The following is a 138,100-nucleotide window of genomic DNA, read 5'->3' on the forward strand; positions in this document are numbered from 1 at the left end:
GTAAGCCCCCACCGGGCCGGCCGAAAATCGCAACCGCCAACGTTGAGGAAGAGCCCGCTTTAAGTCGATTATGCTGTCGCGCGGCCGTGATGATGATGTTTATGATGAAACGTGATTCGTTCGGCGCACTGCAGCCGGCGGCGGCGGAGGGGGCCACCGTGTCGTCTTGGGTAAGTCCCATTGTTTGGTCCTCGCACCGCCTTGGTGTGGTGGAACCCGACGAAGAGAGTGATAAATTTTGAAATCAAATCATAATAATCAACCACCGATCTTTCACTCGAAGGTGATCGCCTCGCAGCGGGCTTCTGGGTGGCCGACCGATTACGGAAGGCTTCGTTTTGGGTGTCCTACTAAATGGGTTCGAACCCGAAAACTTCAAAGACACCCGCGCGGTTCCCGTTACGGTTGTAAATTCTTCGGCCCCAAAAGCCTGAAGACGACTTACCGTTAGTCTCTCGTGCCTCGGTGGTTCGGTTCCGCCGATAGCATATTTTGTTGTGATTCATCGTATGTGATGCGGTGTCGTTATGTGGTCGTCACGATTGCGGTTCGACGAAATGGAAGAAAAACATTTCGTTACCGTCAGGTGTTCCGGCCTCAGGGAGGGCTGGCAAGGACTTTTTTGTCGGCCCGTCACGCGGCCGCTCAAACCCAACTCAGGGCCCAAATGTCAAAAAGCCAGCCCGTCCTTCATTGCCGCGACGTCAGCGACGATGGAACGGGCCACCGTTCCGGTAATGAAACTGTCTGCCAAGGATACTATCAACAACGAAAATAAAAGCAGATTACAATCGGAAACCAGCCACGTACCTGGTGGCCAAACCGCAGCGAGTCCTGCACCCCCAGGCCGGTGCGAAAGGAAGCATGATTTATTACATTATTCAGAAGTTTATATGTTCACAAGACTTGTTTGCTTCCAACGGGACACGGAAAGGGGTTCTTAGCCTCAGCGCGGCCATACGCCACAACCGGGTCGCCGGTGCGCTCATGTGTTCGATCAACCGTTTTCTTGATCGTGCTCCTCGAACCGGTTTGCTGGGGAATTTTCGCTAAACAACGCACCAAAGAATGTGTGCAGGAAGCGAAATGATTCCCAATTCGGTTGGTAGAAATTGATTTTGATTGGAAAATTGGCACGTTCCGGGGGGTATTGGACAGTAAAAAGCTTTTCTCTGTGACGGAGCATAAACGCAGGCTTGGCTTCCGGAATTGGCCAGAGGCGGCCAGGTGTGATCTAATTGAGCAGTAATGCTACCGGGGAAGTCGGACATTCGGCACCTCATTTGGCATTCCAATGGGTCCATAGTGTACCAGTGGTCACCTAACTGCCCTGCGAGAAACACGGAAAACGGAGCTTAGTTCTTTAAACGATGATTAGAAACAAAGAAGGAACGAGAAGAATGCAATCAATTTCCATTACCGTTAAATTAATAATGCCCAAAAATGGGCTTCCCAATTCCGTTCTCATCCGGCGGTCTGCCGTTCCTATCTGTCTCTCTCTCGTCAACTACTAATTGCCAGCATCGTTTTTCTGGCCAGCCACCGAGCACCGGTGTGCATAATTCAGCCGAAAACAGAATGTAAACCATTGTTGCAAAATAATTAGCAAAAAGTCTCGTTTCGCCAGGCCTGTCACACGGCTCCGGTGGAGTTTCTCAGCGTAAGCCTCGTGCTGCAGGAGATTTTTCGGCCCAAGATTCATTCGAAACGGTTGCCTTCGGCTGCCAGAAACGTCAATAATTCATTCGTCTCTTCCGGCCACCCATTCGAAGGCTCGGATTTTTTTTCACCATCCGCTTGGTACTACAAATGCGAAACATTTATCATCTGTCTGCGGGTCTCGAAGATGTTACTTTGGAATTTCGAATCACCGTCGAGAAGTGTTATGCGATCGAGCGCGATTTTAAGGGTTGTGAGTGAAATGCGCTGTGAGATCTATTGAATCACATCCGTTCGCGGACATATCAATATGCTCGAGGTGCTAGCTTCGGTAAGCTTCACTGAGTGCTCTACGGACCGAAAATGTGGTGATGCCGGTTGAATGTTGCAACCGTTGACAATTATTAGCCTCAGTCTCAGACAACCGAAGGGCCCCAACGGACCGCATCTAACGGGGGGTTGCACTCGGAATTGATTATGCATGTTGTGTTGCCTCAGCTCTCGGGGTTGTGAACGAGATGAGCACACGATAATCGCATCGACTCGGCAGCAGCACGCCGCCGAAAGTGTTGCGGCTCGTTAAACAGCTTCGAGATGGTTTCCCACCCTTCTCGGCGGGGAAGGTTGCGGGCAACGGCAACCTTCGCAAAACTGCAACTGCACCGTTCCCAGGGTGCATCGCGCATTCAGGTCACCGGAGAGCTACACCTTGGATTATAATTAGCATTCCGGCGTACGGCTGAAGATCCTGAACGGTTTGGAGACAATAATTAACCACCTCCATAATTTAGACCGCCACTCGGAATCGGAAATGTGAACTGCGAGGGGTGTCGTGACTGGTAATATGGCATTCCAATTTGATGATAATTGGTTCCCGAGCACCAGTCGCTGTACGCCGTACCGGTGGGTTTAAATTTTAATCAAACGCCATGTGTTTGCCAACCGATTGTCAACAGTGGCCACGTTGCCACTTTGTACTTTGGGCCACGTGTGCACGCCACAACACAAAGTGAGCACAACCTGCGAGATGAGCGTTTGAGGAATTTCGATTCCCCTTTCGTGGAATGTGAAACAGATATAAATAAATAACAAAACTTTATTGCACGCCTAGAGTGGCCATAGTGGGAAATTTTGACATATTTTAAGAGGGAGCGTTTATGATGGTTGCACCCAAATCGGGTCGAGCCGGGCACATAACGTCGGTGCAGTTGCATTTCTGTGCCACTTCTCTACCGTTTGTGACCCGGTGCGGCCCGGGAACCCGTTTGCTGCTACTAGTAGCCTCCAGTGTGGTGATGAGTCAAGAAGGATGATGGAAAACCTGTCCGTCAGCCAGTCAGTCAGTGTCAGTGTTAACGTTGCGTTATGTCAAATCGCAGACCCAAGTGCCACTTCGCGCACCGTCTCACGGGGTGGCCCCACTGTTGCAAGATTGATTTCCTTTTGCAAGTGCGATCGCACTCATAAAGAGATTTAGAGTAATGATCACACGGCCCCTGCATTAATTATAGGCATTGCCGAGAAGGGTAGCTATAAATCATGAAAGTGACCCGGTCGACGGAATGTAAGTAAGTGGAACTCAAACTTCCTGTCGATGACTAAATAGATAAAAATAACTATCTTACGTATTGTCTCGTGCGCATTACCCACTTCGGCAAAAGGTTTGTGAGGTACTAAAATGCCGTTTTGGATGCCGGGCCCCGGGGTTTGCGGTTTCGAGCCAACCAGCCAACTTTCTCCGCAAGAAGAAGTCTTGGTTGCGGGTAACCACTGGCGCTAGTTTATGATTCACTCTAGCAGTGGGCGAAAGGCCGGACCAATGTTTACCCAAGAAGAGGCCGAAGAAGCAGAGCTCCCTCCGTGGGCCCAGATGAAGCTGTCAGGGCCCGGGCAAACATTGCTGAACGTGTCGCTCGTTAACGACACTGGAACGGCTTCAGATTTGCGGTGGATTAGAATTGATTATGATTCAGTTGGGCCCCGGGCTCGATTCGATGCGGTCGGTGATGGTGATGCAACCTTTCCGATTCGGGCCCAGAGAGAGAGAGAGGTCCAGAATCGCCATAATCGCCGGCCTCGTAATCATCGCTATCGCGTGATGCCATTTCTGTGTTTTCTTTCTCTCGTTTGCAGTCCACTCCACTACTTCCTTCATTACTGATGTTTGTTTCTCGTTAAATTTTCTCGTTACAGGTAAGAGGCCGACTCTCTAAGCCACGATCGCCACGGACGTCTGCCGTGCGGTGCTCGAAGGTGAATCAATCATTTCTCGATTTTTAATTGAACCGTGAACCACAAAGGCCACGACCAGCGTGGAGAGCGATCTTCTCGCGGTGCCGCATCGATTTCGCGTTCGACATACTTCTCCGGTCCCCGGATCCCGACGCCAGAGCACGATGCTTGTAAAAACTCCCAGCCAACCGATCCGTCCCGAGAGCCTGTTCCGTCTGTTGTGTGAGCATATTTTATTGCGCCTTTTTTTTCACCTGTCTGTGAAGAGCACCATCTTCCGCGGGTTCATGGGAACCAATGGCCACCACCCCCTGCCGGGGGCCACGGGGCCGAGGGTTTGCCACTTTGGGCTCCCCTGACCTTGAGCATTATTATATGCTGGGCCGACACACGCTTGAAGTGCGATTGTGTTGAGTTCCCCTTGGCGAGAGCTGTCCAAACGGATTGATGGATGGACAGATGGACTTCAGGAGGTCTGGTTTGATCCGCGAATTCCACAACCGGCCCGGAATTCGGAATGGCCGTGTTGGTAATTTAATAATTCCCTGTGCCACACATCACATCCCAGAGGCAGCACACGAAAAGAGGCGTTTATTTTGTGGATTATTTTCGAGCCGAGTGCGCTGTCCCTTGACGTAAGACACGACCCGACAGGCCACCGAGTGCCGAGTTCCAAACGCTGGCGCTACCATAATTTGTGTCAAATTAGATTTCCTTAGAAGCTCCTTCCGACGTCGGTAAGCGCCCGACCGACTGTGTCTATTTCGGATTGAACCAATTACTGGCTCCGGGAAATTGATCGCACTCCGACGCTCCGGCCCAGAGCCGCGTGTGTGGCTCGTCTTGTAATGAGTAGCGAAAAATAAAACTTTGCCTGTGACAAGATAAAGTGTCTCCCGGAAAGAGCTTCCGGCGATGCGTTCACTTGGCCGGACCCAAACACTTATCTAATTATCTCACGAGAGGAAACAGTGTTTCAATCTAATCAGCACCGGAACCGGATGTGATCGTTCCAACGGTGGCCACGAAAGATAGAGAGTGATGTTTTTAATATCGAGCATCGTGCGTTGAAAACTCCACGGCGAAGCATCCGAAGGTCGCTTCTTCGGTCGATAACTGATTTGAATTACCCAGACGGAAAGAAACGGAAAGAAACGTAACAAACGAATCAATCCGTGGCGTGCCGGTTGGCGTCGGGTCCGTGGGTCGATGTCACGTTCCGTGGAGTGTATCTTCTTCTTCAGGGCTCTTCACTCACGATTGGGTCACAAACCGGACGTCGGTCGGTCGTAAAAGTGAAAATTTTCAATCAGTTCCATCCCTCGCTTTTCATATTGGTTTTCCATCTTCATCTTTGCCCGCTGAGGGCTCTTGCTGGACCCACCTATCCCGTTTGCTTGCGCCGATTGATCGTTCAATCGTCGGTCTCGCCGGCGAAGAGTGAGTAATCCGCTCGAGTGTTTCCAGAACGGAAGTAATCCGGCACTCGGCCCTTTTTGTTTTCCGACGGTTTTATGCAACAATCGGCATTGGCGATCCATTTCACACCCTCCCCCCCGGCAAAGTGAAGTGTCACTAGCCTTTTCGAACTGTCCCCGTTTTCCCGGTCTCTATGGCAAATCGAAATCGCGACGGCGGCTTTTGTTTGCCATTTCCCAAAACCACCGTCCACCGCGGCGGCGGCGGATGGCACAACGGACACGGGCGGGGAAAATGGTGTCAAGTTCGCGCCGGTCCGCGATTCCAACAATCCGACGTAGCGACTGGCGCAACAACATTCCGTCGCTCCGAAACGCAACAGTTGCAATCCAAAAAGGCAGCCCAAAACAAATTCCAAACAAACTGTGCGAGAGGTGGGAAAACAATGCAGCAACAATGCGCGCCACGCAGAAGGTTGCATTTTTAATTGCAATCACTCGCACACCCACACAGGGCGAGTGATTTCAATGGAAGAACTGGGCCGTTTTCGCGGTGGACCAAAGGGCACTGGAAAAGCGCAAAGCTGTGGATGCTGCGCAATCCTCTCGCGTCGACGACCATTGGCGCAGGGTTTTGTTATTCCGATTGCCGTTCCTTGTCCATCGGGGGCCATCGTGGTGGCCCCAATTTGGGATGGTGCAACCACCCGTACCAGAGAAGTTTCAAGTCGTCCCGTAGTGACGCCGCATTAGATTTTCTCATTATGCCCACTGGTGGAGTACGAACACTTCCTGAAAACCTCCTTCAGCTCGCGAGAGGCTCCCCGAGAGCACATTAAATTGTGGCGACCGAGGCGCACTCGAGTCCTTGCACCTTGATTGAGAAAAGGGGGGTCCTTCAGCGCACACCAAGCAGCGTCACGACGCATCAGGCCAGCGATTTGCATTCCAAAGGCGAATCCGACCGCCACCACACGTTAGGTGCCGGTTGGCTTGGCCGTGCCACTTATCATCACGCCAATTGTTGACGGCGGGGAGGTTTGCAGGCACGGCATGGTTGCAAATTGCTCACGACATCGCAACACTGTTGTGGGCACCGTCTAGTAAAGGTCGACTTCAGAGGGCCCTAAAGGACGCCACCCACACGCGCACACGTCCAAAACCCATGGGCCATGGGCCATAAATTAAATATCTTCATTCTCAAATCTTTCCGCAACGTGGCGCACGATAATGGAGGCATGGGGTTCATGGCGGCCCCCGACGAGTGGCTCGTCGTTTTTGCTTAATAAATTTTGAGCGTATGATAATTGGCCACCCCATTGGCGCCCAAGAAAGGCAGCTAATTACTAGCGTCTTCGTCGGCCAGCCGACCGGCTCAAGTCGGTCCCCTTTTCGGACGAGGAACTTCCTCTTCTCGCGCCCGCAGCCAATAAAACAGCCTCGAACGGTGACGGCAAGGAGCGGCCTTCCTCTCTAGTACTGTACTTGAGTCTAAATTTGCATATGCCCATTATCCGTGAGCGTCCTCCTCTCGGGGCTCTCGCACTCCCGAGCTCGGAAGTTCCATACCGAAGTTTATGAAGTGTAGCCAAATCTTCTTCCAACGGGTCGACTTCGACGCAGATGTTCGCAGCCGATAGCCGATAGTTCGGGCCTGCGGCAAACGCTTTCTGCACCATCATTTGCGGCAGTTTGCGGCAGAACGGGAGTCCACGAGGGTTCGCATCCGCCCGGCGATCGGGCGATGAAAATGGACATAATTAATTGTAAATGATTCGTGCAAAATCTCCCGGATTACGGGCACGACACCCGGGAAACACGGCCCTGCCAACTCCGGGCCAAAAGTTGGTCCGGTGACTTGGTTCCATTAACTTGTGGGGACACTCCCGAGCGGGTGAGAGAGAGAGAGAAGCAAGAATTGCAGTCGGTTTTCCTCTAAGCTCTTGTCTTAATGTCGACAGAGAGCACCTCGTTCGCTCTCTTGCCACTCGTAGACTCGGACGCCAAGCGACCAAAGGCCGTTCTGGTCAACGGAACCGGAACCAATCATCGGTGTGGATGCTGGTGGTGCTCCGTCGGGGTGGTGCTGGAATGAAAAATGTGGTTTGTGTCGTTTGAATTATTTAACATTTCCACCGTGGGCTATACGGCAGCTCGTTTCGAGGGTCACTTGGCAAGCCGGGGAACTTTATGTGTTCATAACAAAGACAAAAATGTTCGCCCGGCTGCCAGAGGCGACCTCCAGGCAGGAACCCGGACGAGGCCCAGGACGTTGCCCAGGATAAGCTGGAAAGATCGTAATCTAACGCATCGCTTAGCACAGCCATTGCCACTTACTGGCCACGGCCGGTTGCGAAACATGAACCGCACATGTTGTGGGCCACGCTTTGCTGAATGTCGCCAGACCGTGTCAGACCGTCATAATCCCCGCACTGGATCGCACACCAGCATTCACGGTGGGCCGGCCAGATGATGGAACGGTGCTGAATGATGATGAACTGCTTTTAATGTTGATTTCATCCCCGGTCCATCGTCGTGACCTTGATCTTTGCGCTCGGCGCTGCCGATCTGTTTCCCCGGGAAGTGACCGTGAAAAGTGCCGATGGATTTGGAACTGGAAAACCGGAAACCGGGGAAGGGCGAAGCATAATTTATTACAGACTAGACGGAGAGCGGGCATCAATGGATGAATGTTAATTCCAAACTCGAAGATCTGTGAATGGGACCGTAAGGAGGCATCGACTTAACTTCGACCCCGCGGTGCGGTCAGCTAGAGCGGATTAGCCCCGTGTTTCGACCCCTCCAACGACGAAGATCGATTTTGTGGCCTCGATTCGGTCGAATCGAATCCCCGATGTGCCCGATATTTATAATCCTATTTCTGGGAGGCTCTCGGATCGTTCGATGTTGGGACGGAGGATGAAATATTTAGCGTCGAACGCGCGGCAATGAATTTGTAATATTTATTGCGTCTTCCTTCCTGCTCCGGCCACAGAATCCTTGCACTTTACGTAAGCTTTGGACCCCTGTCAGGACCACCGAGCAAGAATCCTTTTTAACGAGATTAAATCTCGAACAAGAGGGGAACAGGGAGTGGCCCGAATGGCCACACGATGTTTGACTTTTCTTTTAAGCCTCACCAGGCCTCGAGCCGGATCAAGGAAGGGCGAAGGATTGGTACCTAACAAACGGCATCCCAAAATCTCGACCGCCCATTATTAAACTCGGTACCAGATTGGGAGCCATTTTCGCCCCCCTCAGGCGCAGCCCCCCCTGAAATGGAAGGAAGGCTGGCCAAGGAAGCCAAAGCTCTCGGAGATCCCCCTCGAGTTCCTACGGCAAAGGTCAACACATTTCGGGTGGTCTTATCAGCGGCGGCACGGTGGGACACTCTCGGGGTGGCAGCAGGAGCTAAAAATATAATGACGCAGCAGGAAGGAAGACTTCGGGGACTTACTTACCCGGTGGGTGGGAGATAAAACTATTCAAAAGCTTCGCAAAGCGATTCCCGACGGGGAGAGGAGGCGGTAGTGCTCAAAATTGTCGAGTGCTTTCTGCTGCTGCTGCTGATGGTTCTGCTCCGGTCTCTCTCTCGCTCTCTCTCGGTCTGCCAGGACAGCACCATTAAATACCACACGGCGTCCAAACGGCGGCGGTCGAAGGAAGAAGATGCTGCTTTAATATGTTGCTGCGCCGACTGTATATGGGCTGATTATCCTCGGCTATGTTTGGTTATGTTAAGGAGAACAAAGCGCGAACGGTGGTACATAAACAGAACAAAACTCAACCCTTCACTACAAACCGGCCATCCGGGCATCTTCTTTCCTGTGGTGGAGTTTCGCGCACCATTAGTTATACCCCGGACAGTTCCAGTAACTAACCGAACCGTCAGTTGAAATTTGATAACATAATGTTTCATTAGTGCATGCCCTTTGTTGGTGAGGTCACAGAGAGGAATGTTTGGACCAGAGGTTTGCTACATTGGCCGATGAATGCCGAGCCACAGGATAAATGTGGATTCGACCTAAGTTTTTTGTTTTAACCCATCCAACACATTCAAGTCCAGTTATTCTTTAACGAAACATGGTTCATTCAATATTTCTTTTTAGGCGTTATATTTCTTGGTGTTTGATTCGAAAAATAATTACTGCTATTCGTTAAATCTAAGGCATGCAACCATTCTTCATTGAAAAGTCCACGTCCAAGTGTTAGAATCGGTTGGTCAGGAACAGTTCAAATTCACTGCGATTTTGAGGAGAATAGACAGGCCCCATTGGTTTCCGTGCCAAATTGGTATTAATTTTTAAAACAGGACACTAACTGAATATTTGACATTGATCGTCACAGTTCGTTTGACAATGTGGCCAGACTTTTTTAAGTTTATGGCTCACGACGAGCCATATGGTTCGAATTATGGTCGATTGAAAATCGACGAAGGTCTACGTCGCTCATAAAAATGTTTGAAAGGCAAATTAAGTATGTGGGGAATTTTTTTATGACATCCAGATTGTCTTCATCAAAACGCCCCGAGCATTGCCAAACCACGTAGTGAACGACCAACAAGTCCACTCGGAGTCCTTTCGGTCGGCCATTCGCCACCGTCGTGGAGCTGTAATTCATTACCACTTGTGGTGGCGCAAACGAAGGTAAAAAATTGACCCAACACCGTCCGTCTGTCTTGTTCCCAAATTTGTTTTTCTTCCAAACGGCCAGACAAAGCCACACTTCGCGCACGCATCAACCCTGGCCCTGATGTGACCGTGAAGCGATCGGGGCCCTGATCGTGCAGACTGAGCGAAAACCGCATCACGCAGCATGTTGTTTCTGGCGATCTTTTCGACAGCGGAAGCGTAATGTTTGCATAACTGTACGTAGCCAGCACAGGTTCTCTTCCTGTGTCTCGGTAGCATCGTAGCATGACCCCAAAAAGTCTCCCAGAGCATCCCAAGATTGCCACCGATTGGCGCGCGTGCTTTGTTTGGGCTCTCGGAGAAGCCTCTCGATCGGATCTTCATCGGGATGTTGCTCTATGTCAAATGCGTCACAAGCTTACTGTAATGGCGAGAAGCTGTGTGAGAAGCTGTGGACCATTAGAGGGTGTTTTTCGGTCTGCACGGGCCACGATCGCTCGCGATCGTGCCTCTCGCGCGTTGGATTGAAACGAGCCAAACACTTAACGAGTTTTTTGGCCAAGAATGAGATCGCGACGAAAGCGCGGGGTGTCCTGTGGGAACCCACACCCTCGTGCCCGCGGGAATGCGTCCGCGACGTGGCCGGCCGGACGAGGCCAATAGGTTCAAATTAACCATTGTGTGGGGTGAGTTTGATTTTCGGGCGCTGATAATCGCTCGCCGCCAAGTAATGATGATGATGATGCTATTCGGTGGTCCGTTATGTTTCGGTTGCTGATGTGATGTGGCGGCGCGGACAGTGGACCCCGGCGGGGAAAGAAACAAAACATCGAAACGAAACACCGTCGAACCCAACATGACCGAGTTCGGTTGGGCAGGTTTAGAGTTTGGGCGAGTTCGGCAAGCGCAAGCGTTTATGCTGCTGGGCCAGCGACAGAATGTCGCCCGCAAAAGGCTCAAAGCATACACCTCTCACCGGGGGGCGTTGTGCGAGCGAGACGGGGCTAGAGATTTGCACGGCAAGTTGCGTGACGAACCATCATTACCAGGGACGGACGGCACAAACTGGAGCAAACGTGTGAGCGTTTGCGTGAGTTTTTGCTGGCGACAGGCTGTCAGGGCGCCATCGATTGGTTTGAAATTTGGTTCCGTTCATGTTCGGCGTCGCGACCGTTGTTGACCTTCAACTTTGAAGGTCCCCGACAATTACTGACAAGTTTCGGCTCGACTTTCGTCCGTCAGTCGAGTCGGGGCGCCTGGAATCGCTGAGCTACTGAATTACCTGCGCATCCCGCGGACGTAGATCACCGCGAGCGTGTCACGGATGTCAATTGATTGATGATGCTCGGCGGGTGCTGTAATGACGCGGATGTAATGGCGCTACGCTGGGTCCCTTGTTGGGTGGTGACATTGTTTGGTCCAGAGCCCGGGGCCACTGTGTCCGATGTAAAGCCAAGTCCCGGACGCTATTTTGAGACGCAATCAAAACCGAACAATGACTAATTTCGACTTGCGATCGTTCGGCCATTAGAAGCGCACCAGAGGTGGAAGTAACGTGCACGCCATCGCCGGACGATCGATAATTTGGCTACACGATAAGGGGCTGACATGTGTGGGGAAAATTGGTCATTAGGGTCAGAGGGAGCAGGGCGGTGCTGCATTTAGTGCAGTTTCGTGTAACGTATGACCATGCCGGATTTCCGTGCCACAAAGTGTGTTACGAGCGGGGGGATAGAAATTGGTACCGGCCCCGGCAGCACACTAAGGATAACTTTCATGGGACCACCACTCATTAGATCGCCCAGCGCAAACAGGGCTGAAATTGTCCTATTTTAAGAATTAAATTGAGCTGTGGCCCTGTCGGAGTTCGTCTTTGATGGACGTCGTCGTTTGACGTCATCAAATGCAAACACTGTGGACAAACAGGTCTGGGTCTGATTGGCCGAATTATATCCCGGTTTCGTGACTTGTACGCTGGAATCCACCAAACATTCAATTCAAAGCCACGTGTCGTTTGAAATGTGAATGTTTTTGTTGTGATCTTGATCTTGGATTGGCCGAACCAAGGTCGCTCATGGTTTCAAGTTCCCAAATTAAGTTCCACGAATTCGACTTCCATCGAAACTTTCCGATTCACCCACCAGGATACGATTCGAGATCGAGAACCATTTATGGCTGACGTAATTAATGTTTTCCTTCGATCAAACCCAATTATGTTACGCGCAGGTTCAGGAAACGGGTCAATCGCTTCCTGTGCCCGTGACCCTGTGGCTATTGACCCCCTTTGGCCCGTCTCGTTCCGTGAAGCTGAAGAATTATGAACAACGGACGACAACTAACCGCGAACCGCCCGGACCCGAACGCAAATAAGTGTCCGTCTGTTTGTGAGCCTTCTTCGCCGCCGCTGGCCGTGTGCTGTTTGCACACACTTTGTTTGCTGCCACGTTTCTAACCATTAATTTTCGACAGAGACCCCAATTAGTGGCCGTCCTTCACATCGCAAGCGACCGAGCGGTTGTGTCATTGCCGGCGGCGTCGACGGATGTGCGCTACGTCCGCGGATCGATCGCAAGATCGCGAAAACGGGAAAGAAAAAGGAAACCCCTTCCGAAAGGGATCCCCCTTTCGGCTAAGCTCGGTCCGCGCTCGAAGATTCCGATTCGGATCGGTTACGGATGATTTACGATAGCGAACGAAGCGGAGAGCGACGAGAGCAACGACACTCGGGGCAACAACGACGAGAGCGCAATAACCCCGGGCACGGCCCGGGAAGCAAAACCAACATAACCTAAACGCATCCGGCGGTCGCAATGTTCACCGCCACCGAGGACTTCCTTTTTTGGTCCCACTTCTTGGTGGGGCTCTGCGAAAAAAGAAAACAAAACTATCCGCTCCACAGTAATTAATATCGGCGCCGGTCATTCCCGGGCGTTCCCAGGTAGGCCATAAATCGTAGGATCGCGGCCGGTGCGGAGCCTCCAGGCTGGCAGCCCCCTCCGGCCACGGGGAATGCCAAAGAAATTGCACCGTCCTGAGATTCCAATATCCAATATCCGCGATGATCAACCTCCGCTGTCCCGGTTCCAGAAATCGATCGCAGCCCACCGCCAGCCCCGGTGACAATTCCCGCGAACCGGGGCCCGGCGTGTCATCGTCCTGGGAATGGCGCCACGGCGAACAGGGCATCTGCCAGGGATGACCACCATCGTGTCGCTGTCATGCGATATCCCCCACCGGCCGAGCGCCATCTGCCTGCGGAAAAGGGGAATGTGCCCTTTGCGCGACATAATGATACCGCAGCACCGGCCAACCAACCCCCCACCGGTGCGGTTCCGATTTCACCTGCCATTGGAGGGGCCGCCTAGGGCCACGTCGAAGAAGGTGGCTGATTACAAATCGTTGCTCATTCCACTCCGTTTTTCTCAACTCCCCGGTGGCGTCCAGTGAGCCGTTCTTATTTTATACTTCCAGCGTGTGCTATTAATAGCCCAGCAAACCCCTTCCGGGCCCCTCGGCCAGCCCTAAAGAATGTGCGGAGAAATTGTGCGGTTTTCCGTTCCGACCCGAGACGTTCCGCGTGGCTCGCCGAGGCTCGCGCTGTGTGTGTTGGAATTAATTAGCAAACGAACAGTTTTACGGCAGAAACGGTATCCTGTTGGTGGCCGTGCACAATCCCTGCCTCTCGCTCTGTCCCGCTCACGGGAGGGTGTGTTGAGGAGAAAAACATAGCCCCCGGGAGGAGGACATCTTTCGCTAGCCGATGAGTCCATGATAAATGGAAAGCGACGGAGACGACGCCAAAGAGGCGCATCTTCCTGACCACGGCTGGAAGAAGTATTCGCCCCTTCGAAGCACGTCTAGGAGGGGTTCCATAAACATAAAACAATCCGCTGCAATTGGCGGGAATGGGAATGATTAACGGATGCGCAAGAGGCACGAGGCGCGGCAGCAGCCATTACCTGGGAATCGATCTTCATTCGATCCCGATCTTCTGGTTGCACCGTACCGTCCGAGGCGTTTGTTTTTCTTCACCTTATCCCTTTAACCTCCTATCGGTGGGCGCTAGAGCTTTCAGCAACCATTTATAACACGCTTTAATTAGTGTCAGAGAGCGTGGCGAGGGCAAGCGCATTTTGTTTGAACTGAAATCCATTAAACCCGCCCGATGGGTCACCCCGGTGACACCCGGACGGAGGCGACTTATGTTGCGGTTTTCACGAGCACAAGTGATGCAACGGCACAATCGGACTTCGGGCCGGACAGAATGGAACAGGAAAGAAAAAAATCAGTACACAGAATGGTTACAACAACGAGACAAGATGTTGCTGTGCTAATTACAGCCGGGGCGTAAATTGATACCGTCTCCCGGCGGGGGGCAGTTAATCAGCCGCTATTAGCCGCCCTAAGTACGGGTGAAGAAATGTGCCATTACACCGGGCCGTCGTGGTGTGCAACAGCTGGTGGTGCTGCAGATTCTCGATCGCCCCATGATCTCGTCGCCATTCCTTTAGAACCCGAGAAAGGCACGCTGGAAAGCGGGCTTATGTTGGAGCCCGACGGAGCATCGACAAGGCATCGCTTCCCGTCCCAGGCCACATGCGCCTCTCACAATGGGTATGTTTAACGGCGGCAGCAGTAAACGCGGTACTTTGGGCAGGACAATGAGCGTGCTACGACGAGATGCATATAATTTTCCCGCTGGCCAAACGGTTCTCAGGCACGAAATGGGAACGAAACCGAAACCGATGGTCGTCACCGAGTCACCGTCACAAAGTCCAAAGATGAGGCACTTGTGATGTGCTTCGGATTTGGAAGGCGTTGAATGGTCATTTCAAATTTAAATAGAGTGAAGTAACTAGTGAACCGGTTTAAACTACCATGGCCAGAGCGTATTCAAATCTACAACATGAAATTTATGTAATTTCCGATGAAAACAGCCTCACGAATATGAACTGGCTCAGTAGTATAGTAAAATAATGCATTTTTTCAAACTTTCAAGTGTTTTTGTGCACTTTCGTTGAGGTTGATCACATCGCTCAGGGCAGTCGAACTCGAATCGGTAATTGAACCGATTCCATTTCTGGAATTGATTTCGAACGGGTACTGAATCGGTTCTGAACCGGTAGCGAACCAATTGGGAATCAGTTCCGAATCGCTTCGGGCAATGATGTTTTTAATGCAATTTTATGTTTTTGGACCATTATTTCCGGAACCAAAAGCCCAAATCTTGGTCGTTGCTCTAAACTCATTCGAAAATTCTCGAAGCATTTGAGAAAGGGAAACGGCCACACTACATCGCCGAAATAAGGACGAAGCCCAAAGCAATTTGTTCGCCTGTTGTTTATTCCAATCGGAATGGGTAAACAATTGATCGTTGTTTTGCGTTCACGGTGTATCAATCGCTGCCCAACAAACAATTGCCTCGCTTCCCGAACATTCCCTAGGGTTTCGACCATAAACATTTGTTAGTAAATATTGTCTTATCTCACCTATATTGTGTTCGGGTTCCCATACAATACAGCCGGATTGATCCAATATGTAAATGGTGACCGGGGCTCGCTGGCTCGGTTTAACTCTTTTCGCTTGGTTGCTTCCCGCCCGGTGTCCCAAATTTCGCACAGTCTCGCTGAGCGCCCCTCGGCAAAGAAAACAATTTGTTTTCGCGTTCCCGGACCCCAGATTTACCATCGTTTGCTGGAAACTCGTCGCCTCCTGCCCCGGGGTCGACCCAGAAGGAACGAACGACCGAAGACGGAAAACCCATCGGCCAGAGACCCATCGAGAGAGACAACGAACCCGCTAATTAAGATGTAAAGCTATCGATGGGTCTCTCGCGCGGGTTTATGTTTATTTTTATGTTTTTTTTTTTCCTAACATGTTTCACTCGTCCTCGGTCTGCTGCGGGCGTCCGGGCGTTCTTGCGTCTTGGGGCCACTTCCGTCGATTCACGACACGCGGGGCCCCAGGGTCAGGGTCGCGGTCGCGGGTGAGAAGATTTTCGACGCTCGAGAAATCGCACCAAACGCACGTTCGGTGCTGCTGCGTCGGGCCCATCAATTGTGGCCGCCGAGGCTTCGGAACCAATCTTTAAGTGTATGCCGGGCCGGCCACGGGCCACGTCGCTCTCGTTCCTTTGCCGTTAGTGCCAATGGGCGCCCCCCCTAAAGTATGGTCTTTGGAGTCGCACCGAATCACCGGGTGTGGCATTCCTTTTTTCCTTTTGTTCCTAACCGATGAAACAGCTCCGACCTTCCGCTGGCGGCTCTGGCGGCGAATGGCCGCATAATGTTGTGCAAATTCCCACATACACGGCGATTCTTTTCGGCGGAAGAGAATTCCGTCGGCAGCGGATAAAAATGCACATCAACCGTTTGCCGGCCGGCTCTTCGCACAATAAACGCATGGGAAAACCGTCGTGCCATTCACGATCGCAATGCAACTGCAACCCCCGGGCAGGTGTGTGTTCCTGTCCGCCCTCCGGGACACCGATTTTAATCGGCGCATCTACTCGGCGCGCGGATGTACGGTGTGTTATTTAATTAAGTAAAATTACTGGAGACAACGGTTCCCCACCGAGAGCCGGTGGTTAATTAATCTTCCACACAAACACTCGCACTCGTCTCTTCCGGCCAGCTAGCGGATGCAGTCGCATATCGAAATGCGTTCGAATCCATCACCGAGACACCGAGAGCGAGAGCGAGAGAGAGATGATTAATTCAAACGTTAAAAATAGTGTTCGTTATTTCGGATTAACCTTTGTGGCCGGGCCGAAGGAAAACTCCCGAGTCGAGGCCGCCATCCATCAGAGCCACCGGTCCCGGTGGAAATGGGGTCCGTCCGGACCCCGAGAGTGAGACGATGATTGATCGATACTGCGGACCCTCGAAGGGCTCGCAGGATTGATGGTGAAAACGGATTATTGATTCGCGATTTAACGCGAACGACCGTGGCCGGCCAAAGATGAGCTGAATGATGGTGATGATGATGATGATGATCATAATGATGGTGGTGGATTGATGCTTGGCTGATGCTTGGCTATTTAGCTTCATCCTCTGCGCTGTAGCCTTGCAGGATAGATCCACCGGACAGCAGCAGGTACGCCGTTATAAACGAGGCCATCTTCAAATTAATGAGTTTCAATATCCCGCGTGGAGCGCCCTGTGGATGGTCTCCGGTGGGCCATAAGGTGATGCGAACAGTTTTAAATCCTCCTCAGCATATAAAGTGCACGGAAGAAGCATAAGAGCATTGTGCTTGTCGCTGTCTTCTTTTTTTCTGTGGCCAATTAATTTATTCATTCACCCTCTCGATGGCCTCTTTAATCCCTCAGCGACAGAGGTGTCTGAATTGTCAGCTCAGCCTTAAAATTCATTTTCGATCAAAAAGGGACACTGGCGTACTCCTGCCTCGGATTTGCTGCCCATTCTGTCAATCCGAGGGATTTCCATTGTCGGCCTCAACCGAACCGGAACCGGTGAGATCTGAACGCGCCCATCTGACCGTTTTCACATAATACAGCGAACCGTAATTAAGCATCGTGTCCCGAACTGGACGGGACGGGACCGCATGGGACCGCACCATGCGCCTCCATCCGCCGTGTCTGAGGCCCGTCTGGCTGTCTGGGGTTTCCAGACAGAACCACTCTCGTGCCCGGCGTTTGGAGGGCATTTTGTTGATGTTGCCATTTGTGAGGGTCATCCGCCGGCTTCACTCCGGTCCGTCGTGCTCCCTCCTGTTTCAAGTGCAATTTATCTAACCGATTGGACACTTCCCGTGCCGTTCCCGTTGCGGATCGAAAGCCAGACAGCGTGTGCCTGTTGGTGTTGGTGTGTACGAATGAGAGTAAACATAAAATTACGCCCAAATCACCGGCCCAGGGGGACTAAATCACACGTCGCCCGCACACAGCACCGTACGTGATGCGGGCGAAACAACGTCCCCTTGCAAACTGCAATCGGCCTGCAGCAGCGCCTCGATTGTGATGTTTCGAAATGGTTCCCAAAGGCCGCCCGCCTGTACGGGACGGAACAATAAATAAGATGGAAAAGAGAAGCACCGGCATCGGCCGGTTGCTGCCGGTGCTTGTTTCTCGCCTTTGAACAACCATTCCCCCCGTCCGGCAAGTGCCTCGATGAGGGCAGATTTTAATTTAAATATTTGCATCTCAACTCCCCGGGCCAGCCAGAAGCAGATTTTGCCAAACCCCTTTTCCGGCGATGGGCGCCGTTGATGAATTTTCACCATGCACAGCACGGCAAGCGAATTTAAATTAAAGTGATCTCCCCAGCCCAGACTTTCGGAACCCGGTCCCCCGTTCGGACCGGCCCGTGCCTATTTAAGGGATCGTTTGATCGAAAGTGTGAGGAGACGATGCTGTGCTGTGTTGGTTGCGCTTTGAAGGTTCGCTGGCCCATGTTTGCGTTTCGGGTTTTGCAGAATCTCCAGCTTAGCGCACTTCCCCCGTTATATTTTAGGGGTTGCAAAATAAAGTTTACCGCCCAGCAGGAAAATAATTAATGCATGATGCTTGTTAGTTCATTAAACGAGCGAAACGGTGGGTGCAATGCTTGTCGAATGTAATTATTTATTGGTGTCGCATCGAGCAAATGAGTTCTCTCCCTAAGCAAATCATGTGCTAACCGTCCCCCTTCACGGGAAAGATGTCGTTTCCGTTTATAAAGGGACTTCATTCAAATAAAGGTACAGGGAAGCTCATTGGAAGCATTTGCTGCTTAAACAAAATACATTAAAGAAATGATTTTTTCATTGTCCAATTGAAAAATCCTTTGCTTTGATACAAGGAGATTTTTTAGCTGATTTTTTTAAACCTCCTGTACTTTTCGGCGTTTTCCATCACTTTGGCCAATGTTTTGACGGCAATTCTTTGGTGAATATTGTTCTTGAGGGCACCGTCACAATCCTTAGCTTGTTAACATATCGTCAAAACCCCCCGCTTAGGAGCAATAGTTGATCGTTCTGAATCACATCAACATTCTGCGTCATAGCTTCCAGTGTCCATTGTTACCGAGCGCTGTTACCCTTTTGCTGGCCCTTCAAACAGACGGAAAATCTTTCAACTCGTTCTATGATTTTTCGGAGTTTAATAAAATTTGATAAAAAATAATTCACATTTGATTGTTGGCCGGCCGCGGCGTCAAATGATATTGCCAATACTTGGCAATCGCGGGGACGCGGGGATTTGAAAATAATTGATTGATCCCTGCAATCAGCCGTGTCCCGGCCACGCCGGCTCGGAAATGAGCCAAATTGATTATTCATTCCCCATTGGCTCAATTTGCCGCCGCATTCGAACGTTGATTAAATAAAACACGCACATGGTCCGCCGCCGGCGAACCATGTTCCGGCTTTCGTAGTCGTCGTCGTCGTCGTCGTCGTCGTCGGGCCCATAAATTCCCATAAAATGTACATTCCCTGGTAGACTCCGCACGCGGGACCCCAGCGGTAGCGTCCGCTCCATCCCACATTGTTCCGTTGCAGTTTTACGCAATCAAGCCCGCCGTTTAATCGCCCGTTCCCGATAATACGTGGCGAATCGAATCGCGAAATAAAAGTCCGGTTCCGCGCGAGAAAATTACCATACAAATGAACATAAGTTGTTGTTGAGTTGTGGCGATGCTGCTGCCGCCATCGCTAGCCACCCATCGCCGCCCCCCTTTTATGTAGCAGTTCCTTAGCATGGCACTGCTCGCGCTTGCGCTATCGTCCCGACGACAACGCCAGTAGTGGTGGAGCTTCGTCCGCGGCAGAAGAGGCGCGTTAAATCCACAACAAATTGTTTGCTTTTCTCGTGAAGCCTCCACCAGCGGAACGGCAGGACAAGCGACAAATAGGAAAGGAGCAGCACGCGATCGCATTTCACTGCCCGCGGCGGAGCGGAGTTTCAAACATTGGCCGCAATTTCCATAATTCTGTGCTTAATCGCCGCGCAACAAGCGAGACACATCTACGCCGCTTCTACGCGCAGGTCCTCTGGGGATTAGCTCCCTGCGCAAGGGGAGTGATCGCACTTTATGATACGATCACGATCGTTTGTTTAACCCGCACCGACTGCCTCGCCGCCCCGGTGCACCGGACTGTGGCGACCTTACGACTTTGCGCGTCCTTCGGAAAATGACGCCGGACCGGCAAGGTCAGGGTCCCGTCATCGATATCTTGCGTGGTTCGGTGAAATAGCGCGAGAAATTTAATCTCTCCCATCGGGAGCGCGTGGCAGGACCGAGCGACATGGAACAAAGTGCTCCTCGTCAAGCACACAGGTCCAAGGGCGAGTGTTGAAAGGGGGCAAGCGTCCACGTACCGGGGTGTGGGTGGCGGCATATACGTTATAATGCAATGAACTTCCCACGTCCCGGCTCCGTAATCGAATTAGCGTTATGGAATTTTCTGACACCCAACATGACACGCGCCCGTGTCCTTCGGTGGCGGCCCGCCCTTGTGTAGGAAACGTTCTGTAGAAGCATTGACCCGTGGCGCCTGGCAAGGCCCAAGGTGGGTACATGTGTTCGTTCGTTCTGTCGGCCAGGTTCGAGTTACGGAAAAAGGTGCGGAAAAAGGGCTCACCTGGTTCAGCGGTGTTTACTTCCGCGAAACTTAACCCCCGGATGTGGCGCAAGTTGTTGACAAAACGCCCAACTAAGGTGCCGACGGGTGGCGTGTAACCATTTTTGCATAATTAATTATTGATTTAACATAAAATATCGGTCTGTGTGTGGGTTACTCACGCGGCCCCATTTAGTTATACGCACCAGAAACAATTACGTTACCGTAGCGTAGGTCTTGCTGGTCGATCAGTAAGTAATTGAAATTCGGTCATAATCTCATCCCGGTCATTTTTAAAACACTTTCTGCAAACTTACTTTTGGCTCCTTTAAACAATCCCGTGTCAACTTTTTGGAAAATTCGAGTTCAAATTCTAGTTCGAATCGAATTCGAAATCGTATTCGAATTCGAATCGTACTCGACAAATTTTAGTCAAATCATTAAGCATAGTCCTTTTAATGGGTGATATGGAAGTTTCACTTCGTTTTGACCAACATAACATGCGGGGCACAGTTTATTGTGCAGGCGAACAACAAATGAACTTTCCATTTTGTTGCACTCCGCAGCCAAAGGGTTCCCGCAACGCACTCGGGACACGCAGGTCCCTTCGCACGCAAATGCATCGACGACGACGGACGCAAAAACCTCGAGACTAAATGGCGTTGCATGCAGCTGTCGGGTTGCGGTGTGGTGCCCGTACATCATCAAAGGTGGACCACACGGAGTTTCAATCCGGGTTCTAGCCGAGATTTACACGAAGGTGTAGAATCGGTTTGTGTTCGGCACAGATTGGCCCCCCGGAACCTTTGGCCTTTTGGCAAGGACATTTAATATCGCATTCTTAATTACGCCTCCCCGCATCGAACTGCGAGTGAGCAATGATGGGGGAAAAATTATGCAAATTGGAGAGCCCCCTTTCAAAGGTTGAGCAGCCAACGGGTTGATTCTTCCCAAAAAGAACTCCAACTCGTCCGTTCGTCACTCATACGGACGGTGGCGGGTGCCTTACAGAGTTCGTAATCGTGCCAGCGATCGTGTAATACACATTCAGTCACGAAACCAAGCAAAACGGAACCAGAACCAGGAACTGAAAAGAATTGCAAATTTCCCGCGGCACACAAGCGACGACAAATTGCGCTTCCGACGAGGACCGGCGGTCGTGTTACGTCGTCGGCGACGTCATCTCCCCACGTATTACGCGAACCGGTCTCGCAAACTCCCTCGCGGACCCGCATTTCTAGAGCATGCCAGCATAATAATGAGCCGCGAACTTATTTATAACCCTCGCCCCAGTTTGTGCCGCGATCTGATTGGGAGTGCCTTCCCGTGGACCTTCCGTGGAGAGACGTTCTTTCCGAACGGCAGCCTTTGGCCCCTCCGATTGGCACTTATCTATTTAATTAAAGTTTCCACTTTGTTTTTCTTCTCGCCTGGTGCGTGCACGGAGAGAGTGTCCACGGGGTGTGTTGCGAAACACTCCGATAGTGCCGAAGAAGCGCGCCCTCCTTGGGTGCAATCAACGGGTTGCGACGAGAGAAAGGATTGCCATCGTCCCCTCTCTCGGGACGGGCAATGCTAATTGGCTTCCCGGGTGCCCCTATTACATCATGCCATCCGTGGCCCGAGTGTGGACTCAAGAGACCACTCCAGAGAGAGGTGTGTGCGTTAGGTGAAGGCAGCAGCATCAATCAGCGGCCTGCCTCTTCCGCATTGGGACCGCGTGACGACACGCGCAGGAAAATGCATTAATTATCGGCCGATAAGATCCGGCAGCGGCAAGCCCCGGCGGCAAGTCATTCCGCATAATGCATCCCCATCACCCGATCGGAGCGATTCTTTGCATCAAAAGTGCATCAATAAAGAACCGAGGTGTCGAGGCGAGTCACCAATCTAAACCACGTGGATCGCCTGGGCTCCAAAGGGCAACCGAACGTACCTCGGGCACGTGTCACATTAGTGCGCTTTGGTTTATCACTTAATTGAGTTAATTTATCGCCACCGGAGGAGAGTTTTGCTTACTCGCCCCACTCGGCTGTCTGGCTGGCATCGCATTTCCGGTGGCCTGGCGTATGATCCCGGCCCGCATAATCTCACGTCCGAGAACCCAATCGAGCATCGCAAAATCAAATTGGCCAAAGCATCGGAGTATAGCAGCCCCCCCGCAACTGTTTGCTTTTCGGGGGAGGGTCCTCCCGCGTGAGGAGGTTAATTAAGCGTTCAATTATGCATAAATCTGTCGAAGTGCATCCGGCCGATGGGCGGCTGCTGGTGCCGGGCTGGACTACAATTAAGCCGACTGCTCCACCGTCGGGGCCGTTATCGGGTTTGGAACATTTAGTCCCGATGCCGAGATCCGATTATGATTATGTTTGGTTCGCCGTGCTGCTGCCGCTTTTGAGCGGAACGTTCCGTTTTGTTCGCTACTTCATCGAGATTTTTTAATTTGTATTTGCGCAACGATTACGGCTGATTGCGGGTTAATTGTCAGTTAATGGGATTCGATCCCGGCCGCAGCCCCGAAACAGAAACGGGAATCCATTTTATAACGAGTTCATGCGATGCACGATCTAATGAGGATTATGTCCTTTCCGTTTTATTCCCATTTCAGAACGACCCGAGAAGAAGGTATCGACCACTTGAAACCAAACAGAGAGCGCCAGCAAATGGATTGCTCGCCACATTATCGCGTTCATCAGCAACAGCAGCGGCAGCATCGCGAGAGCGAAACAACGAACGACGCGAGGCATCCTCACAGAAACTAGAGACAAAGCGGGGACCCCAAACGACGAACGGCGGGCAACCGATAGCCGGCCGCAACCGTGTCCTTGAGAGCGCCACGGAAAGCGTAGCGCGCGCTTATGCTCGTCAAGCGCCAATCGAACTGATGCGCCCTCGAAGGGCTTCGGCTGGAACCGAATGCATTGCGAGCAGGTGCATTAGACGCAGAAAGAAGCGGCTCTCAACGGTGAGTTATCGCAAAACGTGAAATCGGAATGAACCAGGAAGACGATCAATTTATTTGCCGACCTTGAGTATGATACCCGGAAATTGGTCTGGTTCTACTGTAGCGTCCCCCAAAAAAAAACGGATCCCGGCGGTGTAGGACGGACCTCATTAGGAGCCCAGAGAACGATTTGACGTTGTCTTCGGCTCCCAAAAGCTAAACATTCAATCAGCCTGAGTGCTGCACAAACAGCCGCTTGTCGGCACAATGGCAAACAACGGAGCGCGTTGCATTGTGTCACGTGGTCCGGCCGAAGAACCTGCGATGGCGAACAAAAAACGGATCAATCCCGGACGCTATGCGATGGTTCCTTGTTGCCCACGAACCTGACACTGATCGGGGCCACCACCAGGGTCACGCCGGAGGAGCTCAAACACTCAACGGCCCAACACTTCGGCCCACCGTAATGCATTTAGTGTGCTCTCCGGTGCTTGGGTCAATATTGACGTTGTTGGTGAAAAATGTTTAATGGAAGCGCGAATCGCGAAGTGCATCGTTGGTGTCGCCGGCCGAGGATGCTACACGATTGCATCTGATGACCAGTCTTTTGAGTTCCAGTCAAATAAGACTCAATGCTATAGGAAGCCCAACAACAACAGTGTCATTCATTAAACTTCATCGGTTGGTTCATTAAGATTGGGAATGAAAAGGCCACGAATTTTCTCAAATCGTTTCCAAGGGCCTAAAATTTTCCTAAGATCTTCGCACTTGCCACTCACAAATGAAGGCAAACGCAAAATTAGATCCCTCAAACGATTGACGTTGCTTTCATGTTCCCGGTCCCCTTTCGAAGCCTACTGCAGCTGACAGATGTCAAAGGCGAAGCGAAATTGGAGCTCAACGAAAACTACTTCACCCATCGCCCACTTTTCGAAAGCCGTACCGGCAACGATTGATTTTCGCGACGGGGTGCCACTTTATGAGGGGGGCGGTGAGGGTGGCCGACCGACAGCCCGATCGATCCAATCGATCCGACGTCCGGCGAGAAAAGTCGCACCAACAAGCAACTCAATTCGCAACCCGTCAATCGACAAGGACTCGTTCGCATTCGCGTTGATCGCTACCTTTGTCGGGGTTGGCCTACTTCGATTCGCCGGTCGGCCGAAGAAAACGGTCCACATTCCCACTGGGCCCACCTGTTGGAGCCAGCCTAGGAATTATTATTTCATTTTTGTGGACCTCCATGGTGAATCCAGCGCCTGACCGGCCGACGCGCCAATTTAGTGACACTCCCACCTCACCCACCCGGTCCAGCAGAAGGTTGGCCAGGAGACGGGCGAAGCCGCCACCGACGACGGCGACGACGACGTGATGCCCTCGGCACACCATAAAATCGCAAACGTGAACATCGTACTAATCGCCCCCCTGCGACGACGTGTCTTCGCCGGGGGAGACACTCCGGTGGGGGGGCCTGGGGCCATTCGTTGACCCTGACCATGGTTCACATTGGCGCGAGGTCTTGCCCGGTGCGAAGGGCCACCGCTGATGGGTGCTGAAGTTTATTACGATAAACGTTGGCACATCGCCGCCGCTGCTGGACCTCCGTGCGGGAGTGCTCTCGGGAGGCCGCGGTGCGTTCCGCTGTCGGCCGTGTGAAAATGTCCCGTTGAGACCCCGAGCCTAGCGGGATTTCCATTGCCGTAGGGCCGCCGGTGCTCGACGATGCCCGCCGGTTCCCAGCCTAATTTTATTCACGACTAACTGACTGACCCACGGACGGCTTGGGACTCTCCAGGAAAATGGCCACCACGGAGCGCGGGTGAGATTTGGAACCACTGGGGCCCCCTAGCGCTGGAATCTGGAAGGGTGCAATTATGCAACCATTGTGTCGTCGTCCGGGGTGTGTGCACACCCAGAAACGTGCTGGCGCCGTCCTACTCGAGCTGAATATTCAAATGATTTGGCGCCACCAGCCGCTCCCGGGGAGCTCCTTTCGAGAAGCGCGTGGGAGGGTACCGCAGTGCGTAGAATATTGCAACACAGCACGCCACACCACGGGGGGCGGGCGATAAGGGATAAGCCCATCGGGGACGAGTTTCCGTTTGCTAACAGTAATTGGTGTTTTTCGAACGGAATTTTCACACATTAGCAGCGTTATGAGTTCGAGGAAACACATTATGTGGCGGCTCCTTCCCCCGCGGCGGGAGGGCTCCACAGCCGAAGCCCGGAGCCATTAGTTTGCAGCGGTTCGGCTGAATGATCATACTTTCTCGGCCTCGGCCTCGGGAAAGTAGGGACCAAAGTAGGCACCGCCAAAAGGGTACGGTGCTACGACTAAGTTCCGAGAATGAGCCCATAAGAATAAACGAACCGTTTCGAGGCAATAGTAGAACTGAAGTGAGAAGTGTTCGCTGGATACCGGCATTCATTTACCACACTGTGTGTCTGCCTCATCGCAGTAGGGCTAGGTATGTTACGGTCTGGCCCCGTCGAATAGTTCTCCCTCCAGCATGTGGTGCCGATGAGCGCCACGGAAACTAATAAAAAAGTTTGTCTGAATAATGTAGCGAAAGTGAAAAGAAATGGGCATCACATTTATTTATTCGTTCATCTAATTTGTTTCCCCGTCTTTTGTGTTGTTCTCTTTTGTTTCCGTAGTGTTCTGTTCCTTTTTGCTAATTACTTTCCATTCTTCGCTGCAAGTGTAAGAAAGTGGCCAATGTGCGTTATAATTTTTGGATTGTTTCAAACTTTACCCTTTTTTTTTGGTTATTATGTGGCCCCGTGTAAACGAAACCCTGGGTGGTTGCGTGACGCATCCTTAAACACTGTCCGTGGCTGAATGCGAAGCGGACAGTAGGAAGAAAAACCACGAATTCCATTAGGACTTGTTTTATGGCAGCGTTTAACAACAACAGCAGAGCTTCGGAGGGAACGACGGCAAAAGTGTTGTGCACCGTCCTTCCTTCTGGCCCTTCCGTTCCGTTCCGTGTTCGCTCCTGTTTTATGACCCCAGCACCTTCAACCTCTCGCCTAACCTAGACTGGTGGCTCACAGCGCATCGTTGTTGTTACTTCCTATGACATCATCAAGCCTTATGCTCGTCTCGGACACGGTTCTCGGATGGGCCACAAAAGGAAGACTCGCCAAGGTCACGGAGCCTTCACCTGCGCGATCGCACGATGATACCCGCGGGGCCAACGCGATTGGAGCTTCTTCTTCTCGCGTCTCATTCGATCCGTAAGCCGGAGCGCTGACATCACTTGATTTGAATTCGCTGCGCGTTGTCCGCTCTTTGGGGGTCCCTTCGCGCAATGTAACAGTTCGCACGCCGTACAATTCACACAATTGAGCATTGAAGGTGCGGTGGTTGATGAATCAATCGGGTCGACGAGATGACGTTTGAAAGCGGTTCGAGTTTACCGCAACAATCGTGATCTCAATCCCTCCTGACACCTAATGAGTCATACTCATCCTTCCTTCCTTCGGTTTATTTGCAGATCCATCCGGTGGGGAATCAGGGTTACGTCGCGCACGAAACCGGAACCCTAGAGGCGATGACACAGATCGCCGGACACGCCGGAACAACGGGCAATCACGGTTGGCCGATGAGTATTTGCGTGTCGGAGCGGGTCCACCATTGAGACGACCCCGCGCGGTCTGCCAAAAACCGAACCTAGTTGGGACCAAATCTCTCCGACTCCCGCCGGCACACAGCGCCTGGAAGGAAGGATCCAGTCTAGACTACCAAAAACTAACGCAAAGGACAGACCAAACGGTGGCGGTATCAGTCAGGCCGGCCCAGTACCTTTACCCTTTCAGTACCGAACGTGTCAGCGTTCAGCGTCAACGGCCCCAAACTGAAGCTCCCAAACGTCATCAGAATGCGTCGCAACTGGCTTCTGCGCTGCAGCATCCTGATCAACGTGGCGGTCGTGCTGTACATCGGTAGCCACCTGCTGATCGGCAGCGGCAACTTCGCCATCGGTCCGGCCTACATCATTTCGGACGAGGTGCTGAAGCAGCCGGCAGCCGCTGCCGCCCAGTACAAGGCCTTTCTGTCGCCACAGCAACAACAGCAGCAGCAGCGATTACTGGCGGAGGCCGAGCAGCAACTCTACGACCAACAGCAGCAGCAGCAGCTTCTTCTCCAACAGCAACAGCAGCAACAGCAGCAACAGCAACAGCAGCAGTCACCTCAGCAAGGACACAGTAGTTTAGTGTTAAAAATTCAAGAAAATGGGGTAAGTTCACGCGACCGGCCTCCCCGGGTTTGGGCTTCTTAATTAAGCTTACTGCTCTTTGAAGTCGTACTTGTCGCACCGGTGCAATACGAAACCACCGGGCCAGACACGAGGCTGGCACGTGTGTCCGTGGGCTTGTTAGATTGAGTGTCAGCCGGAGAGTGGCTGCTTGGGTTCTTTTTCTTTTTCGGGGGCCACACTCTCTTCGCCGCACATTAAACCGGTGTGCTCCGGTGGGGCACCGAGCATTAAGATGGCGAAATGACGAGCACGCCGGCGATGCAGTGGCACGTACGCAGCGTTAGTAGATCGTTAATGGCAGCGAAAATGAGTAATGGTGTCGACCATCCATCCAGCATTACGCGTTTGATGCACGGATGCTGCAATAATGCCGCGAGGACCGCGCGAAGAAGCCATGTTTGAACTTCACAAGTTCATATCTCTCTTGGCGAGTGCCTCGTCAATGTCCGCAAAGAGAACTGGCTGTCGCATCATGCTCGATGCCTTCAACGATTGGTGTGATTTATTTTGCAGTTTCGTCACGAACGGCCTTTTGACCAATATTCACGATCTGTCGCATAAAATATTGTTTGGGAAGGTTGTTAAGCCCACAGAAAAATGTTTGATAAAAAAGTAGATCGGCTAGGGCGGGGCAATTAATATGTTTTGAAGGTCCTTGAACTTTCTTGGACAAAATCTAATGGATAAGTCGTTGGCCACACTCGATGAATCACAAACAAAAGCCCAAGCGCGATTTGGTGACATTGGTCTTTGCTCGAGCAAATATCTGAGTAATTAAAAAACGAAGGAAACGCTCAATTAACTATGCAGCGAGCAAACAGAATCCAGGGAACACCGGGAACACCGGAATGACCAAAAAATTTTTGTCGACCAATTAGCGGACTGCGTTGCGAATAATTTCGCGCATTTACGACCCCATGTCCGTGTCGCGCGCTTCGTGACCATTGGCTCACAATCGCCACCGCCGTCGTACCACCGAATCGAATCGAGTTCCGAGAAGCCGGGAAACCGGCAGGGAAAATAGCACACACCGGCCACGGCGAAGATTCCCGTTGTTTGCCCGGTGCGCAAATTCGCACAAAACCTCAATCCGCGCGGGCCAAAGCCTTACGCAGATTGTGTTCCTCCTCCACCTTCATCGACACGTCCCGACGGACGGACTCGGACTGGACTTTTGGCCCGCGAACTCTCGCCGGCACCGACCACCGTCCGACGGTGTGTGCTGTTTGTCACTTGTATTTACCGTAATGCTCTCGGTACATTCTTCCGAACAACTCCGACCCGCCGTCGTCGTCGGTGGACTTAATTTTTCCGATGCAAACATTGGCCCGACGCGCTGCATCATCGTCGCGGTCGTCATGCAAATAAACCCCGTGACCACACCACCGCCAGGTGAACGCCGACTTGGGACTGTCCGGCGGAGATGATAAATATTTACTCCGACTTCACAAGATTCCGCGAACACCGGCGACTATCAATTATGCAGCAGCACCGGCGTAAGAGGACTCCAGAGAGGGGGACTCTTCGGCCGGCCGGCAGGTCGACGGAATTAAGCTCCGAAGTGTGACATTCGCGAAATGTGCCAACAACGCCGTGTCATGCGGAGGGCCGGCTGGCGTAGAGAATGATGATGAATTCGCGAAATCCAAATCGCGGCCGCGCGATTTACAAGATGTTGATTTGGACATTAAGTCCTCTTGCCCTGGTGGCCTCTCTCCGGCGTGGCGCCATCCCCATCGTCCGAGGAAGATGGGCTTACGTCGATGACGATACCGAATTCCTGCGGGAAGTGGGCCACAGTACCGATGCGCTGACATGACTTCATAATTTAATCCAATCGGGAGAGAGAATTTAGGTCACCCGCAACGGCCCTTTCCGTACGGGTCCGGCGGGAGGTCAGCCAGCGTGTGCCACTATGATTGATGTAAACCTTCTACGCTTGTGATTGCAGATCGGTGTGCCGGAGGTGTCCCAGCAGCGCCAGCTGGCCGCAGTGATACAGCAGCAGCAGCAACAGCAGCAACAGCAAGAGCAGCTGATGCTGGAGGTTCGCGATGTAGATAACAGTAATCTTAACGTAGACGATAGTCGCTTCGATGTGCCAACGGAGAAGAGCACCGTGCGGAAGCTGCCCGGCCCAGATGTGCTCTATCCGGACGGCGGTCCTCCGGGGGCCGCCGGTGGTGGCGGTGCGGTGGCGGGAGTGATCAATGGCACCGACATCTTTTCCACCACCGCATCGCTGGATTTCGATGCCAAGCTAAGGTAGGTGAACCGCCGCCGTTACGTGCCGTTCGGTTGAAGTGACCATCACCTAACACGGCACATCCGTGTCTCGCCTCCCCGTTGCAGGACACTGCTCAACTGTCACGACCGGGACTACGAGCCGTACATCGCCCAGCGGGGCGACTTCTGGGTGCTGAAGAACTACATCCGGGCCGAGCACGGTGAGCTGCGGTGCCACGAGACCGTCACCTACACCACGCACGCCGACTACACCTTCCTCGACAATCTGGTACCACTGCTGGAAAGGTAAGTCCCGGAGCGCCCTGTTCGCCGCGTTCGATTCACGGCTCACCCTCACGTTACTTTCGGTTCTCCCGCAGGTGGAACGCACCAATTAGCCTTGCGCTGCACGCGCCGGGCACGGATTTTGTGCCCACGATCAATTCGATTAAGTATCTAAGAGACTGCATACCAGAGAGTCATTTAGTGCGACAGTTTGTCACATTTCATATTTATTTTAGTAGTAAACATATTCCAAAATTCGTAAGTATGCCCCAAGTGGTACACTCCGCGTTAAACAAAAAACAAACGCAAATAATTAAAGGCCGCGAGGGTTCAATTTCACGCATTGATTAAAAATGTTAACGGAACAGCGGTTGGTCATTAAAACTTTGTCAACATTGGCTTATCAATTGTTGTGTGTGTTTTTTTTTTGGTTAACGCGTATTGTGATTACGGCTCGACCGGAACACTCAACCCGCCGTTTCCTCTCGTTCGCAGGTTCCTAAACACAATCAAGTATTAGACACACCGTACAACTGCTCGCTGGCGGTGCCGTACTTTAACGTGTCCGCCGCGCAGCTGTACAAAACGCAGAAGAAGCTGCTGTACCCGGTCAACGTCGGCCGCAACGTGGCCCGCGACGCCGCGATGACCCATTTCCTTCTAGCTAGCGATATCGAATTGTACCCCAACCCGGGGCTAGTGCATAAGTTTCTCGAAATGATCGCCCGGAACGAGCCGGTGCTGCAGCGCAAGAATCCACGGTAGGGCCACGACGGAGGCGCTACGCTTTGGAAGCACTCGGCCGGAATATGTTTCGATTAACCACGATCCCCGTTTGCCCTTTCGTTGCAGAGTCTTTCCACTGCCGTTATTTGAGGTAGATAATAATTCACCGGTGCCACGGGATAAGGCCGAGCTGCAGGAGCTGCTGCGCTCCGGCAAAGCGATACCCTTCCACAAGCGGGTCTGCTCCAGCTGCCACGGAGTGCCCCGGTCCAAGGAGTGGATAGCGGCCAACGAAACCGACGGTACGGTGATCGGCACACGGAACGATTCCCCGCCTCATGCACATCGTATCGTTACAGATTTGGGCGTGTTTTACATTGGCAAACGGGTCGGCTACTTTGTGCACTGGGAACCGATCTACATCGGAACGCACGCCGATCCGCACTACGACGAGCGGTTAAGCTGGGAGGGAAAAAGTGATAAAATGACGCAAGTAAGCATCCGGTCGATGTTACCCGCTAAGCCGCTTTCCGTGACACTCTCCGTGCATCGTCTCTCTCTCTCTCTCTTCCTAAGGGTTACGCACTTTGTGTGCTCGACTACGACTTCCACATACTGGACAACGGCTTCCTGGTGCACAAGCCCGGCATCAAGGTGCTAAAGAAGGACCCGAAGCGTGCGATGCTGGCGGCGAAAACGAACCAGCTGATCAAGAAGATCATCTACCCGGAGCTGCAGGTCATGTACGGCACGCGGAAGGGCTGTGCCGTATAGTTGAAGGGGAAACAACATTAGTATAAGGCCAACGATAGTACTAATGGTAATGATACTGGTGGTGGTGGTCCTGGTGGTGGTGGTGGTACTAGAGATTATGCTATTCGGGATCGTCTGGGAGGTAGACGTTCGCGGACCTCCCTGCCGTCGGTCGGTTCCTCCGGCTGGGCCCTATCGGCGGCAGTGCAGTCCGGGGTGCCCGTCTACCGCCCGCACGTTAGTAGCCGTCGAAAGAAGGGCAAACCGAAGGGGTACATCCGGCGCCGGCGTCGCTGAGGCGTGGCCCGGCTGGGTTCCCTACAGTCCGCCCGCCCCTCGCGACGGCTTGTGTACAGGGGAATCCAACACACGAGCCGGGGTGGAAGGTGTATTTCGTAAGACGTAAGACGACCGGTCGGCCATTGGCGCTCCCAATGGTGCCGGTCGCCACAATCAATCGATGCTCGATGGAAGTGATATATTTACTAAGGACGCTTTAGTTGCGGAATTTTGTGTTACTTTAAACGATAAAAACTGAACCCTGGTGATAAGTGCAGGCAGAGCGACGGCCTTGATGTAATCGTGAACTCATAAATGTCCTTCCACACCGCCCCTTTGTTTCACAACACCAACACACTGGTCCGTGTTCCGTTGATTGCACACAAAACACACGGCAAAAAGATTCACCCGCACCCTAGAGACATAGTCCTTCGATTGGATGTACATGTTTGTGTGTTTCGATGTGGATAAAATCTCTTCAAATTCGAAATTTATGTCTATACCAAATGCTCTTGGCCCCATGTAGGGTATTCATCCATGCCCGAGTGGGGTCATACAGAATTTAATCCATTCAACTCTTTTCCCAACCCATAACGTAACATCGCTTGTTATTTATTCGCCGCCGCCAGACGGTCCCACAACGTTCACCACTAAGAGATAAATGACGAGCCGAACGAGTGTATGGAGAGCTCACCCTGAAGCATAGTATAGTTTGGTAGACATTTTATAACGTGAGGCACATTTTACATGAAACTCAAACAGCCCCTGACACTGAAATGAAATCACTGGCGACAAGAATTAACCAGACCAAGCACTGAGCAATGATACTTGCAACAACTGCAAGTTGCAAAACTGATCGGTAGACGAACTAATGGTACCAAAGCCGCAATAATCCTGTGGCTAGTAAGTTGCAGCACACTCCCTTCTTGGGCACCCACAAACGAAGAGCCAAGAATTATCGAACAAAACCGCATGATATTGTTTGCAAAATCTCACACCGCTATGCGCAAAATGACAATTATGAATATTGGACTGTTGAATCTCTCGGCAGTAGTAGTAGTAGAGAGGAGCCTCTGTATTATAGTTTGTTTGCTCGGTAAAAGGCGTAACCGTTGCGCGACACGGACACGGAGCCGTAACCTATTTGCTATAAGCAGCGTTAGCGCGGAGTGACATTAATACAGAAAACAAAACACTAGTAACATATCCAGCAAAAACAACCGAACAAGTAGTGTGATAACATACATACCTTATGCATGCTTTCTTCTCTCTACGATAGAATATCAAAGATTAGCTTTTCTTAGCATTTCCGTTTCGTAAGCTCTAACACATTTCATACTCTCCTGACTCTAGTGTGAGCGGCATTGTTTCGTTCACTTTGCAGCGAATAGGTGAACACAACGGTGATCTTTCAATTTTCACGGACCGAAAATCTCTCTCTCTCTCTCTTTCTCTTTATCTCCATCTCACGTGAGTAGCATGTTTTAGTTCGTGTCTCCATAGATAAGTGCCTTATTCGTACTGATGTATGTAAAACACACAACAGGAGAGCAAAAAAGTCATACTCAGACACACGACCGATCACGATGGAAATGGTAGCAAAACACGATCACTGGGAAGGGAAGAAAACGATACGAACACGATCACTCACCAGTCGACAACAGAAAGACACTAAAGTAACGTTCATGAAGTAGGGATTAACAATCTTATACAGATTGGGAGATGCAACAAGAATCTCACAAGCAAATCGTTCTCGTAAATGGCGATACCAGAATGTAGCGCTGTTCTTTCTCTCTCTCTTTTAACAATTCGCATTAGCTCGTAGCAGATGCGTGCTCTGCTAGTAGCGCATTGCAATTAAAGAAGCAAACAAAACTAGAGAATATACTTTTAAACACCATGCAAGCAATAGGTTACGCTAAGTTAACAAATTACTTTACACAACGTAGGGTCCCAACCACTAGGCGATCACGGCATTAAGTTAACAAATTACTTTGGAGGAGTGGCAGCGAGACACTACCGATGCCAATTCCTTTAGTTTTCATCCCACTGTGACTGCGCAGCAGATGGCTACCGGTTGCAGTAGCTCACGAATGGCAACACAGTTTTACTAGCGCCCCCTAGAGTTAGGATTAGGCCTAGTCAGTAGCCCAGGAACAAGGAAGGAAGATGTTACGTTGTAAGAGTACTTTTTAATTGTACATAGTTTGGTTTGGCCAGGTTTCTCGCTTTCACCGTAGCCTCTACCCCTTAAAAAGTTGTGCCCTCAGTTGTGCGCCTGTGTTCGCCGATTTCGATTGTTGTTTTATTGTTCGTTTGGGCTTTTGCGTTTGTGATCCTGAATCTCACTTTGCCACCGTTAGCACCAACGATCGCTAGACGCGAGAGGGGATCGTCCAGAGAGCGCGATCATTGTACAGAGTAGGAAAAGGTTAACAAATCCGAGGAGAGGAACGAAAGAGAGGAACGATGTGTAAAGTAATTGCGTAAAATGATAAACACCGTAGGAATGGAAAATGGGGCCGCGGTGCGGATCGTCAGTGACGCACGCAGGATCGGCCCACATACACACGCATGCAAAACCCTGGAAGTAATCGATGTATTTCCATAGAAGTGTTCCTTTTTTACAAAAAAAGAGAGAAGAAAACAGACCACTGTGTCCAGTAACCGTTGCGTTTTAGATCTTTTTCAACCATTTCGCTTATGATGACACGAGGTTTCGCAATTCACGACGTGCGCAGTTGGTTGATTCATCGGAACCGGAGGCCCTTACCTGGGAGGGCCTGATGCCCTCCCGTAATTCCAAGTGTAGGCAATAAAACCTGAAAACTGCTGGTTCACTACCGACCGATTAGATACATCGGTCTCGGCTGGCTCAAATTCTTATCTTATCTTTCGCGCAGCCATCCCCACGACGGTGGGTTCACTGTCGCGATCGGAGCTTGTTTGCCGACAGACCTACCGTAACTCCGGCGCGTTGCAAATGTGCTAACTTCAAATCAATCCGAACAGCAAAACGGTTGTTAGAGGTCGTGGAGTGTTAATCACCGGTGAAGGTACCAGGCGAGGCACCAGGTTCACCGGTTCGGATTGGAGAATTTTCGAGCACCCTTCAACCTGTTCTTCGTGACACAAGATGACGGCGAACTACAAAGCCCTGGGGCCGAACCATGTGGATGTGGCCAACCGGCAACGGTCTGCGTTACTGCGCACGGTGCTAGTGCTGGTGATCGTGGTTTTCGTGCTATTCTGCCTGCTGGGCTACTTCTATCGGCCGGAAGCGGAAGATAGCACTCGGAACCAGGACCACTTGCAGCCCGAGGCATCCCACGAAGCTCTGCTGAGCCGTCTCAAGTAAGTATTCGGTGGGAGTTTCCCACTTCAGACAGCACGTGCCATACGTATGGACAGGTGATAGCTTATCTCAGTGTATGACGTCTGAGGGCAACGCGGCGCCATTAATGGGAGTGTTTTCATGAGTCACAAAAACATTCCGGACCCCATTGTAACTCCGCTTCGCCTCTGTTTCAGAACCATACTGAGCTGTCACACAGGACAAACACAGGTGCCGTGGATTGAATCGCACGGTGGCTACTATCTGCTTCGTAACTTTGTCCAGGCGGAAGAGCACGTTGAGTGCTACGAAACGGTAACGTACACCACCCACGGTGACTATACGTTCCTGGACAATCTGATACCGTTGCTCGAGCGTTGGCAGGCTCCGGTCAGCGTTGCACTCTACGCTCCCGGGGATGATCTCGATCGTACCGTCGACCTGATCCGTTCCCTGCTCGAATGCCACGAACGACGTCTGCTGGTTCACCGATTCGTAAGCTTCCATCTGTACTTTGACTTCGAGAATCTACCACCGCACCCGGTCAGTCACTACCGGGAGTTGATGCAGGTACCGTACGAATGCCAAAATGCAACCCTACCGATAGGCGAGAGCTTCCGGAGAGCGCACAACCTCACCTACCCGGTTAACGTGGGTCGTAATGTGGCCCGAAGCTTGGCCACGACACACTTCGTGCTGGCGAGTGACATCGAGCTGTACCCCAGTCCGGACTTTATCCCGATGTTTCTGCGCATGATAGCGCATCCGTTCTACCAGTACACCCTGCACGGCACTCCTTCCGTGTACGTGCTGCCGGTGTTTGAGATCGCTGCCGGCAGTGCGGTGCTCGATGGGATGCCAGAGAACAAGGCCCAACTGGTGGAGGCATTGGGGCGCGGTGATGCAGTCAAACTCCATCAGGAAATCTGCTCCAACTGTCACACGGTGCCCGACTACGAGAAGTGGCTGGGTGTGCTGAAGGACGACTACACGATGGACATCCTGACGACGGCGAAACGTGAGTACGAGTTCGGTTACTGGGAGCCGATCTACGTTGGCACCAACCGTGACCCGGAATACGACGAGCGGCTGAGCTGGGAGGGGAAGGCGGACAAAATGACGCAGGTGGGTTACGCAGCCGAATGTGAGGGCACTGGTGAGGTCTTTCTAAACTCCTTTTCTCCCCGTGCGACAGGGCTACATCATGTGCGTCATGGGCTACGACTTTCACGTGCTCGACAATGGGTTTCTGGTGCACCGACCGGGAATCAAAACGCCGGAACAAGCGAACCGGCCACTGCTGCAGGCAAAGCAACGATCTTTCATACGCGAGACTATTCACGGAGAGGTCACCGCACTGTACGGTCTGCGAGTACCATGCAAAATCTAGGAGGAACCGAAGACGAACCTGTTTGAAAATAAGAGTGAGCAACTTCTAGTCAGCGGAATAGGAAAAGAAAATGCGCGATCCGCTTTTTAAGTTTTGTGGTTTATTCACATACATATACACACATACACGCATGCCTAAGCACAGCAAAGCGTTCAGTTTTGGGAGTTTCAGAGTATTCAGTGTTGTGCCGAGCACCTTAGGCGCAACCCGTCACGTTCTCTACGCCATCGCACGCGTTGATCAGTTCGTTGAACGCCTGGTCCGGTCCACAGAAGTTCACCCGTGGTCTGTCGCCCACACACAGGAAGTACTTGTTGCAGTCGTTAGGGGCGCGGAAGAACCGAACCGGTTGCACCAAGTCGGGAGCCTGCGGGGGACACCTGAAGCCAAGATACGCTTCCGCATCGCAATCCTCCACCAGATCGGGCCAATCGCACTGATATGTGGCCGAGTCGAACGCCAACCCGACGGGACAGTTGAGCACGTAACCGGTACCGCCAGCACAGTTCCTAAACTGGCCACAGTTTGCCTGATCGCCGACCTTGTAGTAACCGAACTGGTGCGGACAGTCCTCCGTCGGAATCGGGGGTTGGGTGCGCGATCGGCTGCCACACTCTACGTCGATCGGATACTGGCAGGGATAGGTAAACAGGGAAGCCTTCTCGTTAAACAGCAGTCCATCCGGGCAGAGTTGTCGTTTCGGTTCACCATCCTGTCGAGAGGGCAGATCCGTGTGATCAAAAGGAGCAAAGACAACGATCGATCTTACGATTCTTACCACACACTCAATGTACGCGTCGCACTCGCCTGACACGGCAAAACGACCATTCTTCTCCGGGCAAGACTGGCTCTGTGCTGTGTGGACAGATAGGACAAGAAGGGTGATTTTCTTGGAAATAAAACAAAAATGATGTTGAAAGAATCGGATAGGAGATTTTCCGTATTTTTGAAAGAACCTTTTACATTGGTTTGGGTTCATGGGCCAAATTATAACATAACATCAGATCGGAACGAGCCTTCTAATCGTGAGCCACAAGCGTTTCGTTTTGTTCAATCACAGGAATTGCCGTTCGTTTGAACGATTTACCAGGGCCACACGATCACACTGCAGTCCGCAGCCCGAATGCCGATCGAGCACTGCGGATCACCGGCACTCCATTCTGACCTTTCGATGAAATGTGCCACTTCACTTACAGCACGCTGAAAGATCAAAGGTTTCATCCCCATGGGGTCCTCTGAATCGCCAAATTACGCGTCGCAGCGGCAGATTCCAAATCGTGCAAATGTTAACAGGTTAACAGCAGTTCACCTTTTCGCGAATACAACATTTGTCCCCGTTACTCTTCGCACGATGGCCCGATCGCTTACGAGGCGTCATGATGGGTCGTTTGCAAAGTCCATCGGTCTACTCGCTCTTGCGATCTGCTTATCGGATTTACATGAGGAAGCCATGCGATCGTTTTATTGGTATACCAATTACCGGTTTGTGGTAAAATTAGCAAACTCGTGCTATATACGCGTACCTTTGTAACATTTTCAATGCCATTGACTGAGCGGATCACAGAAACCAAAACTATACGACCGCTAACCGAGTTAAGCGGAGATATGCAGAGCGATCGGAGCTGCAGACGGAAAACCCCCGAAGCCCACCCGTCGTGTGTGGACAGCGTCATCAAGGGCCAAGCTAAATATAATGGTTCCGTTCGAAAACGAGCCATCTTCCCGCGTTCCAAGGTGAACCGGGTGGGAATTCAGATGAATCAAATCAAACAAAATATGAGCGTTCGATGCGCTGCTGAAGCTACGCAGCGAAGCTGTCCTCACTTGCAGGCGGGTTTTTTGGTGGCATTGCATGTCGTAACCTTAAGCTGTTTCGTAATTGTGCAACCCATTGCCTACGGCACCCACAGATCATCGTTTTGCATCCCGCGGTTTTGCTCCATCGCGAAACGATTGTCACTTTCGCTTTTCATTGGGCGAGTTCGGTCTTTCTCTCCCGTTTTCCACACAACATAGAAACGCCCTTGACACAAATCACAGTCACAATAGGTAACGGTTTCGCTCCCCACTCGGTGCCGGGGAAATTACGGTTAACCGCCGCACGTTCTCAATAATTACCATGATAGAATAGCGCCGATATGCAAAATACGACCAGGGCTCCCGTGAGCCTACCGTCTAACGACATAGTGATTGGATTTGCTTTAAACAAGAGGGAAGAAAATCCGTTCCGTATTCGATGGCGGGTGAATCGAAACTGCGAACGAACCGATCGAAGATGATCTTCTCCGGGTGATGGTGGAATCTTCTCACAGTACCCTACTCCCACCGAGCGACCCAGACGAAGGTGCGCCAACGGCTCATCAGCTATTCATGGAGACATTTGTTTGCCGCCTTCGTCGTCACGGTTGTTTCTGTCGCGTGGGCCCACAACCTCATGTAACGCGTTCCGTTCCGCGCTCAGGTGTTCGGCACCAGCGCTCAGTGATAAATGGTGAACGCTGGACAAATTTTAAGAATACCCCGTTTTAGAATATGCACCCAACTTTGGCCACGTGCGATAAGATCCGTTGATGATGCAACGGATGCAGCAAGGTGGAAGCAACGCGGGGCATCTACGAGAAATCGTGTATATTGTCATATGTTGCGGTAAAGCACCGTTCGAGACCGTCCTTGACATTTTCAGTCTCGAAACGCAGCTTCCAACGGGTTTGCCGATGGGGGCCTGATCGGGCTTTAATAGATGGAGGCTATTTTGGGGCGTTTAGGGGCCATCTTTTTTTACAAAACTCTCCGTCGTTCGGGTTAAATAACAGCCTTGATAAGGCGATATTTTTAAATATGTTACGAAGATTTGCCCCTTTCAATAATAATAAGTGAATCATTTGAATAATAATAACGCATCAAGCAACATAATTGTACGAACTCCGAAAAAGCAGGCTATGAAAGAATAACAAAAATCTCACCTTACAGTAAAATATGTTTAAGATTTATGTTAAGATTTTATGTTTATCCGCAAGTTCCGCTGTTTGGAAATCAATCTATTCTGACAGCATCGTTCAAAACTGACAGCACGAAGCGAAAGCTTCCGAGACACACCGCAAGGTGTCGCTGCTGTTTTCATAGCAGTCACACGCAAGTAACCTTTTGACAGCTTGATAGGTTTTGTGGCGATCGATTTCGAACGGATTAAATCGTAAACAAACTAAAACCCGCACTAAAACTAGCAGCGGGAGTTGTGACATGATAACGGGTGGGGCGGGTTTGTCTAGTGGCCGTGTTATCATCCAGTGCTAGTGGTTGGCCGTTTCGCCTTTCTGTTTCTCGGCTGGAAATGCATTGGCGTGCAAGTGAACACTGACCGCGTCCCTTCTGAAAGTTCGGCTTTGTTTTGTTGTGTAAGTCCACACAAAAGTGGCACTGTTCGGAATTGCACGGTTCCAGCGGAATCAACGAACCGAAAATGCCGAACGCGAATCAGGCAATGGCGAAGCAACCACCGTCCATCGACGAGGTGTACCAACAGCAAAACTTCTACATCGGCCTCGCCCTCGCCCTCTCCAGCAGTCTGTTCATTGGATCGAGCTTTATAATTAAAAAAATTGGTCTTCTCCGGTTGTCGCGCGTCGGTTCGGTGCGCGCCAGTGCCGGAGGATTCGGTTACCTGCGCGACTGGATCTGGTGGGCCGGCCTTATCTGCAGTGAGTATGAGATCGTGGGCAAACGATCGTGAGTCACTCGACAAACGCGCGACGAACGCTCGTCTTTTAATTGATAACGATCCGGGCCTAACTATCTCCCTCTCTATCTCTCTCTTGTCAGTGGGTGTCGGAGAGGCCGCAAACTTTGCAGCGTATGCGTTCGCACCGGCGTCACTCGTGACGCCGCTCGGTGCCCTCAGCGTCATCGTGGCCGCCGTATTGGCTTCCAAATTCCTCAAGGAACGGCTAAATCTGCTGGGAAAACTCGGCTGCTTCCTGTGTCTCGTAGGTTCCACCATTATCGTAATTCACTCACCGAAAGAGGGCGAAGTGGAAGACCTGAATCTGTTGATGGACATGCTGCAAGAACCAACCTTCATCACTTACACCGTGCTCATCCTGTCGCTGTCGCTGTTCATCGGTTGCTGCTGTGGGCCACGGTACGGTCACAAGCACGTGATCGTTTATATCCTGCTCTGCTCCGCCATCGGTAGCCTCACGGTGATGTCGTGTAAAGCGCTGGGTCTTGCGCTGCGTGACACCATCTCCGGCAAATCGAACGATTTCGGAATGTGGTTGCCGTACTTCCTGATCTGCGTCACGGTGGTCTTTGTGGCCGTGCAGGTCAACTATCTCAACAAAGCGCTCGACATCTTCAACACGAGCATCGTGACACCGATCTACTACGTGATCTTTACGACGCTTGTCATCACCGCATCGGCGATCCTGTTCAAGGAGTGGCGTCACATGCGAGCGGAAGACATCATTGGCGATCTGTGCGGGTTTTTCGTCGTGATCGTCGCCGTCATACTGCTGAATGCGTTCCGCGAGTTGGACGTTAGTCTCAGCGACGTGAAAGGTATTATGCGACCGAAGCGGGAACTGCTGGGCCACAAGAGTGGTTCGCCGTACGGGGGCGACGAAGACGAACGGGGACCACTGAAGCAACAGTACGGAGGGACGAACTATTTAAATGTGTAGCAGGTATGCAGCAGGGGGATGAAGGCCAGGTTTTCTAGGACTTTTAGGAGACACTTTTTGTTCCTCAGGAGATGGTTGCCGGGTAGGTTATTTAATGAACGCGGGCTCGGCCGGATGTCGGGGATGATTTGAGATTAGCTAGGGCGTGATATGAAACCAAAGGGTTTACCAAGTGTGGACATAAAATGTGAACAGAAGGGTGTAAGGGCAGGAAGGCACTGGAATCTGACCATAGAAATGTAGACATATATTAACAGTAGCATTTTAGGCCAAAACGATTACAAAACTGACAGGGATTTTTGTTACTAGTTAAGATCGAGGAATATCGGTTCCTTATTAAGAGATCCATTCAGTCTTTCAAAATCGTTTGCATCGATAACAAGATTTCCAATTCATACAATAAACGAAAAGGGTTTAGACAAATTACTGGAACTTGTCAAATATTATTGAATAAATTCGAAATGGTATCCGCTAATTGTCATCATGTTCAAGAGAATCGACATGCAAACTTTGAAATTTATGAGAAGGCCAGATTTATTCGTATATTAAGGAGGTTTTAAAGTATTCTTACCATTTTCATGAAGCTAAACTAACAAAACCGTCGCCGTAGCTCTATTCCGATATCTACTAACAACGCTTCAAAGATCAACCAGCCTTCACTGGCATCGTAACTTCCAAAAGTTTCGTGGAGGTGTCGAACTTTGCTTGCACCAGATTCGGATCAATCTGGCAATCAACAAACATGTCGAACAGATAGCCCTTCTTGCGGGCCTCCAGCAAAATTCGATCTTCACCTACATCGAGCGTGATTTCGTTGGAGGAAACCTGTGCGGTAAGGGAAGCGGTCAGACTCGGTTCACACGAAACCAAACAAAACACAACTTACACATTCCGGGAGGTGGAATTCTCCAATCAAGCGCTTCGCTCGACCCATCGGTGGTTCGCGAAACAGCTTACACTCCGGTTTACGGGTGCTCGCCTGCGAGATTGCCAGCTTCGTGGGATCGGGAACGTATTCCGGGGTTTCGGCAGTGGTGTGACTCGTCCGGATACTGTTCGTTTCGTTCTTTACCGTTTTCATTGTCGATCCCGAATCGATCTCCTCGATAAGCGGTTTCTTGGCCGGTTTTTCACCATCCTTCAGCTGCAGCAACGTCTCCTGGTCGGCCTCCGACGGGTTCGGGTAGCTTTCCAGCACCTGCCGCACGTCCCGGTTTTGGATGTTGTGCGGTATGAGCCGATCCATAAACTTTTTGTTCTTCAGAATACGAAAGTTGGTCTCGTCGAGCGCCACGCGGTGCTTGTCCTCGACGCCATCGAACAGCACCGTGATAAGGAACTCACGCAACAGTCCGCCGTTTTCGATGCGCCGATAAAAGCCATTATTGATGGCAATGTCACACACCGAACAGTCCTTGTTGCCTTTGTCCACGATTTCCCGCGGTTCGCTGATGCTCATCGGAATCCGGAATCCGCTCGGGTCACCGTCATTCAGTATGGCGATCAGTTCGTCCTCGGTGATATCCCGCGGGGCCGGAATACCGTCCGTTTGGCACACATTAATGAAGAACTTCCGCTCGGTGCCCTTCCGGAACGCTTTGATGCAGAAGCCTTTCGGGGGGAAGGAAATGGTTAATAATGTCGAGTGCCAAAAGTAGTATAGCATTTTATAAAATATTATTTTAAATGCTCTTCGATGACCCCTTTTTTGTCCATCGTCAACCTGCACACGAAACGTCCTGCTAAAATAACATCATCATTTACAAGTTTGCCACAAATGCACCCATAGTCCTTGGGGCTTTTCTCATTAAAGATATCCGTCTGATAACGCCGCCGTGGCACTTCGAGTGCCAGTGATGAAAACGACGGCCGCGGTTAAACAGTTAAATATGTATCCATGTGAATTTGAAATAAAAAAGCTCACAAAGTGAAATAGTTACTAAAATTTGTAATAATTTTAGGACGAAAGCCCTAATTGAAAGAGAATTGAGGTGGTAATTTTCACTAATGGCCGTAGCCCGAAGTAGTTCCCATCGATAATTAATCATCCCCACAACAGCGCACGGTCTTCCAGAATGGTGGTGGGTGAAGAATCCTATCGCGACAGTTATCTCCCTCCAGAGCCAACAATGGGCAATACAGTGGAACCGTTCAGAAGTTCAGGTGGCAGAGTGCGCAAAAGCGCGAAAGAACATGACTCGACATCATTTTAGGGTGCGCGGTTGTTGCTGCGGTGCGCCAACCAACCAACCAGTCGGAGTGCATCATGACGCCATCGGTGTCGTCATCGCGGTTTTGGGGGCTGTCCAATGCTCGCCGTTGAACGTTATCACCACCTAGTCATTGACACGGAAGAAGCCATACTCCACCCGGCACACGATCGGATAACGGACTAGAACGCAGTCGGATTCAAATTACGAGTTCGGGGAATAGTTCCAGAACAGTCTGTGTCGACCCGGAAGCATTCCACCTGCTGCCTGCTGTCCACCGAATCCGGCCGATCGATGAAACGTAATCCTTTGACCCGTCATCCATCCGACGAAGGAGGAAAGCGAAAGTGGAACCCAACAATCATTAACAACATGATGATGAAGCCGGCGTGTGAACGCAACGCATGGTTTCGTGACGCTGTGTTGGTGGCCGAGGGTTGTTGGTGCGCGTGGGATAGTCACACATGACGATGACGGTAACAACGACGATATGATACGATGATGATGCTGCTAGGCGACCCGAACCATCCAATCCGTTCGGCAGTTCAGTTTGTCGTGGAACTTCGCTTGGTAAGCAGCGTTTCGATCGTCGTAGGTCGTGCAAAGTAACAAGTAGTACAACAAATACTACCCTCAATCGCCTACTGTATGTTCTCGGCGTGAAGTGAGCGCGGTTTGTTTCTGTGTATGAGCTGCAAAAGAAAGTATCGCAATGTAAGCATCGATCCGTTCGGTTCTATCCTTTTTGAGTTAGCCGGCTGTACTTTGTCCCATTCAGAGCACGCTTGGCCGACCGGCGCGGCTTCTTTCAAGTGCAAGGTCAACAAACACGAGTGACGACTGTGGTGCCAATTTTCTTTCTCGTCGATCGCACCCGTTCATTGAACCCGATCACTAGAAAAACGTGGCGGCGTGATTCATTGTTCGGTTCGTGATTTCTTTTAATGAGGATTCGGTGTTTCTGAATGAGACACACCAAAGTGCGTACGTGTGCGTGATATTCCGACCCCCTCGACCGGCTAGTAGCAATATTGTGCAATAGCAGGACACCCCGTAACTTTATCTAATTTCACAGAAGGGCGAACAGAACGGACCTCAAGCCTTTAAGATCTCTTCAGCGGGGCAGTAGGCTCTATGGTGGGCATGTGATGGAGATGGAATCAATTAAAACCATTGGCCACTTTACTTGATAATTGGTTGATGGCCTCCCGTGAATGGTGGCGCTCAGGAATTAGAATTCCTCGGCCGCTAATCGAAACGTGATTGAACATTGTGAGACTCGAGCGTTGATCGAACATGAATTAGCGAGCGTTGAATCCTGTCGGTGGCACAACAACAACAAAAAACGGGCCAAATCCCCTTGAATTAACACAATTGCAGTGGGGCCACAGGGTAAAAAGCCAACATCATTTAGCTATCTCGTCGGTTGCATGATGTTGCGTGCGCGGCATGCTGCTCTTCCCGCAAGATGAACGATGTTTACTTTGATGCTTTGGTCCGGTAACCCTCACCATGATCCGTTCTTCCGTTTCTCTTCGCCAACCGCTTCGTGTACGAAGGTTAACCAGTCGGCGGAAAACCATTACTTCCCCGTGTTCCCATGGAACGGTGTGTCGTTTGAATCACGGCACAAAGTGGTATCAAGCTTCAAAAGTTCGTTATTTGCCAATCATACAGACCCGGAGCTGTTTGCCTGGACGATCCTCAGCCAGCAGAGCGCGATCATCGTACCAAAAGTGCTTTTGAAAAAATAGCAGATGGAACCCGCGGAAACATTCGTCACCAAATTACCATTTTGCCATGTGGACAGAGAATCACATCAGTTCGTACACCGCACGACACGGCATAGAATTGCAATCACCACCCTTTTTGGGGCAGTTACTAGCGCTTGGCAGGCATTTCGAAGTGGGAAAACCACTTGTGGAAAAAGTGAATGAGATCTCGACGGTTGTTGGCAACACGACTATGCTTGTGGGACCGGGGAAGTGGTGCACTAGAGAGCACTCAAGCGGATCATTCGTGGTGAACCAATTATTGCGTAACCAGTCATTGTGGGAAGGTGATCATCGCTCGAGAACTGCAGCACTACGAGCCGCCATAAACGGTGGCTGCACTGTTGATAACTAGAAAGCACTACCTAACGGATTTGCAACTATGCGACACTTGGGGCTACGAGATAGGGCCAATGTGCAAGTCACGTCCCTGCATGGTAACCACATGCTGCAAATCAACGTTCTAGAATGCGTCAGGCAAAAGCATTCTTTACAAAAAGAACATTTGTACATTTTTTGAACAAGTGGAGCCGGCAGCGGACGCGAAATTAGCAGTAAAACCCAAAACGCGGTCGATGAACCGTTTGAATGAATGTGATTGTGTAGAAAAATTTGCATAAATTTGTTTAGCAAAATTACCAAAAAACCTCGCGCCTGCCCCTTTATGCTCACCGTAATTCCGGCGTACATCTGCCGGAAAGCGGTTTTGTGAAGGTGATTTATTAAATTCACGTACGACAGATCGCAAACAATGCGTGCGCCTCGCGAGCGTTGCTGTGCGTAGGCAGCGAGAGAACTAACTTTATGAGATAGCTCCGAATAGGAACCGTTCCACAGCCACTCTGTGTACCCTGGCAGCGGACCCACGGTCCAGCACAAACATTCCAGTCCATGGTCGCACTGAGCCGGCAGTGCGATGAGCAGGATTTTATGATTACTCTCGTGCAAGGTCCTTACTCTGCCCTTCGTTGATGGCCGTCCCGCAGTGGTGGCATTCAAAATAGATGGTGCTGATTAGCTCCACATAAATGAACGTTAACTCGAACCGATCGCCATTACTTTTCGCCGCCGAAAAAACACTTCCAGCGACAACGACTCAAACTTGTTCTCAAAGTTAAACACGCAACGGAAACGCGACCTACGGAAAAGGCAACACGAAACGAAGCACGAATCGTCGGTTTTAGCGGTTTTCGTTGGTGCGGTCTCACCCAAAGGGGTCCGCGAGTCGGGTGCTTATGTGTGGCACGCGACGGCGGTGGTGGCGGCACAAATATGTAGCGCAACGGAAGCATAGAGAAGAGGAAAAAGACGATCGTGCCGAAAGCCAACCGACACACGATGACTGGCAGTTTTGTGGGTTCGGAGATCCGCGTTTGCCGTCCCATTCGCGCGAGTGTTTCGCGTTTCTCTAGCTCTTCTTTCGCGGAGACACATGACGGCGATCTTCCGGTGGGGCGGACTGCTGTCTTGTTAACATGTTCACGGAACCGTTGGGCTCCATCGAGGAACGACAATGTTCCCCAGTGAACGCCGATCGACAGCCTGTCTAGGGGGGCGGGCGGACGGCAATCAGCGACCATATGTCGCCGTGATAAGGGCTCTGCGAAGTGTTATCAGTGCTAGGCCACATCTTGTGTACTGCTGCTTCTTCGCGCTACCACCGAGACTGCCATTTCGCTCTTCGCTTGATACGGAATCGAATGTCAAGCCGACGCGTGTGGAAGGCCGCGTCCTATCGATTATTTTCAGCACTTGGCAATGCATCAGGATTGAGCTTGTAATGGCGTACTGCCGCAAGCCCCACTAGAGTTTGCAAAGTACTGTCCTTTTTAACAGATCAGTTGATAGTAAGCTTTCGCAGCACTTTTGCGCCACAAAAGCTTTGAAAGAACGGAAAAATTGCTCACCGTTTTGCCCTTAATTTTATCTATCTATTTTTATTTATTCAACGATAAGATCACGAGGTGGAAGACTTGCCGTTGGAACATTAGAGGGTTGGAGACACCCTAGCTTAAACAATGCACCGGTCAGCAAGAAGGTAGAAACACTTATCACAAAAGGGCATTATTCTATGTTGCATTTCCCGCATAGCGCCGCCGTTGCATCAACAAGTCGCAGCTGATAACATTTGAATGCCGAAAGCACTTGGATCTGTTTGAAAACTTAATTCAAACACATAATAAAAACGAGATAGTGCGCTTCAATAAATTGATAGTAGCGAAATTTGTAAAGCAATTACAGAAGCGTAAACATTCGATTGATACCGCGTTATCGGACTGCGATTTTCGGCGAGCCACGATTGGCCAGTGCCATGTTCTATTAGACCGTATGATTTATGAGGCCCTCGGTCGAATAAATCCGCCCCTGTTGGATCTATATTGCGATGCACTTACCGGGTGCTGGTTTGACGACTTTTGAGCGGCCGCTGCTTATGTCGTCGGCAAGTTCCGCGACCGGGGCGAAGAAGTTTTCCAGCTGTTCTTCGGCTTCATTCTTGCGACAAAGAACGGATTGCGATTAGCTTCACACGTTGTTGGCGGAGAGCCGTCAATAAATGCCTTACCCGAACGATTCGTAGACTTTTGTCCAATCCGAAACCATCCAGAAAGTTGCTTTTCGACGGTTGACTCATTTTAGTTCACCTTTTCACGGTCCCAAACCACGGCACACGGGGAACAAACAGGAAACTCGGTTTCCACGACCGCAGCACAACATTGACAAAACGGATTTGTTTGGCGAAACGTCAAAACGGCCCGCGAGAGAGTCCGCGAAACATGCTCTCTCGCGAGAACGAAGGAGCTCGCGAAATCAGCCACTCACTGAAACCGGCGATCTACCGGCAATACTTTGTGCGGCAATATTCAATCCTTTACCTCTTTACAAGAGCAAACAATGTTTCAGCGATAATGGCGTCTCACCGTAGCTATTCTGTGGCTGTAAGTTTTCATTAATTAACTATTTTTCGACTACCGCAAACAGAACCTAACGGCGGTTACCGGAAAGAGGTGAGTTACTTGTTGAGCTGTCAAATCTCGTGTCGTCGTCCGTCCATTCTCTCGGCCTGCTGAGCACACTCGTTTCGTTGTAAAAATGGAGACTCATCCAATGGATGATTTTTGCGGCTCAAAATTTTGGGTAAGTACACGGTGAACACTAACTGCCCGTGCTTCGAAAAATATCTCTTTCGGTTGCTAAATGCTGGGGGCTTACCATGAAATCAAAGTGTCGGGTCAAAACGCCCGCAATTGCTCGAAATAGCCCACGCTAGATTGTCCCTTGATCGCGAGCTCTCGGTGCAAAGGAATTACGGTTCATCGGCGAATGCGAGAAGAACAAAACTCGCATCCGTAGAAGAAACGTGCGACCGGCGGCGGGATCTCCGAAACCGGTTTGTTTACATCATGGAAACCCCCTCCCGCTCCCGAAAAGTGTAACTGTGTTTTTGTGGCAGCTTCGTAATGGTTTTTTTGCCGGCTTTCCAGGACTTAAACCTTACCTGGTACACAAACGATCCGGATCTGACACCATGCTTCGAGCAAACGGTTCTCGTGTGGACCCCGTGTGCATTTCTGTGGGTTTTTTCGGCCCTCGAACTATACTATCTGCGCAGGAGCCCCAACAAAGACATCCCATGGAGCTTCGTTAACCTCTCCAAGCTGACCGTGACCGGTCTGCTGATCGTGCTATCGATCATCGATCTCGCAAATGCAATCTCAACCGACGGAGTGTCGGCTCCGGTGTACTACTACACGCCCGCGATAAAAATAGCTACATTCGTAAGTTCGGCGGATCGCCGTTGTCGATCGATGCAAAATAACATTTTTATCCCTTTCCGGCAGATTTTTGCAGCGATACTCGTGCTGCTCAACAAGCGCTACGGAATGCGCACCTCCGGGCTGCTGTTTCTGTTCTGGTTCTTACTGGCCGTTTTCAGTATTCCCCGGACACGGACCGAAATTCGGGCGAACGAGAACCGAATGTTTGAAGACTCGTGGGCCGAGTATCAGCTGATTAGTTTCATGACATTTTTCGGCGCGACATGTCTGCTGGTGGTGCTGAACTTTTTCGTCGACAAGCCGCCACGCCAGTCGAAGTATGAAATCACCGCCAAAGACTGCCCGGAGCTGTCGGCCAGCTTTCCCTCGCGAATCTTCTTCGCGTGGTTCGATCGGCTTGCTTGGGTCGGATTCCGGAAGCCGCTCGAGGTCGAAGATCTGTGGCACATGAAGCCGGAAGACTCCTCGAAGGAGGTGGCACCTGCCTTCCTGCAGCATTGGAACAAAACGCTGGAGAAGACGTACCAGACGCGTGAAACTAACAACGAGGCTACGTTTAAGAAGCTGGGCAACTCCGCGCGGGTCGATTTCCGGACGACGAAAAGCAAGAGCATCGCCTCCATTCTCCCGGCGTTGGTGAAAACTTTCGGCGGCACATTTGCGTTCGGATCATTCCTGAAGCTTGGCCAGGATCTGCTGACGTTCGCGTCGCCCCAAATACTGAAGCTGCTGATCGATTTCGTCGGTAGCGACGAACCGATGTGGAAAGGATTGCTGTACGCGATCGCAATGTTCATCGTGGCCGGCACACAAACGTTGCTGCTTGGGCAGTACTTTAATCGCATGTTTTTCGTGGGGCTACGCATTCGTACCGCGCTGATTAGTGCGATCTACCGAAAGGCGCTGATCATCTCGAACAGTGCCCGTAAAACGTCCACCGTCGGAGAGATTGTCAACCTGATGGCGGTCGACGCGCAACGCTTCATGGATCTGACCACGTACATCAACATGCTCTGGAGCGCACCGTTGCAGATTGCGTTGGCACTGTTTTTCCTGTGGCAAATCCTTGGACCCTCGGTGCTTGCCGGTCTCGCGGTAATGATCATTCTCATCCCGGTGAACGGCGTTATCGCCAACATGATCAAAACTCTGCAGATCAAACAGATGAAGAACAAGGACGAACGGGTGAAGCTGATGAACGAAGTGCTCAGTGGAATCAAAGTAAGTATTTGACAGGTTTTGGAGGTCAATCGACGGCACGGCAATCGTTCTCTGATCGTTATTTTGTAGGTACTTAAACTGTACGCTTGGGAGCCAAGCTTCGAGCAGCAGATACTTAAAATTCGTGACAAGGAAGTGAAAGTACTTAAGTCGGCTGCCTACCTAAACGCGGGAACATCGTTCATCTGGTCATGCGCTCCATTTCTGGTAATGTATCCTAATCCTTTCCTCGTTCGATCGTTGGAGACCCCTTCTCTAGCCCCGATTTTAGCGCCCAAATATTAAAGTGCCCATTTGTTCCGATACAAATCTTTATTCAAAAAAAAAAACAAATCTACATTCGAAAGGTGTCCATCATCTCTTTTGCCACGTACGTCCTGTCTGACGATTCGCACGTGCTGACACCGGTAAGGGCATTCGTGTGTATCACGCTCTTCGACATACTGCGAATGCCGCTCGTCATGCTTCCGGTGCTGATCGTTTACGCCATGCAGGTAAACGCCGGATGCTGCAGTGGAGCAGGCAAACGTTGCCATCGGCCTCGATCGGTGTAACTCTGGTGTAGTTTGCGCTTCCGTAGAAACGTTGCTAATCCCTTTGAGCAAACTTGTTGTCAAAAACAAAACGTGTTCCCAGCCGATGTACGCAGTAATGGTGTCAGCACTCGATTATCTTCACCTGCCATTTTCTTCCCTTTTCCGCGTTCTTCACTGAACGGTCACTGCTGCAAATATGGTCTTTCGTGTTTCGTTCACGAATGGAAGTTTTTTTTGCGAAGGGGCACATCGATGTAGTTAGGTCGCGCCAAAATGCAATCATTTTGAATATTAACGTAATTTCCATTCCTTTTTCGTTCTCTTTTCTCTCTCTCTCTTTTCGTTTTGTCTTTTTTATTTCGTTTCATGCATCATAATCTCAACAACATGTAACACCTAACACACCCTAACATGCGCGTGCGATCCTCACCTGTGTGAAAAATGAACCACCCAAATGCTCCCACAAAAACCCTACAACATCCACGGTCCATCTTCCGTACAAACACACGCAGGTGTCGTTGGTCACCTTTGCCACCTACGTGCTGGTGGACGAGAATAACGTACTGAATGCAAGCACTGCTTTCGTTTCACTGTCGCTTTTCAACATTCTTCGGTTTCCTCTGTCAATGTTGCCCATGCTCATCTCTAATATGGTGCAAGTAAGTGACGATACCACGTAGTTGTGATAACACGCATCAATGCATTTTCAATTCAACGGCTTGTTCAAAAGTCCACTTCAAGCACCCGCTCTGTGGTTGGCACATTGTTACTTGTTCGTTCAAACGATCTTACGAACGGTGGAACCCTACTTTTGAACAAGTCACAAACATTGGCCATACTCAAAAGAAAACACTTTTGTAGTTCGATTGTTGTCAAGTGCATGCACGCTAAAATAAGATTTAATTTGGCAACAGTATTGGAAACGCTTATCAGTGTCTTACCCCGAACAACCAAGATTCAACCATGTTTACTTTCTTCATCCGTCGACCACCCTTACCTTATCCTTGGGCCCACGCTCCCCTTTAGACCAGTGTTTCTGTGAAACGTATCAACACTTTCCTGAATCAGGAAGAACTCGATCCGGACAACGTGCAGCATGACGAAAAGGAATGTAAGTAGCGCAGGCCTTTGATGCAGACCGTTAGTGTGATCGTTCCCTCCGTTTTTAGCCTCTCCTCTGCTGATCGAGAACGGTGTGTTTTCGTGGGGCGGCGAGGAGACCACACTGAAGAACATTAACGTACGTGTCGACCGGAACCAAATTGTTGCCGTCGTAGGTACGGTCGGTTCCGGCAAGAGCTCGCTGCTGTCAGCGTTCTTGGGCGAGATGGACAAAATATCGGGCCGTGTGAACACCCTCGGACGGATCGCCTACGTTAGCCAGCAGGCGTGGATCCAGAACGCGACCCTGAAGGACAACATTCTATTCGGCAAACCGATGGACCAGCGGCGGTACACACGCGTCATCGAAGCGTGCGCTCTGAAGCCGGACATCGAGATGCTGCCGGGTGGCGACATGACGGAGATCGGCGAGAAGGGCATCAATCTGTCGGGTGGACAAAAGCAGCGCGTATCGTTGGCCCGAGCCGTCTACAATGATGCCGATGTGTACTTCCTGGATGATCCGCTCAGTGCGGTCGATTCGCACGTCGGAAAGCACATCTTCGAGCAGGTGATCGGATCGGGCGGGTTGCTGGCCAGCAAAACTCGCGTTCTCGTAACGCACGGTATCACCTACCTGCCGGCGACGGATCGAATATATGTGCTGCGCCAGGGCGAGATTTCGGAGAGCGGCACTTACCAGGAGCTGATGGACAAGAAGGGTTCGTTTGCGGAGTTCCTAATACAGCACCTTCAGGAGGTGAACGAGGAGGACGAAGATCTGGAGGAGATCAAGCAGCAGCTCGAGAGCAGTGGCGGTGCGGAGGAGATACTGAACCAGCTGAAGCGTACCAACAGCAAACGATCGCGCAGTGAAAGTACCTCCGATACGGGGTAACAAACTTTTGCCGACCGCGGCGAGACATTTGTTTTACATCACGCATTTTGTTTTGTTTTTGGACATAGTTCGACGAAGGATATGTCGCGCCAAAATTCCACCACCGACAGTAACTCGAGTTTGCGTCGCCGTATTTCCGAAAAGGGAACCGAAGGGCCGAAAACGAAACTGATTGAACAGGAAAAATCGGAAACTGGAAGCGTAACTATCTTGCTGTACCGGAATGCCGAGATCCTGTATTAATTTCACCTCCTGCTGTTGTTTCAGGTCAAATGGGAGGTATACAAACACTATCTCAAAAGCATCGGTTGGACGCTGTCTATTGCTACGGTTCTGCTGAACATGGTGTTCCAGGGATTCTCCATCGGTTCGAACCTCTGGCTATCACGCTGGTCAACGGACGAGGAAGCGGAAAACAACACGAGCGTGCGGGATATGTATCTCGGCGTGTACGGTGCATTCGGAGCCGGTCAAGGTATGAAAGCTCAACACTCACACCCTCATGCACACCACCTCGATCGATGCGATCGATGCGATCGCTGCCTTCCCGGAGCTGTGTTGCGTGCGCGTGTGACGTGAAGGAAGAATCTTTTATGAAATCGCACTTTCGCTCACAAATAAGCTCTTACAAGCACACAGACACGCACACGAACTTTGGACACTTCCCTTCGGCCCACCCGAAATACTACGTTCTGTGAAATGTGGTGGTCTTAGTAGTTCTTCAAGAAACACCGAATATTGATGATACACATTAGGCATGCCTTCTATCCTAGTAGCCTGTGCTTGTACTATTTGACTTTAGTTGCTTCAATTCTGTTTCTCAGCTGAACTAACCTAACTTTTCGCCTTTGTTATCTTTCTTTTCTACTAAAAAATCTTAAACTCTTACTCCAAACTGCAATTACTTTGATTTATTTTTAATGCAATGCTTCCATTACACTTCACGATAACAAACCTTTCGACGCACTTCCTGCAACTAATCTTACTAATGACCGTTCACCTATCCCGAACCTTACCCATTCCCTTAGTGCTGGCAAACTTTATCGCTTCCCTAACGTTCGCACTGGGGGCACTGTACGCGGCCAAAGCGATGCACGAAATGCTGCTGCAGTATGTGCTCCGGTGGCCGATGTACGTGTTTGACGTGACGCCACTTGGACGCATGCTGAACCGCTTCTCGAAGGACGTCGACACCGTGGACAACACGTTGCCGCAGCTGATTCGTTCCTTTCTTACTCAGTTCATGGCGGTAAATGATAACCTTAAGAAACCGGTGCGCGGATCTGGTTAAGGGGCTAAGCTAATGGGGACCGCTTGAGGGACCACAGTCGGACCCTCAGAAAGTACAGAACCTCTGCCGCGAAATATCCGAAGCCTGCGCGAATCCTTTCCCTTCCCAATGCAAAATGCACATAGCTTCTCGCTCGGAATGCCACTGTCCTTGGTTTCCCGTTTTTCTTTTCAACCCTTTTCGATTCTTGACACACTTCCTGCTAACAAACCGGAAAGGGATTTTCTATGGTTGGCATGCTTCTTGGCTATTCACACTAGCTATTTATTCTGCGATCGGTTGTGGAGGTCTCCTATTTTATTCGAATGCCACTCTTCTTACGTATCTTTCAAAATATAAATCGGTGGCCGGACAGTGTTGGCCAGTTTTGCCACGTCGCTATCGTTTGCGCTCGGCGCGCTGGCCGCCGCCCGGGAGATGCACGTGCTGCTGCTACAGTACGTCCTGCGCTGGCCGATGGAGATGTTCGACACGACCCCGCTTGGGCGAGTGTTGAACCGCTTTTCCAAGGACGTCGACGTGCTCGACAACACGCTGCCGCAGGTTCTGCGCTCCTGTCTGATGATGTTGTTTGTGGTAAATTCCTACTCTTTTTTCTTCCACTCTGATCTCCCCTTTCGAGGCCCTATGGCCTTTGTTGAACAACTAGTGCATGTAGTTTCGTTGAGCTCCTCTATTCGATTCGATTAAGCAAGGACAGGATTTACTTGCGCCAGGCTGTAATTCCGCAATTGAGGCTTGTCTGCTTGCGCAAACAATATTCTTTACAAACCAGTAACGTTCGACGGCGGCCAGTTGGAGTTGTTGCAGTGTTGTCGTTCATTGTGTCGTTTGTTGCAGCCTGTGTTTCTCGTATGTGTCTCGCACCGTCTCGCTTCTTTGCATGCCCAACATTTGTACCGTAGCTACTTGTTTCATTCTACTTCTCTCCGTTTGTTTTGCTTCTCTTTATGTGCCGTAGTTGTCTAATTGTGTATCATTTGTGTGCCTGTGTGTGTTTGGGAAGGAACGCAAACCTGTGAAGATATTGTGTCCCGATCACTGTCTCACTATCATCTCACCATTGTGCTTCTTTCCGCATGCTATTGTTTGTCATTTTATGCCACGCCACTTTCGGTAACAACCGGATATTAATGATCGTTTCTGCTCTTGTTCTGCCGCTGTGATGTTGTTTCGGTGTCCAGTACTGACCACTTTCCTGTCGACACTCTTCCTGTACGTTGGTGCACTGGAAGCGTCCAAAACGCTGCACAAGACACTTCTCCGACGGGTGGTCCGGGCCCCGTTAACATCCTTCTTTGACATCACGCCGATCGGGCGCATCCTGAACCGGTTCAGCAAGGACATCGACACCACCGATTCCGATCTGCCGGCAACCCTGCGTGCCTGGAGTGCCTGCTTTTTCGGGGTACTGTTCCGTTCGTTGCTCGGTGGCTGGTGGGCCCCGTAACGTTACCTCTTCCGTGTTGCTATCCCTATTCCGTAATGGTTTGGATTGTTGTTCTTTGTTAGAGCACACTAACGCAAGTTAATCGTAAGAGTGGACATCCTAACAAGACCGCGTGGGGCGTTTTAGAGAGAGGGGCTGCTAAGGTTTGCAATCAATAACACGGCTCATAAACTTACACACGTCACCACCTTCCTGGGTACCATGTCGAACGGATACATCTCATGGCTCATCTGGGCACTGCCTGCGTAGCACTAAACTTGGCCACTCGACCACCGATCGGCCGAGTAGTAACGATTGGTGGTGTGCGGTTTACGATCAAATAGCTTGGCTGCCAGCCACAACATCTCCAACCGCGCGCGCACGTTCATAGCTCTCCGTTTGTTTGTTCCTTTCTTTCTCACTATCAGTACTTAGCTTGTACCTTAGTGTGCTAACCCTAGTAGTGGGCTCGGTAGAGGCCGCACGCATCCTTCACCGGAGCCTGCTCGATGGCATCCTGCGTAGTGGGATTGCGTTTTTCGATACCACCCCGAGGGGTCGCATCATCGCGCGCTTCTCCAACGATATCAATACCCTCGACTACAGTCTGCCGATGAACATAAAAAACTTCATCCCAACGGTGCTCAGGGTACGTGTGTTCGGCTTAGTTGCGTACAGTTTTACCCGATTCTTCTGGTAGTCCTGTTTGTTTACTTATAGTTAGGTCCGATAGCGTCAACATTTAAAACTCGAGTGTGTGGTTTACTAAAACGCGTTTGTTTGTTGTGTTTGTGAAACTATGTGATTCGAGCTAATTGGGTTCTGAGCGTTTTAAGCACAACTTGTGTAGTGTAAATAATTTGTTTTTTTAACATTACTTTTTTACTAGAAGCAGCTCTTATGTTAATGTGTTTAAGTTAGCTCTCGAGTCTTTCTGATTCCCTAAGGAGGGGAACCCACCATTCAATGTCTGTCGCGAGAAAGTTGTCTAATCCTTGCCAGTGTAACGAGTCGTCAATTCGCGGGCAAGGGACTGAGACAATAACTGAGTACACGAACAATGCTACACTATGTCACCAGCATCAAACCATTGCGAGGCCATTACAAGCATGCGACAAATCGCTTCTCTGTGTCGCTCCACACCTTTTGCACCACCATTCCAGGATTGGCCGGGTTCGGTTTCCAGCTAATGCTTTTTCTCGGCTGCTGGTCGGCCGCCGTGCATATCCACAAGCTGCTGCTGACGAATGCGCTGCGCCTACCGATGGAGTTTTTCGATACGACTCCGACCGGGCGCATACTGCAACGTTTTTCCAAAGACGTTGACGTGCTGGACACGACCCTTCCGGAACTGCTGATAGATTGGATCATTTGTGGTATCGAGGTAAACGATCGTGGGGAGCAATGAAGCGCAATGCGAACGAGAGAGAACACGCTTTTTGTACATTGTCCTCGCAGCTTCCCGCGTTTGGGGCTCATGTTAGGCCGGGGTAGGACTGTAGAGCATCTGTAGAGTTCGATCGGTGCATGTCACATCAATCAGTTGCACGACGATCTCCATCCATTCCGTGTTCACGATCGATAAGATGGGCCTTATCGGGCAATTTCGTTGGGAAGATAAACGATTCACTGGCGTCCTTGTTTTCGTTTAAACATTACTTTGTCTTAGTTATCGATCGGTTGCGGCAAAAGCGAGTCACGGTACCGACACTTTCACAACATGTTAGCGTATGTACTTAAAAATTCTACACGACCCACTACACGACGATATGCTTTACGATGTGCCTGTCCATTCCACCGGTGGCTTACACGTGTGTTTCTTGCTCGGATCCCTTCTAGCCATCTTGTCTTTCTTTTGCGACTTGTGTCCTCAACTCGGCACTTGGCAGGCGGCCAAGCAGCTGCATGCGACCCTGTTGCAGGCCGTACTGCGGCTGCCTCTGGCCTTTTTCGACATCACCCCGACCGGGTGCGTGCTAGGGCGCTTCTCCAAGGATGTCGACATTTTGGATAACACGCTCCCGATGACTGTCACTGACCTAAACTGTTGCTTCTTCGAGGTAACGTCGCTCAAATTGCACTTGTTTTCGCTCGCCCTCGCATTAATCCTCTCTTCCGGCGCCCTGTTGTACATGTCGCTTTCTGGTTTCTTTCGTTAGTTTTCTAAGTTTGGCCTCTTGGTGTTCATGTTTTTTTCTTAATCGGTACCCCAGGCGGAAGAGGTTCCGAAAGCAGATTTTTTTTGTAGTGGAATGTTAGCTACTGTCGATACGTTATGTACCAGGATATCATTGTTAAGTCATACTGTGTATACATTTTATGAGGAAACGGATCGCGAATGTGAGTGTGCTCTGCAGTTAGCGCTTTTTTGCAATTGTTTTAGCCTTCGGTTAACCCATTTGGCAGCCCCGAAAAGGAGTGATTTTCGGGCTTGTCTTTCGCAACTCCATGTTCGTTGTTTAACTGCTAAACGCTCGTGCAAACGCCAGGTTGCAGGTTTTTTGTATTTTGTTAGCCATAAGATTGCGCATGAATGTAGACTGCATGTCCGTAAGGCTGAGTGTCTAACTCCGAACGCCCAGAACGTTAATATGGTAAAGAATATTTTTGCCTGCCGCGCCACTCGACCGGGTATCTGCTTATTCGTATCGAACCCGACGGGGTTCGTTGCTTATTAAAACCCGCGGTTAGTAGATGTTAAGTTTTCTCTGTCTTGTGTAGAGTGCTTGTCTAAGGCGTCGGCAGTACTTAGTTTCTGCCTGGGTAGAAGTAGTTAACAATTTCAACGCCAGTCCGGGCGAATCACTGCTGAAACTAATATAGGATTTCTGTCTTCTCACGGATGCGGTGTGAAATGATAATTATCAAATCAACGCAAAAAGGTGGTCGCCACGCTGGTAGTGATCTGCATTTCGACGCCAATCTTTGCCGCGGTCATAGTGCCGATCGGTGTTCTGTACTACGCCGTCCAGCGCTTCTACGTGGCCACATCCCGACAACTGAAGCGCCTCGAGTCCGTTTCCCGATCGCCCATCTACTCGCACTTTGGTGAAACCATCCAGGGAGTGCAGACGATCCGTGCCTACAACTTGCAAGAGCGGTAAGTGGTCAAACCCTTTTTTAAAACACTCAAAAGAATCAATCTTGATGGTGTATCGTGATCAGATTTATCGGTGAATCCGACGAACGGGTGGACGCGAACCAACTGTGCTACGTTCCCGGTATCATCGCTAACCGCTGGCTGGCGGTACGGCTCGAGATGGTTGGCAATTTGATCATTCTGTTTGCGGCACTGTTCGCGGTGCTCGGTCGCGAGTCGATGAACGCCGGTTTGGTCGGTCTGTCCGTTTCGTACGCCCTGCAAATCACGCAAACCCTCAACTGGCTGGTGCGGATGACATCCGACGTGGAGACGAACATTGTGGCCGTGGAGCGTATCAAGGAGTACGGTGAAACGAAGCAGGAGGCAGCCTGGGAGCTACCGAACAGCACGTTGCCGCGCGAGTGGCCCGAACAGGGACGGGTGGAGTTCCGCGATTTTCAGGTGCGCTACCGCGAGGGTCTCGATCTGGTGTTGCGTGGCATTTCGTTCACCGTCGAGGGTGGCGAGAAGGTTGGCATCGTGGGACGCACTGGAGCGGGCAAATCGAGCCTCACGCTGGCCTTGTTCCGCATCATTGAGTCGGCCGGCGGTTCGATCGTCATCGATGGGCAGGACATTGCCAAGCTCGGATTGCACGCGCTCCGTTCGCGCTTAACGATCATCCCACAGGATCCGGTCCTGTTCTCGGGCACGTTGCGCATCAACCTGGATCCGTTCGGTGTGCACTCGGATGAAGACATTTGGAAGGCTCTCGAACACGCCCATCTAAAGGCGTTCGTGAAAGGTAGATAAAGATCGAACCAAGGTCGCAGTTTTGTGTTAAACGCTTCACTTTGCCTTCCGCAGGACTAACCGCCGGTATCAGCCACGAGGTGACGGAAGGAGGTGAGAACCTCTCCGTTGGTCAGCGGCAGCTCATCTGTCTCGCCCGTGCCTTGCTCCGTAAAACGAAGGTGCTGATCCTTGACGAGGCTACGGCTGCCGTTGACCTCGAGACGGACGACCTGATTCAGGTATTTTTATTCTGTGCCGAAAATGAAATGAAATCAAATAATCCACCACCATCGATTGGTTTTACAGCGTACGATTCGTACGGAATTCAGCGATTGCACGGTGCTGACGATTGCCCATCGGCTCAACACCATCATGGACTCGGATAAGGTCATCGTGCTCGACAAGGGTCAGATCACGGAGTTTGCTGCACCCAGCGAGCTGCTGCAATCGAAAACATCGGCCTTCTACAGCATGGCCAAGGACGCTGGATTGGTGTAATTATTGCTGTTTCCCCTTTTCTTTTAGTGCAAATGCGTGTTCTCTTGATTGCCTTTGTCCCATTTAAAGTTGTGTTCTTTTCGAAACGACAACGTTATCGATTTCACATTCTGCCATTTACTACCTCTTAGCTTGAGGGTAGAGTTTTAGTTCGTTTCACTTCCTTTGCCTTTTCTTTGGTTTGTTTTCGTATTCTTTATAATGTTAGCCAATATTTGCCCGTTTTTCTTTGTTGATTTTGTGAGAACGGCCGATTGTTTTTGTTTAACATTCCTGCTTTTTGCCCGCATTTTGCTACTTCTTTTGCGATTTGAAAATCACACATTCGATATTATAGGATTTCCGTGGGGAAACGACATGAAAGCAGCATTTTCGTATTTGTTGTTTGGTTTATTCGATTAGATTCTATTAGTTGTATCTACCACTCGCCAATGGTGCGAACGGCATTTACTTAGAAGTACTATTGATCAACACGTTTACTTAACACAACCCTTAGCCGTAAGATTCGATGGAATTCAGGGCGTTACGTACGTTACGTATTTGTGTAAATTTAGTTCCGTTCAAAAGTAATCCAATCCTCTAAAAATCACCTTGTTTCTGGTCAACAAAAGTTACTGTAAGCTAAGGGAAGGCAGGATCATTTACGAGTACTTACTACTACCAGCACCATGGGTTACTTACGCAGTATTTTGCAAATTTACTTGACTAACTGGCAAACACATCACACTCACTTTTGTAACTATTAAGGGCCGCCAGATTGGATAAGAATGGCCGTGTTGCATGATGATCGAACAGCGAACTCCTCGTTCAATTGAAACGTACGTAAGGAAGCATTGCGTAAAATTGTGTCAGTATGGAAAAGCATGAAAGATGAACAATATATTCAAACGTTTGATACTTACGTTTCTAAAGTTTAGAAGAATAATGTTAACTCACGAAATACGATGGACATGAAAGAGGCCCAATGGAAGGAGCATTCCGCTTTTCAACAGCGATCACTTAACATTGTTCAATCGATGGTGTTCATGTACACAAGTAAGATCCCTTTACGTGAATGGAAGAACAAACTAACAGACAAACAAGCAAAAAACAGTACAAATAGTCGCCAATCACCGCCAGGAGAGGAGATTTTATTACAAACACAAGCAACCGAACAGTTTAGGAAAAATAAGATATCACTTAATGATTGGCAGCATTGGTTTCCTTTGTGCATTTGTATGTATGCGTTACAAATAATCCTTAACGGAACGTGGGGCACGATTCAATTGTCCGCTTGTGTTGTCATTCATTAACTAACCCTTCAAAGCAGTATTTTTTATTCTTTTCACGATCCCAACTTATTGACCTAACCCTCATGGCCAGAAAACGGACAAATGCTCATTCAAAAGTGCCTTCTGAGTGCGGTCGTACCTAGGGTTTTGTTGTTAGAGCTGTGAAAAGGCTACAAAACTCCTTGCACCGAAAGATGTAACCGTATATGATACGAAACCATTTCCGTTTCTTTACCCCCGATCGTACTTGTTGGATAACAAAATCTCCACTTACCTCTCCCGATCGTTGCCGGAAATGGCTAAGGCTCACGCGGGCAAGTGTTACGATACTTATTAGAAACGGAGGTGAATAAAGAATCTTGCATTGTTAACATATTGTGAACCAAATTTGGGGTAACCCGTTTGCCTCCTTACCATCTTTGTGTGACACATCCGTTTGTTTGTCCTCAATCCGCATGAAACGACAGGAAGGGAGTTTGCGTTTGACGCGAGGGTAAGCGTTTGGTTTTCTGTGTTTTCATTTTCCCCCGGCTTGATGAGGAGCAGCAGCGCAAGGTTTGCAGTCGGAACTGATAGATCATTATTGTTTACACATTTTAATGGCATCTACCATTTTTTACTCTCTTTCAGGAGATGGCATTAAACGCTATCAAAACTCTCTTATCTGCGTACTGCAAGACTGCTCCGAAACTCCCTATTTTTGCTTGAACCTGTCGTTGATTTTATAAGGTTCATCTGTTGGAGGTAATTAATCGTAACGAAACTCTGTTTTTCGCAATATTTACCGTAAGTAGTACTTTATTGAATAAAAAGGAAAACTCTCTGCTTCACACGCTCATATCAACATTACATTTCGGCGCAGAGGTTAAACTTCGCGCGATTCAGTTCAGCTCGTGGGCAATAACACTGTTGGGGCCAATTCGTATGCGGGTGCAGCTTGGGCGACGTCTCCTCAAGGGCACATGTCTTCCTCCATTGTTTTACTCAGCCATTCCGCTTCGGCGGCGCCAATCTTTTCAATCAGCCCATTCACCTGGTAGCAGATGCTTTGAATTTGTCTGTCCCACTGTGGCAACACTTCCCGGGCTGCAGAAATCGAAAGAATATAGTAAAGCTCTCATCGTCGATTCTCCCCCCCTTGATGACTTACTCTCAAAGTGTACCACGCCGTCGATCTGATCGATGTATCCATTCATGCGACCCTCGGTAATCATCTGGCTAGCGATTCGTTCCGCCTTGGGCGGTGGAATCTCCAGCAGTGCACCGAGCTCCTCGAACGTGATGTTGTTGTACAGCTTGCTGGCCGACAGTAGGTTGTGCTCGAACACCGCCCGGTCAAGGATGGACGAACCGTCGAGTGTGCTCGCTTTCTGGTGCAGTTGCAACAGCGCTTCGAACTCTTGCAACTCCGACCGCCGGATGATCCGATCGAGATACATCTTCTCGAGGATCGCGTACGCCGGTAGATGCTGGCAGCGTTCGTCTTTGAAGAGCGTGGCCAACATGCGCGATCGCTGCTGGCCGGCCGATGCCAGAACGGTGCAGATGAGGGCCTTCTTCAGTGCCGTCATCCGTTCGCCTTCGTCGACGATCGTCCGGTAGGAGAGCTCGTTATAGCGCTGGGCGGCCTCGATAAACTTGCGCCGATAGTCCAGGACGCGGGCATAGCACACCTTGTAGAGGATCTGCAGCTTCTCGTCTTTGGTGTCGGCCTGCAGGATCGACGCACGGTTGATAAACGATTCCGCCTGAACCGGATCTTCGTCCTCGAGGAATAGCCGGGCGATTTTCAAGTACGTTTCGAGCTTGTAGTCCAACGAGTACGGTCTTTGGTGAAGTTGGTGAAGTAGAAAAGGCATACAATTAGTCAAATAATAGAACCCACCGAAATATTGGGGTCCGGTGAGTTTCGTCACTCACTTTTGTCCCGTCTCCAGCGGGATTCCACCGAGCACGTTGGCAGCTTCTTTCCAGTTCTGGTTGCGCTCGTAGATCTGCGCCAAGTGTTGCCGGATACTGGCAACCTGCTCCTCGAACGAAATGACCCGCGGTTGTACCTTGTCCAGCGTAAAGTGCGACACCGATTTGGAGATCTCGTCCGGTAGCTTCGTCAGCTGGATGCTTACGTCCGACAGTATCTGGCGCGAGATAACCAGACTTACATGCTCATTCAGAACTGGGGCGGGCGTAAGAGAAAGGATTAGTAGGATGCTTCAATTTTACACTCCGCCTGCCGATGGTCGGAAGTGCTTCACTTACTGGCTTCGATGAACTGCTTCAGTGTGTCCACTAGTTCCTCACCGGTGTTCAGCAGTATCTGGTCGAGAAGCTGACGGTACTTATCGGCTTGCTCCTTGTGAATGCCGGACGAGGTGGCCAGCACCACCAATCGATTACGCAGGGCGCTAAGCGTTACGGCCATGGTTTACACTCCGTTTAATGCCTTGGAGATGCGTTCGCGAAATTCTGCGATCAAAACACTCTTTGTTTGAAACATGTCAAATCTGTCAATCTGCGAAGCCCTTTGGGAAAGGCAACGAAATTAGCCGGCAATTTCCTTTCGGTGAGTGCCTCTCGAGTGCGATGAGTGACCGTGGTGAGTTTCAGGCCGGTTCCGCTCATTTTGCCAATTTCGTGAACCTTCGATTCGATTTTGATTGCATATTAAACGGTAGTTACTAGGTAGGTCTTGCGAAAGTGTATTAAGTTAAGTAGTGATCAGTTTAGACATCTAGTGACAGAAAAAGATCGCTTGCCAGATTCAAGAGATAGTTTATTCAATCAATATATCCCACCAAAGCGTAAGTCGGTCGGAACGATTTCAATCTTTGCGAAATCCGCTTCCCGCGTGTCGCACAAAGACGACAGAAAGCGGCGCCTATTTTGGGAGAGTGCTTTGAAAACAACTCGCTTTCGCTTTCGATAATCTTTCTAGAGACTAACAAATAACCATTTCGCTTTATTCTACCTGGCCTTTGTGCCGTCTTTTGTCGCAATGTCTTGTTTGCCCTCCCGGCAGTTGAAGCGAGCACGTGTGTAGCGATTTGCGTCATTTTTTGTCTTGCCCGCGCCGTTCGATTGTTCTTTCGTAGGCGATTGTTCCCAAATTTGGAGCATAGCCACTAATTGTTATGTTTGCTCGCTTTCGAAAAGCGCGTTGAGTTGATATGCCATTTCGGTATTTCGAGTTAACGCAAGCAAACGCGTGTTTTAACACAAAGACGCAGACGCAAGCATTCAAACGATAAAACTGGCTTGGCTTCTCAGTGCCTTTGGGCGGCTTGTTGGATGCGTGTTTTCATGATGCTCTCTCTGTTCCATTCGTGCTGTTTTCCCGTGGCTCGCTTTGAAGTTTTTTTATGTGGTTCTTCCTTATGTGATTCTCGATTTATTCAATATTGTAGCATATTAGTAGGTAGTAGGAAAGGCAAGGAGAGAGCTCCTTGCCCCGATGGTTTAATATTTCTTAAAACGTTTCAACTACACCACCACTACCCACCACACTCACACACACGACGCACACAGACGGTCTTCTGGCGCAGGCTGGTCGCAGGAACGATCCCAGAACAGGGTGGGCGGGACTAACGGGCGCAAGAACACAAAATACGACGCTCGCTCGTACGGATGGCGTGGGCACGGCCAACACACACCGTCCTTTACTTCCTTCGCCTGCTTCCCCCTTAAGCCTCCAGCTCCAGCGCGATGCCGAGCTTGTGGCCACCAGCGTTGAAGTTCTTACCATCGACCAGCGTAGACAAAGTCAATGTGACTCCTGATTGTGGGTTAAAAAGAGGTACAAAAAGCCATTAGTTGAAGGCATTTTTGGCAATAGCCAAAACTGTCCGAAAACAAGCCGCATACCATCACGCAGCTTCTGCTGATAGCCGAGACCAATCTGGCTCTGGTTGTTAACCTTGGCGCGCACGCAAGCATCCTTGTCCAGATCGTACTTGGCGCCCAGACCGAACTTGGTCGCGTTCGAGCCGCTAGCCCACGATAGCTGAACGGCGGTCTCCAGACGATCGTTGCACCGCTGGTAGATCAGACCACCGAACTCGCGCCCATCGTTGCTGCGGAGAGAAATGGGATTTTAGAGTGTCATTTTCACCAACCCGATGGCATTCACACTTACACATTGGTGTGCAGCACAAAGTCGCCGGCCGAGTAGCCGACAGCGAAATTGTTGGCGGTAATTTTCGACTTCTGCGAGTCAAATGCAACCTGGTAGCCGGCCAACCAGCCCTGGTAGCTGGCGACGCCGGACGCATTGACGAGCGGACCGCTCAGGTCGACGTTAAAGTCAGCGTCAACGCGGACACGATCGTGCGTGTAGGCAGTCTTGAAGCGTCCCGTTTTGCTTCTGTAAGACAGAGTGATAACGGGTTCGTTATTACCGGACGTGGCCAGTTTGTGGCGATATTTGAAGGAAAAGCCGCAGCTCAGCCGGCGACCACCGCGTTCCCTCCGCACGTACCCGGTGTGTGGCACGAACATGCCATCGAAGGACACCTTCAGCCCCTTCACCAGCTGATTCTCGACCGATACCTCCGAAGTGAGCGTGTTGTCTGTGTTCCACTTCTCCGAGAAGTTCAGCCCGTACTCCTTCACCTTGTACTTGGTCTCGAGCGAGCCGAACACCTTGCCGGTGTCCTGGTTCGAGTGGCCGCTCGTGCTGAACTCCACGCCCGAGTTGGTCTTCGTCTTGACGTCCAGCTTCCACAGACCGAAGTGGTAGCCTCTGTTGAAGACATCGCGCGCCTGCTTGCCAAGATCGGAGTACGACGGTGGTGCCATCTGCAAAGAAGTTGAAAGTTAAATCGCATCATAGTACACATTGAGCTGTTGGAAAACACTTCCGCATCCTGCGAGCAGATTTGCTAGACAAGGCCGCACTAGGCCAAGGCTCCTTGCAAGAGAACGGACGTACCGTAAACATCGAACGATTGCCCCTGAGAGGCCAAAACGCGACACACGCCTTGGTTCGCGAGGTTCATCATACAAACCGAAGGTAGAACCCTAAGCAAGGGCTAAATTTAGAAAACCATTTTAACCAACAAGGAGCTGCCAAGAAAAAGGCGTGTTCGATCGCTTGACTGCTGATTGTCCGTCAGTGGGGGGGCAAGCGATTACCAGTTCTCGTGTGCCCGTCGTCTACATCTCAGTTGTTATTTACATTCAACCTCGTGCTATCAACAACAAAACCGACCATGTTACCGGGGAATACGAAAGGCTGAGGCAGAGTGATAGAGACGCAAGCCACGCAAGAGAAAGTTAATTGAACCCTGTTGGTAGGTGTTACAGCAGCAGCAAGAGGACATTTGGTCCCTGGGCCACTCTGTTACAGAACTACGAAATGTCACACCATCTTCAAAATTATATCACATCATGAGGCATCATCTGATCCTTCTTAAATTGGCGACCGCGGGGCGCGCACTGTGACGACTTTGATTGTTTACCGACCCTGCTCTAAATGAACGTACAATATTTGCATTCCAGCGCAATCTTACAGCTCCGCCACCCGGGGCTCACTGTGATCGTCAACACCGAATCGGATTGCTCTGACTGATATCTCCTGCTCCGATCCCTTGATGACGTAACCAACGCGCGAGACACTAGCGCAAAGCGCGTGGTCCGATGAAGCTATCACTAAGCGCAGCCGGTTTACGGTAACGCTTCTCGCGAGACACACTGTAACCGGTGTACAAATGCGCCGGTGAATTTCATCAGCAAACTATCTTATCAAAAGACGAACCCGGGATGGGGCGAAAAAACTACAATTAAATAAGCTGATCCGCTAATGTAGCAATGGTTGTCCGCATTAGGGAAGGCCTTTTTTCCTCGGGGAAACTAATTTTGGGTTCCCGTTACATAATTCCAATTTCGCTACCCCCTCGTTGAACGCATACAAAACACATGACGGTGCTGGATTGCGGAGGCACGGGGCCCGGCCATGCAGCAATTGAACAATTTCAGTCCGAGCAGTGCTTTCGGGTCGTCGATTCAATCGTTGAGAAGAGGGTGCAGCCTATCTGGGGGCCATAACCGTAGCAATTATTGATAGGTTGGGGTTCTTTCTCAAGTACCAAGAGGCAGTGAGAAGTACTATAGCAGAGCGCCCCGTCTTTGGCGTGACGACACAGTGGGGCCAACACCGAAATCAGCCATGTTGAAATTTGATGGCGTTCTCTCTCTCGCTCTCTCACTCCCCGACCATTCACTGCGTACCGCGTGGAGAAGTTCTTGAAAGAAAATTCTGATAGCGGCCCCTTGTATCCACCAAACTCTTCCTTTTCCGTTTCTCGGCCAGATCGGGGCCCGACTGGAGAAAGCCTTTCTCCGATACACGCCAAAGCTGGTAAGCGGTTTTCTCTTACGAAATTTATCGATTGATTATGTAATATCGCGAATCGCACTAAATGCCGGCGGCGGCCGCAGATTTCACACTTTCCGTACTCTTCGTCGACAGGAATTGGGTGCAAAATTAGAACGCAGTAGACCCAGCTTGTTGAGGCGGACAGGGTGGCACTGGGCGGGGACGAATTTCCTTCTTGTTAAGGAGCTGAGGACCGAGCGCATCGACGATTCGGCTCCCGTTGCGCTGTGTGTGGTCCTTTCTTGCGAAGATCAGCCACAAATGAGGCGAATTGACGACGTTGGCCGGTCGGCGCCTACTTACTATTTCAAAGTGCGAGTGATGTCAGTTGCAAAAACGGGAGGAACACCGAGAAAAATCTCTTTTTCTTTCACTAATGTTAGCGAAAATGCCACGAAGAGCAAGGATACGCACGGAACTCGGCGACGGAACGTTCAAAACTGACCAAAGCTTGGTGTGAAAATTTTCGCGTGGTGACTTTGGCCGTGGCGAGTTTATTGTTTGCCTGCGCAGAGTTCACTCACGTGGCATGAGTGACCGTGCCGTGTCAGAACGTTCCTTGAGGGCGCTCGAGGTGAAAAAGAGGCTTCTGTAGATTTCAAAGATAAGCGCACAAAGCGTTTACCTATTAATGGCAGGATAGTCGCTTCCGCTTCCCTTGATAAATGAGGTCTCATCCATTTTCTCCGCCATGAATATTTAAAAGGGCGCCAGCTTAAGGCTCGTTCAGTGGTTTCGCACAAAGTAACAGTCAGTTAGCGACGATGGAAGCCGTTCAGTATTTTAGACCGTTTTTCAACCTCTTCTACCACTACCGGATCGAAGGGCAACATTTCAAAATCAACGCACAGCAGCATAAATTGTTTATCGTGAAATGTGCCCTAATAATGACGCTGTGCGTGTTGGCAGCATTTTGCGCACGATCGTTTGCCGATCAAATTATTCCCAACCGAAGCTGCATCAATCGAATGATCAACTGGCTCTGTCTTGGTTCGGCGCTTGCCGCCAGTTTTATGGTAACTTGGGAAAGTTTGGCCTCCAGCAAGGAGGAATCCCGCATATGGGACAACTTTAACGGAATCGAAAATATGTTGCTTGTGGGTGACGGTTCCGCGGAGGAAACCATTTTTCGTCGCTTCAGCCGCATGTACAGTGTAATGTTTTATGCGTGGTTGGTACAGATTGTGCTCGTCGTGTGGCTGATGATAATGGACAGTGGAATGGACATTGAAAACTTGCGCTACTTTATACTAATTTTCGAAATCCTTAGCACAGTCGATAGTGTGAAAATGCTGCAGATTGTACTGTACGTGCGCATTTTGACCGCGTATGTGCATTTGCTGGCCAATAAAATTAAACACGTGACAGCGTGTGTTAATCAGGAAGCAAGTACGGAATACATTCACGAGCAGTTGCGCCTGGTGAGCAAGTGCTATTTTGCCTGCATGAAAGTGTTCTGCATGATGCAGGATCAGTTCGGTTGTAGTCTTTCTTTTATGTGTTTCAAGTACAGCATAGCCTTGTGGAACGAAATCTATTGGACCGTTTATCGCTCCGTCCTGGACCGTTCTTTCCGATGTAAGCTTCGTCGAGAAACGGTATTTATCGCCATTTGAAAGCGCAACTAAAGATCGGGTACTTCTCGTTCATTTCAGGGTACTGTCTCAATATTGTTCCTTACCATTTCGTCTTCATATACTTTACCTGGGCTTGTGAGCAGTTCTATGCGGAGATCCACAGTTTATCGCGTCTGATTTACACGATAAATATAGACAAAGTAGAAACGTCCGTGCGCCTGAGGATTCAACAGCTACAACTACTGCTAGACTACAAGGTCCTTTTCTTTCACACATTTGGCATATGTCTCGTGTCGTACAAACTCATCGTACAGGTAAACACGTGCTCAAGCCGGCCAGATTTTGGGCAATTGCCTCAATGTTTACTTTTATTTTCAGTACTTCATATCCGGAATAACGAAGGTTTCTTTCATTGCACAAATTCTAATCGATTTCTCCTACGACTGAAAATCAGGACCTGGCGTCATCGATTGGCCATATGAGTGTTATTCGCTATCTTTGAATGCTTCAAAATAAACAGATTAAATGTTAGTGTGCATGATTTTGCATTATCGTTCAACCGCCGGACGATTTGAGTTGAAATCGAGAGCTGTCACGTGCGTGGTGTATTTGGTTGAAATGTCAGTGGTGAAAAACGTTTTCACCACCGGTCATGCTTTACTTCAAAATGAGATCAGATTCGCATCAAACGCAAAACGCAAGTGGTTCTGTGATTGCCTCTGAAGTCGAAGACTTTCTGGATGGATGATTCATAATTCTCCATCGTTCGCTGTTTATTAGTTTTGTTTTTTCGTTTGCTTACGCTCGCGCTGTTATCGTACTATTTATATTTTCGGGATATTCCATCGCAACCGACCTTGCATCAGAAAAGTCGCTTTGCCCATTCAGGCAGCCAAACAAGTAAGTACGTGTTAGAAGCAAAACATCCGAAGGCGTATTTCTTTTTATAATATTTTCTGTAGCTTTCACCAAATGCTGGTCGGTGGGATCGAAATCGTACGCACCTCCTCAGCATACAATACGCCCTTATTGTGCCGTTTGCACAATCGAAGGGTTTGGGATGTTCTGCGTTCTGCGTGCTTGCGACAACCGTGTCAAATTTTCTTTGTTCCTTGAGCGGATTGCAGTTCGGAGAAAGGTTTTCTGTGTGCTCCTGGCAAGATCACCATGAAGTGTTGGGTGTTTTGGCGTGTTGTTATTCGGTTTGTCTTCCATTGATTGCCGATTTGATAATAATCTATCTTCAAATCATTTTATACTACCGAGGCCTAACTTTGTGTGGAGGCGCTTGAGCCACTTGGAAAGTCTTCCTCCACCAGACAGGGTGTTCCACACGCTACTACCAACGACGACCACTAAATGCAAATAATGTGATATTTCTGCTTCATTTTCCATCCGTAGCCATGTTCGGGAAGAGGAAAGACAGCAACGATGGAAAGCGGATGCCATCGGGCTCGTCTCATGTTCCGTCCGTCGAGAATGGACCCAGCCGGCCAGCTTACGTCATCGAGCGATATGCCGCATATTATCCCATGAATAACCGGCGCCGTGGAATGGCCCTCATATTTTCGCACTACAAGTTCGCTGTTCAGCACCAAAATCTTCCTGCTCGGGAGGGTAACGAGGTGGACTGTAGGCGGCTGACCGAGACACTGCAGATGTTCGGCTTCGACGTGCATATCTACCGGGACCACAAGCTGGAGGAAATCAAAGCCGTAACGAGAAAGGGTAAACGATTGCTGCGAAGTGTTTAGATTGTGTTAGTTCCATTTTGCTAATTGTTCTCGTATAATCCCCGTAGTGTCGCAGATGGATCACAAGGATAACGATTGCTTGCTGGTGGCCGTGCTGACCCACGGCGAAGACGGGGACATCATTTTCGCACACGACTGTGCGTACCAGTTTCCCGTCATCTGGAGCCAGTTCACGGCAGATAGCTGTCCTTCGCTGGCCGGGAGGCCCAAAATTTTCCTCATTCAAGCGTGTCGCGGGACGCACCTGGAAACTGGCGTGAAGGTGCAACGCGATGGCATCGCCCGATACAGCATCCCGACGCACGCCGATTTCCTCTTTGCGTACGCCACCATCCCGGGTTTTATGGCGTTCCGCAACACGAGCGATGGCTCGTGGTTCATCAGCGAACTCTGCAATGAGATGCGCGACAATGGCCTCAAGTACGACTTTCTTACGCTGCTCACATTCGTCGCCCAGAAGGTTGCCTTCGAGCACGAATCGGTCTCCAATCACCAGGAGTTCAATATGCGCAAGCAGATGCCGTGCATAGTGTCGATGCTGACGCGGGTGCTTCTGTTTAACTCGGTTTAGTTTAGACGTACCAAGCACCACCACCAGTTGCATTAGTCAACCATATACCATTTTACCATTAGCTGTCGGAAAAGTTTTAGTCGTAAGGCCTCAGGTCTCTTGTTTCCTACTCATAACGCGCTACCTCATAGTATGCGCTTTGCGTTGGTATTGCGCTGCAAAAATTATTTATCGACGTAAGGGTTTATTTAATTTATTTTTCTCAATTAACCAAAACACTTGCTCTGGTGCTGATAATTATTTATACACAGAATTTTGAGACGAACCCAAATTATTCCATTTTAACCAGAACGCATTTTAGGAAGCTTTATAAACGTTCCCAGAATCACAGATTTAGTATCGCCGAAACTATTAATTTAGTTTGAGTTTTGCAGCATTTATTCATTTGACTCGAACATCGAGAAAGAACAGAGCAATCAAAAAATGAAACAAAATAATTTAACCTTTTTTAACATATTTATTAAGATGTACTACCAAAAACCAGTTCATTATTTTCCCGCAAAATATTTCTTACGTGTACAGCACATACAATCCGATCTAGGCTCAAATTGTACGCTTTCGGTGTAACTTGAAACTTGTGTTTTATTTGCATAATCAAGCTAACTTTTAACTAGCAAAAGCTTAGAGTTAAGGAAGCGAGTGTTGAGACTGTCTTCGAAAAGAACAGACACGTTCGTGGTTCTTAGCTATCGGAAGTTAGAAAAGTGATAACGGGATTTGCGAGTCCCAAAAACCTGCATGTGTTCGTGCATTTTTAATCCAGCCATTCGTCGTTTGTAGGGCTGTTCACTTTACGACTGAAATAAACGCAACAAAAGAAAGCAATCTTAGGAGAAATGCTCTGTTTTTGGATGTTTTAGTTTAAAAAATGTTAAATCACTAGTCATCTGTATCGTTAAAGGTATGTTGTGTCAACGCAGTAGGCTATCATATTTGTAGTAGCCCATCTCGAGGATAGCAATTTGTTTTCCCTGTTCCCGTAAACATTGTAACCCGTTTGACATACATGAGCTTCACAGAGGAGGTCAGATTTTAAACACCCGATTCCCAACGCCCACCCATCTGTCTCGAGAGGTGAGAAAATGTTTAATCATAATAAATATCACTCCAATCACACTGAAGAGCAGGAGCGAGCAGTTCACAGGATAAGCCCACAGCCGAAGGAGTCGCCAAACTTTTAAAGCTTCAAGCTGTTCAAGCTGTTCAGCTTTCGTGCTTTCGCTGATTGCTGAATCTGCCCAGGTCTAAACTTGAAAGTCGTGCTTTTGAAAAGATGGCTCTACCTGTCAATGTGAACTTCCCAGTTTTGCTGTTTTGGTCTCACTACCTTGTTTTGACATCAGGTAACTGCGTTCAGGTCGAGAAAAAATTAAATCAGTTTGCAACCGATCTTTGGAAGGGTTACACCATGTTAGCTTTTGTGCCTGAAAATGACGTTTTGCGGCGATTATGATTTTTATGCTTTATGCTTCGGCTCCGATCGTTGACTCGATCGTCGCGAGTTTCATTCCGCTTTCAGCGTTCGGGCGTTCAGCATCGTTCCGGTTCGTGGGCTGAGACGGCTACCGAAAGCAGCAGGTAAACTGCTGCTGCTGAAAACCTGCTGGCCGCTGACGCTACGGTTGCTGCGTAACCCATCCAGGCGTTTCCACGTAGACAAGTGTTCAATTTAATTAGTATTCCGTGGCGCACGGTGCCCGTTTCCGCCGTGGGCTCCAGACAGGTTGCGCGTGCAGTGTGTGTTGTGCTGGTGTGTGTTCCTTGTTCGCGTCATCCCGTGGCCCGCGTGATCTCATGGATCTGAGCTCCGAACGGGAAAGCTCATTTGCATAGTGCGAACGGGGAATTCCACAGCCTGCTGCTAGTTTTCGTCTGTTCGCCAGTGTGCTCCCAGTGAGTGGTAGTGCGTGTCGTCGAAAAGTCGTTCCTCCGACTTCACGGTCGCTTCGTTGCCAACGACGGGGAAAGGGCGAAGAAAGCCCCACGGCGGGATGGACCGATCCGGCGCTTCGAGTGGTGTTGGTGAACCGAGTGACCGCAGTGCGTCACCGAACGATGCAACCGGAAGGGGCACCGGAAGCAATGGAACGGCCACCGCCGTTCCCGCGGACTCCACGCAGAAAACCACCAACTGGGTGAAGTTCGAGGAGGAAGGCAACCCGGACAGCAGCAGAAGCAAGGTGTGTCTGTGTTTGTGTGTTTGTGTTTGTACGGCGGGGGAAATTCCTTTCGTTTGCTTTTGTTTCTCTTTCTTTCAAATTCCTAAGCAGCAAGCGACGAACCCCGCGCGCGTGGAGCTTTTGGTGCCCCTCACCCCTTGTAGCCACTCATTTTATGCTTTATGCTCCCGCTCGGCGCTCTATTGCGCTTTTGTTCGTCTTCCTTCGGCCGGTGGACAATTGATTAAACAAATTCAACACCTGCCTGCCCTTGCTGTGGCCCAGCCACTCTCAGGCGCCGGCTGTTTTCGGGAGGGCGGAATGTTGCGCCACCCCCCACAGAGGGAGGTCCACGGCTCCAAGTGTCATTTGTCCGACGTTCGTGCAGCGCCGTTGTCTCTTTTAGCTCTTTTTTCCCCAGCCCCTTTGATGGGAGCCAACTGAATGGGGCCGTTGGAACAGTGCCGTTCCATTTTCGTCTCAATCGAAAGGGCATTGAGACCTTTTGAAACATTCCCACCACTCCACCACTGAACAGCAAGTGAACAGTTTTGAGAGCTTCCACCGCCTGCTGTGGTTGTATTTTTTACATTTCTGGCTCGCTAAACGGAACGCACCCTAGAGTTCTCGGAAATCGAAATGGTGAAAAATGGAAGCAGCCCACTGTTGGAACACGTGTTCCGAATGGTTTTTATTTATTTACACCACATTGCGGTAGACGTAGCAATTCTCGGTTTGTGGATGTGTGCTGCGCCGGCACAATGAACGGTGTCCGGTTTGCGGTGTAGTCACCCCCCCCCTGGGGTGACAACATTCCGGCGGCTGTCCGGTGACTTCGGTGGAAGTGGTCGTTTAGTAGGTCACCTGCTTCTCAGTGCGCGCGCTCGGCTCGTGTCGTTTCGGTGGGTTCGTATTTCTGTTCCCCTCGTACGCACGCTTATGCTTTATTGCCATTTAATCGCTGGACACATGTCGCTATGCTCCGCAGCGGGGCACGGTCACGTGTGTTATGTTGATATGCGTCTGCACGCTTCATCGGCACAACAAATGCCAGCGTAAAGCTGTCCCGCGGCCCAAGGTGTGTCCGTCGCGGCTCTTGGGGGTGGTTTTGCACTTTGTCCAGATTTTGCGTTCAACAACAAGCATTACCCCACGTGAACCCTGTGACAAAGGCTTTGTGTTGCTTCTGTGCCGGGGGCTTACGTTACACGCTACACATTACACCGATATCGAATTTCTCTGTTCAAGTGGCACCGAGATCACTAGTTGCCGAGCCGCTGAGTTGGCCAGAAAGAGATGATGTCACATTTCGTGGAATACGCTGGTGAGCCACCCAACTCCCGGCTCGCAAAAGATAAAATTCCGGTTGTAAAACATGCTCTGGTTAATGATGTTGACACATCGTCTCGACGTTACCAGCTCATTATGGTGCCCGAAGCATGGTCAAGTCCTTAGTTGAATTAGCTTAAGTGCGACAGCAATTAGCCGATTATAGAGAACGTCTAGGGGATGCATCGGTTCGACTGGAAAATAGCTCTAATTTAAGAGTTAAGTAAAGCAGGAATGATGCTGACGGTTTGGCTCGCCAGTAAACATTCTAATAGAAATACTCATTAGTATTGGACGGTGTTAAATTGCTGTTGCTTCACTATGGGCCAGAGAATTGAGAAACGTGCCGAGATAAAAACCAGTTGGCGGTTGGCACAATTTTTTGTAATGATTTGACTTCCAATGAGGCACACTTACCAATTCATTCAAATTGATGTCAACAACGGCACCAAAAAAACACCGCGGCGGCCCCACTTTACCGACAATAAGTCCTTTGTTTTCGCGCCGACATTAACACTAATAATGTTGCCCACCAGATGCAACCAAATGGAAACGGGCCGTGGCGCTGTTTTTGCTTCTCTTTCGTAAGATTAGGGCGCGCGGGGCCAACGGAAGTGTGACTCAGGTCTCCTCCCGCGGCCCAAGATGTTGCGCTTAGCTGCACGTTCTTTTGCCCGTCACCAGCACGGAGATAAGATACCAGGCCGTCAGATCGCTCAGACCGTAGGAAAACACCAACACCCGTTTGGGGACAAGGGAAGCTGCGGGCCTGCGGCTGCTCGGTTGGTGGAGGATAATGAGATGTGGCATCTGCCTGCATTTAATCCCTTTTTATTTGCATTTATATTGAAACGGGGTAACAGAATCACTTGTTGATCAGTTGTCTTTATCGGAAAAGGAATATTTACGTTATTAAAAAATGGAGATAAATTTAAGCAAACATTTAAATAAAAATTGCTTCCAATGTTTAGTCACCATCGCCCTCGCTACCGGCACCTCCGCCGGCCGGTAGGCAAAATGCGACCACGTCCGCCACCCGCCCAGCAAGCACACCGGAAGTGGCCCCACCGGCCGTCCTGCCCACGGAGACGGTCCACGTGAATCTCGAAGTTCGCTCACCGAGCACAACACCAAAGCAGCAGCCGCCGCAAACATCACAGCCCTCGGGCCACGGCAGCGTGGCATCATCGCCCGTCTCGAGCGGACTGAACAAAACATCACAACCGGCCGTTATCGACATTCCGAAGCAATCGGTGAACGTGGTGCAGCCGATACAGTCCATGCGCACGATCGAACTGTCCACGGGGCGGGTTCGGGAAGGGTTCGGTAAGGCGCGACAGAACCATGCATGATAACGGCTGTCGATTTTATCCATCGGAACCATTGTCCAATTTCAGCGAACGGTGACGTCATCGTAACGCTACTGCCCACGAACACCCGGTGGCCGTGGATCACTCCGGCCGTGTTCCGGCCCGAGCTCGTACCGGAGGAATTGATGGCTCAGGGGCTCACGGTAGGCAGCCAGAGAGATGGATGGACGTGTAATTTCCTTCAATAATAACGCATCTTTCGTTGGCCTTTCCAGCTAACGGTCGAGGAGTATGTGCACGCAATGGAAACTCTGGTCAACGACTATCGCTTCACACTGTATAACATCTGCTACAAGCGTGTCCTGATCGTGTGGATAGTGTTTGCATTCGTCGTCCTGATCGGGCTGCTGTTTTCCGGCATCTACGGCATCACGCTGTTCTCGCTCGGTGTCGCGTGGCTGTTCTTGAACGCGGCCGCCATCTTTCTGTGCATGTGGGTCAAGCTGAAGCTAGCACGTGGCCTCGAACGGTGTATGGCCCGCGTCAACAAGCAGCTGATCCGGCACAAGATTCTGCTAGCGCTCGACGATCGTGGCCACATCTCGTGCCACAAGGTCAACCTCTGCTTTCTGTACTTCGAACCATCGCAGTGCATCAGCTACCTGAACGAGTTTATTGAGCGGAGCGAACAGAACGGAAACACGATCGAACCGGGCTGGGAAAGCCGGCTCGATGTGACCACGAACGATATCGTGATCCAGGGTGCCAACACGACGCGGCTCTCGCGGAAACAGGTAAGGGCTTTCTGTAGGGTGGTTTTTCCCTTTTTTATTGGGTTTTTTTCCGGTGGCATTCGGTGTCGATCGATGTGCTTCGTTTCTCTAGCATTGAGTTCCATTTTTATGTTTGGTAGTTCTTGTTGATCGTGAGAGTGGTTTTAGAAAGCACACCAAGAGGTAGAGCGCAGAGTGTACAGATTAAATATTCTTTTCTTTTTCCGTCCCGTTTGCGTGTGTCTGTGTGTATTTGGCCCTGCGCCGGTTTGTTTGTGTGTCTGGTGTGGTTGTTTATGTTTCGATCCTTCCGCCACCGACGACGACGGGACCGCCACCGACTGCGACAGGGACGAGCGGAAGGCATCTTCTTGCGGTATCTGCAACGTTGGGCGAAGGATTACCTGCGCCGGCGGTTGGACTGGACGATCGAGGAGAACGCCATCGTGTCCGCTCCGCGCCACCTGCCAACGGCTTACTGTCCCTGCCAGTACGCGGAGGAGCTGATGCTGCAGAAGAAACCGAAGGACGATCCGCGGCTCTGCTGTGCCTCCATGCGCCAGCTGATGGCACGGGTTGGGTTTCACGTCTAACGTCCCGCGACCGGACCACAAGGTGTTAGTTAGCAATTAGTACAAAACCGAAAACCCCCACGTACCAGGAGTGCCTTCTTGACGTCGATAATATTTTAGCGTTAGGAGACGCGGCCAGCCAATTGTTAGCAAAGTCAAGTTTGTTTTATAGATGTGTGTGCGAGTGTATTATTCCGTTTTTTAACTGGTGAAGGGATCGTAGACATAAGCCGGAGAAGGTCGAAGTTGTTTTGTTCAATAATGTTCTGCCCGCAACATGGTTCCCCAAACGAGGGAGTACTTAGTTGGCCGTAGATCCCGCATGCACTGCTTCGAATCGTACCTGGAGAAGCTTCAGACCGTATTTTGCCCTTGGTACAAGCTTACGGCAGTAGCAGACCCTTAACCTCTTGCTCTGCTTTTTTCGCTATCGTTTGCTCTTGCGATAGAAGCCGAGGCCAATCCTTGGCGCGCTCTGTCTCAGGCTTATGAGTAGCACTTTAGCCACTGTATCCTATCCTTTCCGGCTTCTACTGCATTCCCGTCCTGATGGTGTCTCGAAACCGACCCTTCCGTTGCAGGAACGTGGAATGTTGCTGCTGCTGCGCTACGCATCCCGCTGGGGCAATGAAGCGATACGGGGCCTAATCGACGTTACGCAGCACGAACCGGCCCGCCACTGCCGGCAGTATCAGTGCCCCTGCCAGTACGTAGAGCACCACTTGAAATGCAAACCGCGAGGCAAGTTACGCATATTTCATCTCTTCTACTGGCTAACGGCTTCGGAACAGTATGGCTAGATTCTTTCCCCGCTAGTGGTGCAGCCCTTCCTTTTGGGTGCTACTTTCTTTCCCTATTTTCCGCATTGGGTACGGTTGAACGCTTCGCAGGTAATCTAATCCGCCTGGCTAACTGCTGGTACATTGCAGAGGTACTAACCTAACACTAATCGGGCATGTAATGACCATAGTGGGAATTGGGATCCAAATAACGCGACTGGACGTTATCTTAATAAAATCCCGCGATTGGAGCAGTGTGTGGATCTAACAACTTATCTGAATCTCGTAGCCAACGTACTTAGTACAAATAAACCCATGCACACACTCAGAGGGACCCGCAGGCCTTAAGACAGGGGAGAAGATCTTGCAAATGGCAGCTACTATCTAGTGCAGGTAAATAGGTGTATCGAATCCGTCCACACGAGCTTCTATTGCTGTGCCTAAGGGACCGGTCCAGGGACCAAGCAGTTTCGATGAGGTTGAGATTGTTTTATTTTATGTGTTTTGTTTGTTAAAGGAAGCAACAAAAGTATTTTTGCGCCTGAGCTACATGTGGTTCGCGAATGTTATTTAAAAGCAAAACCAAACGCAAAAAAGACATTGCCTTGAAGATCGAATTGAGGAATTTTAATAAATTAACAAAAAATGCCTCCGCGGAATACAAATGCCCGTTTGCTCGGGGCGTCCATATTTCGGGGCTTTATGTTGGAGTGTACAAAAAGCTAAAGCAATGATCCGAAATGCACGATCGCTCGTTGTCCTGCACTAACACCGTAGACAAACTATTCTCACACGTGGTGTTCTTACTAAAGTCTCTCCTTTGGCCAGCGTTTCTTTTCGATTAAGTTTTCCTTTCCTAAAACCCCGCCCTGGTGTGGTTCGTATTTAGTGGATTTCGCTCGGTACCCATTGTCTGTGGTAAGTTACTAACAGGCCGATGTTTATGCGTAACAATAGACTCGTTGTTCTACCGGTACTGATCATACGGACAATCCTGTGTTTTTGTTCCATTTCGTAGGGTTACGCACGCTCTCTCCTGTCAATTCTTATCCTCATTACTAGGACGACCCTACGGGAACTGTAAGCCCCATTACACCTCTTCATGCGAAATGTCCCTCCCGATTTGGCGCAAAAGCAAAACCCCCCTTTTGAGCGATCGATGGCAACACATTGCACCGAAAGATAGTGTCTAATATCGGTTTGTTCGTTCGTGGTCACCCTTTAAAAATTTAAATAAAATACATATTTTACCCATCTTTTCCACCGCAATGTTTGCCATTGTTTGACTAACGACTTAGCGACAAACCTTTGTTTGGATATCCACAAATTAAAGCTCCCTCTTCACAAAGAATACTTAAGGAATCATTAACCTCGATCGATCGCAGGCTCGTTGTTCACTAAGTCAACTAAATCGATGTATTTACCTCTTCCTAGGATATCCGTGCAGTTGTTGTGCGTTAGTTTCCGATCCCCACTATCAGTACAGCTACTGAGCACAATGCATGCCAACGGGTGCGCACGGGTGTCACGCAGAGCACAGCGCGAACGCGGTGCAATAGAATTGAATTCCCCAAACCGGACCCAACCTCTGTAACTGTTCATAACCGTGTTGTGCGTGTTTGTGTGTCGTTCTTGGCCGCGTTGCACGATCATCCAGCAAATGCAATGCGCGGGCGCGCGGTCTCTGGTACTAATGGAGTTGGGGCTTATGAGCATGGAACGTGGTTAGAGGCGGACATGTTGATAAGATTGAAGAGAAAACCCAAAGTCAACCATTACTCTCAACATTCCATTCGCCCAAATTGTAGGATACCCGTGGAAGTGGCTTTCGCCGATCTGTGGACAAGTTTACCCGAACAACTAAAGACACAGAGCACCATCACATTCCTCCCTCGTTTGGTGTGGACCTTAAAGCAATAAAGAGCGAAAGTAATTAGGTTGTAGCTTAGCGTTTTATTTTACCAAATATAAATAAAATACTTTCAACCAACTTTGCGTGTCGCTGCCGTTCCGGTTCCGAAAACCCTATCCGTTCATGGTAGTGCGCAGCCGTTCCAGATCGTGCTCGAGCTGGTGCTGAATGCCGTCGCAAGCGGCCTGCAATTCACTTTCCGTATGCTGCAGCTTTTTACACATTTCCTCCAAACTATGCTTGATGTGCTGAAATTCGAGGTGGTCTTCCAGCGTTGCTTCGAACAGTTTCCACCAATCGTTTATGTTGGCCTCACCCGACTGGTCCGAGCCTTCGGCCGGTCGTCCCGTCGCAGTCGCACTGGTTGGTGGTTTCGTTTCGTGGTACAACTGTAGATCCTCCAGCATCTGCTCTTCGGTCGGCGGCTTTGGCAGTGGAGCCGTGGTTTGTTTCGTTTTCCGGAACATTTCGTATGCTCCGAAACGTATTCGTGGTAAGTTGGAAACAAATGTTTACTGCAATGTTTACGTTCAGCGAATCGGTGTGGAGCTGTCAAACTGCGAGCCGAAGTTTATAGCCCATGGTTCAGAGGCTTGGTGCGTTATGTTTTTCAAGTTTGAACCGACGGGTTAGTAACGGCCGTTAAGCTAAAGTTAAGCTATTCAATTTGTGTGTCAAACAATAGTTTATTCTTTAAGTTGGGTAATTTACATTATCGTCGGATTAGATTATGGCATGGAATGGAAGCGGACGAACACAATCCGCTTCCGACGGATGGTCGCAGTAGTCTTTCGCAATGTTCCAGTGAAGTCCGTCGGGGCACTCCATCTCGACCTTTTCGCCATTGAAGCATTTGTAAAACTTTTCACAGCTGGTCGAATGGGGAAAGGGAACCGGGTTGAATATGTCATCCTTTTCGGGGCATGTGGGCTCATCTTCCAAAGCATTTGTCGTTGCCGCAAGCACCGCCACTACCACTACCATCACTGCGCTAAAGACTGCAATTTTGAAAAGGCGTTAATAGCTTACGTTACTTGTTACTGCTTTAGGTTATTACCTTTCATGATTCTTAAATACGGCGATACGAGAGGCACGGCAAGTTGACTAACGCGTGGTAGAACTTTCTCCGTTTTATAGGCGCTTCGTGGGGCAATTGAAATCTTATCACGAAAGGCAAAGTGCTGATAAAAACCGTTAAATCAATCGTTTGTGTCAACAAATTGAGATTGGTGCGGAAAGTGAAGGGCATTCGTTTTGAAGTTGATGATCCCCCGTTTGCACTCGGCCTCGGCGCGGAGGATGTTGTAGTTCGGTGTTGAATCGCAAACATGAGCAAAGTTGTTCGCCTGTCGTTCGCACGATAATAAGCACGTTCAGTAAAGCGAAGTAAAGTGAGTGAAAATGGTTCACTTTCGACTTTGTCCGCCGAAGGGAGTATGTGAGTTAAGAAATGAAACCCGTCCCGACAACGACGAGATAATGCGGAGAAGCGTTTCGGGCGGAGAAAGAAATTATGTTCCGGCTTCCGAATCTACGCTCGCTCAGGCGACCAAAACGCATCGCATCAGGATCAGCCCGTTTTCTGGGGCGTAAGTGAGAAATTGGCCACCGCTGAAGGGAACGGTGTTTTACTGAAGTTTTTCTTTCTTTCCCCCCTGAAGCCGGTCCAAGAGGCACGATGGTACGACAAAACCCCGTTGTGTGCTCCGCCGTTCGCACTGAAGCACGCCATAAACAAGTTAGTTAGTCGACATATACACGCTTTGCATAACACAGGCGCGTTCGGTGGCGGCACCAGATTTGGCATCTGCATAAAATTTTATGCAAATTATCCTGCCCGGCTCCGGGAATCGCTTCTTTCTCTGCCGGCCGGCCGCCGCCGTGGCAAACTTTCTGCGCTCCGGTGAAACTCGTTAGCCTTTCGCGAGCGGAGGCGACTACACGCGCGGATCGGGTGGATCATCGTGAATCCGCGCGATTTGAACGCCCGATTCGGCCCGGTCCGGGCCTGAAGTTCGTCATAGAGGGAACCGAGAGCGACCAAGAATTAAGTCATCACCGTGCCGAATCTTGGCAGACGAAGACGAAGAACTTCTGGCGCTCGGTGAGGTTAAAGAGTTTCGCCGGAATTCTTTTCCCGCCAGGGAGTTCGCTCCCGCATCCCGGGTGTTAAGTGTTGTAGTTTGGCTCCGAAGACTCCAGATTGCTCTATTGGACGGGTTCTCTACGACCGGGAGCATGCTGTAGCGGGGCCGCACTGGGCTTTGATTGCAGAATTTATGGTGTGCTTACCGGCGCCGGCTCGATGCACTAATGGCGCACGGTGCCCGGAGTGCACTTTCAGCGAAAACTTGCACCGCGGTGCGCACCTTCGGCAGAAGAAGCTCTTCCGGTTCTTCGCTTCGAGTGGAAAGTGAGCAGCCCTCGGCTCGATAATGCTCGGCTGTTATTGCTGGGAAGTTTAACTTTACAGCTTTTGTTGCCAACTTTCCGAACGATGATACAACCGGGTGATCGGCTTTGAATGGAAGCTGCAAGAAATTAATTTAATGGAGCGTTATTTAATGCAGACGTTGTCTTGGTGCCATGAACTAGAAGCGTACCGAAGGATGTTTGTGTTTGGTTTTTCGATAAATGACGAGAGACTCCAGAAGTCCATCTGTTCTCACTCGATGCAAGTGTAAATTTCCCAACAGCTCAAAGTCTGTTGATTCGATGTACTTAGTAGCGGCAATAGATCGGATACTTTACCCAGCGTGGAGAGCGTCTATCAACCGATTGTGTATCTCATGAGAGCACCCGTTTTCCTCTGCAACGATGCAAAAGTTTCGGATATTGGTTAGTAAAGCGATGAAAAACGGTCAAATGGGCAACAATATTTCGCCTAAAAATAAAGTATTAGTTTGCCATCCCCAGGAGCAGCAGGAGCAGCAAGTAGCAGTGGTTGCAAACCGTAAATCGGATGCGCTGTAAACATCGGAAAGGTACACCGGCTTCGGCGTCGTGTGGGGCGATCACAAAACTCTCGAAATGCAAGAAAAAGGCCCCCCAAGTTGGTCTCCAGCGCCGGATGTTTACCCGAATCGTGTCTGGCCACTCGAGCGGCCAGAGATAACCTAGCCCTGGCCGGGGGGAGAAGGAAGAGAAAAAACGAAACGAACTCCACAATCTACCATCTGGGTGTCAGCAAACCACTTATCAGCCATGGTCACCGCTCTGGCCGATTTGGTTTCCTAGGACTCCGCCAGAGCACCGAAAGGAAATCAAGGCACGGGGAACGCTTTGGCTTGGCGATTCGTTATGAAACTTTCCACCCACACACGGTGCAACCCACTCGAGGTCCAGGCAAGGTCGGGTGCAAAGCGGAAAAAAGAGTCAAACCAAACCCGTCGAAGCAGCTGGTGCCCTCTGTGGAAGCTGTCAATATCTTCGTATCGGATGGGAACGCTCGCTGTTGGTGGTCAGTTTGTGTACCATCACGACCCCAGGACCGCACGATCCTGGGGCTTGGCTCTGTTGCGTTATGCTTTATGTGGCGAAGATAAATTTCGTTTTCCCATTACCATTGAGCAGACTCTGGCGTTCCCCAAAAACGACGGCACTTCCGGTTCGGAAGCAGACCTTCCGTAGCCATTATGTAAATTCGGACTCCTGCGTTGCCTTCGGGGTTCCTGTGGGTGAGTTATTAAATATCGACGGCCGTTTATTTCGATGATGATGAGGTCCGGTGCCGAAGACCGTGCTGTGTGTGTCTTTTTTGTCTTTCTTCGAATAAAGTTTGCGGCAAGGGCGCCGGTGGTGGTGCAAAGAGACAACGGTGCAATCGAACCCACATTCAAGCCGCACCGTACCGGACTGTCCCGAAACTTGCCCGGGTAACATATGGCAGCGAGAGGTTTCGAATGGCGGTGGTCTTTTCTTCGGTTTGTGGCGACTCCCGGGATGCATAAAAAACAAAGGATAATGGCCCACGGATCGTCCTCGAGCGGGGCGAGTTCACTAGCCGGATGTCCTCCGAGGGATCGAGAACCGAGACAGGGCTGCTGACCGGCTGCAGAAATCAATAACAAAAACCCCATTTATCAACTTTTTCACCATCTTCACACGGCGCCGTCACAAGACGGAGCCATACGGACCTTTTCGTAAACAATACTAAAGTAAGCGAATGACCAGTAGAATAATGTCCCTCCTCGATTCCGGAGGTGGTGTGGGGTGACCTTCCAACACTTCCGGGCTTTGGGAAAAGTGTACAGCAAAGTGCGGAGACACATGTTCGGGTGCGCCCTTTGACAGAAATATGGGAAAACTTTCCGTTTGTTATGATGTTCCGTTGTTTGGCCGTGATTTTGAGGTTGGAGTTCGTTAAGAGTGCGGCCATTTCTTGAAGTCAATTAATGTTTAATAATTGCGTTGGGTTCCATGTTGCTGTTGAGCGTATTAGTTGGGCCCTTCTTCCACGGTGGCCGTAACTAGTCGTTGAGTTATGGCTCGATTTGCGGAACTCATTATGTCGCTTCGTGAATTATGCTGCACAGGCATTTAATAGAAAGAAATAAAAAGGGGCGCATAATAATGCTTACATTGCCAGGCGACATTAACCGGAAACCGAGTAGTTCCGTCATTGTTACGCTACGTGCAGAGGGCCGTCCTCCGTCTATTGTGCCATTGGCGAGTGTTTGTACCTCACAGTATTGTTGTTAGTGAATCATGGTGGAAATGCTTTAAGTAAGCTCGTAGAACCCAAAGAAAACCCATAAGGTGCTTTCAGAGGGTGTAAACGTATTTTTCTCCGTCGTTTCCTGGAAAAAGGGCAGGACGAAAGGCAGCCATTCGCTCGGGTTTCAACGAAACATCAACAACGGGTTTTAGCATAATGCTCGCATATGGTTGCAGTGGCAGCGCCAGTGCCGACAGTTTTGGCCTTTACGGTTTCTGCGATGGTGGGCTCGCCTTTCGCCGGCCCGGACCCCGACTTCTTCAGAACGATGGAACGGTGACCCAAATTGTGCAATCCATCTTTGCAAGTTATCCATCATCATAATAATGACGTTTTTATGCATCGTTGCCACTGGCTTCTGCCGTTCGCTGGCACTTGTTTGCTTTACTCCACGAGATCCACCGTAACCGGCAGCAACAGCTTCGGTGGCTGCAGGAAATGCACATTGGTCCTAGGGCCTAAGAGATCTTTTCTGCAGCAGCGATGCTTCGCTTACCGGAACGCTACACGGTGGAGCCCGCAGAATAAGCGTGGCGTATCGGGTACTCGGTTCCTCCATTTGCGACGAGCTTGGGGATGAAAATGATTTCGCTTAGTCAAACAGTATCAGAATAGGTCGATGGTCGATTGTGTCGACGGGCAAGTGGAAGAGAAACAAGCGTTCGATTTTCTTTGAGCAGGGAAAGCATTTTCCTTTTAATTTTCAATATGTATTTGTTTCCCCGTGAATGCGGCCGATTATTGTCAGCATCTTTGCCGATCGTTGCCTATGCGGTCCATTCATCGCCTTCATATGCTGACGAGAATTGTCGTTTGAATCTGTGTGCGATTGAATAAAATTGATGGCAACGGAGGAGAAACTGCATTCAAAAGTCCATTAAAGGTTCGACAGCGATAAGAGTTTGAAAGGAGCCAGGGCTCATCAGTTATCATTAGTTTGCCCCCCGGATTCCGTTCGCATTAGTGAACGATGATGCTCTGGCGGTTTCGTAATTGTGCGCCGGAAGATTCGCCTCGGACCATCCGATGGGGCGTAGGAAGGCAAGGGTTCTACGTTCTTGCGTGGAACTGCAAGTTTCGCTGCGTATTGCATTAGTGCAACTAACAAACTGCAAAATGGTCGGTGCGTGTCTAATGATGCAGCAGCTCCCCGGTGCGATGGGTCTCTATTGTTGTGCCGACCGGAAACGCACATGAAACTGATTATCGGCCGGATGTTCCCAACTGACTCGAAGATCTTGATGGGACGCGTTAACCCTTATCCGTTGCCATCCGAGCTCGGCGAACGCTTTATTGTTAACGTGTCGATAAATGAAGTCCGACGTTTGTGGAAAGTTATGCGAAAAAGGTATTTTCCGTCTCACATTTTGGTATCCATTATTTGAATGATTGAAGCAATGTTATAGTTTAGCGAAAATTAAGATAAAGAAGTAAGTGTTGTAATCATAAAAAAAATATTGGCTGCTTCTCGCAGCAACATCAAATCACAACATCTTGTCGTTTGACTTTCTCGGATAAACATTTTCCTACCTTTCATCCAGTTCCTTTCAAAAGTAAAGGGGCTGATGTAAGAAAGCGAGGTGTTAATGGTTCACTGCAAGTTGCGTGGCGTTCAATTTACATAAATTAAAATCAGTCCATAAACTTGACGCGCCCGATGTACCTTTGCCGAAAGTCAAACTTGCCTGTAACGACGGACCGACGGCTCATTGTGGACCGTTCCCCCTTCAGATCCGCGCAAATAACTTACGCTCAATGTTTAGCACTCCATCAGCATCTGTATTTCGTGAACCCCTGGCTTGGGCTCCGCTTCGGGCAAACCCAAGAGACTTCTGAATCTTCCGTCGAAGCGAGAAATGTTACTAGCAATTTGGCGGGCCACGCAGCAGAGTCAAAGCAAGTGCCGCACTTCAAGTCGATGGATGTCACCTCGCGGAGAACTCCGGAGAAGTCTCGTGCGACGTCGCTTATTTCGGTCTCGCCATAAATTGCGGAGCTAGTTCGGAAACTAGCTGGCACTCGAAGGTGGCCCGATTTGCATGTGTGAGGTTATGCAAATGTGTTTCTGGTTCAGCGCCAGCGCCCGGTCGACTCGTCGTGCGTGTCGGTGGGCCGTCGAGCGCACCTTGCCGTCTTGGAAGATAGTGTATTATGTTTACTAGCGCCCCAGCGCAGAAAAGAGGGACAAAATTATGAAAGTTTCTTCGAGAAAGGTGTAAACAACAGTCAGCGACTGTGCGCCAGACATTCGTGTTTTTCTTCTCCTTTTGCTTCGCGCAGATTCATCTCGCAAACGTGCTACAAGCCGGGCCCGGGTTGCCGTGAGCCGCATCTTCCGAAGGAAGTTTATGGTGAAATATGAATATTTGTTTATACATGCACAACTTCCACTCCATGTTGATTGCTGCGGAACCGTATTGTGCACATCTTTTCGATTAGTTTTCGTCACCGGCGTGTCGGAAAAGCGGGTCTCGTTGAGTCAGTAAAGACCTTTCGGTATCGGGGACGCATTTGAATCGATTTATTGAAGAGCGAAGCATTTAAACTCTTAAAGTTGTGGAAGACTTTTACGAAATTATGTGCCTGTCGATCAGCAAGTGTTGTAGGTCTCGTGGACCGACTCTTACTGTTATTTCGCCGTGCTCTAACGCTTCTGCCGTGACGCTCTGAAAACTTAATGGCCGAACGGAGCCGCGCTGGAGTTTGCAATTTATTTGCCCACAGTGTCCGTTATTTTGTCTGTCAGCAGAAACGTTCCAGCGATGCATTGTTGCTGTTCGGTTCGGTGGCGGGCTGGGATAAGTTTTTTTAAAACGCTGACGATAAGTAATTTATTACTGTGCACAGTGCTCTCTAGTCTCAATGTGGGGCTCTGCATTGCTGAAACAGCAATCGAATAAATCGCCAATGTTGTCAGCTTTCGAGCGACGACAGCGATGAGGCTAAGGCCCCGCAGGTACACGGCTAGAGGCAGCAGTTAAGAAACTTTGGAAAGAAGAGTGCATCCTTTTATCGTTACGATTTGTTAGACACTGCAACAATTTTTAAGGGCTAATTTATTTTAATTTCATTGCAATGGGGGCTTTAATGATGCCAATAATTACTTAAGTATTAGAGGTAGGAAACCAGGTAAATATGAGGAAAAAATAGCCAAAGGAAAAAGTATGTTCCCAACTAATAATTGTTACATTCTCCGCGAGCGTATAATGGAGGCGCCTGGTGCCGCAAACATTTTTTCATCTATGGCCATGGCGATACTCTTGGCCTATTACAGAAAATTAATACATTCAAGAAAATGGCTAATCTGATTGTTCAAAACCTAAACGAACCTTCAGTAAGTGGTTTAGCAACATTCGAAGTAGACATTTAAATCTCTGACGCTCGCGGAGCTCGCGAGTGACTCGCGGAGCCTCGCAAAGGACCACGTGCCAACGGAACTCTCGTTATGTTTACAATGCCCGAGCCACGCGAACCATGTGCTCGGTCGGCATCCGTTCGTCCTTTTTCGTGGCACGATTATGTTCGCCCATTCGTCAGTCGGTAGTTCGGCTACGATCGGCCGAAGGACACTCGAGCGCGTCGCTGAGATGTAATCGCGTCGAGCCAAAGTCAGCAGTTGACAGTTAATGGCCGGATGATGAGCGTCGTTTCGAGCACGGTCGCCTTCGAAGTCTCAAGCTGTAATGTGGTAGAGCGGTTGTTCGGTTCCATCTACGGTTTGCTTTGAGTGCGCGTGAAACTAGGCCCGAGATAGTCATCGTCTGAAGGCGTGGTGCTTGTAGTAAAGTATTCAGAATACTCAAAATTCACTTTCGCTAATAGTTGCACAGTTTAGTCGCTAATCATTAAGTGAAGTTCCGGCGAACGATCATGTGAGGATCGCTTCCAAGTGTGTGCATAAAAAGCTTTCCTTAAAATAGCTGTAACGTGTTATCATACATTTCCCGAGTGTTTTCATGATGATTCCGCGTGTTCTTCGGATCAACTATGTTACCACATAGCACCGAAGCGTCACAATACCTTAACATAGGTTATTTGAAAGCATTGAAAGTACTTCACGAAAAGTAAAACACAATTCAACGGCAGCATCGCTGAACCGATCGGTGGTTTCTGATAGTATTTCTGGTAAAAGATGAAACTATTTTGCGGATGGATCATGGATATACGGCTGTTAGTTCTCCTGATGCTGATCGCAATGATCGGTAAGTATTACGGCAACACCAAGCCACTTGTGTTTAGTTTAAGGTATTTTGTCTAGCTAAATTTCTCCACAAGCCTAAAGAGAGTCAAACTGTTTGCGTTTCATTCGCCTTCAGTTTACCAACTTTATTACACTTTAATTCGATTACAAACGATTACAGGACGCCCAAAACCGATTAAATTTATGTCAAGACGACCCACCGGTGTCTGCCTCACCGGTGAAGATTGGCCGCCAAGATGCCCGGTGCATCTTCGGAACGAAACTCGAACGGTGTCTTCAATTACTTAACAGCAAATTTCCCAGCGGTTGGCCCCACACCATCGATCGAGGCGCTCCAGGATCGTGGTGTGCCTTCTGGTTCAGTGCACGATTGGCAATCCCGATATCGATGACGCTGCTCTGCCGTGAAAGTAATTTAATAACTTGCTTCCACGGCAAGCCACTCGCTGTCCCGAGCATCAGCGGGGAAGCCCGCCGGGCGGTTGATAACAATGATGATCTGCCAATCGGTTGCAAATCGGTGCGCAACGGAGGAGCGCTCTAGTAGCTTGCCCCCGGGATGGGGCAACCGGCAATAACGACAAAATGAAATAATCTTGATGAACTCGTTTCACCAACCGCAAGACACCGCTCGCGGACTATCGCCAGTGGATTATCCTCCTCACCATCTGCCACGAACGACCGACGTCGGCGAGGACGACGATGTTCTTCGTCCATTCTGTAGCCACGCTGGAGAGCACAGAGTGGCAGCAGCACAGAAGAGCAATGTCGGAGAACTCGGCGCTTCTTATCATAATCCGCCGGATCTACGACACGACAGAGCCGGAATGCTTGAGAAAAGCATTCCACCGTTCCCGGCCGGCGTCCGGCGAGCAACGGTGGGCAATTAAATCGGAAGCCTCGGTGGCCCTTGGGTGGAAAAGCTTGCCTTTCGGTTTAAGTTTCCGCCGGCATTGAGGGTGGATTGCAAATACGCTTACTCATCCGACGGCTCCGGGCACCGTGATGCATTCCTTCAATCCGACGTGGCGCTTGGCTCCTGTGCACCGTGCTCCGGGGAGTGTCTGAGTCATTCCTGTGTGTCGATTGGTGTGTGCACCATTCTCAGGCATTCTGGAGACTATTTTCGCTGAAGTCACGCTGTGGTCAGTAACGGCCAAGTCATCGGTGTGGTGTGGGAGCTGTGGTGCTTCACTCCGGAACAGATGTGGCCAATTCCTGTTCGACATTGCGTGGGGAAGTATGGCTCGAGACGATGACGTCGTCCGGTCTGCTCCCGATCCTTTCGCTCGATGCAATTCTTCAGTCTCCGTTCCAGCGTACTACTTTATCAAATGCGGATCCAACGGGCAGACGATGCCGGGCGCTTCTGGGAAGGGCTTGGAAAGAATGTTCTCCATTCGTTTCGCACGTGCCACATTTTGATACTCTGTCAGCTTCTCGCTATTTTTTCCCCGGCATAGCGCAGGATATTATCGGGGTGTGTAATGCTGGATCTCAGCTATCCAAGTAGCTGCTGCTTCGGTTCACGCCGGTGAAGCACTTGGCGAAGAAGCTATCAGTGCCTTTCTTTGTCGCGACCGTTTCTGGCCGTTCTATCTCTGTTCCATCGATTCGCCGAACCGATAGTGAAGTGGCAACCATCAGACGATGGTAGCCATGTTGGTTTGGTGACAGTTTTACACAGCAGAGATACCTGTTTGGGTGGATCGCGCGACGGTTGAACAAATTTATCCTTTACGTGGCGTCAGTTTCGGAAGAGGACCAATCCGAACCAATTCATTAGCTTGCCTGGTTAGTGCCTAGTGCCGAAGAAAACAGTTGGCTGTGGAAAGAGGTGAGTTTTTTCTCTCATTGTGCCATGGTGGCAGATGTCCTCGAACTTCCCAAGACTTCGTTGCTATAGTGATGGTTGCCCAAAGTTACTAGGATAACTAGGCAGCTGTCACATTGGCACAGTTCTGAGAGTCGTTTAAAATAGTGTTTCGTGTGGCCGAATTGAGTGAAGCTTTCAGAGGGTAAATTACACGAAAAAAAATCTGTACGGCGTTTACGGACTAGCCGTGGACGTTTAGAAATTTATCGAACGATAATACGAATGTTATATTTACACAATTGACAATGATGGTCACAGAACCGCTAATTTATCAGATTTCCAAAGTAAAGATGGGACCGATATGTTGTTGGCAGGACGTGGGCTATTGTAATGATTCACACATAACTCGCGTCCGAAATCATGGAAATCCCTTTCAACCAGAAGCTACCTTTTCGTTTTCCGAATGCACTCGACCATCTGCTGTGGAAACCACCCTCGTGGAGGTGATGTCGTCCCTCCAGTAGTCGGTAGCTATAAATATGCGTTGGTTGGATCGGCGGATCTTCGCTGGCGTTCAATCTGGTTCCGCGAATCGATCAGTTCGTTATGAATGTGAACAGGCAATGTGGGACCCGGTGTCAATCGAATGTAAAATTAATGATTCGCCTATTTTTGGCCTCATTTTCTGTTGAGTCGCCGCACGAATGGTTCGCTGATTCGCTGTACAGGCACAGCGGAGAATGATGCCAGAAGGTTCGGGAGGCTACCCCCGTTGAATCTTCCCCGACGAAGTCGTGGGCCTTTTCCAAACCGGATCCGGAAAGGTAGTGAAATGAAAACCGAAACTGGATTCGATTTCTGTGGAACGTAGAAAAATCTTGAAGTTATCATAGGGAGCGGGCCGATCGAAGCGATTTGAAACGTAGGCCGAACCCCGGGGGCGGAATAGATTGATTTTGAGGGCGGAATTGTTGAGGCCAAAAGTGTGTGCTCCTGCCAAAGAGCGAAGCAATAGGTTAAAAGACATTTCGCATAATTAAATGATTGAGTATGTTTATTAGCATCGAAGCTGACGAGGGTAGCAATCGAAGCGATTTGAGAGCGAAGTGCGAAGGAAATTACCAAAGGGCGGAACATGCTGGCCATGTTTGATTGATGGAGTGCTCTTGAGCCACGTAACAAAGAAAGGGGAGATTTGCTCCGAGTGGATAAGCGTTGTGGTTGCATGCCAGAGTTGGTTCTTCAAAGGTACTCTGCGCTGCGTCAATTTAGGCATTAGGAGATAGAACATAAGGTTAATTTCGGACGAATGATAAACCCTAAGCGTCTTCCCCATTTAATCATAATTATTTTAAAGTGTTGGAGAAAGCAAAACTGCCATTACAGTTTAAGTTGCTCCATTCAATCTATTGAGGATGAAAGAACAGTGGTTCTGTTCCCGCACAAAAGCTTTAATTAGTGTATCCGCCGGGCGGAACAATTGATCGCATCGTCGTAGTGAAATATTTGTACGGAGCACATTAGCACCGTGTAAACATAAATCTTTTCACCCCAATACGTGCGAAATTTACGCCAGCCAGCCAGCGGATGGGCCTCTTTGTGGGAGCTTTCGATCCGGTTGTAATCCATCGTTAGCCCACTTCACGGGCGAAATATATTAACTTCCCACGGCGATACCTTTATTCCGTGGGGCTGGCACCAGGAGCGCACGGATCGGAAATGGGTTGCATACCTTTCGGGTGGTAGCACAAAGAATCTCGATGCGTTTCACTGTTCGGCCGAGCCAGTTAGTCAGCAGGGCCCAAGTACCGGTATCAGCGTCAAAGGTAGTCGATCAAAGGTTCATTCGCGAATTCCACACCGACCGGGAGATCGTAAATAAATTTACACCCAGCAGGGGGCATCGTTTCCGCGGCGGTTTCCTATTGCTATTTCCGGTTCCATCGCTACGTACGTTGGTTCCGCGTTAGACCGGAATGTGACCGAGAAGGATGAGCCGTGAGCAACCGGCGCGGGACGGCCATATGTTTTCCTCGGCCGGATTCAGGGCCATGAATGCAACAGAAACTCAATTTATGTTGATTGAAGTGTTTACGAGTGTTGGCGCGGCATGCGAGTACGCGTGTGTGCGGCCTATTCTGGAGCAAAAGAAAAACGGACAGAAATTTGTTTGATTTAACGCCCGACCGTGCGGTGCCGCCCAGAAAGACATGTGAATGGGCTTCGCCCTTGATTGAAGCTGTAAATTAGTGCCAAAAGAAATTAATTTACTATTGATGAATAATTGAATTACGAGCAAAGTTGGGAGGAATAAAAAGGCAGCTCGTGGCCGATAGGGAAGTTCGATGTTTTATGTACCATGCTCCGTTCGTGTCGATCCATCGATCGCGGGCTTCACAGTTCTGTGAATTGCGTTTCGTTTTCCGACTTTCCGTCGAAGTGTCCTGTGAACGACATCCTGTTTATTTCCATCACCAGCGGTTATCATCTTGCGCACCACGTGACTTGCCAAGCGAAACCAGTTCTGCTATAAATTTTTCTAACCTACCATTTCCTGTCTGCATTCCAACAAAGTGCCTACTCCGCTAGAAACCCGACAGCTCCTGCTCTATTTAACACTCCGTGCTTGGGGGGACCATCCTGAACCAACGCGAAGGCGTTGGTTCCTTTCGGTCCGAAGACTCGAAAATCGGCATCCACCGACAGCCAAGGTCTGGCCGGGCTGGGGCGCACAAAAAACTGGAAGGAAGCGGCAGCCAAAGTGTTTATATTTCAATTTGAGCATTTCTGCCCAGAAGTTCTGTGCGCATTCCGGCGCATCCCGAACCGATTATGTTTGCATCCGAACATTTTTCACCGCGGCCCCACGGACACGGACCAGATGGTCAATGGATGGATGGGTGGGTGCAGCTGGCCACCGGCGGATGCAGCGAAGGAAGCGCAAAAACAACTCGAGCGAAATGAACACATTCCTTCTTTGGGGTTCTTGGGGCTACCAAGAAAGGCTTCCGGCGGCGAGCGCTTTCCCGAAGGAGTTTTGTTATTCGACCCAAGGTTTTGCCGCCGTCGCTGCTGCTGGTGCTGGTGCTGGTTATGCTTTCCGTTTTTCGCGATTTGCTTAAATTCAATTACACGGCCACCGAAACGTGCCCGAGGCGTTCCTTGGCGAGATGCATTTGATGGTGGTGCGAGCTGCCGGGTTTCTTATGGGGAGAAAGAAACTTGCCACAGTGGCCCAGGGGATCGGGGAAGTCGGCGGAACGCCAAAGAAGTCGGTTATCTGTAACAGAAAACGGGGTACGAGCGGCAATAGGAGGGCACAGTGGGGCGAATTTACATCGTGCGAAATGGGAAATAAAACTATAAAATGTTGTAGCCATTCAGGGAAAAGTTTATCTCTTTTAGATTATTCCTCTTGGTCGGTCCTAAGCTGCTTGGAGCCATCCTGTTTGCATGTTTTGGTATGTGTTGTTCAAACAGAAGAAAAGCTTTCTTTCAAAGATCCAAATTTAAACAACCGATAACGTTTAATCGATCACTCTGTTCACTTTATTCTTTTCGCATTCAAATGAATCGTACAATTTAACCCAATGTGCATCTCCGAGCATAGCTATTGAATTTCCACTTCCACGTAGGGCCACAGAAACGATGAACGGTCACCGAAACGAGTGACTCGAAAGAAGGCCGATAAATAACCGGCCGACGGGACTGGCGTTTCTGCCAAAAAGGGCACACAACCTGCGCCAAAGAAAGTGTTCCTTTTACAACGAGTGCTCCGGAGCATCGCAGGAATGCAACAAATCGAGGTCCGACACCTGATGCAGTGACCGAGAGAGAGAGAGAGACAGGGAGAGAAAGAAGGCCAACGAAAGAGGACGACTCTGGCAAAAAGGACGTCCAAAAAAAATCCTTGAAAACCCCCGACCGCCAGTGGTTCGAAAGGGCGGCATTTAAGCAATCCAGAGCGGCACGAGCGAAATCTAATTTAAATTAATTTAAATTCACTTCAGACCCATTTTTCGTGGCCCACAACACCGTGCACCGGGCCGCCCGCTGCTGCAGTCCGGTGCAAACTTGGAACTGTATTTAAGCGTGTTCCGAAACGACCCTCCACTCCAATAAGTGGACAGCGCAATGCAGTGATGGGGAAAATTTATCTCCTCACCATAAAACGCTACTGATTCGTCGTGGCCGACTTTTCGGAGCGTCCTTCATTTATTGCCCTCCGGTGGCAAGACCGACCGCTTAGACCGACCGGGAGGTAAACCATATGCTGGCGGTTGACGGAATGGTGGGATGTCGTTAAAGCGACGATGCTCGGGATGCCAGTGACAAACTTCAGAGAGTAGCTAATCCTTGTCTTGGAGCGACGGATTAACGAAGCACGTACTGATTGGTAACGGTGAATTGGGGGATTTAATGAAAAGCTACTTAAAGATAGAGGCAATTTGAATTGGACCATCTAACGCGCCTGCTGGAAAGTAATAGTTTGGAACTCTATAAGAGTCGATTTTAATGTTCGTTAGTTTAGTGGTCGTTAGATGAATTCTTCACACCACAACACACTGACTGCAGCTTTCAGTTCCATGAAACCATTGATTGAAAGCCGAATACATCTCCACGGTGGGCTCCATTTTTCATCGGAACGAACTGTTGAAGCAAATCAATAAGACAAATTGATGTTGTCGAAAACCGGGGGAAAAAACCGTTCGGTGTAACCGATGTGTAGCAGTAATTTACCTTCTTTCTTCCGCACACTGACGCTAATAATTTTCTACATTCAATTTATTCCGCCTCCGGCAGCAGCGGAAGAAATCGTGCCCACGAGAGCACGTGCAATGGGAACGAACGCAAAGGCAAAGGTGAATAAATATGCTAGCCAAGCGTTAAACCGTGGAATAATTGTAAAACGCGAGCGCACCCACCGTTTGCCATGCTGATTAATGTTCGATCGAAGGGAAAAGCAATTGCGGTCGGTCCACTTTTTTTGTTGCGCTTGCGTTTCGTGTTCGAAATACCGTTTTGCCGGTGGCCGACCCGTGGCTTGCGATCGGCACATAAATGAGCTTCCGGTGGAACCTCCTTTAAACTTCATTAAACTCCACACGGTCCGTCGCCAAAGGAACATCAAACCCCGCTCGGTCAACACTCGATGCACGCCACGCCGCGCGAGTTGCATATGCTTTCCGTAAGCCATTCTTCGCCGCCTGATGTATGCTTATCAATTTCTCATCTTAATAGACTTTTCAGGGAACTCTCGTTCGCACGGAGTTAGCATTCTGTTTCAGTTCGGCGCGTCAACAAAAAAAAACGCGTCCCGTTCTTCACCACGAGCACGAAATTCACTTTCGATCAACTTAAACCGACCACAGGACCGTACGTAACGGGCGACCATTTGGCAGCCGTTTCGTCTATTCCTCGGAGCTCAGGCAACCCGCCGGGGAGGGTGGTCGATATGCGCCGCACGTACACACGTTGTTGTGCCAAACTTTAGCCCTTGGTTGGTGGCCGCAAAAAACGGGCGGGGGGGAATGTTTTATGTTGTTGCAGCGTGCCACGGTGTGTTGTTTCCGTCCGCTGGGTGTCGTGCTTTATGTTATGTTTGGTGAATTGCCCGTGCCCGGGCTTAGCTTTTATCGTTACACTTCCGGAAGTGGCCTGGCCGGAACATGAATCGGGTGGAGATCGAATCGGTGCACCGCACGTTGCAACGACGGTAGCGGATGGCGTTATTGACATTTGGGAGGATTTGTTTTTATTCGCTGCAGCAAATGTTTGGTTGGCCGTAAGCTTCATTGTGTTACAATGCGAACTTCATTATATAGAAAACGGCTTCGATGGCAATAATCAGTGAGCAAGGATCGTAATTGCTTGACCGGCATCTTTGCACCGCATCGCAATTGAAGTTCACGACTTCACGAATTCATTGTAATGCCATTCGATCAATGTCGGTTTGCTTCTTCAGATGATCTACACTATTCTCTATTTGTTCTGCTTTATTTAAAAAAAAAATTTAAATGTATTTCATCACATGTATCGAGTAATAATTACTCACCGAAATAGGTTTCATTTGATTTTTTATTATTTAGCATACACATTTTTATGTCGCAGACTTGTTTGCACAAAGAACCCGCATTCATCCCATTAATCACCGATAGAGCAAACATCGGTGCACCATTTTCGATTGGTGACCGATTTTTTTTATTGACCATCCTGCAGAGGAAATGATTTGTTGAGCCAACAACGACGGCAAATCGTGGGGGCCACAGGGAACGGGAACATCAAACCGTAAACAGCTCATTTGGGTTCAGTAATAAATATTCATGGCCGCGTGTGTTTCGATCCATTAAAACAGGCGACAATCGATCCGCCCGTTAATCGGCCGTCCCCTATTAATGAACTCGTCCTCAGTCGACTCCGGTGCGCAGTTGTAAATTCGCAAAAATAAATCCTAAAAATGGGTACGGACGAGCGGGACACTAAAAAAGTGAGTGAGTTCGCTACGCGATTCACGAAGCCCGTCACGAACGAAAGCAAGGGCGCGGAACATAATCACGGTGACAAAACAAACATCGTTCTTTATGCATTGTGGTGGCCCCATTTTCGGTTCCCTTCGGTTCTCCGGGCAAGGATCGAAACGATGAGCGGTAAATATTTATCATCGGTAAGAAAAATTGGCAGCATGGGAAATGAATTTTCCGCCCTTTCCATGCCGTCAGTCGGGTTGGGTCGGGTTGCCCCAGAAGCTACTGCTCCCTCGGCACGCTCGGCTCGGCCTTGCAGGGGCCACTCGAGTGCAGTTGCTCGCGTGTGATGGAAAGTAATCATCGTTTTCCTTTCGTCGTAAGCCGTAAGAAAAACGAAAAGATGAGAAGCATCCTGGCGGAGAGTCATATTGATGGGTGTATCTTTTTTTTTGCCGGCAACAGTTGTTGATTCAATGAAGTGCTGCGAATCGTTGTTGTTGTTGACTTCGAAACGAAACCTTCGATTGACTCTCAGCACATGTTGCGCGGTGAATTAAGTTTGTTGTGTGAAACTTGCTTTTTCGCAAGATCATCGTTTAATTGAATGCGTCGCTTAAATGGGACCGCCTGGCCGGGCGCTCCCTTAAAAGCGTGTGGCCGTTATATCGAGATGGGGAAATTTTTTGTTCCAAAAGTATGCGCCCCTGTCTGGGGTCGGGAAATCCTTCCGTGATCCTGTTGAACGAGCCAGACGTATGCTCCCAAGTTTATGTTGCCCTCGGGAGCAGGACAGGTTGACATGATAAAGTTGGCCCGAAAGAGTAAAGACTCGCTTACCGGTGTGTGCTGGAACGCTCTTGATATGTTTGTTTATCTTGAGCGGAAAAAGAAACGAGACTCGGGCAATAATTGCATTAGCCTTGGCCATTACCCTTCACGGAGCCACCGACGGAGGGGCTTTGATCGTATGGGGCGCGTAGCCTAGACGCGTGTATGCCTTTGACTAGTAGAAACTTTACCTGCTGTTTACCCGACGGCCAGACGGAACTGAATCCGACAGCTTCGGATGAAGTTTCTCCCATTTTGTAGAGAACGGAAAAAACACAAAAAAAAAACTGTGGAGTTCCAGTTTTGGTGCCAGCCAAAGATATTACTAAACTTTCCGCCAAACATATTACATTAAATTGTTGACTCCCGAAACAACACACAAACCCGAGTTTATCAACTTTTTGATGAAGCTTTGTGCTGTGTGCCCTAATTATCGTTGGCATGCCAAAGCGGGGACCTCAAAAGCATGGCAGCTACCGTGTTCAAAGTGCTCCAGAGTGACCTTTGTGCAAGAGACGACTGATCCAGTGGATTGATATTTTGGGTAGGAACTTCGCCCTTCGGCGCCCGATTCGCATAACTCTATGCTGCAGTATCGATTGTTTGCAAGTCATCGACAGCAGGGCTTTCGAGAGAGAAAGTTCATTAGCCAGAAGTTTGGAGGCCCGGCGATCGGGTGGTCAAAAATGCCACTAGGAAAAGTTCCGGAACAGCTTTGAAGTAGATCCTCCGTTCGCCCGGGCCGGCTGAACGGATCTTTGAATTTTTCAATCATCCAACCACAAACATAGTTATGGTTACGGAAACGGTCCACAGGCCGGGGCCTTCCGTCCCGGAGTGTATACACCGAGCAAGAGCACATTAATCTAATTCATCCACAGTGCCTTTGAAGGCACACAGGGAGCGACGGTCAGGGATAATCTTTCATGTGGTTTCGAAAATTTCCCAGCCCATTCTCGGTGGGGTCTTCCCACCTGAGCTGTGTACGATTACGGGGGGGAAAACTTCCAGCATAGAAGCTGGCCCAACCACACTGCCGACCTCGAGCTCGGGAAAAAGGATGACCGCGCCGTGTGTGGGTACGTGCGTGCGTATGTGTGTAGTTTATCGAGGAACCATGAGGAACGATGAGTGCGCTCGAGCAACGATGAACGATAGCGAAATATGATTGATATCTTCGTTTTGTGGGTTTGCTAATGCCTGGCGTTATGCTCCGCTACACCGTCGGGTGGTCCGAAAGAGGGAAAACAAAATGCTCGGTAATCGATAAACTTAAAAACCATTTATCAACATTGACTGCTAATATCCTGTCAGTAACCGTAGCGAAATAACAAATTGAATTCAACTCGTGATCGTGAACCTTGCGAGCGCGCGCCCGCGGTCTACCCTTTCCGTCGCACCGAACCCCGGTGGCCAATGAAACGGAAACGAAACTTTGAAAGGTTCGAGCGTAAAACAAATGGCGCACTTCCTTCTCGGGCTCATGTTTTGCTTCATTTTTACTTCACTCGTAAATCAAGCCTTCAGCAGCCGACCGGAGTTAGTTTCCCGAGCCGAGCTCACGTGCTGTCGTGGCCAAAGTTTTGCCAAGTACCGGTTAAGCCACGAACCAGCGATTAACAATCGAAATGATGGCACTAATCCGGTCCGGGCCACTCCTTCTGGCGCCGGTGATTGAATATTAAAAGGGGGAAATAACTTGCCCTCTTTCGGACAACCATCCAGGGACAGAGTTTTAATCAATTCTCACTACCTAATCAGCGGGACTCCCAAGAAAAACATATTTCAATTGGAACCCATCCAGCGGCCGAGCGACGCGCTGGAGAGTGCCCAAAGTCCGCGAGGTCCGAGCACCAAATTACTCCAAAATGCCTATAAATCTTGGCGAAAAACACATAAATTTCTGGCGATAAACGGCGTGCCCCCGGGAGCGGAGCGGTCCTTGTCGAGGGCCTTAAGTCGATTCGATTCATTTGCTGATTTGCATGCTCCAGCAGCCGAAGGACGCGGCCCCTCGGCCGTACTCGGCGCAGCCGCTATCACTGAGTTCATCCATTAATTTATCTGCAGTGAGTGGCGTGAGTCTCGGAAAACTATAGAAGTCGCGCCATCGATACCGCCGCACGGGAAGTTCTCGGGTGTCAAGTTCTTTCGCAGGTCGCTTTTTCTGACGCTGGGTGTGAGTTTTCTTAGGGCGTAAGTAAAAGTTGGAAAGTCGTCCTCCGAAGGAGTGTGCGCCCGGTCGGCGGCAGAACTGGCGCGGTAAGTACACTCCGTCGGGTACTCCGGGTCGAGCTCCTTGACGGGGCTCCGTAAGGATAATGGCTTTTTAAGCTCATAGTTAAGGCTCGTGTTGTTTTTGTTCCACTCGGTCTCCTTCTCTCTCTCTCTCCCTCTCTCTCTTCGTTCTTCTCTTCTTCTAAGTTCTCGTTGACCCAAATCTCCGATACTTTTAACATGTTAACTTTCATCTCCGGTAAGCCGGCACCGGGGCCGGCGATGCTAAAAGGATGCTTCCGGGTGTGTTGAAGCAGCTTGCGCTGCGCAGCTACTCGACGGCACCCCGGCCGATGGAGGATAATGTTCCGTTAATGATCGAAAGTTTTGTGTGCCAAAAAACGGGAACCGGAAAATGGGCACCAGGACACCCGGCACAAATCGGGTGGCAAATCGAGCAGAACAGTTTACACTTTCGCGGTCGATACTCGTCGCCGACATGTTTCTTCCGGTGGTCACCACGGAATTGTCACCCCAGGAGGCCCAGGAGCAAATGTCGGGACCCATAAAGAGGGCCGCTTTATGGGGCTGCGCTGCTCGCTACATATTTTATCAATTTTTGGCCCACCGAACGGAACCGAACACTCGACAGTTGTTGGGCGGGATCCAAGTGAAAGGCCACGATGCTGAGGCAATCCGGAAGCGTGGCACTCGAGCAAGATTCACCAAGGCACCATTATCCGGGCGCCCCCTTTCCTGATGACGTTTCCTGAGTCCGTGGGGCGCGATTATTGTCATGTGCGCCCGGATTTATGCGCCAATCGCCCAGCACTCAACGGTGCAACATGTGGAGATCGCTCGTAATTGGCAGTGTCATTTTGGATTGGGTGCCTATCGGTGACGGGACGAAATTCGATCTGATGGTCCAGTGGGGCCCCTAATTGAGGCCGGCCGCATCCCGTGAAAGACAAACTTCTTGTTGTTCGTCGTTCGATTCGCGCAAACGCCGTTGCAAATGGCCGGTGCAGCCGGCTTCGGAGTTGATTTTAGTTTCAACGGCACAAAACCTGCTCCCTGCACTAAACGTGCCTTTTGCTTGATGGAACGCGTCCCAAGGATTGGTCCAACATCCGTCGGCTACATTGTAGGTTCTCGTGCGAAGCATTGCTTGTTTGTTTTCCTCCCGGTGCAGCTTATTGCCGCGGCGGGACGAGCGAGAAAAATGGCCTCTACAAACACAAGTGGCCAGTCGATTAAAAACAGACTTTCGCCATCGAATTGGCGTAACAGTAAAATTTAATTACTTTCCAACGGTGTGTAATTACACTTGAAACGAGGGGCTGGCAAAAACAGTCGCGCCGCGTTCTTTATGGGACCCCCCCACCTTTTTGGTAGTTGAAGAATTTAGGGGACCCGGGGAAAGACCGGGGCCGCCGTGAACACGATCCGGGAGCTAATGAGAACTTTGTTACATTGATTGCGAGCAAAGTTTTACTGTCGCCTTGTGTTTTTTGGTTCAGTTGCCGCTTAAAGGGCTCCAAAGTCCGGGTTGCAAGGCACTTTTGAATGTGGGCATTCCGGGTAGCTTTTCCGGAGCGTTCTGGTGGCCAGCTGGGTCGTGGTTCTAAAATCTGACCAAAAAATCAATGAAAAGTTGGAGTTTTACGTATGGAAGGTTTCAGGATCACCGTAATTGTGGTCAGCATTTGGCTGTGGAAGGCCAATTCCGGTAGAGTGCAATCGATGAAGTGTAAACAAGGTTCGGTAGTATAAATCTTGGTCATCCTTGGATTTTTGGAGCGTACAGAGGAGCCACAGTCAGGAAGGACTGCAGACCCTGTACTTGGTTTGATAAATAGGAGCGTAACTCGCCTCATCTAGGTAGTAATTAAATAGATAAACTGCAAGAAGAGTTCGGTTGATGGATTAATTGAGGACCTCAAGTAAATTGCCAAAGTCACGCCGTACAGATTCTGTGTTCCGGAAGCGGAGTCCATATATTCATAGTGTTCGTGTTGATGTAAAAAGGACGCCATCTGCCAATCGACGGAACAGTTGACTTCGATCGAACAGCCAGTCCCTGCCAGACCACTAACCCCGCTCCCGGTTGTGATCCGTTTCAGATCTCGTCATCACGCTGAAGGACGTGCGCGTGAGCGTTCCGGTTGCCATCCGGCGGGGCGATAATGCAAATTTGATCTGCCATTACGACATGGAGGGCGCCGAGCTGTACTCCGTCAAGTGGTACAAGGGCAAGCGGGAGTTTTTCCGCTACACGCCCAAGGAAATTCCCGCCCTCAAATCGTTCGCCGTCGCCGGCCTCACGGTGGAGGTAAGTGCTAGTGCCGAGGCGCGCGCTCAACCGGAACCGGAAGTTCCAGCCAGTGGTTCGTCGGAGTGGCAGCCGCCGTGGCTGGCTGGAATGCATGTGACGCTGGCTGGCTGCTGATGATGCCTGTGACTGCTGATGGCGGTCGTTTTCTTATCCGGCGAACGAGCCGCGCAAAGTTGCCATCCCCGAGCCACGTCACGCCATTTTGTAACGCTACGCGGATTATAATTATCATTTCTTTGTTGGGCCGCGTTGGTGCGCGCTCTGGCCTGCGATCTGACTGCGGTTCGGGTTTTAGGATGCACCGCACAGACCCGGGCATCCTGGCCGCTGATTAACGATGCAGAATCGACTGGCGAGGCCGAGTCGAGGCACTCGCGGTGCGGCAGACAATTAGTGGCCGCATCCGGAAATCGGGTTATACAGCGACCGCCACGACCCGGTTTTCGAAGACCGCAATCGCATTCGCAACTGGAGCGGGGTGCTAAATTTGTGATTCCATTTACGCCGCTCTCTGGTCTCATCTTTCGCGGCGTGATTGATGCTCTGTTCCTAATTAATGTCTCAGGCAGTGCGACAGGCGTTCTTGGCGCTCATTACACGCCACCGCCGCCAGGAGTCGTTCACTTATTCACTCGATCGGGGCCGCAAAAACGCCTTCGGCAGACTTACTCGGCGCGCGACTAGCGATGGAGTGCAATTGTTTGATGTTCCCATTTGCGGATGACTGCAATTAGGGCTTGGGGGGCCAACGATACCGTGGCGCTCTGCGCAGTCCATTTACATACCTGATGAATGGGGCCAGTAAATGTTATTTATCGACTGGCCGGCCTGCGGGGAGGTCCAATAAAGATTCAACTTTTCACTTACAGCGCCCTCTATCGAACGGAAGTCACCTCACGCTGGTCGGCGTGGAATCGGGCGCTTCCGGGAAGTACAGCTGCGAGGTGTCGGCCGACCTGCCCTCGTTCGACACGATGATCGTTTCCAGCGAGATGGAGGTCGTCGGTAAGTGTGGCCAGGGAGCACCCCTCATCCCCTCCTCCCCTTCTCACTTACGACGTGTTGTTCTTCTCTCCGCAGACACTCCCTCGACGAAGCCACTAATTACCGGCATCAAACCGTTCTACCGGATAGGTGATGTGGTGGCCGGCAACTGCACGTCCTACAACTCGAAGCCTGCCGCCAACCTGACCTGGCTGCTGGATGACAAAAAGGTACGGCGGCCTCAGGACTTCGGCTCGGTCCCCAGTGAAGGCTCCCATCCGGGCCGGGTCGTCTTACTTTTTGAGCCGTGCCTCGGAGAGTGACGTCCCGGCCGGTGGCTCCGGAGCCATTTCCGGCATGGGGATCGGAAATTCAATCAACATGGGAAATCGTTTCATGTATTTAATTAAAACTTTAATCCTTCGAAATATCACTCTGCGCTCGCCGACGTCGACAAATCCCTGTCATCACTGGCTCACTGTGTCTGGCGGACAGACTGGCAGAGAGCGAGGCGCATAGAAAATAAGTGAGAGAAAGAGCAACACGCTGTTGGTGTGTTGGAAGGCACCACTGAGGGGATTTCGAAGTTTCGACGGACCGGTTCGGTGCCGGTTCGGAGCCCGTCGTAGCAATAGTAATTCCGGCCAGCATTACGAATCCAAATCCCACCGTAAGCCAGCTACAGTTTGTTGCGGCCAGTTTGTATTTTATTTACACCATAAACTTGTCATTTCCTTCTTACATGTTGCGCTGGTGCCTTTGGGCTCTGATGAGTTCCGGTTGTCGGTGGGCGCGCAAACACACCACCCACAGGTAGGGGGACGGAGGCTGGTCTGTGTCCTGGAAGATGCTTTTCGCTCGACCAGACGGTCGGTCGGTCTGTTTGCTTCAACTGTCCGCTCCGGTTGGATAATCGTTGAGCCCGAGTGCCAGGCAGTTTCCGGGTGACCCGTTGGATGCCCTGGGCAGGAGCAAGAAAGTCACTGGCTGCCCGTTGGGACAAGGGACACAAGGCTCTGAGTTGAGTCGTTTCAAGGTATGGCTTTTAAGTAGCCCACGTTGTCGAGGGCTAGTTGAGAAAGGATTTTATGTTTAAGTATTTGACCAACCCCCGGACCAACCGGACACGCCCCGGGCCGTCCAAGCCGGTTCGTAATGGAATGTTCTGTCCTGGTCCGGGATTGTGGGACGGTTGCGAAAGCTGCAGCTGCCGGCTGGATGGAGCGCTAGATTTATCGTGTTCAATCATAAGTTTGATTGAAAGGATTGATTGATGTATTGCCATAATTTGTCCCCGGGAAACGTTTGGCCCCGCGCAAGATGTGATATTTCGATCGAGGATTACGCAGGGGAATACTGCTGAGAAATGCTGATGCATCGAAACCATTCCCAGGTGAATGCATCGTACACCGTGCAGTACCCGGTCTACAGGGACCCTCGCAGTGGCCTCGACACGTCGACGTTAGGAATATTTTATCACCTTTCGCACTACTTCATGGGCCGCAGCAAGCTTAAGGTGAGTACGCGGAGCGCTCAATGTTTGAGATGGTTCCCTCTTTCAAGTTAAAAATATCCCTCCGTCGGAAACGATGCTCCCAGCTCCCACCAAAACGATGTTAAGGAACTGTTTACCACTTTCCAAGTGCTGGCTTCACGCTTCCGGGGTGGGCCGGAACACTTGTTTGCCGGAAATAAACACTGAAGCGCTGTCGCCAGAGAGCAACAGCAAACGGAAGCCTAGTGGGTAGCGGATGGCAAGTTGTTGCCAGAGTTTGCGTTGATATTTTTACTTTCATCTCTCGCCGGAAACGCCGGTGATTGGCTTCGGAGTGCTGCTTCGAATTTTTGCTCTTTTAATATTTAAATGGTGGTGCACGCACTGGTGCTAGATAAATAGTCGTTCCGGCGAAAGCGGATCCTGCGCTCCATCCAAGTCCAGCGACAAGTTCCTGCCGTGAACACGGCCGACGACACAGTTTACATTGGCGCAGTCGATGAAGCGTTCAGCGTTGGTTTATTGGTGAAAAAGTTTCAACTCGTTAGTCTGTCGATTGGTTCCGACATAAAGTGAGCCCTGCTGGTTCCTTCGGGCCGCCGAGTCGTCTCCGCTCATTCTCATTCCCTTGCTCTGCTTCTTCGATCTGCAGTTCAGCTGCGTGGCGAAAATTCACGACGTGTACGAGCAGCGTGTCGATCGGTGGGCGGAAGATGAACGGCCAAAGTTGATGATGGCCTCGGCCGCTCCGGTCGGCCCGAATCCCGTCAACTACGTCCACACGAGCTACGACCAGTCGTCGGCGTCTTCCTATCACCATCACGACGGCAGTGACTTTGACAATCAGAACAGCGACGCCTACATGACGCACATACAAGGTAATTTCGGTTCGAATGAATTATTATTGAGCCTTTTAGTACTTGCTTTTAGTACTTTAATTTAATCCGGCAAATGAATAATTAAATTGGAAACTTTCGTACCCCGATTTCTACCACTTAAGCAAACCTTTTTTTTGTGGGTTTCACTTACTATATTTCATTTATGCTAATTTTATTAAAAACTTTATACATTCGCGTTAAACTCTAAAACTGCACCTTCATGATACTTTCACCGTCCAAGCATTTGAACTACGGGTTTACGAGGGTGACTGTTACCATCAGGTGGTGCCCTCGGTCAGCATAACAATTCGCAGTTTGTTTATCGTTCATCCTTGCCATCTAACATCCTGCCGATGCCGGACGTGCCACTGCACGGAAGCCAGGGGCCCACAACTCACCAACCCCACCATGTTTTAAGTCGGCATAAAAAGAAAATGTTATTACGTGGCTTGCGTAAACATCTTTCCCGGACCCGGAAACGGTGTCATGCCAACGAATGTTTTGTAGCTTCATTTTCGCTCCGAGCATCCGGATCTTTTAGCTCACTTGCGAAAACAAGTTGCATACGCAGCCGCAGGTGGATGCAGAAACCTCAGTTCATTGCTTGCGATTCATACTGTGCAGTGATGGGGCTCTTTTCTTTCCAGTGGTCCAACTGAGAGGGTTTTTGGGGTCATTATTATTCGTCATGCTTCGACACTTCTAGGTGCGGTTTCGGGTCAGTACGTAGTTTTCCATTGCCTGTGGCTTGGGCAGGTTAGTGATTTGGGGAATGACTTGTTGCTTCGAAAACTAATAATTTGCTACAAGAAAGGCAAACGTCACGTCAGACTGGCTGGCTTGTTCCCCAAGTGCCCAACGCATAAACTGTCAATGGCCACAATATTGCACGCTTATTATCGCTCAATCATGCCAGTATAATATTCCAATCACGATATTCAACTCCTGACATTGATAAGTGGAATTTTGATAACGAATGTAACATTTCTTTGAACCATAAAATATTGTGGCCTAGCGATTTCTTCGCTGTAGACGTGTGGTCGATCGGCGTAGCAATTATTGCATTATTTATCAAACCCCGGTCGGATCGATGAAAGGCGACACGTGATTTAAAATATCGATTCTCCCCCTTTCGATGGTGGAGTTGCGTGCTGTTGCATGAAGTTGTCTTTGTGATGCCACTCATCAATTACCGGCCACCTATCGAGGGGTTGACAAAATCCACTGAAAGCAATCGATATCGTCGGTCCACAGCCACAAGGTGAATTCCCGGGATGGAGAGAGTTCGGAGTTTGTTTTTATACGATGTTCATAAACGGTGCCATTCTTTCACGTCATGCCATCAGACCCCGTTGCAGCTGATGGCACCGGCAGGCCGGAAAATGTCCATCACTGGACCGGAGGCGCAAGAGGCCAACATTTGCGTATCCATTACTACGGAGACGGCGTCAGCAATCGACGGAAATGGGCCGCATCACGGGTCACCCGTCATCGCCTGTGATTCTCGGTTCGAAAGTTGGCCTTTCATGAGTCAGCCGACCGGCTTTTTCGACATGAAACGTTGGCATGTCAACTGGGCCGCCCCGCAAAAGCGAAGCGAAGGGCTGAACTTTTGTTACCGGCGAACTATCCTGTTGCCGTGCGGTGAACTTTTAGTGTAATGATTTTCATATTTGCCTATGCGCCCCCCCTTTGAAACACCATGTTGACAGCATATTGCAAACCGAATGTGAGGCTGCGGTACGCCGAATGATTAGAAAAGTGCGCCACAATATTCGCGAACCGCTGAAACGGGAACCACGGGCACTGAACGGGCTCGGTGGCGTTCACATCAGGGCGGTTAAAATTCCCAAAAGTCAAAAGTGATTTGAAACGAGATGTTGACCGGATGGTAGTAAAATAGCGACACAATTGGTATGCTGGAATTGGGGCCACGAAAATTCGGATGGTTCGGTAAGCGTTGCTTCGAATGGCACGATCTGAAAATGGTTCTGTCTTGTCATGTCAAAATTCGCACAATATTTTATGATGGCATTATGTTTGTTTTTGACGCTGTAACCTGCAAGTTGAATGCAGTTCTTTTGTTTTAAATATCTGTGTGATGTGGAATTTATTTCAATAGACCAGTTACAGTTAGTTTCCATTGGTCGGGTCAGTCCAACCAGAACGAGCAAACGGAAGCAGTCGCTGGACCCAGCTGAAACATGTTATACCCGGCGAGATGCTGAATATTTCTCCGGTGCTGAATTAACATTCCGAGAACTTAGAAAATTTAGTGGCTTATTGCGTTATTATTATCAACATTATTCTCCTACATTTTCGACAAGTATTCCACTAAATTGTAATGAAAATATTTATTTCGTACAGTACATTTGGCTCAATATACGATCCACTGATCATTGTTCCCGGTTCATAGCCTCTCTCGAGGCGCATCTCCCGCTTTGTTGCTCTCACTGATGCCTGTCCGTGCACTTCCCGAATTTCCCTCCACAGGAGACATGTCCTCTTCGGCATCCAGCCTGGGTCGGCGCACGGTACGGATCCCGGGTCGTTCAGCCTGCCGGCCGCTGGCGGTCGCCCTGCAAATAGTGTTTTCCGTGCTGTCGGCGGTTGCCTTCACGAGCTTCGTCTCCCGCAATGGCCAGTTAGTGGAGGCCCACCGTCGCCTACCATCGCCGTTCGACCTTTCGGTGGCCATCTGAATTGACGGTCCGACCGACGGAGACGACCGGGCCTTTGCCACCCTTTCCGTGCGGTTGACGAGAGGTTTCCGTTTTCTGCTTTCCCCGACATCCCTCGCGGCGACGTGCCCCGGGCGGGCAGCTTGCCCCAAATACTAACCCAACCGGAAGCTGCCGGAGCACTGTTTTTCGTTCCCCGGTCGTCTGTGACAAAAAAGAGCTTACGAAGCGAAAGCCAATGGAATGTCTGTCAGTCGGTCGGTGTCCTGGGGAGAGGAGATTGTTTTCGTCCAATGTAAATACGGTTCGCCAGTTGCACCGAATTGTCATTAAATAAAAAAATAGATGAAACGAAACGGAGCGGTAAGTGCGGGAGCAGCCACTAGACGAGACGCACGCGGATGCATTCGAACCGGAACAACCCTCGCAGCCTGACCCAGATGCAGCACGGCAACTGGTAAGCAAAGTAAAGCCAACAAAATGGCGACAGTGGAACCACGTTTTTTTTTGGCCAAACCGCGAGCCTGTCGACAGAGAGAGAGAGAGAGAACGGTAAACGAAAGTTTTGAATGAAAGAAATCGTGCGCACTGGAGACGGTGGAAGTGAAGAAGGGAAAGGTGAACCCGGAAAGTCACAGGATCAACACGAAACAGTCGCAAACGCATTCCAAATACAAAGACGATCAGAAAAAAGGTTCACCCACCAGGAGCTAGACGAGCGTCGCGTCGGTTAAGCTGTGCATTATTTGGCCCGCGTTCTTTTGCTTTCCACGGCGGGGCGGGCATGTTCTGAAGGGGAAAATGAATTTTGTCACCATCCGTCAGCCGGCTCGTGAATGTACGTTCCACTTTCGGGCTAATTGCAGCAGTTCCGACGCCGAAATGCGACGACTTCCCGCAGAGTGGCGGCCGCACTTGAATAGAAATTCTAATGACGCACCGCACAGCGTTATGATGGGGCGAACCGCGAACGGCGAAACGGCGTATGTAAATAAATATGGCACAACGTGAAGTGATCTGTGTGTATACCATTAAAAAGGATAAGGACGAAGCCGACGGAAGGAACGGTGAACCGGGGCACCGGCTAAATGGAGGTTTTTTTGTTGCGTTCGCTGTCCGGGCGCTGCGGTGGTAAATTTACAGGACACGGAACCACGGCGGAGGGTTCTCTAATGAAATGCGCACAGTGCAATCGACGAGATAACGAACGAATCCGAACTGTATAAGGTGTATAGCGATGATGTATTGTAGGTGACTAATGAGAATATTTGCGAATAAATAATCCCGGAGATCCCGGAGGGTGCAAACACACGCGAGTCACGGCACCTCGGGTTCGGCTCGTCTGGGCAGACCAAAAATGATGACAGCACGCGGGAGAAAAGGAAACGGCAAGGCCGCCGCGAACACCGATGGTTAATGAGATTTTTTGGGCACAAGCAAAAGATGGCGGCACCAGCTTGTGGCAAGGATCGCCGGAATGAGCTTTTTCGGTTCCCGTTGAATGGGGTGCGAACCCCAGAAGGACACACCGGGCGAGTGAATTCATTTCCAATTATGATGTTCCATTTTGTTTTTTGCTACATTCAATCATTTTTGAATTTACGTTTAACGTTACTGCCACCTTTGACATCCGAGTTAAACAAAGTTTGGAGCTCAATTAGGGACATGGCTTCATATTTTTCCCTTTATAAGTACCCCCTTCGCTGTAATTATTCTGCGCATGTTAAGCACGTAAATATTGTTTAAGATCGATCTTTATCAACCATGGCATAAACATTTACATTTGAGGGTCCTTCACCGAAAATGCACTCTGCCAAGCACTTCGTATCGAAAATTTTACAGTAAATTACATGCTTCGTCCATTGTTGGCCACCGGCGGGAAAAAAGGCGCTTACTCTCCCGACACACGCCCGGTAGTCCGTGAAAACTGATTATATGCCGATTATTAATTAGATTACGGGCCGCTGTGGGGCTGGATCAGCGAGCGAACCGATCCACCTGGCACATGGTGGACTCGAGCCGTGCCGTCGTCGTTTACCTTCCCTGATCGACCGCTGGGCGCCCCCAGACGCCAGAAATTACGGTTCATCAATTATTTAGTGCCCTCTTAACGCAAATGTGGCCAGCGCTTTTAATTCGCTGCCGTACGGTGTGGCCCATGAATAAACTGGCGCATCGGTGCATGCAAATGAGGGTGCCTTCGGGGAATGTTAATACGTTTTCGGGATCCCTTTTTAAAATTTTTCCCCACCATTAGCAGGATGGTCGGTTTGGGCCGATGGCCGATGGAAAGTAAATTTGTTCGCACATGAGAACTTTGATAATGGAGGCGCATGGTGGCTCACTTGCTTTTACATGTTTGAATCTATTTGAAATCAGATTTTCGCTAATTTTAGCACCACAAAGACGTTACAAGAGAAGCACGAACTAGTTAATCGAACTAGTTGATCAACCTGAGAGACAAGGATATCGGTTTGTAGGGACCCCAGGCGCCCCAGTAATGATTGATTCACACTGGTACACGGTACCACACGACCGGACCGACACGTTTGATCGATAATCGATGGTTCGAACACAAAGTTTCGATCACCGGCCTCGGATCACTGTAGCCGCTCTGGCCGTTCCGGCGACACAAGAAACGTGTATGCAATGAATCCCCTACCGCAACATGATTGCGCGAACCATTTGTGGTCGGAATCACGCGGCATCGGCCTCCGATCGGATCAACGCACGGACACGCAGAGCTTCAGGGATGGGATGAGCTACAAAATTCGCCGAAACTCCGTGCGCCGTGTACGGTCAAATATTAAACTACGCAGCCCCCGTGCTTCTAGACGATGCTAGGTGCGAGCCACCCAGATGGTCCTTGCCATTGGACCATTTCCGCTGCAATCTGCAAATTCGTTGCGCCCCAGTTCCAGGACGGTGCAAAGTTGCCAACTGCACCGCTCCCGCACCGCTCTCTTCACGGAAACGCTCAAATTGTGATGGGTCTGCAAATCGTGTTTTAATTGCAAGTTGAAACATATTTAATTAGTGCCACTCGGCCGGGGTCCCCGCGTGGGAACGGGCTCGGACCCCGATGATTTGAATCGATGATGATTGCCGGAGCCCGAGGCCGACGGTTGGCCCGTACCCCGGGGGGTGCTGATGCTTTTCGGTGGTTTTAAACAATTTGTCCATGTCGTCTCGATGGCAAAGCGGTCCGATAAAGAACCGAGGGTGTCTGTTTGGTACCGCAAATGATGATGGTATTGTCGGTTTTGATGGTTTTGTCTTGCCTCGGAGCGTTCCTGGAACCGGCGCATGTAACTCTATTAAAGGAAAGCTTGCAAAGGGGCTGAACTGTGGCCATGGCTGTACTTTTCTGGGCGGTGCTGCTGGTAAAACTTATACATGACCCGCAGCTGTGCTGGCAAAGTTTGCACGGTAGAGTTACAGTGAGCTGCATTATAACCTATCAAGTGGGCAACTTTGGATTGAAAGCTACTGAAAACGAACAATGAAAAATGTTTAAAATTTTACCACGTTTAATTGGAACGTGAATAATGACACTGTAATAAGCGAACAAATACTGAATGGAACTGTGCGTGAATCGAATGAGTTTTCATCTGTTCCATGTTTGGCACGATCATTTTCCTACTTTCTGCTAACCCTGTCAAAAGCAACAGAACTACAAACTTGCACCCGGGTTCGTCTCATCAACGGGGTACCCCCCGTTAAATGGGGGCAATAAAAGGCGCAAATTTGTGTTAGTAAACCGCCTTTGAAGCGGGCCGTTAACGTCTGGCACAGCGAAAAGTCAGCGCCTGCATTTTGCCTCAACGCTCAACAAAGTTAAACCCGGGCATCCCGGGCCGTGACTTTACCGGGGGCACGGCAGGGACTTATGCTGCTGCGCTTCACACCACGGGGGAGGAGACCCGCAGCATCGTCGTCGGGCAAGTTCTTGGGCGCACGATCCCCGTTTGATCTTGGCCGGGTTATGTGATGCTTCTGTTTTGTTTCGAGTGTGTGGATCAGTGCCTTTCTTGCTTATTTATTTTATAGTGCAGACCTCCAAAGGCTGGCTCCAAAAATGAAATTAAAACCAGCGACCGTGTGTGGTGCAGGGGCCCAAGCAGGGGCACGGAAGACGATTGTCACAAACTGTGTTTATTCGTGCGCCTCCGTTCCAAAAGCACATCCGGGTCTCTGCTCGGGCCCACGAACGGGGCAAAAGTTTGCAGTTTGCTGCAACATAACTATGTTCGGGCGCCCGCGCTCCCTTTCATGGATGCCAACCCAACCCACCAACAATCGTCCGGGGGTCCTTTTGTGCGCTTTGTGGCCCACCCTGGCACACCGTAGTGCGTCTTGCGTTTGCTTTTCTTGCGGTTGCAGGCGCGATAAGACCGCCACGAGGGCCGCCCGTGCGCGCTCTTTATGCCCGAGGGCTTTATGCTCAATTTACCTCGCAGTACCCGACCACCCGGGTTGTGAGGATGCAGATTATGAGCGTGAAAAATGTGTGTATGGTGCCGAGTTCCCGCGGCGAATGGCTGGGGCACACATAAAACAGGCTTTCTTTTCACCTCGGGTGGCCGCTACCCTGGGAGGCTCTCATTATTTCTACCCCAGCGCAACGCGACGCCTTCTGTGAGAGTGTGCCACATTGCATTTCAACTGCACGGGTATGGCAGGGGGTCCTTTGGCCGGGAACCGGCGCACTGGAAGGTGTACCGAATTCAAACAGTGTGCCGCAGCAACAACAACCACAGCGAACACAAAAAAGGGCAAACGGACAAAAAAGGACCTACCTTTTCGGAGCCGACCGTGAGCAGTGGAAAAAAAGGGATGTACGCCGGGAACTAACCACAGTCAGTGGGGTACATGGAAAGGCACAAAAAAGCCCTGTTGGAGGCACCCCGCTTCGGGAACTATTGGAGACCGCGCTCGTGTATGACTGTTTATGCTGGCAAAAAGATAAGCGGCATAGAAATAATCTGAGTGTAGATAAAATTTAATGAGTGGCGTTCTCGACGCCGGCAAGCCATTTGTGAGGGATTAGACACCTAGCGACTGGTGCCGCTGGCCCGGGTTTAAGCGGATATTATTCCAAAATAAAGAAAGTATGTTGCGATCGCTCTGTTTGCGCGTGATCCTGGAACTTGCTATTTGTCGGCTAGTTGTGGGACGAGTACGGCACCGCGTGGAGTGTTTGAAGAGACTGTTACTAATCGAATGAAAACATTGGATTAAGATAACGAAAATGTTCCAGCTTGGCGAGATCGAATGAGTGTGTCCTTCGACATTATAATCGTCAAAACACGGACCACCAACACGGCTCTTTAGCGAATGGCCTGTCGCTTGCATAAACGAATGATATTTTCTTCATTTCTCCCGCGAATCCTTTTAGGCAAATAATTATGTTTAAGGGAAAACTCGCGAAACCATACTCGTTGAGGCACGTGCGCAACCAAAGCAAGTGACCGAGGCGGACGGTGAAATATATCAAAATCTTTCCAAAAAACACCTTTCGCTCGGAAACGAAGGTCGGGTTGGATGACGGTTCGGGTCGTCCCCTTGCTCCCCAAGCAGACCTCCCGGGGCTGACAGATTTGCAAGGGGAATTTATTTAGCTTTTTGTTTCTTACCGTGACACTCTCAAGAAGCCCGGCCCAGGCCGGTGGCGGTGAAAAGAAATGCTCGTAAAATATGAAAAAAAGAAAATTCAGCGTCACAAAAAAGCGGGGATTAATTACTCCCCCCTGGGTGCCCCCCGGTCCACCGGTCCCCCGGATTTTCGACCGACCGGAGTGAAGTGAAAAATGATTTCAACCCCTTTTGCGCTGTTTTTGATGTCGTCACTCTGTCACTTGTTGCACGGTCGGGCAGACGTTGCCCTCGTCAAGTTCCAAGGGGTTCCGGGAAAAAAGGGAACGGAGATTTTCTTCCGATTCGATAAGCCACGCAGCCGGAGGCCTAGCCCGCGGGATGGGTGGATTAAGACCGCGAGTGGGCAGCTTTTTGGGGCAGGTGGAACTTAAAACATCAAGACAAACGACCGCGAGGTCACGCACATTGAGATTGCATTAATGTTTGGTGCTGCGTCAATGTTAATGACAACACAATTTCTACTTTGCTCGGCTTTCACAGCGAAAGCCCTTTTTTCAACAGTTTTCCTATGAACTGATAAAGGATAGTAAGTGATAGTTTAGTAAACGATTTGGGAGCATCAATTCGTTGATTTTGTTGACGTGTGGGTCATCTCAGTTGATGGTCGTTCTGGCGTTGCTTTAACTCTTGTTTTCGATAGTGTTTGCTCACCTCACCGTAATTCTCTATACTTTTTGGCCACAGTTTTCAAATCTTAATTATCGAACCCAACAACTCGCGAGCGTCTCTCTTTCAAAGACCGGTCCCACAAGCAAAGGATTCAAGGAGTGCCGAGTCAGAGTCCGAAAAATATTCTCTTCCGCGCGTGGTTCCCCCAATTTCCTTCGCCTTTTGTGGTCGTCCTGATCGACAAAAACAAAAGTAATGGCATCGGAAAATCGTGAGCAGTTCAGCGCGCCTGGTGAGCAAGTAAGGACGGTAAGTAAATCACACTCTCACATTTACACCTCTTCGTGTGTCTCCGGGGCCGAGGCAACAACCAGTTCCACCACGGGAACAAAAGAATTTTAACCTTTCTCCCGGAAAATGGTGGCAAGGAAAACTCGCTTGGTTCGTGCGCTGCACACTTTCCGCAGTAACTGGGGCCACTTTTTTGCTTCACCCGGAAACGGAGATCGGTTTCCGCTATCTTGCCATCAAAGTGTGTGGAAGTCGTAATGGGTTAATGCAATTATTGCCATCATGCACTTCTTTGCGGCTGGTTTCAAACTATTTTCCCACTTCGTTTGGATGGAGAGACCTTTTCTTTCCTTTTTTGTTCTTGCCGATTTGCTGGAAAATGGCCTCGCCAGCTGCCAGCGGAAGAGTTCTCTGGCAGTCCTGGGTAGTCCACTTGAGTATGACCTTCCCGGAACACAGTGTGACCATTGATGCTACTCTGATGGACAAATTGCTTCCGAAACGGTTGTGGATGGCTCGGAGTTTTCCGAAATTGAATTTTGAACACTCGTAAAAGCATATCGCCAAATTTAACCCCAAATGAGGCTAAACTAACTTTTGTTACATTTCTAATCTCAAATTCTCCATTGTCGGGCCATAGTATTGCCGGTGCCACACATAAAAGGGTTCGGTTGTGACGAATGAAATATGTTCGCCGGGTTCGGTGGAACTACTTTGAACTCCTGACGCTGCGTAACACGGGTTCGCTGGGCGCTTCGACTGCGGGGCCGCTCGATCTTAATATTTGCCTTCGTTTGCCGTTCTCTGTCCGCACACTGCACACTCTTTGTAGAGTTGCGCTCCTCAAGTACGTTTGTACGGCGTACTGTCTGAAGTGTCGGTAGTTCAGCCCCTGGGATCGTTGAAATGAAATTCGGTGGCTCAGTGCGCACACAAGCCAAAGGCCAACATACCATCGGCAGGATGGGAGCCGGATGGTGCTCTGCTCTGCTCGCCGAGGCGTGGTTCTATCACTTTTAATGGTGCATGTAAAACGAATTGCACTTTTGGCCCCGGCAGCCAGTGGCGAAGGAACGGATACCGGACTTCGTGTGCGGGATACTAAGAAAGGGGAGAAAAATAGACTCCAATAGAGAGCAGTTGGGAACCAATCCGTTGGGAAATGGGATCCCTTTCGCTTGGTTTGGATCGAACGGTTGCAACGAAATTTAGTTTTCGAATTTCGGGGCCGAAAATTGGATAAATGCATCCTGTGGCGGGGCCCCCGGGTTCGGAGAATAATGCATCAACCCCGGGGAAAACAATCGCAAATTAATGGTGGTTCGTCGAGGACACTAGAAAGGGCTGCTGAAGCGCGAATCGCTCATGAGAAAACAGTATTTAAATAAAAGATTAATGATGTTTTCGCTACACTGTGCGACGATACGCACAAAGACTAAGGCAGATGATGAATCCTTGCCCAGCTTTCGTTCTTTTGAGGATGTTTCAGTTTTTCCAGAACATATTCTGAGATTGGCTTTGGTATAAGCATTAAGCTAGTATAAACCTGAAAAAAGATCGCGTCCTAGTCATCATATGGTCACACAATTTACTCATTCGATCCGCTATTGATTCCCGAAGGTTGATAACGACTTGGAGCAATGCCTGAAGTTGAACAGATGACAACCGAATGAACAGTAATCGAGATATAAAAACTTCCGGTGGTGATGGTTGTGATGCTCTTTGTTAAATGCAGCATCGAACGCGAAAAACGAACCGGTCATTTCCCACCAGCTGTGATATGGGGGAATGCTGTTACCAAAATCGTGTTGATCACCATCTCTGCAATTGAGCCACTTTTTACCCAATCCACTCCGGCTCTCCGGGGTGCCTCTCCGGAAGCCGGAACTGGTGGCGGCTTGTAAACGGGCGGGAGACTGGCGGCACCGGTTGACCGGCTTTTTGAGGTCACCCGTTTTCTCATGGCCCATTTATTTTATGTGCATATTTTATGCTCCACCGATGGTCGGTGCATCTCGCTGCCAAAAGCGCGGCCACCAGAGTAGCGCCGGCCTTTCCGGGCAGCGCAAAATATGCTAATGTGGCCGTTGTGCACGAACCAGACGAACTACAATAATTTTGTCGAAATGAAACACGTGCTCAAACAACAACGGTGGCCAAGAGCGGAGAGCCACCGGAGAGCGCATCTCCTTTCTTGCCCACGTCAGTCAGCGGCGCGTGAAAAGCGGATCCCCGGAGCGAGCGGGTCCTCGTGGTCATGCGACTGGTCACGCCGATTGCGTCTGCGTCTGCGTGTGTTTGTGTGCTGCGAAAAGTAATTTACATGTTTTGCATACTGTTCCAGCCCCACCACCCGCTGGCCGAAAGGGCGTCGAAGAGTTGAAGAGTATCAGAAAAAGCAAAAACACGGAAAACAACATTCGCCCGGTGGCCGGAAGGGCAAAAAGGACAAAACATCCAAACAAAAAGCAAAACAACCTTCGGACCAGTGACTGGACCGGATTCGAGAGCGACGGACACTCACGACTTGACACTGTTGCCAGTCTTTGTGGAGAAGAAAAATAAGCACCAATCCGCTCCGAGTGCAGCTGTAAATGAAACTAACCCGGAAGTGGCATTGCTGTGGCAATGAAATGGCAATCGGAGCGGCAGCTCCAGGACAATTACCATTACCGGTGGTCATTTGCGTTTGACCACAGCACATGGAGCGGTACATTGGTGTAACATGGCGCTTTTTGTGTGCGATCGGGAAGCGGTCACGGTCCTAGGTCCTTGCGGGCGATAAACAATATCGTCGCTTATCCCTCGCCGAGTATCGCCACGAATTCCGCCCTGTTGGACAACGAAGACGATTCCACTTCCCGCTTGGTGCTTTTTTCCATCAACCCATTTTGACGGATCGGAAAAAAAGGTGGGACATAAATCCTTCTCCAGTTCGATTGCTGAATGCACGCACCGCACCGGGGTTGATCGAATCGCCACGGTTCTAAATTGAAATGCATCGTGTCGCTCGAGCGTCGCTTGTCGATCGAAAGCGATACTCATTTATGGTGGGAGCAAATAAACAAAAAATGCCGTCGGAACCGAAGCTCGCAGGCGAAACGAGGAACCTCGTAAACATTGACTCCCTGTCCCGGTTCGGGTTCCATTTACGGGCGTGATTTTATTTTGTTTCTCTTTCCACTTTTTTTTGTCGTTGTCGTAGATTGTCCCTTCGTCCGTCGGTCGGCTTCGTGTCGTCGTTGCTCGTCAAACGCTCCGGAAGTGACGACATCGATTGCGGCTCTTTTTTGTTGCGCTCCCAACCCAGCACAACGAGCCGTCCCCACCGGGGGCCACGCGCTGAACGAAAGTCTATTAAGATGAGCATTTGATAAATGTGCGCGCTCACATACATCATCCTAACCGGGGTGGCCAGGGGGCCGGCCGTGTTTCGACATGCAGTGCCGGAGTGCCAGAGCGGCCAGAGCTAAAAGCCTGCCTGAATGGGCTGAGTTATGGGCACGATAAGCAGAGGATTATTCACACCGGAATTTCACTGCAACTTCTTCGTCGCCGTCGGTGTCGGCTCTTGCCACGACTCCCAAGCGAGTCCTGGCGGACTGCATTTGGTCAGTGGCACGTGCTGCTGCTGGTGTTGTTGTTGAAGGCGGTGCGCTTTGAAAAGCGATTCAAGGTCCAAACCGCCCCACGGAGGGCGGGTTTAAAGCTCCCGTTCCCTCCCGGTATCAACGCCACCAAGGACATCTTCGAAGGGGGCAAAATATGCTTCCCGGCTCGATTTATTAAGGGCAAGTAAATATTGATCATGCTTTAGTTCGGGGTGATGGCCGTGGGGCCAGTTGCGGGCAATAATTTGTGGCCAGCGGTCAAGAACGCAAGAAGTTAAATAAAGTGTTTGCTTACACTCTTTTCAGTCCCTCGGGGAAACTTACATTTGTCACCTCCGAGACTATCGTTTCTTTCTTGAAGCTTTTGGGACCCCGGAAAAGTTACACATTAAAAAGAGAGATGGCGATTTTATTTTAATATAATGTTTTTCAATGGACTTTAAACTATACAAGCATGTTAGTGTCATTCTACAAAAAATAAAGTAACTTGGTTTTTAGCGAATTCAAAATGTCCAGTTTCGTTTAGAGTACTGGGCATTATTTTACAGCAGCGATCAGCACTCAATCAGCACGATCAATGTGTAGCATCAAATGGTGAATACTTAGAAAAAAAAATATCTTCAAGTTCTGTTGGAAATTTGGTGTTTCATTCAAAAAAAATCTAACAATTTTTACTTGAATAGCTGGTAAATCACAGAGATAGTCTGGTTAAGACGTTCCAAAATAATGAACGACTGACTAATAGTTTACTAATTAGTTACAACAAGAACAATGAAAAGCAGAAAGAGTGACTGAGAAAACCCGCTTTTTAAATGCCCTATAATTTAATAAAGTTGCTTATGCACATCTCGTCCCCGGAAGTTCTCTCTCTCCGAGACACATTACAGCAACTTCACAATCATTCGCTAACCGCCCTGGCAGCTGCTGGATTTACAACATTTGTTTAGTGGTCCACACGAAGGTAGAGTACGCACGAAGGTGCCCCAACTTTTATCTTCCACCACCCGACATGCATCGAAGTGCATCGCGCTCGAAAGAATGCACGAATGGCAGTGGCAGCGAAGCGAAAGGCTGCTCGAAGCATTTTGCATTCAGCAACATCACCAGCACCGCAAAAGCACCTTCTACGGTCCGCTGCAGCCCGCGCCAGACACTCGAACGCCAGAGTGTCCGTGTCCGTGATGAGCTTCTGCAACATTTTCTTAATTTTAATGCTTCTCGCGTTTCGGTGCACGTGGCCTTCGGGGCGCGGCGATAGTTTTGCCCCCTTTGTTCACAGCCCAGCCCTTGGCGCGCATTGTTTTCACTGCTGGGCCGCTTTGATCGTCCCGCAGGGACGAAGGGACGAACTTCCTTCTGGGGTCTCGGGAGCGGTTCGGGTCTCGGGAGCGTGCCTGTGCGTCTTCATCTGCATGTAATTGAATTTTAAAAGTGCAGAAAATAATTGAAAACTTCGTTTACCGGGGGGGGGGGCCCGCGCCCCCCCCCTCTCATGGGCGTCTTGGGAAGTTTTTGGGAACTCCAAAGTGAGCCTTTGGGACCTTTGGGGCAGAGACCCGGCGGTGGTTCATTGGGCGGTGTGTTTGTGGAGCACCGAGTGGAGCTCATTTTACAACAAAGTTTTATTCGATTGCTGAAAAGGATCAGCAAAGAAAGAGAGGCAGAGAGAGATTAAGTCTTAGGTCGCCCCGCTCGAGCTTGGTTCGTTTTCCGTCTTCGGCCTGCATCTTTGCGAAAATGCCCAGGGCCCCATCAACGGAAGCTGGCTGCAAAAGGGCGACAAATTGCACCAAATTGCTACAATTAATGTTGCGAAGCATTTTGAAAGTCATCATTGGAACGGGTGCCAGTGGCACGCTTCCTTTTTGGGGTGGCCTTTTTAATGGCCGTTCGATGTACACAGCTTATGGTGCAAAAGTTTTATGCTCTTAAACCGGAAGCCGAGTGGAAGACCCACATTAGATGTTGCACTCCTGGACGAGCCCTTCCTGATAGTGATTACGGACAGATGGGGCCTGCATCAATGCAGCACGAGGCACTCATGCCGTTTGTGCATAAAATTGGCTCAAGCTTGATCCGATTGCACCCTTTCTCTTTCTCTCTCTCGCTCTCTCTCTCTCTCTGTCGTGTGCCGTTATCCAATCAGTATTTATGGCAAAGTTTTTCTTTAAAATCCACCACTCAATCAAAGCCAGCCCAGTCGACCACCGGATCGCTGATGGTCGTTGAGGGCAACTTGTACCTTCTTATAAGCGTCTCTGTTTCCGTCCGGCAGGCACTTCACCCGGCACCGGGCCAAAAGGGCAACACAACGCACACACAAAAACAATGAAACCCCCTTCACCATGGGCCATGGGAGCGAAACGTAAACAAAAAGCTGGTCGAGCGTAAATCTTGTGCGCGTAAATAAATAAGCATAAATTGAGTTACTAGCCCGCCGACCGACACTGATAAATTTCTACACTTCCGCCTGTGTCCGTTACTTTGCTCGGCGTTTGTCTCACGCGGAAAGCGGACAAAAACGCGCTCCTTTGCTTTGGTGGAATTTATCCTAGCACAAGAAAGTCAATAGACTGGCGCAGAATGGTTCGGTAGCTCAAGAATCTCGAGGATCCCGTTCCGGTTCGCTACCAATCTGTCTCAACGACGTGACGACCCAGCCGAGCCGAGGTCGGAAGGGGGAGGAGTGAAGGCCAGCAGAAGGGGCCAGCTCACCACACCTTCTGGTACTGGTTCCATTCTATTCCGTCTCAACGGTCGGGGTCAGCCGGCCTGGGTCCTTGAAAGCCATCGAAGGCCAGCAGACAGTGTAACGATGGTCGGGCTCAGCCCAGCGTGGCGCCATGATGAGTGCCCTTTCCTTCTCACCCTTCGGCCAATGTGGTTTGCCCTGGGCTGGGCGATTTTTTCTTCGAGCATGTCCTTCCGATGCTGGTGGTTGTTCGCGCTCCGCTTCCCCACCGGTGGACCAGAAAGACACCCTCGTGTGCGTGGTGTGGTTTCCCGTAAGCTGGAGCGTAAACAAGTGTTATTTTTTGGTTAGCTTCTTCCACGGCTCGAATGCTGCCACGACAGGGTCGCGATTAAGGGATGAGAAATTTATTTGAATCTGATTGCGATAACCTTTCGTCTTGTTTTTGTCTTCGGTGGTGCTCTCTAGGGTCCCGAGGGGTTGTGTTGACCGTTTGCTGAGCCATCGATTTATGCTCGTAGGGAAAGAACCGGGAAGAAAGAAACAGGAAGTGCCATATGTGATTGAGAAACCACGTAATTACTTTCCCGTAGACATTAACGCGACTGCGACGGTCCGTTTCGGATGATGGGTTTGGCTATGTTGGCTATTAGGAATATTGCCTACTGACGAGCTGATTAACGGATACGGCATGTAACCGACGGAGATAGAAATTCATCTGTTCATTGTTACCGTTTCGTGTAGAAGAAACCCGGTTTTATTACTAGTCTTCGTACTACAAACCACCATGCGTCTCCATTAGTGTTTGTTTACCGTAAATTTCGAAAAATTGAATTAAAATTGTCAACCATCTACTACAAACGACTAGTAGCTTTTAAAAAGAGGTTTGTTTGGAGGAGGTGATCTTTTGGGTCAAGGTAAATGAAATCTTTTAAAGGCCACCAGGCGCCTCCACTCACTCCGACCAGCGTTAAGGAACGTTTTTATGGATGCTTTCAAATTTAGTCCCTAGCCAGTTTACACCAGCACCTTTGCCAGAAGCGTTATTTTGATTGCCTGTCAATAAAGCGTACGCTTACCGGAATCCAATCAAACGCATAAGTCCCTCAATTAATGCGTTGCGCAACGTAATCCGACGGCAACCATTTACCGAAGCGAGGATAAAATGGACCGTTGGGAAGGAAAAACTTTGCCCTGCCAATTAGCTTTCCACGACAAAACACTTAAAAGACTCGTTCCGCTGCACGGGATAGGAACTGTCATCATTTCGCGTCCGATCGAAGATGGCCCTGGGGCTAGGGATTTGCAGTGTGAACGCTCCTAAACTTTCGCTGCACGTTTTAATGATAGTTTATCTAAACTTGTGTCCACTCCACAAAGTTCTCGTGCTGGAAGGAAACGCTTCGCCACAGTGTCAATCCCCTGTTTCGAACGGTGGCTGCCTGAAAATGGCCGTTTGACTTTCCACTCACCTCACGTAGAATATTGCTGCACGGTACCGTTGTTCGGTGTGCATCTTTTTCGGCAAACAAATCGAACACGCCAACAACCATCGCGGTTGGCCACGGGTTGGTGGGTTCAGGCGAAAGGATGCCCGGACGTCAAAGCAGGCGAAGTGCGTTTTGGGGAATTGTTTAGTAGCAACAACAATATTGCCGCACGTAATTCTGTTTTAATGAACTTTCTCCGCCCTGCGCATGACACATATTTCGATGCACGGAATGCCGGGGGCACCAAGTGAAGGTAAATTTCATATTTGTAATGCATACGTCCTGTCCTTTGACGGAGCTGACGGAGAGGTGCACAGTAGCAGTTGTTCCAGTACTGAATGCGACTGCATATTTGTCTGAGATTCCCAAGAAATTGTTTCGTAATCCATGTTACTGTTGCAAGTCTCTAGAGCGAGATTAGCCAAATGACGAAGCACCAGATTCGGTATGCTGGCAATGCACCGATATTTTGCTAATAATGTTTTGCGGAATCTGTGATCAAAAGCATTCCGGTGAGTCATGACCTACGATTGCGATAACTTGCGAGTTGCCATAGTTACACCCGGAAACGTACTACTTTGCGATTCTCGACAACTAGCTTTGAAAATGTCTTATTCAACGATCTTTTGAAGTGGTGCTACCTGTGACCGGCGAATGTGAAAGAAAAGGCTCGCGAATGGTTTACCAAACATGCACTTTTGTAATTTAAATTCGTCTTGAATTCGCACGAAACAGAACAGCTCGCAAAGTCGAGCGGTAAAAAAACCTCATTACCTTTGTGGCCCCACTCTGAATGGGGTTACGTCGGGGAAAAGAAGAAAAGGAACGAACGAAGCTCTTTCCGTGGCATTTCTTTAAATTTCTATGAGCTGAAGCAAAAACATGGGCCGCGCTTACGAAAGGCAGCACGGTCAGCGTAATGGCGACCGCGGCTGAAAGAAAATCAATTAATTATCCAAAAACATTTGAATCGCTGCCAAATGTCACCGAAACGGGCACGGGAACGTACTCGTAATGCGATGTTATAGATTTGGCTTTTTCGTACTTTTCTTTTCTCGTTCCCTCTCCCTCTTAGCCGGATCCGGCGGGAAAAATGGCCAGTTTTTCGTAGCACAATCCTTGTTTTTCCAGCGACTTTTTGCTCTCTTTTTAAAGGTCCGTGCTGTCCGGGAATCGGGGGTCACACCGGGCACGCCGCTGGAGGTGAACGCAGCGCCGAATAATGAGTTTATTCCTCGTGGATGTGGCGTACACGTGTGTGCGTCGTCGTCCTGCACGTCCGCATCATAAAGGAAGCAATTTAAAACTAACCATCAAAAGAAATCCGGCCATCAACATTAAAACATAGAGTTCCGCTTCCTCCTGCTGGTGGCGGCTGGATGGTCGGCAATAGGGTAAAGTCAACTCACTCTCTCCCTCTCTCTTCCGATCTGTAAAGGTGCTGTAGATCGGGACTGAAAGGGATGGATGAGACGCAGACCGATTCGAGAGGGCATTCGTGGGGCGCGAAACAGGCGGACCGACACAAAGGGCGACCGAAATAAAGGTGGAGAAAATGCATTAGTTGGTGAAAGTTTTCCCCTGTGCGTTCCGAAGCGTTTCATTTCCTTTTGGACCACCAACCCCCATTGGCTGAGTTTTTTCGAACACTTTTCTCTCGCTCACTCTCTCTCCGGGTCGCAAAAAGGAAGCTTTGAATGGGTTGCGGTTGCGGGACGGTTTGGAAGGGAGCATCGAGACATTGAGTCCGAAATACGCGAATGTAAAACCTGGAATTTGTACAACCTTTTGTTGCGCTGAGCGTAAAGTTTTGCAGGTGTCCTCTAGGGCCGGGATCTGGTATGAAGGACCATTCTCTGTTCGGCTTTCTTTCGCTGTGTATTATGTTGCCGGTCGCATCCTTTCGGCCGTGAAGCACGTTCGGCAGGACGAACCCGGACCGGTGCGCCATACGTCTTCGTGCGTTTCCTTCGTGGTGTTTCCGGGTTTCGGAGAATGTAAATTTTTGTGGCCGACACGTCCGGAAAGAACGAGTCGAATCGCGGTGCATTATTATGCTTTTTTTCTTCTCGCATGGGTACAAACTTTCACGGTCAATATGAGGTGCTACCTGGTACTACGGCCAAGCTTGGCCTGAGTAACGCTATGGTAGTTTACGGTAACTTCTTTGTTTCTAACCATTCATTTTTATTAAAACAAATAGTATTAAAATTTCGCACGACAGCCATTTATTGTACAAGATGGAAATATTTCACGATTATGTTTGGATTCCATTTCGAAAGCCCCAACCCAAAGGGCTCAACCTCGTAAATGTAGAGTGGCCACGGAAGTGCAATTTAAAACGCCAAAGCCGGCGTCCTACGTTTAACCGACAAAGCGGACCCCGAAATGGCACATTCCCATGCATGCTTTCACAATTATGAATTATCTAAACAAGTTCAGCCCCAAAGGCGACGTCGTCGTCGTGGCACGGAACGTCGATGTTTGTTTGCTTGATTTATGTTGCTTTATGCTCCAGTTATCCAGCCTTCTGGTCCGCGGGCTCCCTCTTCACCCGTTGGTGGCTACAGCGAAGTTCTTAATCCGAACGATTGCTGACTTCCCGGAGCGGAAGTTGACAAATCGAAACAATACACTCGGTGCTCGCTCGCTCCCGACATGTTCCGCCTGCTGCACCGACCGATCGTAGAGCGGATCGACGGAATCGACATTATTTACATTCTCGCTACCCTCGCCATCGCGTTCTGGCGCGCCATCCGAAGGTGAACAAGTGTCGTCAAGTTATGTTGTTTTGCTTCCCCGGTTCTGCGCTGGCACCGGAAGACAATTCAATTTTCGGCGGAGGGCGCTTTGCAAATTAACGGGTCGTGTCTCGGAAGCAGACTAGGCTCCGGGTCGGGTGCACTGCTGAGTATCGTACAAATATTTTATCACCGGTCCCCAATCGGGCCATCGGGATGTGCACTTCAGCCCGTGCTGCCAGTAAATGTGCCAACGTGCAAATGTTACGTGGAAAGGAAGAAAAGGGGCCACAATAAATAACGCTTCCATGCGGAGCGAACCACCATGAATATTCCATTATAATGCCTTCACCACGGAGGGCATTTACAATTGGTTACATACAATAGACAAGTTATGAGGTGATCAGAAGGTCATCTTTCTTATATTTCTTATGCCCGAAGATTGAATCAAAACATGGCCAAAAGCCCTTGCAGCAAAGTTAGTCAAAAGTGGTACGCAAGACGAGCGCAGCCACGTTGCAATCGTTGGTCTATTGTTTCTTCCCCCAGCGAACGAGTAGCGACATGATGAAAATGCTGAACCAGCTTCGATAGCTGACAACGACGACTACGACTGTCCACTGGTCAGGGTGTGCCGTTAGTGCTGCATGTGCTGCAGATTTTCATAATTAATTATTATCTCCCGTTTGCCATCTTATTCGTCAGCCGTTCGTCGTGGGCGAGAGCAAACGCTTCGTACGGGCACAGTTATTGAACCCCTTCTTTGGCTTCGGCCATAACGTTGATCGTCGTTCCCTGAAAGGATACGTTGAAGTTGCTCACGAGCCAGGCGGAGCGACAATGTTAGTGTTGCAGGCACTACAATGACAATGGGTCGACGCCCGGGCCTTGGAGCATTAGCACAACATCGGTTCGTCGGGAAGCCAGGGACACGAAGCCAGTTCGAGCACGAAGCAACATCAACAGCTCCATACGTTCTGCTGTTACACAGCGACGGCAGCCTGAAAGGATATACGGTCGGCTTGGGTTGTTTACTGGGTTGCTCAGGGCCGGGCTGGCCAGGGTTTGTCTTATCAACCTAGTCCGGGTTGCTTGATTTACGTACTGGTCCCTGGCCTGGGAAGCAGCGTCCATTCGACGGCAGCCACGGTACGATGGCATTCGAATCCACCGAGACTGTGGTCAGCCGCGCCTTTGTTGGGACTGAAGCTTAAGCTCGCGTAGAATCGGAAGGGTAAATAATAAAACACATTTTAAAGAAATAAAACTACCACGGGGTTAGCTAGTTGTGGAGCTGCTGAACATAAAACATAACGTTGGGAGTGGTCGTCTGATCCGTTCTTCCCATCTTCCCATCGTTTTTGAAGGCCATTTCTAAATAAGCGTCCGAAACTATTTTAATGAATTTGGAGCTCGCGACAACACTTCAAGCACCTCTTACCGGTGACCGTTTCCGCAATCTGCTAACTAGTTTTCCCACATTTTAGATGTGCATTACACTAGGACTGAGGCCATTTCGGCTATCGTTTCATCGCCCCGGTTACCCGGCCAAGTCTAGTGTTGCTACCTCCCGGTCAAATGCCATCGAAGCGCAGCCTGGAAATTGTGCAGGATCAACTCGACTACGACATCGGCCCGACCACAGAAAGTGTAAACTCCGCGGGGTTGACCGGAGCTACTTTGGCCCGGGTTGCATTTACATAACTTTCAACATGTAAATTGCGAGAGGGCAACGACGAGCGGCCCTGCTTTGGCCGCTACGTGGGGGCTTAATCTGGGCTGCGGTCGTCCCAAAAGTCGTCGGTGCATCAAGAAGGCAGTTTTATTGGGTATGCTTACATCGGTGGTTAGCAGGTAACACGGCCTGCGGGGCCGAGACGTGGCCGGGTGACGTGGGAAGTTGACTGACATGAAACTGCTGTTTAGCGGAGTGCCTGAAATCGCTGCACTAAACACGTCACCGACCGACCGGCTGTGCGCGTGAGAATTTTGAACCCTCCGCCCGTCGCCTGGTTATGGTTCTTGGTTTTTGGGAAGATTTCGCTTCGCTTGACTTTCAATATGCAGACTCAAGTGCCACGGAATGCCACCGGTCGGGAGGATGTCGGGATGGGTAGCTTTCGGTCGGAAAGGACATCATCCGATGAAGGCACCACCCCTCACCCCTGCGGCAGCAGTCAGGATCGGGAAACTGTCACGAAACTATTCTAATTTATGTAAATTGAATTTTATTCTTCCGACCGATTCGACGAAAGCGATGGCGTAACATACCATGCCCTGGTGGAAATAAGTGGAAAGGGTGGAAAACAATTTTCCACTCTCGCGGTCAGTTTGATGTTCCGCAAATGGAAGATCATTTTGCAATGTGTCGATGTGCTGGGGCCGGTCTGGTCTTGGTGCCCTTTTCAAGTGGGGAGTGATTGTCGGGTGTCAAACGAACTATTTTTACATCCCATTGTTTCCGTGCAGAGCGAGAGAAAAGTGATTTAGATAAGCAGAAAACGATGTCCTTGGGCGTTCTCGAGTGGTCACTCGCCGGTTGCCCGGCCCAGAGCCGAGTTTTCAATTGGTTTTCAAGTGGATAAAAACACGTGCATAAATCCCCGTATAGGAATGTTCTTAGAAAGAAACACCTTTTAAGTTTCTCCACCGAAATTGGATCACAACGATTATCGGCAGTCTGTCGTCACTATCGAATAATCCATCGGCACAACTGCCTCACGAACCGTGAGTTTGTTGCAGATTACTTCATTCATCGATCACCGTGCTTGGGTCGGAGCACGCTTAATTAAAACTGTCGCCATTTAAGTTCTCGCACTCGCACCGTAATCCGAAGTGCACTAAATTGCCGTAGAGCAATAGAGCGGATGTAATGAAATTTGTACTATCACTGTGCGAAATTAATGGACCGCAAGGAGCGCGAATTTATTCCCATTCACGCGCGCTCAATTGAGTGAAAATGGAAGTGAAAACAGAAAGCCCGGCCAGCGGTCGGTCAGTCAGTGGGCTATGATCATGTTGAACATTGTTGGCTATGTAAATAGTGGCAGTGAGCTGCTAGATGTTGCTGCTGCTGTAGCCATGGTTACGCTGTTTTATACAACAAATAGTTGTGCAAAATTGGACAAGCAACTTGACAGTTGACTGACAGGTTCCGGTTAAGAAGTTAGTAGTGAAATTAAGTGTTTATTTATTGATTGAGTGAAAGATCTGATTTCAACAGTTAGTTGGAATGCGACTCAGCCCTTGCTTGGAGTACTATTTAAGTAATCATTTAATCACATATTTTAGGCTGACAAGTGAACCGCATCGTATTCATCACATTCATGGGAACAGGTCAATAGCTTTTCTGGTGGCATCCCTTTAATACTGTACATAATTCGGTTGGTAATTCCACGGGAACATCGGGCAACATCAATTACTGCGCTTACTTTTGATGGCGCAAATTAGTGGTGGATCACCCGCCCGATAATCGTTCCTTTCGCCGGCGCGTAGGACGCATTCGGGGCACGTGCATTCTTCAAATGATGGATTCCCCACAAAGTCACTCCATGCGCTTGCCGAAAACCCCGAAGCCCGATCGCTTTCCGGCCCCGACTTTCGGTGCCACTTTGTGGCCACGAACGCTTCCGCTGGCTCGCTTCATATCACGTTTTGACGATGATGTATGAAGGCAATTTGTGTGCCACGGCTTGAGGTCCGGAGGGTTCGTTGTCGTCGTCATCGTCGTCGTGGCCACCACAGACGGAGCCGGAAAAAGCCACTCAAATTATGACAGTAATTAATCTTGCCGCCGGCGGGAGCCTAGAGAGGACGCGGTCCCGAAAAAGACGCGCTCGGTCGGGCACCGTGATTCGTGAAAGTTTCGTGCCGTTTCGCCTGCGTTTGCCGGCTCGATGGTGCGTCACCGGTGCACTATCGCCGGAAACGGAAGTGACTTGGGTTGGGCTGCTAAAATGTGGCACTTTGCAGTATGCAGCACTGTTGCATGATGAGAAGGCGGCTCTCCGGTTAGTTCGGCATGACATCGGCACCATTTTCAATACACCGCCATGTAGAAGAGCTTTGCTTTGGAAATGGTATATTTCGGTAAACCGTTTTAACCATTATAATTAATTTGAATGGTTAAGCTACAAAAGTGTGTTGAATGAAAATGGGGAACAGTTTAAATGCCAAACAAAAACAGTAATGACTCATGAGCTAAGTAGCCTAATTTCACTCATAAACATTGCCCGAGAAGGTACGGACGACGCTATCGAAACGAGCAACACCGCGGAAGTCGCTTGTTGCATTTCATTATCGCTGCACTCGCGGTCCTTGCACAAGGGCGGTCCCGGTGGAGGTAACCTATTTTTCACTCGCGCCCGAAAATTAGCTCATTTTCCATACCACCGCCGCGGTGGAAACACCTTCACCGGAACTCCCTTCCTGCTAAGCAAATAGTGATGAGAGATGCGGCAAAGTGCGGTACCGAATCGACAGAGGATGGCAGGAAGATGATTTGTTGCTCCTGTTTCTTGCTGCACTCTAGCGGTTTCCGATGGAGACGGGTTCTGGCGAACACTGTTTATGGCGGTACGATGTTACCGCGAACCGACGCGATACGATGCGATCAATTTGTTAAAGTGTTAGATTCGGCCAAGGGCTGGGTGTGAAACTGGTTGCGGAATTTGTGTGCATTAACAACGCTCGGTTGTGGTTTTCGGTGGCGATACGTAGAGAGAGAGAGAGGATGGTGATAATTAAGAGAACATTTTCCGTGGCACTCGATCATGCCACGGTTCATTGGGATCCGACCAAAGACCGCCCTAAGTGAGGAAAATTAATCATCCCGCGCTATGGAATGTTGCGCAACAAATTGATATAAATTGACCTACGAATGTGGTTGGCGTGTTGCAGTAATGTATTTGATGGACGAAGCTATTTTCAGTGTGAGTTCATTTTTAATTCGTTTCCATTCCTAAACCAATTAATCAATCACGCTCAAGCGTAGTGTTTTTAATCAACGATCAACTGATAGCCTCTCTTTAATATTTTTCGAGCTGCAAAAGTATTTCTGCAATCTGTGCCGAAAGTGCCGCAATCATTGTAAAGTTGACAAATAGCCATCCGTTATTGATTCCTCGGTAAATGCGGGGACCCAATGCGGCACATGTGCACGATTCAATTTTGCACTCCACCATCCGATCCGACCAGAAGGATCCAGGCGCGGCCCATTCGAATGAACCACAAACAGTGAAGTAACCAAGAACCGCGTCGACCGTTAAATCACTGCCCAGCCCGATGACCATCGGCATCTCGCCGGAGGGACGATCACGTCCATCTACGAAAATCTGCTCAGCGTTATCTGAGCGGTACGTGTACGTCTGAGAAACATAAACTTCGGCAACGCCACAGTCCCGACCGCACGCGTCTTCGCCGGCCAGCAGCTGAGGGCAATATTAAATAAATCAGAAACAGTTTTATTTCCGAAAATATGCGGTGCCACGTCGTTGCAATGTTTGCCGTTGTAGCGCCCACTCTCTGCTCGGCTCTGGGGCATAAGGGTTGAACATTTATCTCAGACAAGGGCTGGTCACTCTGGCACTCTGGCCGACAGGTTTGCGAAGAAAACTCGCAGATCCGAAGGATGCACAGTAAGCGGTGCACATCTGGTGCAGTTTCAGTGGAAATATTTCATGGGGAGTTGGGAAATGAAATTTTCCAACGATGGACGGTTGGTGATCATTTTTCAATAAGTATTGAACCACTTGCCCGTAAGAGGACCGCAAAATTCGGGTGGATAGCCAGAAAAGTGATGACACTAACTTGTTGTATTGATTAAACTACTTCCGTGGCCACTTCTGATGTAAAACTATCTTTACAATCATAACGCTCAAGCGGGCATTACTGTTTCTATTTTTCTACTGAAGTCACCGAGCATCGGGACTTATGCAAAGCCAGACTACAAAATGACCCTTTTCGGAAACTCCAGAACCGGGCTTAAAAAACAGGTCCTTTCGAACCTCGGGAGAAGCGATCCAAAAACTGACCAACAATCCACCCGTGGTCGCGTGGAGGAAAGAGAAAGAAAGTCGCCCCGCAACGATCGACGGTTTCGATGGTTTTGGTCCGAAACTTGCCCGAAACGAAAGGATTCAGGATTCTTGGTGTTCGACCGTAAAACCCATTCGCCAGTGACTGTGGCCGCCCGGGACGGCTGACTCCGGAGAGGTGTGTAAAGCGTCCGCTTACGTGTGTGTCCAATTTTAAAACTTCGGTGGCCACGTCGCCGATGCCGGCCTGGTCGGTGGCGGGCTGCAAATGGAATTGTTTGTGGTAGAAATGTTTCCTAACAAATGACCATATTTTTGTGACTTTTCGCCATTTGCCCATCGTAAAAGAGAAAGGGACCGAGATTCATACGAGCGACGGTAAGTCTGGATGGTTGCTGGGGTCGGATTTGGCGAATTGGCCATTCGAACGGTGGTCCTTTGGTACTCTGGTTCCCAAAAAAACGGGGAACTCATTTCTTCCTCCATTTCCGCCATCGCTACGAATTATTCCCCGCGCCAGGGGCCAATTTTTCACTCTCCCCACCATTGGCCATTCCAGTCCTCGTGCGGTCCCGGTGTATTTCCTGTTGGAAGAACGTGGACAAAATCCCGCGCGCGCACAGATACAAATTCCTGGCCCTGGACCCTGTGCGCTTTTTGCTGTTGTAGTTTTGCCCGTTGCTCTCACCGCCACCGGATGTTGGGTCTTGTGGTTACGGCGCTGTTGGCTTTAAAGTATTCCCATTTCTGTCTGTCAGTTGATTTGATTTATCATGATTTTTTAGTCGGAATTCGCATTTGTGGTATCATTTTGCCAGGTTGCATTACACCATCTCGCCAAGTGTTGGTTGTTTGATAATCATTTCGAATTATCATCGAACAACGAACGCCCAAGAATGGCCGAACATATTCAAATGGTGTCCCGGGCCACTGCAGACTCCTTCCAGCGTACCTGTTAGATTGTCACGAAGGCGTGAAAGCATCGCGAATGGGCAAATACACCACAGGACCAGCAGACGGCACATGTTTTCACTACCTTCCGTGAGTGAGAAAAATCGCCCAAACGACAAAACCAGCCAAATGGAGCAAAAAATCCAGCGCCAGGCTCCAAAGAATGGGGTAACACAAACTTTGTACCACAGCACAGACCGAAAAGCGCCTCGCCTCTGTCCTCTCACCGCGTCACCCGTAGCGGTCGGCCAACATAAGGCCGCTTCGAAAGCATAACGGCGGATAGTGTACGACAAACCCGTGCGAAGGTCTGCAATTCCTGTTGTTATGGCCATTGTTAGCTTTACTCCCGAAACCTGCCACCGGAAGTGGGATGGACCGTTCCGGTTGCATTACATTGGTATTAGTGGAAATAGGTGGTTACTTTTATAGCTGTTTAAAGTATGTTTCGGGTGAGCTTATTTCTGTTTTACACAGGCCCTTCCTTCCTTCCGTAAGCATTTCGTATCCGAAACCTGCGCTGTTTAAGGGCTGCGTTTAAGGGTCTACATCAACTGAATAAAGTGCACAGAGATTGGAGGGAAAACTTTAAATTTATCCACATTCATCGTTGTTTGTTGCGCAGACCATTTTAAAACATTATTTAAATTGATGATTGAAACATCCCTGAGAGGTTCTGGGAGTCCGATCCCCTTCAAGCATCACTGACAACATTTGATCGATATCGTAAGTATAATGACGCTATATCAGCCGTTCCCACCGAGTTTTTTCTTAATCGATCCCTAGATTATACTTTCATGTGCCAATTGAAAATAAAATCAAATTGCTCCCGATTAAGGCGCGAAACGATCCTAACGAGCCGCGCGATTGGTGGCGGCCATTATTTGGAAATGATAATTTCAATTATTGGCCTTTTATCGCTTGTCACTTCTGCGCCGAAAAACGTGAGCGGAAACTCATGAATCAACTGATGAACCGAGCGCGCTCGGAATAAGAAGCCGGCAGAAACGGACCGAACGGACACATCTTGAGAATGATCCGGCTTTGCTCGCCCTTTTCTTGGCTGGCCATTCCGTTAAACGGGGACCATCGGAGAGGGAATCGTGACAGGGCGTGAAAAAGTTTGCTCCGGGTGGCTGGCAGGATACCAGGGGTTATGCTGTGGCCCATCGTGACCGGCACGATCCGTTGCGATGCATAAATTACGATTGTTCGCGCAGTCAGTGGCACTGGACGGGTTGCACGAATGATCCCGGCTCTCAGCGGACCTTTTATCGGAAAACTGGAGAAAGGGAAATGATGCAGCCCAGTGCCCGGTGCATCGGTGCATTATCGTTCCGGAAACTTGCTGCCTCCCGTTCAAGCTGCCAAAGTGTGCTCAACCCCATCGATATGATTGGCTGCAGGGCGGGTGAAATTGATATGCTACCATTGGCACGCTCGAAGACCGTAGCTGCTGGAAAACGATTTTATGAAACAAAGAAAACTGCAGTTCAAAAGCAGTTTCCGCACTGACTCCGCGACCAACGGAGCATTCGGATGGAGCACGGAATCGGGTGCGTACCATGTTGTGCATCCTTCGTAACGCGTTAACGACAGCAATGCAACCAAACCTTCCACGGACACTATTGTTGTCCCTGCGACTTTCATCTTCCTTACGTCCAGTTGCTATCTGATTAGGATTTTGCGGAGCTAGATACCGAAAACTCTCACCATAATCAGGACAGAACTGCATTCAGTCGAAAGCAAAAACCGTAAAAACGGAAACAGTAAGTTAATTCCAGTTTCCCAGCCCGAAAGTTACCAGTTCTACGAACGACTCCCGGTGCAAGTTCCTTCGCCCCGAAGAGGCTAAAGTATCACATGCCACTAAATCATGGCATTAGCCGGGCCCGGGATACTATCGCCTTGACGGACGGATTGTGTCCCTGGAAAGTGGGAAGGCAAAGAATGTCCAATCCTCAGGAAGGTTCACAGCGCGGAGGGTCCGACGATAAGCTCCGACGATGGTGCCAACGAAGTTTAAACTCGATTCAACCAACTCACAGTACGGCCGTTTTGGTGGAGCAAAACTAAAATGAAACGGAGGAGCGTTTCTTCCTTAACTGATCCCGTTTCGATCGAATAACTGTTTGAAGGAAAGAATCGCTCGAAAACCGCTCGAAATAATGAACAAAGGATATAAAATTTTCTTTTTGTGTAATTCGAATAAATGGTGCAGTGTGTCCTCCATTAAACAGCGTTCATCGTAAATAACATACAGTTACCCTTCGGTCGTGAAGGCATCTCACCGAATTGGCCCAACTGAAACAAAGAAGGGTCGACGGAAAACTTGTTAACTGAGACAAGAAATTCAAGTTCATCTACCGGATGTGTCTTCGGCTCTCTGCGCCACACAGGGACGGTTCACTCAGTCCACGGCAGTTCCAGTGCCAATTGGCAGCCGCCGAACGTGCGACCACCAGTGTGGTGGCCATCCGGAAGCGATCTCGAAGCAGTTATTTATGTGTTCCGGTTCGTGTGAAACCTTTCGCCCTTATGCTGCCCCAAACTCTCGGTAGCTTGCTCCGCAGCAGTCACTCAAACTCCGTTCGCCCAGTGGCCTCTCCGCTTGGACCGGAGAGTCCCCTAACTAGACAATGGGACGGGGGGGGGGGACCTTGCTCTTGCCCAGCACTTCCGGTACATTGTTCGGAGGCATCGAGCCACGGCAAAGACAAATGGATGAATCATGGCAACCTCCTAGGTCCAGGAGCGGTTAACCGAGTGAGACCGGAAGGCGCGAAGGACGGGACCATCCCCGGAATGAAATGAACACCATATGTTCCATTTTTCAATAACACTAACAACTCTAATGGAACTTCGGGGAGGGACCACAACGGCAGGCACGGGGTCGACTTGAGGAGCTTGACAAAAAAGGGACCTCGACGGAAGAATCTCGGTAAAGGACGTGGTGGCTCTTTGTCGTCGTAGGGCAATGCGCGACGTTCGATTTCTAGATTACGCCTGTGGCCTACGTCCAGAGAGTCACAGAGAGAGAGATGGGGGGTCCCTTGAAAGATGAGTTGGGTGTTCGGGGGCATAGCGGACATAGCAAATGTCAATATCTCGAGACAGCTCGAGTGGTTGGCAGAGGGAAGAAGCCTTCAGCCTTCGTTATTAGAGCTAAGTTTGCCGTTTTTCCTTTCATTGTTTGTCGATCCGAAAGACTACCGAAATAGGCAACAAAGTGCATCTATCATTAAACAGTGTCTAGCCTATGACAATCTCATCAATTATTAATGAAATTTTATTAACCCTAACCTTATCCTTCAAAAATGGGTATGAAAATAAACTTTAAACCCCTTAATTCCCGATCCATAGATCGAAAAGGATTATGGCAAGCGGCACAAAGGAAGACAATTATGCTCGCTCTTGACACTTGCGTCAATCATTAGGATACCCGACCGATTGGAAATTGGAACACCCAAAGCCCAAAGAATTTGCAATAAGTGCTGCACGCGTCGAAAGTTTTCCCGGCCACCGGAAAGTAATTACAATTGTAACGATCTGGGATGTGGCACCCGAACTCTGGCCCAAGTCGCAACTTTTCGAAAGTGACAAAACAGAAGGAATCCCTTTTTGACGGGGTGTCCTTCGACAACGTTCCGACCGACCGAATGGAATGAAACTCACAGTCCCCGGCATGCTAACCACCGGCCAAGCGCTCAAGAGGAAGCGGAAATTAATTAAAAAACTCCACCCTACACACGTTCGACAGTGTGGCACAGGTGGGTCTCTCTGCGGTGGGGCCAGTGCCGGACAGCATATGTTTCTGGTAAGTTCGCTTTCTTTAGGGTTCGCGCGTTGCAGAATACTGTCTGTGCTTTGGTGTCTTTTGTGTTCGGAAAACAACCATCGCCGGCGTCATTGTCCGAGGGTCTTTTGTATTAAAATTACCACTGTGTTTGTAAAACTTTGCTATGCTTTGTTGCACCGAACAGATTCATGGCACTCGGTGGCCATTGGCTCAATGGGTCCGCGCAGACATGCTAAGAAGGAAGCTGGGCAAGATTGTGATTGTAAGTTGCCAAACAGTAACACTACATAATAAAAGACACAAAGAACCGGTTGGTGTTTTTTTTTTCAAATATTAAGTATATTTTCATAGTTTTCTCAGTTTTGCCATTTTTTCTCATCGTTTTACTCTGTATTATACTTTCCCCCATTCGCGCGTCTCACTCGTTCTTATGCTTCAATTTATATCGTCTTTTCTCCCCGCCGGTACCACGAGTGCTGCACCCACCGACCTCGATCCGCGTCTCGTGTGTGCGCCGTGATCGCCACCACAAGGTTCATTTTGCGGATTACGTTTAGCTACGCCACGACGGGCACGGCAATCATTTGTGTTGTTTGTGTTTTTGTTTGTTTATCGTTTAAATTTGCTACATATTGCGCGGTTGGTTTGACCGCTCGCTCTGCGTCCATCATCATCGCAGTGTCATCAGTATCTCAGCATCATCGTCAGCATCTTCTTCTCCTCGCGTGTATTATTTATAATGTGTGTTTCGCGTTCAACGCACGCAAAGCTCTCTCGGCTTCGCCTAACAGCAACAGCAGCGCAACACGGTTCCCTTTGTTAGCATACTTTCGATTCACAATGTAATATTCCTTAGTGTTTTGTTTAGCATATAAGGTTTAGTGTGGGCATTCTCTCTCTCTCTCTTTCTCCTTCTATCGATCTCTGGATTGCGGGGAACGCAAGGTTGGTCTTCTCAAAGGCATCATTTATGTTTACTCATTGCATTACATGAATGCTAATGGGGGGGCCCTCAATTCGGGGGTCCCCACCACATTTGCTTCATTCGCTTGATCCACTTTCCGCGCACAACCCCAGCCGAAGGCCTTCTTGCGTGTGGAAGAAGAATGGAGAGAGGTGTGAATGGTACGCGCGCGATCAACGCGGCGTGTGGCTGTACATTATACGTGAATGGGAGGATCAATGCTAACCCCTTATCCGACAGTGGTGCCGTGCACCTGCGCCTGCCAGTTTC

General features: G+C 49.8%; 14 protein-coding genes across 17 annotated transcripts in view; 8 read left to right on the forward strand and 6 right to left on the reverse strand.

The window, feature by feature from the left end:
• The first annotated feature begins 27,307 nt into the window (after nucleotides 1-27,307).
• LOC131209352 (beta-1,4-glucuronyltransferase 1-like) lies at nucleotides 27,308-31,754 on the forward strand. The gene is made up of 8 exons (XM_058202405.1): nucleotides 27,308-27,688; nucleotides 29,661-29,974; nucleotides 30,062-30,241; nucleotides 30,316-30,478; nucleotides 30,716-30,981; nucleotides 31,073-31,248; nucleotides 31,306-31,439; nucleotides 31,523-31,754. Exons 1-8 carry the CDS (start codon nucleotides 27,329-27,331, stop codon nucleotides 31,718-31,720), a joined length of 1,791 nt encoding a protein of 596 aa, XP_058058388.1. The 5' UTR covers nucleotides 27,308-27,328; the 3' UTR covers nucleotides 31,721-31,754.
• A 3,336-nt stretch (nucleotides 31,755-35,090) lies between these two features.
• On the forward strand, nucleotides 35,091-37,504 carry LOC131209562 (beta-1,4-glucuronyltransferase 1-like). The gene is made up of 3 exons (XM_058202656.1): nucleotides 35,091-35,332; nucleotides 35,510-36,437; nucleotides 36,508-37,504. Exons 1-3 carry the CDS (start codon nucleotides 35,115-35,117, stop codon nucleotides 36,700-36,702), a joined length of 1,341 nt encoding a protein of 446 aa, XP_058058639.1. The 5' UTR covers nucleotides 35,091-35,114; the 3' UTR covers nucleotides 36,703-37,504.
• Nucleotides 36,804-38,944, reverse strand: LOC131209563 (protein obstructor-E). The gene is made up of 3 exons (XM_058202657.1): nucleotides 38,821-38,944; nucleotides 37,481-37,557; nucleotides 36,804-37,414 (listed from the first exon to the last, which is right to left on the reverse strand). Exons 1-3 carry the CDS (start codon nucleotides 38,885-38,887, stop codon nucleotides 36,899-36,901), a joined length of 660 nt encoding a protein of 219 aa, XP_058058640.1. The 5' UTR covers nucleotides 38,888-38,944; the 3' UTR covers nucleotides 36,804-36,898.
• Nucleotides 38,945-39,874: 930 nt separating this feature from the next.
• Nucleotides 39,875-41,799, forward strand: LOC131209601 (magnesium transporter NIPA2). The gene is made up of 2 exons (XM_058202702.1): nucleotides 39,875-40,400; nucleotides 40,522-41,799. Exons 1-2 carry the CDS (start codon nucleotides 40,163-40,165, stop codon nucleotides 41,379-41,381), a joined length of 1,098 nt encoding a protein of 365 aa, XP_058058685.1. The 5' UTR covers nucleotides 39,875-40,162; the 3' UTR covers nucleotides 41,382-41,799.
• Nucleotides 41,800-41,903: 104 nt separating this feature from the next.
• LOC131210173 (PIH1 domain-containing protein 1) lies at nucleotides 41,904-48,068 on the reverse strand. Its single transcript, XM_058203382.1, has 4 exons — nucleotides 47,927-48,068; nucleotides 47,757-47,856; nucleotides 42,268-42,992; nucleotides 41,904-42,206 (listed from the first exon to the last, which is right to left on the reverse strand). Exons 1-4 carry the CDS (start codon nucleotides 47,993-47,995, stop codon nucleotides 42,027-42,029), a joined length of 1,074 nt encoding a protein of 357 aa, XP_058059365.1. The 5' UTR covers nucleotides 47,996-48,068; the 3' UTR covers nucleotides 41,904-42,026.
• Nucleotides 48,069-48,468: 400 nt separating this feature from the next.
• LOC131210031 (multidrug resistance-associated protein 1) lies at nucleotides 48,469-62,040 on the forward strand. Its single transcript, XM_058203218.1, is given in 14 exon segments — nucleotides 48,469-48,498; nucleotides 48,846-49,139; nucleotides 49,203-50,360; nucleotides 50,430-50,567; nucleotides 51,409-51,555; nucleotides 51,923-52,007; nucleotides 52,066-53,096; nucleotides 53,163-53,370; nucleotides 53,924-54,144; nucleotides 58,498-58,715; nucleotides 58,781-59,502; nucleotides 59,565-59,731; nucleotides 59,799-59,986; nucleotides 61,892-62,040. Coding segments are annotated over 14 exon segments (4,620 nt in total). The 3' UTR covers nucleotides 61,905-62,040.
• Nucleotides 62,041-62,050: 10 nt separating this feature from the next.
• LOC131210033 (COP9 signalosome complex subunit 4) lies at nucleotides 62,051-63,709 on the reverse strand. Its single transcript, XM_058203219.1, has 4 exons — nucleotides 63,521-63,709; nucleotides 63,182-63,437; nucleotides 62,412-63,088; nucleotides 62,051-62,347 (listed from the first exon to the last, which is right to left on the reverse strand). The coding sequence occupies exons 1-4, from the start codon at nucleotides 63,681-63,683 to the stop codon at nucleotides 62,214-62,216; spliced, it is 1,230 nt and encodes a 409-aa protein (XP_058059202.1). The 5' UTR covers nucleotides 63,684-63,709; the 3' UTR covers nucleotides 62,051-62,213.
• Nucleotides 63,710-64,017: 308 nt separating this feature from the next.
• LOC131211082 (voltage-dependent anion-selective channel-like) lies at nucleotides 64,018-68,085 on the reverse strand. Of its 2 annotated transcripts, XM_058204435.1 has the most exons (5): nucleotides 67,938-68,085; nucleotides 65,736-66,055; nucleotides 65,394-65,621; nucleotides 65,123-65,331; nucleotides 64,018-65,033 (listed from the first exon to the last, which is right to left on the reverse strand). In XM_058204435.1, the coding sequence occupies exons 2-5, from the start codon at nucleotides 66,053-66,055 to the stop codon at nucleotides 64,942-64,944; spliced, it is 849 nt and encodes a 282-aa protein (XP_058060418.1). In that variant the 5' UTR covers nucleotides 67,938-68,085; the 3' UTR covers nucleotides 64,018-64,941. The 2 variants fall into 2 exon arrangements, with proteins under 2 accessions (XP_058060418.1, XP_058060417.1); XM_058204434.1 differs by having other exon boundaries at nucleotides 65,394-66,055.
• Nucleotides 68,086-68,398: 313 nt separating this feature from the next.
• On the forward strand, nucleotides 68,399-69,658 carry LOC131207975 (uncharacterized). The gene is made up of 3 exons (XM_058200613.1): nucleotides 68,399-69,212; nucleotides 69,290-69,525; nucleotides 69,590-69,658. Exons 1-3 carry the CDS (start codon nucleotides 68,399-68,401, stop codon nucleotides 69,656-69,658), a joined length of 1,119 nt encoding a protein of 372 aa, XP_058056596.1.
• Nucleotides 69,659-69,913: 255 nt separating this feature from the next.
• LOC131209302 (caspase-like) lies at nucleotides 69,914-72,341 on the forward strand. The gene is made up of 3 exons (XM_058202339.1): nucleotides 69,914-70,111; nucleotides 70,613-70,939; nucleotides 71,013-72,341. The coding sequence occupies exons 2-3, from the start codon at nucleotides 70,615-70,617 to the stop codon at nucleotides 71,534-71,536; spliced, it is 849 nt and encodes a 282-aa protein (XP_058058322.1). The 5' UTR covers nucleotides 69,914-70,111; nucleotides 70,613-70,614; the 3' UTR covers nucleotides 71,537-72,341.
• A 1,101-nt stretch (nucleotides 72,342-73,442) lies between these two features.
• Nucleotides 73,443-80,384, forward strand: LOC131206931 (uncharacterized). Of its 3 annotated transcripts, XM_058199534.1 has the most exons (6): nucleotides 73,443-73,716; nucleotides 75,996-76,350; nucleotides 76,422-76,537; nucleotides 76,610-77,128; nucleotides 78,261-78,420; nucleotides 80,267-80,384. In XM_058199534.1, the coding sequence occupies exons 1-6, from the start codon at nucleotides 73,528-73,530 to the stop codon at nucleotides 80,320-80,322; spliced, it is 1,395 nt and encodes a 464-aa protein (XP_058055517.1). In that variant the 5' UTR covers nucleotides 73,443-73,527; the 3' UTR covers nucleotides 80,323-80,384. The 3 variants fall into 3 exon arrangements, with proteins under 3 accessions (XP_058055517.1, XP_058055516.1, XP_058055515.1); XM_058199533.1 differs by lacking the exon at nucleotides 80,267-80,384 and having other exon boundaries at nucleotides 78,261-79,275; XM_058199532.1 differs by lacking the exon at nucleotides 80,267-80,384 and having other exon boundaries at nucleotides 77,458-78,392.
• A 99-nt stretch (nucleotides 80,385-80,483) lies between these two features.
• Nucleotides 80,484-80,837, reverse strand: LOC131207976 (uncharacterized). Its single transcript, XM_058200614.1, has one exon. The coding sequence runs from the start codon at nucleotides 80,835-80,837 to the stop codon at nucleotides 80,484-80,486; it is 354 nt and encodes a 117-aa protein (XP_058056597.1).
• An 8,254-nt stretch (nucleotides 80,838-89,091) lies between these two features.
• LOC131210796 (uncharacterized) lies at nucleotides 89,092-109,091 on the forward strand. The gene is made up of 7 exons (XM_058204089.1): nucleotides 89,092-89,289; nucleotides 102,740-102,948; nucleotides 103,821-103,956; nucleotides 104,032-104,165; nucleotides 105,329-105,451; nucleotides 106,083-106,308; nucleotides 108,802-109,091. The coding sequence occupies exons 1-7, from the start codon at nucleotides 89,220-89,222 to the stop codon at nucleotides 109,008-109,010; spliced, it is 1,107 nt and encodes a 368-aa protein (XP_058060072.1). The 5' UTR covers nucleotides 89,092-89,219; the 3' UTR covers nucleotides 109,011-109,091.
• Nucleotides 109,092-137,225: 28,134 nt separating this feature from the next.
• Nucleotides 137,226-138,100, reverse strand: part of LOC131212460 (transcription factor SPT20 homolog) — a 9,224-nt gene continuing 8,349 nt past the window's right edge. The window contains exon 15 of the mRNA XM_058206328.1: nucleotides 137,226-138,100. This exon is cut by the window's right edge and continues 2,179 nt beyond it. The gene's annotated coding sequence lies outside the window, so the exon portion shown is untranslated.

Source organism: Anopheles bellator, chromosome 2, assembly GCF_943735745.2.
Source record: "Anopheles bellator chromosome 2, idAnoBellAS_SP24_06.2, whole genome shotgun sequence".
Taxonomy (NCBI): Eukaryota; Metazoa; Arthropoda; class Insecta; order Diptera; family Culicidae; genus Anopheles; species Anopheles bellator.

Coding starts and splice junctions, on each gene's coding strand:
- LOC131206931 (XM_058199532.1), top strand. CDS start 73,528: ATGGACCGATCCGGCGCTTCGAGTGGTGTTGGTGAACCGAGTGACCGC. Junction 73,717..75,995: donor CGGACAGCAGCAGAAGCAAG/GTGTGTCTGTGT, acceptor TCCAATGTTTAG/TCACCATCGCCCTCGCTACC. Junction 76,351..76,421: donor GCGGGTTCGGGAAGGGTTCG/GTAAGGCGCGAC, acceptor GTCCAATTTCAG/CGAACGGTGACGTCATCGTA.
- LOC131209562 (XM_058202656.1), top strand. CDS start 35,115: ATGACGGCGAACTACAAAGCCCTGGGGCCGAACCATGTGGATGTGGCC. Junction 35,333..35,509: donor GCTCTGCTGAGCCGTCTCAA/GTAAGTATTCGG, acceptor CCTCTGTTTCAG/AACCATACTGAGCTGTCACA. Junction 36,438..36,507: donor AGGCGGACAAAATGACGCAG/GTGGGTTACGCA, acceptor CCCGTGCGACAG/GGCTACATCATGTGCGTCAT.
- LOC131209352 (XM_058202405.1), top strand. CDS start 27,329: ATGCGTCGCAACTGGCTTCTGCGCTGCAGCATCCTGATCAACGTGGCG. Junction 29,975..30,061: donor GATTTCGATGCCAAGCTAAG/GTAGGTGAACCG, acceptor TCCCCGTTGCAG/GACACTGCTCAACTGTCACG. Junction 30,242..30,315: donor CTGGTACCACTGCTGGAAAG/GTAAGTCCCGGA, acceptor GTTCTCCCGCAG/GTGGAACGCACCAATTAGCC.
- LOC131207976 (XM_058200614.1), bottom strand. CDS start 80,837: ATGTTCCGGAAAACGAAACAAACCACGGCTCCACTGCCAAAGCCGCCG.
- LOC131211082 (XM_058204434.1), bottom strand. CDS start 66,055: ATGGCACCACCGTCGTACTCCGATCTTGGCAAGCAGGCGCGCGATGTC. Junction 65,332..65,393: donor TTTGTGCTGCACACCAATGT/GTAAGTGTGAAT, acceptor TTCTCTCCGCAG/CAACGATGGGCGCGAGTTCG. Junction 65,034..65,122: donor TCAGCAGAAGCTGCGTGATG/GTATGCGGCTTG, acceptor ACCCACAATCAG/GAGTCACATTGACTTTGTCT.
- LOC131209601 (XM_058202702.1), top strand. CDS start 40,163: ATGCCGAACGCGAATCAGGCAATGGCGAAGCAACCACCGTCCATCGAC. Junction 40,401..40,521: donor GTGGGCCGGCCTTATCTGCA/GTGAGTATGAGA, acceptor CTCTCTTGTCAG/TGGGTGTCGGAGAGGCCGCA.
- LOC131210796 (XM_058204089.1), top strand. CDS start 89,220: ATGAAACTATTTTGCGGATGGATCATGGATATACGGCTGTTAGTTCTC. Junction 89,290..102,739: donor GATGCTGATCGCAATGATCG/GTAAGTATTACG, acceptor GATCCGTTTCAG/ATCTCGTCATCACGCTGAAG. Junction 102,949..103,820: donor TCGCCGGCCTCACGGTGGAG/GTAAGTGCTAGT, acceptor TTTCACTTACAG/CGCCCTCTATCGAACGGAAG.
- LOC131207975 (XM_058200613.1), top strand. CDS start 68,399: ATGGAAGCCGTTCAGTATTTTAGACCGTTTTTCAACCTCTTCTACCAC. Junction 69,213..69,289: donor CCTGGACCGTTCTTTCCGAT/GTAAGCTTCGTC, acceptor CGTTCATTTCAG/GGTACTGTCTCAATATTGTT. Junction 69,526..69,589: donor CGTACAAACTCATCGTACAG/GTAAACACGTGC, acceptor TTTTATTTTCAG/TACTTCATATCCGGAATAAC.
- LOC131209563 (XM_058202657.1), bottom strand. CDS start 38,887: ATGTCGTTAGACGGTAGGCTCACGGGAGCCCTGGTCGTATTTTGCATA. Junction 37,558..38,820: donor ATCGGCGCTATTCTATCATG/GTAATTATTGAG, acceptor CTGTCCACACAG/CACAGAGCCAGTCTTGCCCG. Junction 37,415..37,480: donor ACGCGTACATTGAGTGTGTG/GTAAGAATCGTA, acceptor CCCTCTCGACAG/GATGGTGAACCGAAACGACA.
- LOC131210033 (XM_058203219.1), bottom strand. CDS start 63,683: ATGGCCGTAACGCTTAGCGCCCTGCGTAATCGATTGGTGGTGCTGGCC. Junction 63,089..63,181: donor CCGCTGGAGACGGGACAAAA/GTGAGTGACGAA, acceptor ACTTCACCAAAG/ACCGTACTCGTTGGACTACA. Junction 62,348..62,411: donor CGGCGTGGTACACTTTGAGA/GTAAGTCATCAA, acceptor CGATTTCTGCAG/CCCGGGAAGTGTTGCCACAG.
- LOC131209302 (XM_058202339.1), top strand. CDS start 70,615: ATGTTCGGGAAGAGGAAAGACAGCAACGATGGAAAGCGGATGCCATCG. Junction 70,940..71,012: donor CAAAGCCGTAACGAGAAAGG/GTAAACGATTGC, acceptor TAATCCCCGTAG/TGTCGCAGATGGATCACAAG.
- LOC131210173 (XM_058203382.1), bottom strand. CDS start 47,995: ATGAGTCAACCGTCGAAAAGCAACTTTCTGGATGGTTTCGGATTGGAC. Junction 47,857..47,926: donor AAAGTCTACGAATCGTTCGG/GTAAGGCATTTA, acceptor CTTTGTCGCAAG/AATGAAGCCGAAGAACAGCT. Junction 42,993..47,756: donor AGTCGTCAAACCAGCACCCG/GTAAGTGCATCG, acceptor TCCCCCCGAAAG/GCTTCTGCATCAAAGCGTTC.